The 144,179-nt window shown below is 37.4% G+C and overlaps 5 protein-coding genes and 6 long non-coding RNA genes across 13 annotated transcripts; 4 read left to right on the top strand and 7 right to left on the bottom strand.

Moving 5' to 3' along the window:
* Window positions 1-93,088: 93,088 nt before the first annotated feature.
* On the bottom strand, window positions 93,089-95,806 carry LOC145164812 (uncharacterized). The gene has a single exon (XM_079083484.1). The coding sequence runs from the start codon at window positions 95,804-95,806 to the stop codon at window positions 93,089-93,091; it is 2,718 nt and encodes a 905-aa protein (XP_078939610.1).
* Window positions 95,807-100,645: 4,839 nt separating this feature from the next.
* LOC145167473 (uncharacterized) lies at window positions 100,646-102,561 on the top strand. The gene is made up of 3 exons (XR_013741183.1): window positions 100,646-100,821; window positions 101,026-101,082; window positions 102,484-102,561. It is a non-coding gene; the product is annotated as an uncharacterized LOC145167473 (long non-coding RNA).
* A 105-nt stretch (window positions 102,562-102,666) lies between these two features.
* Window positions 102,667-103,257, bottom strand: LOC145167472 (uncharacterized). Its single transcript, XM_079086688.1, has 2 exons — window positions 103,239-103,257; window positions 102,667-103,163 (listed from the first exon to the last, which is right to left on the bottom strand). The coding sequence occupies exons 1-2, from the start codon at window positions 103,255-103,257 to the stop codon at window positions 102,814-102,816; spliced, it is 369 nt and encodes a 122-aa protein (XP_078942814.1). The 3' UTR covers window positions 102,667-102,813.
* A 528-nt stretch (window positions 103,258-103,785) lies between these two features.
* LOC145167475 (uncharacterized) lies at window positions 103,786-106,051 on the top strand. The gene is made up of 5 exons (XR_013741186.1): window positions 103,786-104,351; window positions 104,584-104,670; window positions 105,544-105,614; window positions 105,765-105,820; window positions 105,944-106,051. It is a non-coding gene; the product is annotated as an uncharacterized LOC145167475 (long non-coding RNA).
* LOC145167474 (uncharacterized) lies at window positions 104,738-106,057 on the bottom strand. Of its 2 annotated transcripts, none has more exons than XR_013741185.1 (4): window positions 105,921-106,057; window positions 105,759-105,814; window positions 104,957-105,222; window positions 104,738-104,925 (listed from the first exon to the last, which is right to left on the bottom strand). It is a non-coding gene; the product is annotated as an uncharacterized LOC145167474 (long non-coding RNA). The 2 variants fall into 2 exon arrangements; XR_013741184.1 differs by having other exon boundaries at window positions 105,759-105,828; window positions 105,921-106,048.
* An 85-nt stretch (window positions 106,058-106,142) lies between these two features.
* LOC145164810 (uncharacterized) lies at window positions 106,143-107,804 on the bottom strand. The gene has a single exon (XM_079083483.1). It carries the CDS (start codon window positions 107,802-107,804, stop codon window positions 106,143-106,145), a length of 1,662 nt encoding a protein of 553 aa, XP_078939609.1.
* A 4,847-nt stretch (window positions 107,805-112,651) lies between these two features.
* LOC145167469 (uncharacterized) lies at window positions 112,652-114,563 on the top strand. Its single transcript, XR_013741179.1, has 3 exons — window positions 112,652-112,829; window positions 113,034-113,090; window positions 114,493-114,563. It is a non-coding gene; the product is annotated as an uncharacterized LOC145167469 (long non-coding RNA).
* A 112-nt stretch (window positions 114,564-114,675) lies between these two features.
* LOC145167468 (uncharacterized) lies at window positions 114,676-115,266 on the bottom strand. The gene is made up of 2 exons (XM_079086687.1): window positions 115,248-115,266; window positions 114,676-115,172 (listed from the first exon to the last, which is right to left on the bottom strand). The coding sequence occupies exons 1-2, from the start codon at window positions 115,264-115,266 to the stop codon at window positions 114,823-114,825; spliced, it is 369 nt and encodes a 122-aa protein (XP_078942813.1). The 3' UTR covers window positions 114,676-114,822.
* A 1,480-nt stretch (window positions 115,267-116,746) lies between these two features.
* LOC145167470 (uncharacterized) lies at window positions 116,747-118,035 on the bottom strand. 2 transcript variants are annotated; one of them, XR_013741181.1, is made up of 3 exons: window positions 117,899-118,035; window positions 117,737-117,792; window positions 116,747-117,200 (listed from the first exon to the last, which is right to left on the bottom strand). It is a non-coding gene; the product is annotated as an uncharacterized LOC145167470 (long non-coding RNA). The 2 variants fall into 2 exon arrangements; XR_013741180.1 differs by having other exon boundaries at window positions 117,737-117,806; window positions 117,899-118,026.
* LOC145167471 (uncharacterized) lies at window positions 117,368-118,285 on the top strand. The gene is made up of 3 exons (XR_013741182.1): window positions 117,368-117,592; window positions 117,743-117,798; window positions 117,922-118,285. It is a non-coding gene; the product is annotated as an uncharacterized LOC145167471 (long non-coding RNA).
* Window positions 118,286-125,917: 7,632 nt separating this feature from the next.
* On the bottom strand, window positions 125,918-126,578 carry LOC145164809 (NDR1/HIN1-like protein 2). Its single transcript, XM_079083482.1, has 2 exons — window positions 126,492-126,578; window positions 125,918-126,436 (listed from the first exon to the last, which is right to left on the bottom strand). The coding sequence occupies exons 1-2, from the start codon at window positions 126,576-126,578 to the stop codon at window positions 125,918-125,920; spliced, it is 606 nt and encodes a 201-aa protein (XP_078939608.1).
* Between the last annotated feature and the right edge of the window lie 17,601 nt (window positions 126,579-144,179).

Below are 144,179 nucleotides of genomic sequence, written 5' to 3'. Positions count from 1 at the left end.
TGTTTTTGGAGCAGATATCTTGCTGTGGGGATTACCACTTCAGTAGGATCATGGCTTCCGTTCCAAACAATAATGAGTATGGGGTTTGGCCCGTAGCTACCTTGGAAGTGGTTCTATCTGCCCATAATTCGAACGAAAGTTCTTCTGTCCATCTTCCTTTCTTTTCATCCAGCCTTTTCTTCAAGTTGTTTACTATGATTTTATTGATAAATTCCGCTTAGCCGTTGGCTTGAGGGTGAAAGGAGTAGACATCACCGTTTTGATTCCCCAACTTGTGCAAAAGTCCCGAACCTGGTCAAGATGTTACGTTTGATGAAGGAGACTACCTCATTGTCTCTTATTTGTACGTAGGCTTCAACTTCTATCCACTTTGAGAAATAGTCAGTCATCACTAGCATGAAGACTTTTCCTCCAGGGGCTACTGACAGTTTTCTTACTATATCCATTCCCCATTTCATGAAGGGCAAAGAGGAAATGAAAGGATGTAGAGGTTCTGTTGGTTGGTGCAGGATGTTGCTATGTCTTTGACAAGCGTCGCATTTTTGTGCATGGAGGAATGAGTCTTTCTTCATAGTTGTCCAGTAGTATCCTGCCCTTAATTCCTTGGAACATAAGGATATGTCCCCAGTGTGGTTGCTGCATTCCCCTTCGTGGATGTCCTTTTGGACTTCTGCAGCTTCATGATCTTCTAAACACCCGAGGTATGGTCCTGTCACCGATTTTTTATAAAGCTTACCTTGGATTATAACGAACCTCGAGATACTTGTTCTGAATGCTCTCTCTCTTTTCTCTTCCTTAGGGACTGTGCCATTTTGGAGGTATTCCATGATGGGTTGAATCCAGGATCCTGAGGTTGGAGAAGGATCCTGAATTTTAGGACCTGATGTTGGGTCGTCGAGTCGGGATCCTCGATCGCGACGACGTCGGCAGTCTCCTTGTGATCGTCGTGATTTCTCAGTCCCTTGGTGGGATCCTCGATTTTTTGGATCAATACGTGGGTTATGGGGATCTTGGTTTCCGACGGGATCCTTAAGGAAGATCCTAGATTGGCTAAAGCATTTGCTTCAACATTGTCTTCTCTAGGAACCTAGTTTAGGCTGAATGTTTCGAATTCTAAGGCCATGTTTTTGAGAATTTGGAGATATAGGGCTAGCTTTTTTCCTTTCACTGCGTAGGATCCATTGAAATGGTTAGTTAGTAGTAAAGAATCGACGAATACCTGAAGATCTTTAATTTGAAGATCTTTGGCTAACTGTAGTCCCTTGATCAGCGCCTTGTATTTTGCTTCATTGTTGGTTGCGTTGAATTCACAACTGATTGCCTGGGGTAGGATGTCCCCCTATGGCGATTTTAGTATGATCCCCAAGCCAGTTCCTTTTTGGTTCAATTCTCCATCTGTGAATAACATCCACCTTCCCATGGTTTGCTCTTCTAGATGCTGCTTGGCTGCTTTTTCAACTTCAACTCTTAGATCATCACTAAAGTCACCCACAAAATCTGCTAATGTTTGGGACTTTATGGCTGATCTTGGTTTACACTTTATGTCATACGTGCTTAGCTTCACAGACCATTTTGCCATTCTTCCTGACATTTTTTGTTTTCTCATAACATTCATAATTGGATAGTTAGTTCTTACAATTATAGGGTATGTTTCAAAATAATGTCTTAAATTAGTAGAAGTCGTTACCAATGCAAGTATAAGCTTTTCAAGATGAGAGTACCTGGTATCAGGATCCAAGAGACTTTTACTTATGTAGTATATGGGATGTTGGTTCCCATCGAGGTCCTTGGCTAATACAACGCTTACTGCTTTTAAGGATACTGAGAGGTAAATAAGGAGTGGTTCCCCATCTAGTGGTTTTACCAATAGAGTTGGTGAGCTTAAATATTTTTTAAGTTCTTGGAAAGCATCTTCATGTTCTTGGGTCCACTCGAATCTTGTGTTCTTCTTCTAGATGTCGTAGAAAGGCTCATATCTTTTTGAGGATCTTGAGATGAACCTGTTTAGGGCTGCCACTCTTCCTGTTAATATCTGAATATCCTTTGTTAAGGCTGGTGATTTTAGATCAAGGATGGCCTTGATTTGTTTCGGGCTTGCTTCGATTCCTCTTTTGGTAACCAGGTATCCTAGGAACTTACCCGATCTCATCCCAAATTTGCACTTGGAGGGATTCAGCTTCATGTTATATTGGTCTAGGATGTCAAAGGCTTCCTTGAGATCCTTGAGATGATCCTCAGCTTTTTTGGATTTGACCACCATGTCATCGATGTAGACCTCCATCGTGCCCCCCTGTTTCTCATCTTATTCACCAACCTTTGGTATGTTGCTCCTGCATTTTTAAGACCAAATGGCATGGCAGTGTAACAATAAATTCCTGTTGGGGTTATGAACGTTGTGTTCTCTTGGTCAGAGGGTTCCATTTGGATATGTTGGAATCCTGCTGATGCGTCCATGAACGTCAGTAATTCGTGACCAGTTGTTGCATCTATCATTGAGTCGATGTGTGGTAAAGGGAAAGGATCATTGGGACAGGCCTTGTTAAGATCTATATAGTCCACACACACTCTCCATTTACCGTTCTTCTTTTGTACCACGACCACATTAGCTAGCCATCTTAGGAACTTCATTTCCTTGATCATGCCAGTTTTAAGAAGTTTTTCCACTTCTTCTTGTATAACTTGGTTTCTTTCGGGTGCAAATTTCCTTCTCTTTTGGTGTATTGGCCCGAAAGATGGTTCAATGTTACGTTTATGGGTTATTATGTTTTTGTCAATACCAGTCATGTCCTCATGTCTCCATGCAAACGTTTTGCTTCTGGCCTTGAGGAACTTTATGAGATCCTATTCGATTTGTTTAGGCATTGAGGATCCTATAAGAATTTGGCTTCAGGATCTCAGGGTTCAGGGGCACTTCTTTTATGTCATTCTCTCTTGCTTCCAGCACGCCTCGTTCCCCTGTGTTAATTGCTATGCTTGTCGTGGTATTATTGAGGACTTCATCGAAGTCTTGTAGTATTCCTTGGATTCTTGTTGGTCTCCCATGATCTTCACCATCTACGCATTGATGATACGTTGATGGAACGACCTTCATTTCATGGATCCACGGTCTACCTAATATGACATTATAAGAAGATAATGTGTCAATCGCACAAAAATGTTGTACAAAATTTACCCCATCTATGTAGATTGGTAGCTTTATCTCGCCGATGGTGTGTTTAGTTTCTCCACTGAATCCAATTAGTAATGAGGATCTTGCAACAATCTTAGATTCTAGGATGTTCATTCTTTTTAATGCATCTAGGAGTATGATGTTAACTGAGGATCCTCCATCGAAGAGGATCCTTCTGACGAAGTGGTTGGCAATGTAGAGTGTAGTCACTAGTCCGTCGTGGTGAGGATCCTCGACGTCCTGTCTATCCACTTCGTCGAAGGAGTTCTCCTTTTGGTTAGTGATCGTTGTGTTCTTATGTGTTCCATTTTCCTTTTCCGTTTTGGATACTTTGGCGTGCCTTTTTTTCCGCGGAGTAGGAGGCACCACAAATGTCAGATCCTCCAAAGATCATATTGATCACCTTGGGAACAGTCGGGGGGATCCTGGTCTTTCGAGTGTCTTCTGAGGATCCTGGTCTTTTTCTTTGGAATTTTCCATTCTTCTTCCAAGGATTTCTTTGAGGTATCCTTTGTCCAGGAGGTAGCTGATTTCCTTTTTGGGGGTTATGCAATCCTCCGTGACGTGACCAAAGTCCTCATTATATGTACACTATTTGGACTTGTCCTTCCAAGCAATGGATTTTTCTCCTTTCCTTGGCCACCTGGCTTTGGCTCCAAGATCATGCCTGGTAAAGATTACAACTAAAATATCCATGGAAAAACAATAATCAATAATTTTAGGGAAATCTTCTTCCCCCCTCATCTTCAAGGGCATTAACCCTGTGATGGTCGGGTTTGGAGTAAGGCTTTTGGGCCGAGGAGTCGGCCTTCTTATTGGGGTGATCATAAGAGCTTCATGGGTTGCTCATTTTTTGGATCTCATTGTCTTCTTCGAGTCTGATGAATCTCAATGCCCTGCTCCTAACTTCGTCCATTCTCCTGCATGGGGTCATTATGAGATTTTCGTAGAATGGAGAATCCTTCTTTAAGCCCATTTTGAAGGGTTCGACTGCAGTTGCCATGTCGATGTTGGGGATACTCAGAGCTTCCCTGCCAAACCTGTTCACAAAAGTCCTAAAGGATTCCTTAGGATCCTGAACCACTCGATAGAGATCGCTAGTGATCTTCTCTAATGTTCTGCTACAATAAAATTGATTGTTAAATAAATTAATCAAATGAGCAAATGATGTGATCGAATAAGGAGGAACGTTAAGGATCCATTTTAGAGCGGATCCTGTGAGGGTGGAACCATATCCCTTGCACATGCAGGCTTCTTCTAAGTGAGTGGAGATGGGAATAATCTCCATCCTCTCCCTATATTGTGCCACATGTTCCTTAGGATCTGTAGTTCCGTCGTAGGGCTTCATGATAGGGGTCTGGAAGCATTTTGGAAATTTAGTATCAGCTATTGTTGGAATGAATCTAGAGATCCTGTGACTTGTGGGGGATACTTCTGGTGCTAGTTGAACTACTCCGGGTACGCTTGAGATCGTCTGTCTTAGTTGCTATAGCTCTTTATCCATGATCGGACTTAAACCTGTGTCAAGATCCATTAAGTTAGTTGTAAAATTATTATTATTGATAGAGTTACCAGGATTCCTGTTATTAGGAGTAACAAATGTTTCGTTAGGATCCTGAATCTCGCGACGGATCGCTGAGGATCCTAGGTTGTCAAAGTTCAGGATCTTTGCTGCAAGACCGAGGGTGCTGCCTCCTGAGGCTTGTAGAATTACATCCTCATTCTCCCCACTTCCTTGAGAATTGTCATGTTATCCTCCTGCTGTTGGGCGACCTGTTGCTCCAGTCTCTTCATCATAGCAAAGATCTCGCTGTTGGAAATCAGCACATGAGGATCCTAGAGTCCCGAAGTGACCGGAGAGGTGTTCTTCTTCAGAGTTTCAGAGACTTTCTTGGGAACTCCAGCCGGTGGTGGAAGAAGGTTTTTAGAGGAAATGGGAGGAATTGAGGAGGAGGAGAGAGTCGATTGAGTAGACATGTTTTTTTGAGAGAATTTGAACACCACGACCCCATGGTGGGCGCCAAACTGTTTTGGTCAAAAAATAATTGAACTAAGATAGAACAAAGTGTATGAGAGGCTGTGATGTTCAGTATAAAGAAAATATGTATTGTAGATCAAAGAAACACAAATCGTTTACAAGGAAAGCCCTTGATCCTTGCTAGGATCTCCGATATAAAACCATAGGAGGTGATAACGATCACCTGCCTTGATGATTTTATTTATTGAAATGAATAATTACAGAGAAAGTAGAATGAGTATGAGTACAAGTGCTAGTGTTCTTCCAGTAATTCGTGTCTAGTGTGATGAATACAAGTGTTTTATATAGTCAAAACCTAAGAATTAGAACTCCAAAAATTTCGGGATCCTCTGAGATTACTTATAGTCGTTGCTTGACTTGGTCCTCCGGGTCTTTTGCATGGTTATGATGTATATACGTTGAGAATGTGACTTTGCTTGTTTATTTATGAACATGTGAGAAAGACAAAAGAACATATAGCTCCGAGATCCTATCCCTAAAAGTATCTTTTGCCTAATAGGTAGCTGATCTCCTTCTTGAGAGCTATGCAATCCTCTATAGTATGACCAAAGTCTTCATGGTGTGCACACCATTTGGATTTGTCTTTCCAAGAGGTGGATTTTTCTCCCTTCCTTGGCCATCTTGCTTTCTCGCCAAGATCCTACATAGCAAATATTATACCTGAAATATCAACAGAAAACAATAGTCGGTAATCTTAAGAAATTCTTCTTCCTCTCCTTCATCTTCATAAGCATCAAACCTATGATGACCAGGTTTGGAATATGGTTTTTACTTGTACGATCTTTATGACGATGAGTCGACCTTCTTATTAGAGTGATCGTATGAGCTTGGTGGATTGCTCCTTTTTTGGATCTCCTTGTCTTCTTCGAGCCTTATGAATCTTAATGCCTTGCTTCAGACCTCATCTATTCTCTTGCATGGGGTCATTACAAGGTCTTCGTAGAAAAGAGAGTCTTTTTTTAAAGACCTCATCCATTCTCTTGCAATCGCCATATCAATGTTGGGGATAATCAGAGCTTCCCTACCAAACCTATTCACAAAAGTCCTAAGGTATTCCTTAGGATCCTGAACCACTCGATAAAGATCATTAGTGATCTTTTCGAATGTTATGTTACAAGAAAATTGATTGTTAAATAAATGAACTAAGTGAGAAAGTGAAGTAATAGAGAAAGGAGGAACGTTAAGAAGCCATTTTAAGGTTGACCCTGTGACGGTCGAACCAAAACCCTTGCACATGCAAGCTTCCTTCAAGTGTGTGGGGATGGGGATGATTTCCATTCTTTCTCTGTATTGTGCCACATGCTCTTCAGGATCTGTGGTCCCGTCTCAAGGCTTCATGTTGGGAGTTTGGAAGCGTTTTGGGACCTTGGTCTCAGCGATTGCAGCATTGAATCTCGAGATCCTCTGGCTTGTTGGGGGGACTTCCGGTATACGTTGGACTACTCCAAGTACACTTGAGATCATTTTTCGTAACTGTTGAAGTTCTTTGGCTATGAGCGGGCTCATTCCTGCATCAACATTCGTAGAGTTAGTGGTAAAGGTGTTATTACTTATGAAGATACTAAGATCCTTGTTATTGGGATTAACGAAGGTATCGTCAGGATCCTGGATCGTATGGGATTGCTCTCTTGGAGTCGTGTCCCAGGCGGGAACGGAGGTCGGTATTGAGGATCCTATCTCGCGGCGGTTCATTGAGGATCTCGTGTTGTCGCAGTTTAGGATATTGGGCTGCATGATCGAGGGTGCCGCTTCCTGAGGCTTGAAGATCTCTGCCCTCATTCTCTCCACTTCCTTGAGTATCATCCGATTATCCTCTTGCTGCTGAGTGACTTGTCGTTCCAGTCTCTTCATCATAGCGAGGATTGTGTTGTTAGAAATGAGTATAGGAGGATACTGAAACCCTTGGGTAGCGACCAAAGAGGTGTTTTTTTGGTTCCTCAGAGGTTTTCTTAGGAACTTCGCCTGGGGGTGGAGGAATATTTTTAGAGGAAATGGGAGGATTTAAGGAAGAGGATAAGGTCGGTTGGGTAGACATGATTCTCGAACGATTTTGAACACCACGGCCCTACGGTGCGCACCAAATTGTTTTGGTCAAAAATTAACTAACTAGAATCTAACCAAATTGTATGAGAGGTTGTGATGCTAATGGTAAATCAAGTAAGAAATGATAATCAAAGTGACACAAGTGAATTACAAGGAAATCCTTTGATCCTTGATAGGATCCCCGACATAAAACCTTGGGAGGTGATAATGATCACCTGCCTTGATGATTTTATTGACATAAAATGTTGAATATAGAGATAAATGTATGAATGCAAGTACAATTGTTGTATATGTGCTCAATGTGTCTGTAGTGTGCTAGTTACATGTGCTATTTGTAGTCTAATGCTAATAACAAGAATTCTGATAATTATGGGATCCTCCATAATCAGCATACATATGTTATTTGACATGGTATTCTGGGTCTTTTGCCTGGTTGAGATGACTCTCCGTTGAGAATGGGTCTTGTGTTGACTCGTTCTGCACTGAGAAAAATAAAGAAAATCTAGTCGTTACAAGTGTTAGAAATATTATTGGTAATAGTCAGGATCCCGGGATATGTTTAAGGATCCCGAGGCTTCAGAAGTTTTTAAGGATCCTGAATATGATTCAAGGATCTTGCCCCTAACAATGATGATGATGATACTTTGCCCGCTCCACCACTAGAGTACTTCTTTCCACTTCTTCTCGTCTTCTTCAAGCTATAAATGCACCAAAAATGGCTAAGGATCCCAAGGAGGAATGTGATTAGGGTTTCTGGACGCTTAGAGAGTAAGAGAGGTTGAGGGTGGGCAACCCTAGCCCTCTCATTCCTTTAAATACCAAAAAATTAGGGTTTTGGTCAACAGACTACTCTCACGTAGTGAGAAACAAGGGATCATGTCGTGAGACTCAAGATATGTGGGTCAATGTCACACCCCGATCCTTGTCGGAATCGATCGAGGCGTGATATATTGTTCAAAGTCTCATGACAACTATGTTATAATATGATTAGATTCAATTAAGTACTAAGTATGCAAACAAGATCCACAACATACAAATACAAATCCAAATACGAACAACATTTATTACATCAAATTTAAATAGTCTTGTGGATTTCTAAGGCACAACCAATTTTTCATCAACTTCATTCTTCAAATCTGCATCATGGGTAAAAACAGGTCAACTACGAGAGTTGGTGAGTAATCTAATTTTAGTAGAGAAAATTGTGAAGTTGAAACCTTTATAATTTGAAATTTGTTTTCTTTTGAAGTCGGCAAACAATTGTATTTGAGATAACGGTTTATAAATCAAAAATTGATTAACAAATGATAACAACAACAATAAGTCCTCACCCTATATATACATATGTATATATATATAAATATATATAGGATGGAGCATCTAATCATCATACACACTCAACCACGTGCGATCAATCACCTTAGCGTCCCAAGGCGGGGTGGTCAACCTAATAGCGCTATTATTGTCCATAACGTACCTCAAGAATACGGGCATAGTCATGGAGATTAGACCAAAAATGGTAATGCACTACAAGTACATGTAGCGTAAACAAACAATAGTTATACAATTAATGACTCACGTATAAATGTCCCAACAATGTCTCAATTGTGATAAAACAACAAAATGAAGTTGGAATATATTAGAACCACATGATACACCCCAAAAGTATTGAAAATTATAAAGTATGGGGTAGATTACTCACTTTAGTCCCAAAACGAAATGCGTGTGTCGTACGATAGACGGTTCGGGTCAAAATGGCGTAGAACCTAATATAATTAATAGTTTTGGTTTAGGAACTGCTAAACGAGAATAGAGTACTAATACAAATAATTAGACACATATTCTTATATTAGATGAATTAATAATTCATTTTGATTATAATATTAAGGTACTCATTTGTTAAATGAATTTTAAATTGAATTAATTACTTTGCATAATTAATTTATATTTTCAATTTAGGCCAGATTTTAATAATTTCTTATTAAAATAATAACTTGCCCAATTATAATTATTTACAGATTTTAACAATTATTTATATGAAATAATCATTAAAATGCATTTTTACATGTTTAAATACTTAGGAAAATGGTTTTAAATAGTACACAGTATTGAAAAATTATGAAATTATTAGGAAATCATTACTTCATACAATATTAATTACTGTAAAATTTTTATATTTTTCTGAACTGTTTTAGTATTTATTTAATACTTTAATGATTAAACAACAACAAAATTCGGGAAAAATAATAAATGATTCCCAAAAATTCTGTAAAATTAACCATAGTTTTATAACATGATATAGAGCCCAGTGTATAAGTTTCGGATATTTGTAACTATGGGAAGTATTTTTTATATATTTCATTATTAATTAATCAATAAAATCATAAATAATAGTAAACAGTAATATAAATGCATGAAACTTCATAAATTATGTTTAATCAATATATTGGTCATCCCAGAATTTTCTCAGAATTTATTGAATGCAAAAAGTATTTTATGTGAATTATTGCCCTACTTTATTGCAATAATTATAGTAATTCAATAAAAATAAGTTATTTTCTGAAAATTTCCAGAACTTCTTATTTTATTGATGGGATTCTGAGAAAAATCAGGTTTATGCATAAAATGAGTTTTAGATATTTTGGTGGATTTAATTTGTTTCTTGTATGAATTTGAAACTTTTAACAACATACCTTGATGAATGCTTCAAGAGGGATGAAGATTTGAGTATAATAGATTGTTCTTGGCTGGAATATGAGTATTTCTTGGATGAATTTCGAGATTGAGAGTGAGAGAAAGAATAGAGAAGGTTTAAGTGGTGAAGAGAATAATGTGTTGGGAGAAAAAGGAAAGGAAAGTGGATGGGAGGTGTGAGTGGGAGACCATGGGAATAATCTTTTTGCTTTTGGTGGTTTTCATAATTTCCCACTAACACAAGCATCTTTTACATAATTAATATAAGAGTTTTATAAAATTTAATGTAAAGTTTATAAAAATAGAGTTTTATAAAATTTAATGTAAAGTTTATAAAAATGAAGTTTTATAAAAGATGAGTTATTATTTGATTATAACAATCTACTTTGATTTGAAGTTGAATTATAGCATTCAAGTTTGATTCTTTTAAATTTAATTAGAGCATTATACTTTGATTTGATTTTAATATGGTATCATAATTTAATTTGATTATAGTTATAACGTTGTACTATACTATGTTGCTATTAACGTCAATTTATATCGTAGTGTATGAGTTTTGATCCTATTAGCGTCAAGTAATCTTGGGTAGGGTTTGAATGAGATTGAAAGAGGTTTCGTTTGTGATCTTTTTGAGTGTCCGGCTTCGCAACGCAAGGTCCATAGACCCCGTTAAGCCATGATTTAGTGTCCTACACAATCCCGATGATTGTGCAATAGTGTTTTATCGCTTTGGTTCGTTGTTTAGCACTGTTAAGGCTAAGGAATATCAAACACATGAACTTTCCAAATGATGTTTTCTCATTAAAATAGCGAATTGTACAGTGATTACATAACGTAAACCCTAACATACAAGGGTTAATGGAGTTGATCGGTTTAACTTGTTGACTTTGTTTGACTTTGACTTGACCGAAATTTGATGGTTGTCACAGTCAACAAGTCAACCTTCTCTCATGACGTTAGAGGCATTGCTCACGCCGTGAGTCCTTCCAAAATCTAAAATTGATTCTTGAAATTATGTTCCTTAAAAATCTGAATGTTACAACTTTCCCCCACTTATATAAGAATTCATCCTCGAAGTCTTATGCTTCTAACACATTTAGGTAATGCTACCTCATCTCCGCTTCAGGTTACCAAGTCTATTCGGAACCTTTCCGGTGCTGCCACTGCACCTTCACTAGATTCACTTCTTTGTTGCGCAAAGTCTTCGTCTTCCTGTCGAGAATTGCAATTGGCCTCTCTACATAATTCAGGCGATCATAGACTAGAATATCATCCAAGGGAATCACTGTAGATTCGTGGGCTAAACACTTTCTTAACTGAGAGACGTGGAAAATGTTGTGGATTTGAGTGAGCTCATCAGCCAAATCCAGCCGATATGCAACCTTTCCCACCCGGGCAGTAATCCTGAAGGGACCAATAAATCGGGGGCCCAACTTGCCCCACTTCCGAAATCGGATGACACCTTTCCAAGGTGACACCTTCAGAAGCACTAAGTCCCCGACCTGAAACTTGAGGTCCGAACGACACCGGTCGGCATACTTCTTATGCCGACTCTGCGCGACTCGTAACCTGTCGCGCACCTGCTGAATCAACTCTGTGGTATTGAGTACCACTTCAGTACTTCCCACGACCCGGTGCTCGACCTCCCCCCAACAAACTGGGGTTCTACACCTCCTCCCATACAACATCACAAAAGGTGTTCGGTCAATACTAGCATGATAACTGTTGTTGTAGAAGAACTTGACCAGTGGAAGGTAAGTATCCTAACTCCCTCCAAAATATAACACACACGCTCGAAGCATATCCTCGAGCATCTGAATCATCCGCTAACTCTGTCCATTAGTCTGGGGGTGGTATGTTGTACTAAAATGCAACTGAGTATACAGCTCCTCATGAAACTTCCTGCAAAATCTGGAAGTGAAACAAACATCTCAATCCGACATCATGGAAACTGGCACCACGTGCGGTACCACCACCCCCCGGATATAAATGTCGGCCAACTTCTCAACAGATATGCTCTCAGCGATCGGTGTGAAATGAGCACTCTTGGCCAGTCTATCAACAATAACCCAAATAGAGTCCACCCCACATGCCGTTCTCGACAACTTCGTGATAAAAACCATGGTGATCTCTACTTATTTCCACATGGGAATGGACAATGGCTGCAACTTTCCATGGGGTCTCTGAGGCTTGGCCTTGACTTTTTGGCAAGTCAAGCATCATGCTACAAACAATGTTATTTCCCTCTTCATACAGGGCCACCAATAGCTCAACTTCAGGTCCCTACACATCTTTGAGCCTTTTATAGCACTACCTGCCTAACCTCACCAGTAGTCGGGACCCAAACCCTACCACACTGGGTTAACAAGTCCTGACTATCTCTGAAGAATAGTGGAATATGTCCGTTGATTTGCTCCGCCTTCCAATTTTCATTTTTCAATCCTTCCACCCGAGCCTCTTTGATCATATCCGGAAGTGGGGAAACTATAACCATCCTCAAACATAAGTTCCCCATAGGTGTACTCACTGCCTTGCGACTCAAGGCATCAACTACCACATTAGCCTTCCCAGGTTGTATAAGATCTCGCAATCATAATCCTTTACCACATCGAACCATCTCCGCTGCCGCATATTCAAATTCGGATGATCCATCTGGTACCTCAAACTCTTGTGGTCAGTGTAGATAATACATCTAACCCGATACAAATAGTGCCTCCAAATCTTGAGGGAAAAAACCACCGCCCCCAACTCTAAATCGTGCGTAGGGTAATTCGTCTCATGAGGATTCAACTTCCTCGAAGCAAAAGCAATCATATGCCCTCTCTGCATGATTACAACCCCCAAACCCGAGATGGATGCATCACAATACACCACAAAATCCTCCATGCCCTCGGTTAGAGTGAGAATCAGGGCCTCACATAATCTCTGCCTCAACTTCTCAAGATCTGACTATTGATCGGGGCCCCATAGGAAAGTAACATTCTTCTTCGTCAAGCGGGTTAAAGGCACAACGATCTTGGAGAACTCCAAAATAAATCTCTGATAATAACCAGCAAGACCTAGAATACTCCGAATCTCCGATGGGGTCCTTGGAACCTCCCATCTCATCACAACATCAATCTTGGCCGGATCAAGCAATATACCCTTCTGGTTGACGATGTGCCCCAAGAATTGCACCTCGCGCAACCAAAAATCATATTTGGAGACTTTGACATACAACCACTCACTCCTCAGAGTCTCCAGTACGTCCCACAAATGATCCTCGTGTTGTTCCTTGGTCTTAGAGTAAACCAGGATATTATCAATAAATACGATCACTAACCGATCAAGCATCGGTCAGCATACCCGGTTCATAAGATCTATGAATGTTGCTGGTGCGTTGGTGAGCCCGAAAGGCATCACCACGAACTCGTAATGACCATAATGATTCCTGAAGGCCGTCTTCTACATATCCTCGTCTATAAACCTCATCTGATAAACCAAGATTCCCCCTGAAGCTGGTCAAATAAGTCGTCGATGCTCAGGAATGGGTAACAGTTCTTTACCGTTAGCTTATTCAACTCGCGATAGTCAATTCACATCCTGTGTGAACCGTCCTTCTTTTTCACGAATAGGATCGGTACTCCCCATGGTGAACTACTTGGTATGATAAACCCCTTGTCTAGCAACTCTTGAAGCTGCGTAGACAACTCATGCATCTCATGCAGTGCCAACTGGTATGGTGCTTTGACTATCGGGGCCGCACTAGAAACTAAGGTGCTATTTGTTTTTTCGAAGAAAAAATTTATGTAGTCTGCGAACCACCTCTGCAACCCTCTGCAGCAGAAGAGGTGCACCAAACGGCTGCAACCTGTAATAAGAAGCATGTTTGGTTTTTAACATCTACAGTAAACTGAAATTTAAATAAACTAATTTTATAAACTGAAAATAATTTTCAACATCGAAATTTTAATAATTCTATTTTTAAAACATTTAAAAAATACTAAAAAGAGCATATAAAAAAACAAAAATATAAAGTTTCTAAAAAAATCTAAAAAATATAAAAGAATCTATCAGTTTTATTCTAGAAAAAAACAATTAAAAAAAATAATAAAAGAAAATAATAAAAAAATTAAGAAAATATTAAAAACGATGTCTACAAAGTTCGTAAAAAAATTATACATGTTAAAAAAGATACAACTGAAACTGAAAATACTATTTACAAAAACGGTAAAAAAATTGAAGTTTTTTTTAAAAAAAAATCAAGTTATAAAAAATTGTGGAAACTATAAAAAGAAACTGTATCAATTCCGTAAATCAAAGTTAGAAAAAAAAATCAAAGATTAAAAAAACCAAAGTTTTTAAAAAAAAAGTTATACTAAAATTCTAAAAAAAAAAACTTGAAAAAAAATTGAAAGCTGAAGACGTTTGAAGAGGCAAGTCAAATGCTGCGCCGCGCAGAACATGCGCAGATGTTTTGTAGTCTGAAGCCTTCCAAAAAACTAACTGTTGCGAGAGGGCAAGTGCTGCGTCGCGCAACATAAAATGGTCTGAAGAGGTTTTTCTAAAAAAAAAAACAAACAACACCTAAATCAATCTAGAACTCAACCTGCCTCTCGGGAGGCACTCCAGGAAAATCCTCAGGAAATACATTTGTAAAATCCCTAAGGACGTGCACATCACTCACACTCTTCATACCCGCAACTAGAGTATCTGACATAAAGGCCAAAAATCCAGAACAACCCTGCTGAATATATCTCCTAGCCCTCGCGGCTGAACAAAAAGCCGATCCGCACTGAGCATCCTCTCCCTGAATAATCAGTTCTCCCCCACTTGGAGGGAAGTCCCTAATCATATGATCGGTCTGACCACATCTGTAACAACCTGAACTCATTGATCGACATGTCCTATTGTGCAACTTGCCGCACTTACCGCAATGGCTCTGACCCTGCTGGCCCCTAGAATGCGAATAAGAGGTCTTGGGCTTCTTAGCCTGGCCCGCTGCTGCCTGCACCTGCTCCGACTTACGCTTCGTCCAAATCCCCAGCTGAATCTCCCATTCAGGGGTCCTTGTAATCATATCATTCAGAGTCTTGCACCCCGTAAAGCTTAAAAACTCCCCGATGTCATCCTCAACATGTCATGGTATCTCGTCTTCTTCATCTCCTCATTCGCAGCGTATTGCAGAACCAACAAAGCCCTCTTACGAAACTTGGTGGTGATCTCCACCACAGTCTCAGTAGTCTTGCGAAGGTCCTGAAACTTCCTCGCCAACTGCTGCACCTCAATCTCCTTTTCAAACTCCTCCTGGAATCTCCTAACAAACTCCTCCCAAGTCATTCCACCACCACCGCAGATCCCAAAGCTTGGTCTCTTAGAAGGCAGGATGCAAACCCTACCTTTGCCCCCTCAGGACAAAAAATCGTCCGCTATGCATTCTCCATGTCAGCAATCCAGCGACGGCTAGCGATGGGGTCCTTAGCCCCAAAGAACTTTGGAGCTCCACAAGCCTTGAACTCCCGAAATGAGGGGTCCATGATCCTAACTTTCCCACATCGAAATTTTCCCGAGGGCCCCATTCGCTCATCCAACATCTCCATAATCCCTTATTTGATAGTACCAAAAATCACAGGGGTGGCCTCCATGATACCGCGGTTGTAACGTCCCAAAACTCAGAACCAAAATTTTTTGTTTTTATATTATTAAACCACCAACTAAACATGTTTATCAAAACCATAAAAAAATCAGAGTATATCAATAGTTATCCAAAACTACATCATAGTCGATAAAATGGTAAATCATGGTGTGTGTAATGCGATCATCCCGAGCTCTTTCCCTTCGATCTGGAAGTACCTGAAACATAAACTGAAAACCGTAAGCACAAAGCTTAGTGAGTTCCCCAAAATACCACATACCATACATATATGTCAACGTGAGGCTGTACTGGGTCTATTTCACCCACGAGTCTATTTCAACTCATATGTCATCTCCAGGCTGTACCGGGTCTATTTAACCCCCGTGTCCATTTCAAATCATGTGTGAGTACAAGGCTGTACCTGGTCTACTTCACCCCCGGGTCTATTTCACCCCACATACATATAGCAAACAGGCACACATACATACAAACATACAGCAGGAGTCACAAAGACTACAAGCACAAACAATCCCTAGTGTCCTACAGTATAGTGAGCAAACTCACCTCGATCTACTAGTAAATAAATAGATACTCAGGCTGCTGAGCCGAGAAATCCCCGCACTAAACAATCAAATAATACCTAACTAATAATTAGGTCATAAACCATAATCGAGACTTAAATTTACTAACCCCGACCCCTAGGGTAAGACACCATTTTACCCTTCCCTTAAGTGGCCCAAATAATCGCAGCCCAAACTCAATGGCACTCAAGGCCCAAACCCCAAAAGATACTCAAGGCCCAATATGGGCCCAAATCTATAAATGCCCAAGGCCTAACAATGGACCAACTCAGAAAGACTTATGGCCCAACAAAGAGTCCAAAAGCCTAGAGTCCAAAAGTGGCCCAACATCTAAAGCCCAAATGGCCTCTAGTGAGTACGCTTAGCATACGTACTGGGTATGCCTGACATATAACTCTGCAACCAGGGCCTTACGGGGTCTCAACTGCATATGCTCAGTGTACGCTGGAGTACGCCCCTCCTTTAGCCAAAACCCCATTTAAGCTCTTAATGCCTTAAGCCCAATCTCCATTTTTTCAGATCTACTTCATTTTAAGGTCTTAACACATAAAGTTGGCAACTTACTCCTTTGCATGTCTTAATGGGACCCAATACCCGTTTCATCTAAGCCCATAATATGAACACCAATTCTAGCACAGTTCAACAAAACCCATCAAGATGACTTTTTATGCACTAACAACATCAGAAATGCTAAGATCTAACATTCTAAGCTCCTGGAGTAGCTCACACTCACAAGGATGACTCAAGGGACCATAATATGATCCAAAACAAATCCCTACACTAGATCTAACACATAAAATCATCAAGATAGGAGATTTATACCTTTAGATGCTAGCAAAGTTGATGAAAGCTTTGGATTTAGGAGTTCCACTCCAACCAATGCTTGAACACCAAGCTCCTTCTTCTTCCAAGTGTACAAAAACACCAAAGGTTAACCACCAAAGCTCAAGAATACTCAAGAAAAAGCTAGGGTTTCGTGGGGAATCTTTATAGGGGAGGAGGATGATGAGGGGAAAGGTTTTGAGTCCATAATGATGCTTAAATAGGGGCCAAACCCCAAAATTAGGTATTAGTGGTCTGTATACGTAAGACTAGCGTACACCATCAAATCCACGACCCATTTAAGGGAGTATGTCCAACGTACACCATATTATGCTCATCCTACCACAAGGACCAAAATGCAATTCCTTAAAAATAGATTCCAAAGTTGAAAAGAACCTAGAATTCGATCGTTACAACGGGTGATCTCAAATGTGATAAACTCACACAACTGCTCATCAATTGTTTCTAATCCAGAGCCAGAACCTGATCCAAGAGCTCCTTCTCACGTAATCGCCATACCCAACTAAAACACAAACATGCAAACGATTAGAACACTCATAAGGGAACTCCCATTCTACACGCTCCTTAGAATTTACAAGATAATCCTTGTCTCGAGTACAGATCATGTGCTTCCAGTAGTACGGGCCCAATACTACTTTCCACACCTATCTGTACTTTCATCAAAGACCATCTTGAATCCTCCAAGTCACCACACTAAATTCACACACATAATACCTATGCTAAACATCATAAATAACCTAATGCAACACAGGGAACCTCAACCAACACTGTCGATTGCCTTATGCATACAAGTTGTACACAAATGGGATCACATAGACTGTCGAATAATGATTCTACACTAAATCTACAACCAAATAAGGAACAATAAATATGGCTAAATTGACCATTCTAGGGCTATATGAACCTAATCGTATACAACTTTTAAAGCATATACTTAGCAATTAACTAAATCAATATCAATTCCAAGTAGTACATAGCATCTAAATCTCCAAGGCTATAAGGCACCACACAAATCAGGCAATTATATCATACGATTCCTGAAGGTATCCTTAGCCCTACTCTAGCATGCAATTCATCTATCAGGAATACTAATCATAACGCATAGATATGGGTATTTTAGGAATCATTTACTTGAGCTCGGTTGATCGCAAACATTGCACTCCCCCTTTTTATCTTATAAGCCCTTTTAATTAAAACAAAACTTATTTTTCTTTTGAAAAGAATATCATTTCCTCAGTTTGAGTTCTGACACCCCCGGAAGTGTGCCCGAATCACCCAAACTAAGGATCTGATACCAACGTATAACGTCCCAAAAATAGTGATAAAATTTTCATTTTTAAAATTCATTAATCTCATACATCATATATACCGAAAACATCTAAGTTACAAATTGTCCAAACATCAGAGTAAAATAAAATCATAATCGCGGAAACATGAGGGGGAGAATGTTGTGCTATCACACTGGCCCTTTCCCTTTTGTACAGGAAGTACCTGAAGCCATAAACATAACTGTAAGCACAAAGCTTATTGAGTTTCCCCAAAATACCACATTCAACAAACATATGGATATAACAACGTGTGGCTGTGTCGGGTCCATATAAACCCCCGGGTCCGAATTAATCCCGAGTCCATAATGACTCCATGTAACAACATATAGCCGTGTCGGGTCCGTATCAACCCTTGGGTCCGTATCAACCCTGATTCCATAAATATCTCTGAGCCCATATTGGCTCCATATATATAACATACAATCATAACAACATCAGTCATGTGACACATACATCCTACATATACATCCTACAATGGGCCTGTTGGGTTTTGAGCACTATAACACTCCTATGGTGACATGCAACCCTAAATGCTTTGGATCTCTGTTTTCTCTAATTATACATGCATTTTCTTTTTCCAAATCATTCTCCCTAACTAGCATACAATTGAAGCTATATAATATAAAACATAGTTTGGATGCTTACCTCTTGAGTAGAGTAGAGTTCTTGACCTTAGAAAGCTTGAGCACCTCAAGTGTGATGCCTCTATTGGTTCACAAACACCAAAATGCAAGAGGAGGTTTTAGGAGAATAAGATTCTTGACTCCTTAAAGTGTGTAGCCGATTTTAGCTTATAGGGGCACTATTTATAATGTGACAAATACTAGGGTTACACTTTGTAAACCCTAATGCTCCATGACTTTTCACATTCTTATGCTCCATGGGTTAACCTCCATGGACTATCCATGGATTACCTTATTGGTTTAGGCCAGCCATATAGTCATGGATCATTAGCCCACATTACAAGAATCATTGATTTACATAATCAATCCCCATATATTTAATTAGTCTCTTTTGATCACAAAATTAATTCCAAATTAATTCTTGACCAATACTAATTAAATAATATTAATATATTATACTTGTAATATATTAATGAATCACAAATAACCTTATTCTCAAAAATCCTTCCTATCAAATTGCACTGGTGAAGGCAACCCAAAAAGGGACCATGCTACAATCGGGTCAAGTACATACCAGTTATAGTTATGGGCTTAGACACCAAATTCAACAGTCTCCCACTTGGATAAGTCTAATAACTATAGCTGCCAATGTAACTTCAAGATCCGACTTAGCAATCGTAAGCTTTCAAAAGCCTTTGTCAACTCTGACCCAGTCAGTGACTCATCCTTTAGAGAAGTGATCATATACTCCTTTGTTCTCAAGATATCAGCTAGACAAATACATGGGACAATGTCATACTCATTGTCCAGCAGTTTGTTTCCCGATTCTGATTCGTCTGACATAGAACATAACTGAACACATCAATTTAGTTCTGACCGGGCCCGATACATCAGTCAAAACATAATCATCGAGGGGCCTAAGATATCGCTTTTAATCCTCTTAGGATAAAAGGAACATATAAACTTCGACATTATATGATTGTACTAACAACTCATCAAATCATGCACAACGACATGTTTTATAACATCAAGTTACTGATGCGTTTTCGTGCCATCAATGCACAACCGACTCGTAGTCAACAACTCATATATATTGGTTTGAAGATTATATGATATTATCGTCTCACAATTACTCGTGATAAATTCCATGAATTTAGGTGAGCGCGGGTTGATCCAATACTCAAATCTTATTTCAGAAGTACTCATGAATGGTGTAGTAAACTGTTTCTATGCCTAACTCTTTAGACAATCTACAAGCCAACTCATGACAGTTTTCTTTCATACTTACTTCCAACGTATGATCGACTGTGGATAGTTTGAATAATAATAATAATAATAATTTTATTATTCTGGAAGTCAAAACATGCAAAGTGAAAGAATAGTAAATAATTGGCACAAGACAGTAACTTTACTTATAAATAAAAATCCTTTTATTTAATCATCAAATGTCAATTACAATTTAGCTATTACAAGTTTCTATTTATCTAACCACTAAAACTAATATCGTCCGTTAGGCCAATGCCCCTTGCATGCTGCAAGTGCTTAACCAAAGTCAGTCCCTTTGTAAGAGGATCTGCTGGGTTGTCCTCTGACGATATCCCCTTTACCACGAGGTTCCCTTCTTCTACTTGATGTCTTATGAAGTGGTACTGTAAGTCCCAAATTTGCTTGACGTATCAATCACATCCAATTGATGGTGTGGAATCCCAATCAATTGGATGATGCAAGATCAAAATAGAGAAGAAGGAGAAGAAGAATAAGATGAATCTTCAATGTATTGATGATAAGAGTTATGATCCATACATGAGATTCACACACACACTTGCACCTTCTCTACTTTCTCTCTCTATAACACCTTAGAGTACACACACATAAGCTCCTTTCTAGCCGTTAACTCCCTCTACCAACTAGCATCTATTTATAAGGAACATGGGCTGTGAACAGGTTCACGGCTGTGAACCAGTTCACGGTCGTAAACATCCACCTGGGCCGTGACCCTCCTAACCGCACACACCACATGGACCGAAAAATATTAAAGCTTAGAAAAGTAAAGTATAAACCATATTTTTGACCCAACAATCTTCCCTTGGTTTATAGCTTTCTTTTCTTTGACCCAACAAACTCCCCCTAAAAATGTAGCTGGCAATTCTTGTCAATCTTCATTTGGAGCTTGGCTTCAACTTTTAGTCTTCAATTTCTTAACGACTTCAAGATAAGCATATAAATCTTCTATGTGAATGACTTCATCTTGAACGGATGGGCTTTTCTTCAAAATTTGACATTGAAAGCACATTGGGTGTGGATGCTTCTGGAAAAGATTCTTGAAAATTGGCGCTTTCAGCTTGAGAATCTTCAGAGAGAATATTAGAGAGATCAAATCTTCTGGATCACTTCAGCAGGTACATAGATAGCAGCAAATTGATTGAGGAGGTTTCAATGTAATCTGTCACATAATCTTCTAGAGTAGCTTCACCTTGCTTCTGGGGATGAAAGATTGAATGTTGAAAAATGATCTTCACTTCTAGTTCCTTCGAATGAATGTTCTTGAATGATCACCGATGCGTCTTGAGAAGTAACCGTGACTAAAAAGTCCCTGCGGATCACAGAAAGAATCATAAAGACCCTTCTCACCACAGTTGTTCAAGGATGAATCCTTGGCTCAGAAAGAGACTTCTCGCAGTATCTGTGTGAACTCGGAGGAACGCACTGCGATTTGTTAAGTATCGGAGAACTACTCGTGGCTAGTTTTGATGTTAGCCCATGTATATCCTTGATCAGAGATCTCAATACAAGTATCAAGTTAACGAGTTAACTAGGCCCTTGGCGAGACGTTCAGCGATACCTGTTTCCCTGTTGGGTGAATCGCCCTGGTGCCGTGATAGTTCTTAGGTAAAGAAAGCTGACAAGACCCATCTGACAATTTGTACCGTTTCAGAATTTCAATTCCTTAGATACGACAGTTCTTAGAAAGAAACTGCCTGACTGGCATTTTGTACAATGTCACACCAGGTATGATCCATTATCCGTCAATTCTTGGGTGAAATCTAGAACATTAAAAATGTTCACCGTTAATTTAGAATTAAATGGTTTTGGATTTTGGGTTTCACTTAGTGTCATGGTGACAACGAAATCTAAGATCATAAACACAGACTTTTTGGCAACCGTCAGCCGAGTTGTTTTATACTTGAACCTCAAGGGGTACCGGTACGTGGAAATGATTTGATGGAGAAAATTTTAGATATTGGTGAAGAATGGTTGGGTGTTTCACTTTGGTCATGGTGAAAATGACCTTTGATCATTAACATTTGATGCAAAGACTCCTATTAAGACTGGTATATGTCTCAATATGAAAGAGTTTATCACTCGCATTTGAATTTTCCGTCAATTCCTTGTGAAAGTAGTGTGAAGTGTAATGACCGTAAATTCCTTTTCAGTTTCAGGTTTATTCTCATTGCTCATAATATTTCGATACAGTCTCCTTGAGTCTCATCTTCTCCTGAATTCACTTTCCAAGACAAAAGAAAAATTTTGAGGTAAACATAAAAAATAAAAGTAAACTTAGCACACTAAGACATCAAAATAAAAGTAAAATACGCTCAAAAACACTATTTTTGGATTTTTGATTTTTCTGAAAAAGAAATAAAAGCATAAATGAAAATATTTTTGTATTTTTAAAATTTTATAAATTTTTTTGTTTTGTTTTTTTTAATTCACCCCCTAAATTTGTGCATATAAGAAAATATGAACAAATTTAACCAAAAACAAAAGTAAAATACAAAATGTAAATTTTTAAAATTTTTGATTTATTTTCTAATTTTTTGTAACATCCCAATTCTCAAGGCCAAATTTTCATTTTTAATTAAGTGACTCATAAAATAGTTTACCAAAAACATTACCAATAACATATCAATGCATAAAATTGTATCAACGTGTCTCAAAACCATATCATTAGTAGTAGTAAAAACCAGAGTACAATCCCAAAAAACTCAATGCAGAAATCATGTGTGAGTGTGATGTGCCGCTACTGCGACGACTCCTTCCCCTTCGCTGAAGAGGTACCTGAAACAAAACTGAAAACTGTAAGCACGAAGCTTAGTGAGTTCCCCCATCATACCACATACCATACAATCACATATCATAGAATCACATATCATACATACTGTCAGGCATATCTGGGTGCCCGACCTACCCCTTCGGTCCTCTCGAACGGTGACCTTGCCTAGCATATCTGGGTGCTGGCCTACCCCTTCGGTCCTCTCGACCGGTAACCTTGTCTAGCATATCCGGGTGCTAGCCTACCCCTTCGGTCCTCTCGACCGGTAACCTTGCCTAGCATATCTGGGTGTTGGTCTACCCCTTCAGTCCTCTCGACCGGTCTATCACATGCTATCACATAATCATAGTCTAGCATAGCTCGGTACTAAACTACCCCTTTGACCCTATTGACCGGTAACGTGGGAACTGTCTCCCCCCTACTACTACCACTATCACATAACATCATATCATGCTAGCACATAAAATATAACAGGTAGAAGAAAACCTAGATGAATATCACAAAGACAATCATCTAACATACATCCCCTACCAGTGGGCCGACATTGAGGCCGTAGACCCACCACTACTGGTAGGTAACTCACCTCAATGTCGCGTAGTGTCTGCACTGATCTCGATGTGGAAGTCGAATCTCCCTGACTACTCAATCCCTACACAACAACTCTACAAGGTTATCAACTCATACTTCTGACCCCTACAAGGGTCACTCAATCCCAGTCGACGTCCCAGTCCAATCCATGGTCAAAGTCAACTTTTGGTCAAAGTCAACATCCGGTTGACTCGACTCGCCGAGTTGGTCCGCCAACTCGTCGAGTCCCCATGACTACACAATGCCATAATCCCGTCCTTACCCGTCGAGTCTAGCAAGAGCTTGACGAGTTCGCCTTCAACAACACATCAGACAATCTTCAACCGACTCGCCGAGTTTATCTTTATCCATAAGAAGATGTTCAGTCTATGACTCGCCGAGTTTCTCTTAAACTCACTGAGTCCGTCTTCATAAGTTGGGAGATTGCCTTGGACTCGCCGAGTCTGTTCATACACTCTTCGAGTCCCATGATTTCTAGGTCCAAAACAAACCCCTAGCAGGTTGAGTGTTCCTTCCACTCAACCGAAACCATTTCCAGAAGGCGTTTTGGGGAAAAAGCATCCCGACTCGCCGAGTCACCCAAGTGACTTGCCGAGTCCCTCTTTGTCCAAAACTATACAGTCGATTATCTTAACGCGTCAAAACCATATATTGGGCCTCCTAGGGTCCATTTTATACGTAAAGCTTCAAACTTGGTGTACATGCATGGGGCCTTTGGCTCAAAAAGCCATAAAAAGGGGTTTATATGATGCATGGGTCTCCCATGGCCATAAAGTTGGCACCTTTATGCCATGGTAACCCTCAATGGTTCCAGATCTGAAGCACAAACCCACTTCTACACCCAATCCCGAAAATAACTTCACTAATACTTAGAATAATATAGAAAATAGCCCCAAATCAAGATCTAAGCAATGGTAGCCAAGGTTTCAGCTTTATACCTCAAGTAAGCTAGAAATGTGCCCAAAACTCTGGATCTTCTTGGTTCCTCTTGATCTCACAAGCTTCCTTCTCCTTCTCAAACTTCAATCACACAACAAAATGGCACCACAAAGCTCAAGATCACTCAATAATGGCTAGGGTTTCGAGTTAGGGTTTTCTGGAAGTGAAAGGGACGTTGAAGGCTGGTTTGGGACGAGTTAAGTTTTTTAAATAGGGTGCAAACCCTAAATATTAGGGTTTTGTCCAAACAGCTCCTACTCGTCGAGTCGGTCTTCTGACTCGTCGAGCAGGTCACTTAAATCCCCAATCAACAGTCGAGTCTACTCGACGAGTTGGGCCTCCAACTCGCCGAGTCCCAGAGTAAAATGCAATATTTTCTTTAATTTAAATGCGTACCAGGAATCGGGTGCTACATTTTTTGATTTTAAGAAATTTGTCTTTAAAATGAATCATTTTAAGAAAAACTCAAGTGTATCGAAAGAATTCAAACCGAAAGTCAGCAATTGAGGATGCAAGCAGCAACAAATTCAGCCTTAGCTTTGTTTCAATCTCGGAACAGATCCGAAAATTTTTCACATCATTAAGCACAAACCCCCTTTGTGATCCTTTCCTTTCTTCCTTTCCCGCAAAGGACACATACTCTCACTTAAAGTTCTGAATGTTGTACAGTTGAGAGATGTCCCCTACCATGTGCTTGGAACAGCTACTATCAACAAACCGAAGTATGATGATATTCCTCCATAGCTGCTCCAGCACAGAGTGCGAGATTAGTTGGTCTTTGGAACCCAGTCCATTTTGAAACTGGGTCGACCTTTGTCATCCTTGCAAGGTACTCTCTCCCATGACATATCCTGCTTATCACAAACAGAAGATGTAGAAATATTAGAATCATTAGAAGATTTGGGAGATTGAACCTTTGGTACCCATCTGTAGTTGGGTTTAACCCATTTCTTGTTTGAGCGGATGGGTGCCTTATCGCTTGCTCCGGAACTTGAAGTCGATCGCCGAGATGACTTTGACCTGACCGGTCTTGGTTTCACTGGAGCATCTCTTGAATTTGGCTTCTTGGCCGGCATTCCCTTCTTGTCCTTGGGATTTTGATTCCTGGCCTTGGGAGTTGGATTCTTGCCCATCTGCGCGTTCCGGTCACCATTGTTTGAACGAGTCCTCGAAGGGTTTCTTTTGGAAAACCTCCCTCTTGGCGCGTTCTGCCATCCTTGAGTGTAGTAGGGAACATATGCGCGATTTGGACAATTTCTGGCAATGTGTCAAGGTGTTCCACAGTGAAAGCAAGTCTGCTTCTTCACGTAGGAGTTGTTTCTTCCTGCCCCTGGTGGCGTGCCCTTGCCTTGTCTCTTATTGTTCCCACAAGCACAGTTGCAGCAGACACTCTGATTTGTTTGTTTTGGTGGCCTGTATTTACCAACAGCAGGTGTATTAGAGGTGACTGAATTAGAAGCAATGGATTCAGAGTTCAAGGAGTTATTTGTTTGACAATCAACAGCATCAATAAAATTAGAAGTAGTTTTGTTCTCCTTGTCCTCATCTTCCGCTACTTTACCTGCACATGAAGTAGAATCATTAGTATCTTTCATCTCAACACCCTCAGTTGGCCCTGATTGTTCAGTCTTGACTGGAGCTGGTTCAGGGAGTGGGCCAAACTGAGCAGATGTCTCTTCCTCATTGGTTTCAAGGAGTGGGTTATAGTTGTCATTGAAGGGAGGTGGCACACTGTGATACCCTAACCCCTTTGATTGATTATCTTTGAATGTTAATTGTTTTTCAATCATCGTTGCAACTTTCTCACTTGACACATCATATTTTCTGAAATTAAAATCTGCATTTTCAACTTTGTTTTTCAATGTGTCAAGCTCGGCAGTCACAGAGGCAAGTTGTTTCTTAATGTAATCATAATTCCCACACTTATTACTGTATTCTTCTTGAACTTTTCGGAAGTCCTTGATTTTGGCCTCTAGTTGTGTTTTGAAGGGTTTTTGGTCTTTCTTAAGGGTGTACTTCTCATATTTAAGGTCCTCGTTCTCCTTTTTTAGTAAATCACTTTGTTCACGAAGAAATTTAATCGTTTTAATGAAAGTTTGAGAACATGAAACTTCATTGACCGGAATGTTTGAGGAACTCATTGTTATCAAAAATGCCATTTGACTTAAAAACTCAAAAGTCAACCTTAAAAGTCAAATTTTAAAAGTCAAACTTAAAAGTCAAACTTGAAAAGTAAAAGACAAAATTTTTAAGTCAAAAGTCAATTTAGGAAACCAAAAATTTAAAAGTCAAAACTTTTGGTTGAAAATGAAATTTGAAAATTTTAAAAATTGATTTTTGGGCAAGCTAGGTCAACTGGTAAGGCGCAGGGTTGAAGAGTCAGGGGACCCGGGTTCGATTCCTGGCAACCCCAAATTTTTTTGAATAAATGTTGAAGCGAGGACTACGCGTGCGAGGATGTTGGCCGAGAACCGAACACGTGCGAGGTGTGCGGCCGAGAACGTCTGAAGCCGGAAACGCTGCTGAGCCGTGAACTATGCGAGACCTCGGACCGTGAACCCTTCTTCGGAGGCCGTGAACGCTTCTTCGGACCGGCCGTGAAAGCTTCTTCGGAGGACCGTGAACCCTTCTTCGTATGGCCGAGAACCCTCGCAGATAACGTGAAAAACAACGTTTTTCACCTCTTTTTGCTCCAAAACTCGATCAAAAACTCGTTTTTATCAAAAACACAAAGAGCAAACCCCCACTATTTTGCCAAGATCTATCCAAAAACGTAAAAATATTTCACAAAAGAGATCAAATACGCTCCAGATCTGCCAAATTGATTGATACAATCCAAGCTCTGATACCAACTGTAAGTCCCAAATTTGCTTGACGTATCAATCAGATACAATTGATGGTGCGGAATCCCAATCAATTGGATGATGCAAGATCAAAATAGAGAAGAAAGAGAAGAAGAATAAGACGAATCTTCAATGTATTGATGATAAGAGTTATGATCCATACATGAGATTCACACACACACACTTGTACCTTCTCTACTTTCTCTCTCTAGAACACCTTAGAGTACACACACTTAAGCTCCTTTCTAGCCGTTAACTCCCTCTACCACCTGACATCTATTTATAAGGAACATGGGCCGTAAACACCCACCTGGGTCGTGAACCCTCCTAACCGCACACACCACATGGACCGAAAAATATTAAAGCTTAGAAAAGTAAAGTATAAACCATATTTTTGACCCAACATGTACTTTCTGTCGATATGTATGGATCTACCATGATCTCTCGGTTCCTTGGTTAAGGCAACCGCCCCTTCATTATCGCAGAAAATATCCATAGGCTCCTTTATGGATGGAATGACTCCAAGGTCTCCAATGAAGTTTTTCAACCATATTGCCTCCTTCGATGCTTCGCTTGCTGCTATGTACTCTGATTCACACGTTGAGTCAGCTACAGTCTCCTGCTTGTAACTTTTCCATGTCACTGCTCCTCCATTCAGGGTAAACACTCAGCCCGACTGAGAGCGGAAATTATCTCTGTCGGTTTGGAAGTTGGCGTCACTATACCCTTTCACTCTCTCAAGTCATCACTCCAACCAAGGGTAGGGATCCAATCCTTAGTCCTCCGCAGGTAGTTAAGAATGTTCTTAACTACAGTCCAATGAGCTTTACTAGGATTCCCTTGATATCTGCTGACCATGCTCAAAGCAAAGGCCACATCAGGGCGAGTACAAGTCATAGCATACATGATCGAGCCAACTGCGGAAGCATATGGTATTCAACTCATCTCTGCTATCTCAGCTTCTGTACTCGGACTCTGAGTCTTATCCAGTTTGGTATTGCTTAGGATAGGTAGGTTACCTTTCTTGGAGTTCTCCATGCTGAAACGTTTCAACACCTTGTCCAAGTATGTACTTTGACTAACTCCTATTAGTCTTTTACACCTGTCTCTCAATATCCTTATCCCTAGGATATAAGTAGCTTCTCCGAGGTCCTTCATAGCGAAACACTTCCCAAGCCAGGACTTAACCTCCTTCAAGGTTGGGATGTCGTTTCCTATGAGCAGTATGTCATCTGCATACAATACCAGAAAGCTCACTATACTCCCACTAGCTTTGACATATACACAGGACTCATCCTTGCTTCTCAAAAATCCAAACTCTTTGACTTTCTCATCAAAACAAAGATTCCGACTACGAGATGCTTGTTTCAATCTATAAATGGATTTCTCAAGCTTATACACTCTATTAGGGTACTTTGTGATGAGACAATGAATCAAGTATTGAACGAATTAGAGTGTAAATTCAAAGTAGAATTGAAAGATTTGATCACCGATGTAAATATGATCTGTTTGGCTCTATTACGCTTTTGCAAATTTTACAGAGTACAATGAATATTCTGTAAAGACTTCGTTACTAAGACACTAGTAACCACTCCTATTTATAGAAGAGAAAAGCGTACAAAAAATATACTAAGGACTAAACATGAAGCTTCGAATATTATGCCCTAGTAAAATACATTACAAAAATGTTCGAAGACCCTAAATACAAACTTCGACTATTACAACATTTCGACCTTAACAATCTCCCCCTTTGTAATCAAAGTCGAAGTCTTCAGTTTGTAAGTAGAGTAATGGAGTACAGCAAAACTCTTTGAACCTCAGTATACCAAGAAATAATTTTCTTCAATTCCTTCTTGTCTCCTTCATTGTTCTTTTTGCAGTGGTTCATACGAACAATCAAGTTCGTATATTGAGATGTAGAATATCTCTCCAGTTCGCTAGCTTGGAACAAAAACCGCTTTGCTTTTCCAGCTTTATCCTTTCCAGCAAAAACTATTCCAAATGGCTTTAAACATATTTCTCCATCATCATATTTCTTTAACTCAGTCTGAGTCAATGAAGGAGCCATTGGAACTTTTACTTCCATTCTCTTTGCAGTAGCCAACTCCATATCAGTCAGTGCTAGGCACTCATAATAATTCTCAATGAAGATTTTGATGTGAGCAACTCCAAGTTTGAATTCCTCTGGATCTGTGTTTTGCATAAAAGAAAAGGATTTGTCTTTCAGAAGCAATGCCACTTGTATAAGGTCATACAAGTTCATCAGAGGAAAATCTGTAATAGTGAATTCGCATGTTTTTCCATTTGCCCTGGCCACAACATATTTAACATTTTGAACAATGTTTTCAAAGATCACATCCTTTTTCATGCTTATTACCTTCTTGATCTTGATCAGTGACCAAACATCCTCAGGGGCTTTGCCAAGTACTGCATGAAAACGAATTTTCATATTAGTCCCTTCATCTTTTTCTTTGAAATTCCCTTCAGCTTTGAACTGAGGCATGATGAACATCATCTCATTTATAGGGAAATCCAACTGGCATGCATCAGTGTTTGTAACCACATAACTCTGTTTTGGCTTCTTATCAAATGAGTACATGTGATTAAAGGCAACCAAGGCTTCGATTGTTTCATAGTTGTAATGTTTTGCTGGATCACCTTTATTCATGCCCTTCGGATCACCAGCCCTCTGAGTCATGATGCTTTGAATAAGCCTCATTTTCTCGAGTTCAGCTTCAGCTTCAGCCTTTTTTTCTTCTTTAGATTTTTCAACCAGAATTGATTTTCCTTTGTCTTTCGATGCAGATTTTTCAGTTACGTCTTTTAGCTTCGAACCACTTCCACCAGATTCCAAAGGTTTACCAATTACAATTCCTTTCGAAATTGTTCTTGTAATTGGTAATGTTGTTACGATTGTTGAGGTCACTGGTTGAGCAGACACAATTACTGGTTTTGTTGAAGGGATGCTAGATGAAAATACCTTGCCCACCACTTTCGCTTCTTCTTCTGTTGACTTCCTTTCTCCCCCTTGCACCCCTGTGAAAACAGGAGGGGCAGTAGTTGTGGGAAGAAGACTGGATATGCGAAATAGTGGAGCAAGTTGCTTGTTAAGTATGGCTTCGAACTGCACAAACTTCTGGGATAAAAATTCTGGAGTAATCAACGGTGACGAAACCGGTTTCGTTGAGATCTCCTTCAACTCCTTTAACAACTTGATCACACCTTCAAAATTTTCACTTTCAGACTTGGAGATTTGAGTTATTTGAGGACTCAAACCTTCGTATAGCTTGACAAATCGAGTGATAGCATCACAAATGATATCGACCTTCTGATTCAAGGACGCATAATCATGTTGAACAGATAGAATTTCCTTTTTCATGTCTTCACGAAGTTCGTGAATTTGGGAGTTAACATCCTCCCTCACTTTCTTGACTTCCTGAACAAAAAGAACATGTCGTTCTTTTGTTATGCTTCGCAGATCCTTAACTTCTCCCATAAAATCAGATCTGAGAGTTTTAACACGAAGCTCAGAATTCTGATCTGTGTAATCAACCTTTTCTAAAATAACAGACTCTGAGGCTTTCATCATTCCAGAAACTTTGTTGATTACTCTTGATTCAAACATCTTGAGCATAGAATCAACCTCCAAACATGAAATAGATGAACCTCCGCCAAGATCAGCTTGGGATTGAATGATGGAGTTCAACTTTTGATTAAGAATTTTGTATTGCTTCATTGTCATTAACATATGATCAGGAAATTCTTCTTCTTCATCATGAAACTCTAGGTCTTCGAACGTTCCACCAAACCCTTCATTATCAGTTTCAGTGGGTGAAGATGGTTTGGGTGTATCAGTGGATTGAGAGGAAAAAATGGAAGTAATTGGTTGATTGATGATATGTTCAAAGGTTGGTGAAACAGTGGTTGATGTGAGAGGAATAGTAGATGTTGGTGTAACTTAAACCAATGATTCGAAAGGAGTAGAGATAATTGGACCTTGATCTGCATCTTTCGAACCACCTTCACCCATGTTGACATTTGCATCCGTATCAGATACGTGTGCAGGGATGCCTGAAGTTTGAACCTCCTCAAAAATTGACTTGGCAATCGAAACTTCGGGTGGTATGATAACAGTCTTCTCAGGAATGGAACTTGTAATGATAGAAGTGAACTCTGGAGTTTCTGGTATTCGTTCATCCTCTTCTGTAGACTCAGTAGATAAAACAATCTTTCGAGTCTTCTTCGTCTTCTTCTTTTTCGGTTGTGACAAGTGTTTTGCCATATCTTCTGCTGCTATTTTCTTGGATCCGGGAGAAACAGGAACAGGTACCTCACGAATTAAAACTCCTTGGTGAGTAATTTGAGGCTTGCGAATCAACTTCTGTGATGGTGACTTTCGTTTGTGAGTGGATTTCATCTTGATTCTTCGAAACATCCCTGTTTTCGAAGGAATAATCACGTTCTCTTGAGTCTCTTCCACTATTGGCTCAATCATTTGTGTTGCTTCAACTGTCACTGCAACATTTTCTGTCTTCTTCTTTGGAGATTTAGAGGATGTTGAACCCTTCGTGTTCTTTTCAGGTGAAGCCGGATCAGCTTTCTTCGACTTTTTGGTCTTCTTTTCGTCGCGTGGCAACAAAATTCCCGTAGGAATAGAAGAATCGAATGTTTTCAGATATGCAATCAAAACAGGATTCGTAGGATCCACCCTTTTAAGCATCGCGTCTGGAATCCGAGCAACGTTTGGAAATTCATCATCATTGTCAACAACTTCCTTCGGAAAGTGATAAGATTGAAAAGTAACCTTCTCTTCTTCATTTGGAACCAAGATGCCTTCCTTGTTGTAAAAATGTTGCAGAATTAGACTCCAGTACCTAGCACACGAAATGCCATGAACAACATTCGTATGTTCTACTACTTTTTGGAATTCCTTCCATAGCTGTGTAGAGTAGTCTGCTGGAAGATCATAGTATAAACCAGCCACCATGGCATAAAGCTCCATCCTTCCTTTATCTAATCCAACTGTTCTTCTGGTTAAAGAACGCAAAAATATCCCAAACAAAAAATTCCATACTTTTGGAAGACCAGACTTCTTAAAGTCACTTATCTTTGACAATGGGGGCTGATATCCCATTTCATTAAACATATGAATTATTTGGGAGAATTGAAATTCAACAAAAGGAGGTGTATTTAGAATGTCAAGAATCTGACAAAACAGTTTCTTGGAAAGCCTAACCTTTTTGTCATTGATTAGGTGAAAAGTAATCGAATCAAAGGCTTTGTTGTATGTGGCAGTAGATCCTGCTTGAGAAAGCCAGGATACCGGAACAGAAAAGGAATTGAACATTGCTTTGGATAAAACAGAGTGTTTTAAAGAAACAATAAGCATCTTGAATTCTTCTGGACATTGAGAAAGTTCACCATCCACATAATAATTGGTAGATTGAATCTTCATAACTGGTGCAGAAGAAGTATCTTCAGTAGAAGGATCGACATGAGCAGTAGTCGCCATTGTTAGGGTTTGAAAAAGATGAAGAACAGAGAATTTGGGAAGTTTTGAGTTTTGATCGCGTAAACGTATAAAGTACTCTTGAACCCCCTTTTATATGTAACCCTAAATGATTTGAATTTGAAGCGGGATGCATTTAATGAGATCCGACGTGGCACCTTGAAAATCGGACCTGTACAGCGGGAAGGTAGCCATGCGTCAAAAAGTGTCTGTCACATCACCTAGAAAATCGGGCAGAATACCATACGTCACGTATACACAGCCTGTCATTATCCCCTTAATAGAATTGTAACCGTTAGAACCCTTCGAATGGAGGCAAGGCTCTTTCACTTTTGGGATAAAAAGCGAAGTCATTTGCCAGATGTTCGAAATCATCAGCCTGAGTTGGTATTACTCAGAACCTCAAGGATTTCGTGTGTGTAGTGTGCCAAAGAAAGTTTAGACAAGAAACAACAAATTTTTTTTTTTTAAATTTGTGATGTCAAAAATTTAATTTGACACGAAGGCAGTTAAACCCCGGGCAAAGGTTGCTTCGTTAATCATCAAGAGAGATGATCAACAGCTTGTGTATGTTCCCGTGAATTACAATCGAATACTTTTTGATAAGTATCAAAGGGCTTCTTTTAAGAATGCTTCGTGGGTAGGTTCAAAATTTCGTTACATGTCAACCTAAACATAAGGTGATAAAGTGTAACAAAAATTACTTGTATGACCAGTGTAGTCAGTGACAAGTCGGCTTTGAAAAATTTTAACATGACTAGGACATACGAATGAAACTCACACGGAAATCATATTCATAAAAAAAATTTGTATACTGGATCTTGTTGGGTAACAAACATCGTGGGTTTCGAATGCTTGATCAAGACCACTCATTCGAAATGAATATGATTTGGAGTTTCGAACATTGGTACAGAAACAAAAGTTTCGTATATATCTGGAACAATGTTCCCCGTCAATTCCTTAATTTGTAAGTTTTTTTTGGTTTCACTTCCTCTCGGATATACGTCTTTGTGTGTGATCGTGTAAGAATGTTTGGATGAAAAAGATTGGTGTAAGACACGAAAAGTACCTCTGTTATGTTTTGGACCAAATAGGAAACTCTTAACTCATTGTGAGAAGAGTAAGGTAGCTCAGAGACTAATGTGAATATAAGCCTGATTGGGAAGAAATTTTCGTACGAAACATTTCATTAAGGCTTTCGTACACACACATTGAGTCATGGAGGCTTTGGACGACATGCAGCAGCATGCTTCTAGGGACAACCTAACTAATTCGAATAATGAGAAACATATCAATTCATACGAAAAAATTTTACCTGACCCTAAAACTGCCTGCATTGTCCCCTCTGAATCATCATCATAATCTGCAACAAAATTCTAAAAATAAAAATATTTTTGTTGTTTTGAATTTTTTTTTTAAAATAAAGACCGAACAAACGAAAATCTTTTTGGATTTTTGATTTTTCGAAAATTTAAGGACAAAACAAAAGAAAATCTTTTTGAATTTTTTATTTTTCAAAAATTTAAAGACAAAACAAAAGAAAATCTTTTTGAATTTGTTGCAAACAGACGAATATTTGGCATTCCTTGAAGAGTGACAAATGTACGAATTTGAAGCGTTCGAAGCGTTGAATATGAACAGTAACCATTAACTCAACGCTGAGAATAAGTGACAATCATGCGAATTCGAAGCGGTCGAAGCGTTGACCATGAACAGTAACCACTAACTCAACACTGAAAATAAGTGACAATCATGTGAATTCGAAGCGGTCGAAGCGTTGACCATGAACAGTAACCTCTGAATGCTGAATGACTTTGTGTTATTTTTTTTATTCAGCGCCTCTGATTCATTCTTTTTCGCCTATCATTCTTCTTTTTCGCATGGAACAGAATTGCCATCGATCATTCCAAAACCTTCTATTATTCGCATTAGAGATTTTTCATCCAAAGCTTTCGTGAATATATCAGCTAACTGATCAGTTGTTTTCACGAAATGTACTTCAATGTTTCCATCCTCCACATGATCTTTAATGAAATGATAACGAAGAGCTATGTGTTTAGTCTTCGAATGCTGCACAGGATTATGACAAATTCTTATTGCACTTTGAGAATCACAATATAATGGAATCTTTTTCATATTAATTGCATAATCACACAATTGACTTTGGATCCATATTATTTGCGAAGTGCAAGCAGCAGCAGCCACATATTCTGCTTCAGCTGTGGAAATTGACACACACGTTTGCTTTTTCGACTGCCAGCTGACTAATTTGCCATCAAGAAATTGACATCCTCCACTTGTGCTTTTTCGATCAAGATTACAACCACCCAAGTCTGCATCTGAGTATGCTTGAACGAAGAATCCAGTTTTCGAAGGATACCACAATCCTAACGAAATTGTGCCTTTAAGGTAACGAAAAATATTCTTCACTGCAGTAAGATGTGGTTCGCGTGGATTAGACTGATACCTAGCACAATTACACACAGAAAACATGATATCAGGTCTACTTGCTGTTAGATAAAGTAATGAACCAATCATGCTCCTATACAACGTTATATCAACAGCAGGTTTGTCCAACGATGGTGTTAGCTTTATGCCTGTTGCCATTGGTACACGAAGCTTTGTGCTATTCATCAATCCAAACTTTTCTAACAGATTTTTCGTATATTTTTCCTGATTAATGAAAATCCCTTCTCTGTTTTGACGAATATTCAATCCAAGGAAATTATTGATTTTTCCCATCATGCTCATTTCAAATTTGCTTTTCATCAATTCTTCGAATTCTCTAGACAAAGCAGGGTCAGTCGAGCCAAAAATAATATCATCAACATAAATTTGAACAAGCATTAGATGATTCCCCACTTTCTTTCGAAATAATGTGGGATCAACTGATCCTTGTTTAAATTTAGATTGTTTCAAAAATGATGTAAGTGTTGCATACCATGCTCTTGGTGCTTGTTTCAGACCATAAACTGCCTTATCTAAAATGTAAACATGATTAGGATATTTTTCGTTAATAAAACCTGGGGGTTGTTCCACATAAACTGTTTCTTCAAGCTCTCCATTGAGAAATGCACATTTCACGTCCATTTGATAAACATCAAAATCTTTGTGAGCTGCATAAGCCAAAAATATTCGAACCGCCTCGAGTCTTGCGACAGGGGCAAAAGTTTCTTCATAGTCGATTCCTTCTTGTTGTGAATATCCTTTTACAACAAGTCTGGCTTTATTTCGAATAATATTTCCATCTTTGTCGGTTTTATTTTTAAAAATCCATTTTAACCCGACAATCGAAACATTTTCAGGTTTAGGAATTAATCTGAAAACCTTGTTTCGTTCGAATTCAGACAACTCCGATTGTATTGCAACAACCCAATCTGAGTGTTCCATTGCATTCTTAATTGTTTTTGGTTCAATTTTAGAGATGAAAACATTAAACATGCAAAATTCTTGATGAGTATTCAATACCTCATTCTTTGCACGAATTTGAGCTCTTGTCAGAACTCCCTCTTGTGGATTCCCAATAACTTGATCCTTCGGATGGTCTCTTGTCCATTTTTCCATGGGTGGATATGCTGGATCAAATTCCAAAGGGGCATCTTCGTATATTTCATCATTTTCTGAGCCTGCATTCGAACAAGCATCATCAACATTATGCTCCCCCTCAACAACATGCTCCCCCTCAATTTCAGCATTCAATTGTTCTTTCTCCCCCTCGAAAGAATGCTCTTCATCATCTAAAGTATTCGAATCCAATTGCTCCCCTTCCAGTGGACTATCACTCATAGTTTCGCCTTCTTGAGGAGTCGATGGTGAATCATCAGTAAGTTTTGAAAATTCTGGTATGTGATTATCAGGAGCATGAACTTCAGCATCAACTGCATGATCTGAAATTCCAAAAATCAAATCATAATCAGTATCATCCATTTGTATAGATTCAGTTTCAACTTGTGTTTCTTGTAAAATTGGATGATTCGTAAATCTATGCCCATTTGATTTAACATAATAATCATCGAATGTGAGATTGAACGTTTCTTCCAGTTTTCGTGTTCGCTTATTTAACACTCGATATGCCACTGAATTGTGTGAATATCCAAGAAAAATTCCTTCATCAGCTTTTGCTTGAAACTTCGAAAGATGATCCTTGAGATTCATAATAAAACACCTACATCCGAAAACATGAAAAAACTTCACATTAGGTTTACGATTATTCAGAATTTCGTATGGTGTAATATTAAATCGACGATGAATGAACGATCTGTTTTGAGTAAAACATGCAGTTGAAACAGCTTCAGCCCATAGATATTGAGGTAAATTCGCATATGCCAACATGGTTCTTCCTGCTTCGCATAATGAGCGATTCCTTCGTTCTACAACACCATTTTGTTGTGGTGTATATGGAGATGAAAAATTATGCGAAATTCCTTTGTCCACCAAAAATGAATCAAGAACATTGTTCTTAAATTCAGTTCCATGATCACTCTTGATTTTTCTAACAGTCTTCTTCAACGTGGTTTCCATCTTTTTGATAAAGTCAATCATAATTTGTGCAACTTTGGATTTGAGCCTGAGAAAATAAACTCACGTAAATCTGGAAAAATCGTCAACAATAACTAAAATGTACCGTTTATTGTTGAGAGTTGAAACAGTCGAAGGACCACACAAATCAATATGTATCAACTCAAGAGGTGCAACAATTTTCGAATCAATTGTGATTGGATGACCTTGTTTATGTTGCTTGCCAACTTCACAAGATGCACATAAAGAATCATTGTCAAATTTAAGTACAGGTAAACCTCTTACCAGATCTTGTACCACAAGTTTATTTATGTTTCGAAAGTTTAGATGTGAAAGTCTTCGATGCCATAACCAGCTTAAATCAGATGTAGCTTTCGAAAGAAGACATACTGTTGGTTTGCCTACAATTGGATTGATGTCCAAAGTGAACATGTTACCTTTCCTTTTAGATTTCAGTAATATTTTGTTTGTGTTTACATTCGAAATAACACTTCCTTCTTCGTTGAAATGAACTTGATTGCCAGTGCCCACAACAAGTTGAGAAACACTAATCAAGTTATGTTGAAGACCTTCAACATATGCAACACGATTCACTGTGAATTGTCCATTTGTGATTTTTCCATATCCCATGACTTGACACTTTTGATTGTTCCCAAACTTTACTACTCCAGCATTTTTGAGACTTCGAAAATCTCTTAAATTCTCCTTCTTTCCAGTCATGTGACGAGAGCAACCACTATCAATGTACCATTTGTTATCATATTGCTCGTCACACAATACCTGCAATCAATGAAAAATTTTAGGTACCCAAGGCTTTTTGGGTCCTTGGAAATTAGATTTCAATTTCGAATGAAATGAAGAACTTTTAACCCAATCACAAACTTTGGTTTTGAGACTATCAATTAAGTTCACTTCATCATCTAAAGGAACTGAAACATAAGTGTTTGATAGTTTCGAATGTTCACTGACTTTTCCCTTCGCATCTTGAGTTTGTGATTGAACAGTCTTCGTTTTTGTGACAGGTCTCCATGTTTTGACTAAGATATTCGAATCCTTAGATGATGAGCTGCCATTCGAAGAAGTATTGACATACTTTTCGTATGCTTCATGAATTTGCTCTTTTGAATATTTATTTGACTGATACATTTTTCCTCTTCCGTCAAGCCAATGATCAATGTTCTTCCTTGAAGTCATTCCTTTTTCCCGTGACGTCCTCATAGTTTCTTTCTTTGTGTAATTAGGAAAATTTGGATTTTGAGGTACAAAATCAACTTTGGGTTTGGTAACATAAGAGTAAGCATAGGATGTATCAATTTTTGATTTAAAATGTTGACCTTGAAAAACTTTTTGATTTGAATTGGATCTTTCCCAAAAATCTCTTGTTTTGTTAGTTTCAGAAACTTTCGAAAACTTTGTTTGCTTATGTACTTCAGACCTTGTTTGATTTGATTGAGATGATTGTTGAGTTTTTGAAAAAGAATCATTTTTAACGTTGAAAACCTTTTTGATGGATTGTGATTCAGACATCTTTTGAGACTCAATATTTTGCCAAAATATTTTCTTTCGTGCTTGTCTTTTTGAAATGTTGTTTTTCTTCGAAAATTTGTCAATTTGATCTTTAAATTCCTTAGAGTTTAATTTGACAACTTTTTCATTTTCCTTTTCAACACGAATTACTTTCTCTTTTTCAACTTTTGATTTTTCAACCCATTGTTTTTGTGGTTTTTGTCGTTGAAAAATATATGAATTCTTTGTTAAGTTGTTTTCAACTGTGTTTTGATTTGCGAAAAAACCTTCCTCAGTTGTTACGAAAACTTGAACTCTGGTTTGATATTCTCAACATTTCCGGTAGTTACGAAAACTTGATTTGGAAAAATGACATCATCTGTGCATTTGAAATTTGGAAAAACCACCGTGTTTGTTTCAAGATAATGTTCACCTTTTTCATTCATCACTTTTTCGAACTTTTGTGTATCACCATACACTTGGTCAACAACTATTCGTGGAATTACTTCTTTCTTTGAAGATTTCTTTTCTTTCGAAACTTTCTCTACATCTTCATCATCACTATCATCAGTTTGGTAATCTTTGAGATCCACGAAGTTCATTTCACTAACTTTCGAAGTTGAGGGAATATCAGTTTCTTTCTCAACTATCAAATCCTTAACTTTTTCTTTCCCTTTAGAATTCGAAGCAACATTAACAATAGACAACTGAGAACAATCAACATCTTCAAGCTCACTAATTTCACTAATATTGTCTGGATTTTCTTCAATATCAGCAAAATTAGATTGAGAATCAGATGATGAATTCTCAGTCTTTTTCAAAATGTGAATTTGTTCAGATTTAGTCAAAGTATCATTTACAATGTTAACTAAATCATTCGAATCAAGACATTCATCAACTTTGACAATTCCATATCTATACTTGTCATTCGGAACTTTGTCAAAATCAGCTATTTCTTTTTCACAGTCATACGAAATGTTATCTACCTTAGCTCTTTCATAAGCTAAAAATGGCAGCAATTTTCTATGTTGTTCTTTACTGATTTCGCATGAATGATGAAGTTCAGTTATTTTCCCATATAATCTTTTAGCAGCATTACAGTAAATGTTTCTTTGTGCTAACAACAGTTTATTATCACTAGATAAATTGTCCCTATCAACCATGATATTCGTTATTTGAAGTTCTAGACAATCTATCTAAGTGATTTTCGAATCTAATTTCTTCTGTGTCTCTAGCAATTGCATTGACAGCTTCTTAGCCTCATTGCTAGCAGATACCACAATCGAATCAAAATAAGTAACAGTTTCATCAAAAGATACTAATTCAGAATTATAAGCATGTACTGGAATATTAAAAGATTCAAGAATGTTTCGTACCTTTGTGGTCATTGGTGATTTGTCAGCAGCTTTTGATACGAAGCATCTTCCATGCACTTCGTATATTTCCTCCTCTGATTCTTCCTCCATTTTTGCAAACATAGCTCCATGGGTTGGATTTCGCATTTCCTCATCATCTGATCCAGATGACCAGATTTGATAAGTACCATCTTCATCCTCATTCGCACCATTTGCAACCAGAGACAAATTCTTGGCTTTCGCACGAACCTCCTCCAACTTTTCAGCATAGTACGCCTCATCCTTGACCTTATTCTTTCTCTCGTCCTTCTTTCGAAGCATACAGTCATTAGCAAGGTGATTAGCACCATTGCAATAATGACAATCAATCCCAACATCTCCCTTTAGCTTCTTCTCAGACTTTTCCTCAACAGGCTTCGAATCTTTCATCTCATCTTTCTTTTTCTCTTCCCCAGCACTTTTACTCAGAAAGTTCCCTTTTGTCTCAGACGACTTTGCCTTCGGATTGAAAGGCTTTTTGAAGAACTTTTTCACACGATTGTTTGAATAAAAGGCAACTGCCTCATCATCTGAGTTCATGATGAACCCTTCATCTTCATCCGAAGCATCTTTCTCAGCATCTTTTTCAGAGATCTTCGAAACCAAAGCTAGTGGACCTCCCAACATAGCCTTCGATTCTTCAGCTATTTAGTTCACTTCGCTTTCATGAGTCTTAAGTTGGTTGTACAAGTCATTCAATGTTGACGTATCAAAGCTCTGTTGATTCTTCACCATCATGCTCACACTACGCCATTCCTTTCGAAGTCCCATAACAAATATCAGATTGAATTCCATGGCTGATCTGGTGATACCATATCGAGTTCATCGATATATCAATTCATTAAGACGATCGTAATAAACTTCAATTGTTTCACCATCTTTCTGTCTGAAGTCCTTCAGCTCCACTAAACATTGCTTTACAGAATTAACTTTCGTCTTCTCACTTCCCTAAAATTTTTCCTTGAGATTGTTCCAGATTTCCTTTGCAGTTGTACAACTCCTCACGTAGTTGTAAACAACTGGAGGCAAAGCTCCTCTTAGCTCTCTTACACACCTTTTCTCCAGCTTTTTCAGACGATCAGATTGATTTTCAACTTCAGAGTTTCCAGAGGAAGAACCAATTGGTTGAACAGTCGATGGTGGATTGAGATTGCCAGAAATGCAATTCCACAGTTCTTCATCCAATCCATTGAGATAATCCTGCATACGATCAGCCCACTGATCGTAATACTCAGGGATGAGCATAGGAATTTTGGTGGATGATCCTAGAAGATGAGAAAATGAAGTCATGGAAGTCAGATTGAATGACGCCATTGTTGTACGGAATAGATCCTTGAGAATTTTTGAAGAAACTTTGAGAATTTGACAACAAACTGTATGATTCAAATCACAATCACTCTTAGAACACTCGATTCAATGAATTAAGTGCAGAATCGAATCACAAACTTAGATCTAAACAATTTTTCACTTTCAAAAAGTGCGGAAACTTTTGAATCAAAAAGTTGACTCAAAAACCTTTTGAACTAAGTGAAAATCAGATCAGAGATATGATTCCTGCTCTGATACCAATTGATGAGACAATGAATCAAGTATTGAACGAATTAGAGTGTAAATTCAAAGTAGGATTGAAAGATTTGATCACCGATGTAAATATGGTCTGTTTGGCTCTATTACGCTTTTGCAAATTTTACAGAGTACAATGAATATTCTGTAAAGACTTCGTTACTAAGACACTAGTAACCACTCCTATTTATAGAAGAGAAAAGCGTACAAAAAATATACTAAGGACTAAACATGAAGCTTCGAATATTACGCCCTAGTAAAATACATTACAAAAATGTTCGAAGACCCTAAATACAAACTTCGACTATTACAACATTTCGACCCTAACACTTTGCATTGACAAAACCCTCTGGCTGACTCATGTAAACATCTTCAGCCAACTTTCCATTAAGAAAAGTGGTTTTGACATCCATTTGCCATATTTCATAATCATGAAATGCAACTATGGCCAACACAACTTTTATAGATTTAATCTTCGCTATTGGTGAGAAGGTCTCATCATATTCAACTCTCGGAGTTTGAGAAAATCCCTTCGCAACCAGTTGTGCCTTATATGTGTGTACTTTCCCATCCATTTAGGTCTTCTTCTTGAAGATCCATTTGCACCCGACTGTCTTACGACCTGGTACATTATCAATCAAGTTCCAAACTTGATTGTCATATATGGACTGAATCTCGCTGTCCATAGCCTCTTTCCATATTGCAGACTCGGGGCTTGCCATGGCTTCCTTGTAGTTGTTAGGTTCATCCAAATTTACCAGTGTGCTATGACTGATAAATGTATTACCTTCAGTAGTAATATGGAAACCATAAAAATCAGGTGTATTTCTAACTCTACTGGAACGCCTCAGAGGTAAGGACTCGTCAATTGGATCAACTGGAGTTTCCTTACAGCGCTTGACTCTTGAAGCTCTTCAAGGTCAATTTGCCTCCCACTGTTTCCTTGGCCTATGAGTTCTCTCTCGTGAAAGACTCCTCTCCTCACAATGAAGACAACATTGTCACTCGGTCTGTAGAAGAGATATCCAAAGGATTTATGTGGGTAGCTGAAGAAAATACATCGCTCTCTCCGAAGTTCGAGCTTGTCGTGAGTTTCTTTTCTCAAAAAAGCCTCGTAACCCCAAACTTTGATGTGGTCTAATATGGGAACCTTCCATGTGCACATCTCGTGAGGTGTTTTGGAAACCTTGTTGGTAGGGACTATATTAAGGATATGGGCGGCAGTCTCTAAGGCATACCCCCAGAATGAGATAGGTAACGAAGCTCGACTGATCATGGAACGAACCATGTCTAGCAAGGTTCTATTGCACCTCTCAGCCACACCATTAAACTGTGGTGTCCTAGGTGGCGTCAATTGTGAAACAATTCCACATTCCTTAAGATAGTCAAGGAACGCGATACTAAGATACTCTCCTCCACGATCGGATCGCAACATCTTTATCTTCCTGCCCAATTGATTCTCCACTTCTTGCTTAAACTCTTTGAACTTTTTGAAGGTTTCTGACTTATGCTTGATTAAGTAAATATACCCATATCTACTATAATCATCAGTAAAAGTCACATAGAAGCGGTTAGCATCTCTTGTGGCGGTTCTGAATGGTCCACACACATCAGTGTGTATGAGATCCAACAGACCTTTACCCCTTTCAAAAGTACCAGTGGTGGGTGACTTGGTCATATTTCCAAGTAAACAAGATTAACAAGTGTCATCCGAATTTAAGTCGTATGACTTCAAAACTCCATCCTTTTGGAGTTAGGCTATGCGCTTCTTGTTGACATGTCCAAGACGACAATGCCACAAGCATGCTTTATCCATATCATTGGAAGAATCAATATTTAACACATTATTTCCTAAATTATCTACAACCATCACAGTTTCATATATGCCATTGCAAGGTAATGCTTCAAAATAAAATACACCATTACAATAAGCATAAATACCACCATTTTCATTTTTAAAAGAAAAGGTAAAACCTTGTTTATACAAACTGTGAAAGGAAATAACATTTCTCGCCATATCGGCCGAGTAACAACAATTATTCAAATCTAAATTAAAACCATTACTAAGCAATAAAGAATAAACTCCAATCTTGGTATAAGGCGACATTTTCCTATTTCCCATGATTAACTTTATCTTCCCGTGCTCCACATCCCTACTTCTTTTTAGTCCCTGCAAATCATAACAAATGTGAATACCACAACCTGTATCAAAGACCCAATAATTAGCATGTGATGAGTTATTAGATTGAATAGTGTAAATACCTGCAAAGGAGGGTTTTATCTTCCCATCCTTTATGTCCTGCAAGTACTTGGGGCAGCTTCGTTTCCAGTTCCCTTTATCATGACAGTGGAAGCACTCTCCTTCCTTTGGGTTGGAAGAGGGATTAGCAGAACCAACTTTGGTTCCACTTGAAGAGGATCCATCATAAGACTTTCCCTTGCGGCTCTTGTAGGGAGTCTTCCTCTTCTTTCCATTTCCATGTACGATTGCCTGAACAGGGGTAGAAGTAGTAGTAGGAGTAGACACAACCGACTTGCTTTTCAGGTTGCTTTCTGTAGTCCTAAGAAGGCCTTGAAGCTTGCTAAGAGTGACCTCCGCCTTGTTCATATGATAGGTCATACGAAACTGATCATAACAAGAAGGTAAAGAGTGCAGAATAATATCTATGGCCAACTCTTCATCAAAATTAACATTTAATTTAAGCAAGCGGTCCACGAATCTCTGCATTCTCTGCAAGTGGGCCGTGATGGGTTCACCATCCTTCATTTTGGTTGTGATCATGGAGGCAATGATCTCATACCTCTCCTGTCGAGCACTTTGATGGTATCTTTCCATCAAATCATGATACATTTCATAAGGATAGTAGTCCTCATAGGACTTCTGCAGCTCAGCAGTCATGGTTGCAATCATTAGACACGACACCTTTGTCGCATCCCTCTCATGAGTAGTGTGTTCAACAATTTGTTCAGGAGTAGCAGTGGTGACATCAATCTCTTTGAGCTCTTTATCAAGGACATATTATTTGTCCTCATAACGAATAGCCATCCTAATGTTTCGAATCCAGTCATTGAAATTCGAGCCATCGAAAATGACCCTCCCACACAGATTCATTAGGGAGAAAGAGCCTGAAGGGATTGGGTTGGAAGCATTGTTTGGGATAGACATCTGTAAAAGAAGAAGAACAAAGTTTTACGTTAGATGATAATCCTTAATATTACACCCAATATGAAATATTAACGCTAGGACCCAACACAATATTCTACAATTGCAAAGAAGGATGCTGTAATCCAATTGTAAAATATTTGAAGGTAGGTAAATGACGATTTACCAATTTCCACCATGAAAAACGAAATAGATTATTAAGTTTTAATTAGATTTGAAACTCCTAGATCTTTGAGATTCATTGAACTTTTCAATGGCATGTTTAAATCTCGATTGTGCCCTTCAAGTTTGTGACTGGGATGCCGATGATCACAAACAAGGAGTGAATAACCATGCAAATTAACTTGGTACGCACAATGTTACAAATCACCTAATCAATATGCCGGTTAACCACACACGCTCCATTGATCTATGATTAACACCAAGTTACCCTTTGCCACACATTGTTAGTCCCAGATTAGTGTGCCGGTTAACCATACACGCTCTACTAACGACTTAACAAGGTGCAAAGTGTAATTTCATGGATTAGCACCATTTCACATTTTTCCTAAAGTAAGTAATATTGGGAATTTAATAAAAGTTTAATTACTTTATATTTATCGTTATACTTTTTAATGAAGGAGAATTAATGTCCTATCCTACCCGTTCGGCTAACGACCGTCCACCAGTCAAGGAAGCGGTGGGTGAGAGTGAACACCCATTAAACTACCATTTTATAGGCAGTAACCTTATACCCCCCTTATAGACTGGCTTCGTGAATGAGATCTACTAACGGTAAGACCGACTTTATCTTATACATATATATATATATATATATATATATATATATATATATATATATATATATATATATATATTATTAAACTTATAATATTATAAAGTATAAGGGTTGAATTTTAACTTTTAAAACTCTAGGGTTTGGAATTAAAGTTTCATTGATGAGACTCTACAAATTCCAAAAGTTGAGGGCAAGTTTTGAAACTTGTCAAAACTCTTCACAATCATAACATATGAGTTTAATTGATTTTAATGTATGAGACCTTTCATTTTCCATAACTTGAGGACAAGTTATGGAGGTCATTAAACATCATTTAGATCATTATTCTAACAACTAAATTTTCACATAATTCATGTAACTAAACTCATAGGCAATATAATTTTTCAAGTCAATAATTTGAAAGCAATTTTGTTTATCATATAAAACAACAATTATTTTAAAACTTTGACAATTATCTTGTGTTTGGATGAGTACAAGCACTACCATATCATAAAAAACATTTCCAATGATCCAAATCAGTTTGTGGTAGTGTTTCTAATCCAAACCATGCCAAGAAACTCGAAATTCTGCACACAGAGCCTTCAACTCGTCGAGTGAATGAACTAGACTCGCCGAGTTGCTGTGTAACTGAGTGGACTTGTCGATTCTGTTCATGTACTCGGCGAGTTCACCAGTCAGAGGAAAAAATTTCGACTTTTCCAGCTTTGAAAAACTAGTAAGCATCAAATATAATTGAAAAAAATCCTAGTCTCTGATACCACTGTTGGGTTTTGAGCACTATAACACTCCTATGGTGCACATACAACCCTAAATGCTTTGGATCTATGTTTTCTCTAATTATACATGCATTTTCTTTTTCCAAAGCATTCTCCCTAACTAGCATACAATTGAAGCTATATAATATAAAACATAGTTTGGATGCTTACCTCTTGTGTAGAGTAGAGTTCTTGACCTTAGAAAGCTTGAGCACCTCAAGTGTGATGCCTCTATTGGTTCACAAACACCAAAATGGAAGAGGAGGTTTTAGGAGAATAAGATTCTTCACTCCAAAAAGTGTGTAGCCGATTATAGCTTATAGGGGCACTATTTATAATGTGGCAAACACTAGGGTTACACTTTGTAAACCCTAATGCTCCATGACTTTTCACATTCTTATGCTCCATGGGTTAACCTCCATGGACTATCCATGGATTATCTTATTGGTTTAGCCCAACCATATAGTCATGGATCATTAGCCCACATTACAAGAATCATTGATTTACATAATCAATCCCCATATATTTATTTAGTCTCTTTTGATCACAAAATTAATTACAAATTAATTCTTGACCAATACTAATTAAATAATATTAATATATTATACTTGTAATATATTAATGAATCACAAATAACCTTATTCTCAAAAATCCTTCCTATCAAATTGCACTGGTGAAGGCAACCCAAAAATGGACCATGCTACAATTGGGTCAAGTACATACCAGTTATAGTTATGGGTTTAGACACCAAATCCAACAGGGCCCACGTTGGTGCCTTCGACCCATCAGTGTAATGAGAAGACTCACCTCAATCGGTAATCAGATAAAACTCGTACTCAGGCTACTTCTATAAAGCTTCTCTCACTAATATAACAAAAATAACCTTAATTAGCAACTATGATAAAATTCCATAATTAAGGTCCTTAACCTGCTCCCCTTAGGGTAAATGACAATTTTACCCTTTGATGACTAGGACCCACCCTGAAGTTAACTAGGTCACAAAGTTAACCCATAAAGTCAAAGCCATCAGACAAAAATCATAACATCAAGTGTCACGTTATGACCGGCCCTTGGTTACAGTGTGAGATCCCACTCGGTCTGATTCCAACTCATCGCGACTCAACTTAGCCAACTTAGACATGAAAAATTACTAGAGCTGATTTCATGACGTGAGCAGTCTTTGGTCACGTCGTGAGCCTAAAATGACTCCACAGTAAATGGGGACCTCGAATCTCACGTTGTGAGACCTTGTGTCTCACGTCGTGAGCACGGTCTGAAGCAAAAAATCAAGGTTTTAAGTCCCTAATCCATTAAGCCATTACACCCAACTCATCTAGCAGATAAAGGGGATCTCTATGGTCAATAAAAATGGTTGCTTTATGGTCATGCATGCACCATGCATGACCCAGTCCATTCTAGGTTAAAAGTGGGAAAAACAAGCATCAAACTCTCATCCATGGCTCTTAATCTCCCTCTAATTTCTAGATCTGGACAATAAGATGACCAAGGAACCTTTAGAATCCATAAAGTTGCTAACTTTAGGGATTTACTTCACTCAAGCATGCAATAATATGAAAAAATTGGACAAAACCCTAGATCTATCCATAATATGCAATAAAGTTTGAACATTTGATACTTACAAAGGTCCAAAACCACGAAGAATAATGATGATGATGATGATACTTTTCCCACTCCACGACTAGAGTACTTCTTTCCCCTTCTTCTCTTCTTCTTCAAGCTAGAAATACACCAAAAATGGATAAGGATATCACGGAGGAATGTGGTTAGGGTTTCTGGAGGCTTAGGGAGTGAGAGAGGCTGAGGGTGGGCAACCCTGTTCCTCTCATTCCTTTAAATACCGAAAAATTAGGGTTTTGGTCATCATACCTCTCTCACGACGTGAGCAACAAGGACTCACATATTGAAACTCTAGATATGCGGGTCAACAAGTCAACCTTTTCTAACGACGTGAGAGGCATTGCTCACGTCGTGAGTCCTTCCAAAATCTAGAATTGATTCTTGAAATTATGTACTATAACATCCATAAAATTTTGAAAATTTTAAAACTTTTAAATAACTCCAAAAACCATCATTCATTAAAAATTGTTTTCAATATAGTTCAACATCAGAGAAATCCCAGAAATCATAAAACAAATATGAGGAGGTGCACGATCAAACTTTTGCCTTCCCGCGATCCTCAGAAGTACCTGAAACATAATCCAAAACTGTAAGCCCGAAGCTTAGTGACTTTCCCCCAAAAATACCAATCATAATACCAAAACCAGAATAATATGAAAAACAACATGCATTCAGAGCCATCAGCCTGACTTGAACGCCCCCACCGGTCTACAGTCTATCTGGTACGCAAACAGAATATACAACATGACTGGTACGCCACCTTGCACCTTCAACCTATCTGGAACGTTCTCGGGGTCTTCGGCCTGACTGGTGCGCCCCACTGGCCTTCAGTCTATCCGGGACGCCCTGGGTCTGTTGGCCTTCAACACAAAGCAGGTCTGCCTTTACCCACCGACACATAACATGTCGACATATACATAACAATTAAACATATAACCAGACAATCATGCAAACAGACAGGTCTTACAGATCACTAAGTATAGCATCATCCTAATATCAGGATACAGATCTAACAGATCACTACAATACTCACACATGCAATAATCGGGATAACAATCCAAAGGGGTCAGCCTTGGTGCCTTCGACCCAACAAGTACAGTGAGGAACACTCACCTCACAAGCGTCTGAACTAATAAGATCTAACTCTGAATCCCAGCTCCCGACACAAAGCCTACAACCAGCATGACTAACCCATCAAAACCTCAAATACCCAAAATGCCCTCAAAGTCAAACTTGGTCAACCATGGTCAAAGTCAAGGTCAACAGTCCATGTTGACCCAACTTGTCGAGTGCACCTACCAACTCGTCGAGTTCCTTTAGTACTTAGAGAAATGGGGAAAACCCGAGCCAACTCGCCGAGTTATCAAGACAACTCGCCGAGTTGCTATAGTATCCAGAATAGTGGGAAAAACTCGAGCCAGATCATTGAGTTGTCAGGACAACTCATCGAGTTTTCCCAATATAACTCATTCAGTCCTTTTTCGTCCCTTCCAACGCTCAAGAATGCAGGTCTGGAACCCATGAGCTGGAAAACCACATAAAGTTGCTAACTTTACGTCCATGCACAACACAAGGAGGCTAAAACCCTCAAAGAAGGCCTAACAAGGGCCTAAAGCATGAAGGGGGACAATAACATGATAAAGCTTGAAGCTTTAAGCCCAAAGAGGCCACAAAGCATCCAAATCTAAAGTGGTAACTTCAATAAATGGCCAAACCCAAGAATGACCCCAATATGAGCCAAAAATGACAATAAACTTCCAAAGGGGAAGATCTAAGCAATAAATGACCAAGGTATCGACTTTATACCTCAAAATGGTTGCAACAACAGAGAAGATACCGGATCTACAACCTTCCACTCAATCAAACCTCTTCAAACTCCAAGCTCCTTCAAAAGATCACCAAAAACTCACTCTTCAAGCTCACACAAACACAAAAAGGGAGAGAATGCACGAATTAGGGTTTCTCTGGACAGAGGGGAGAAAAAGAGGTCATCCAAAGGCCATAAGGTCTTTAAATAGGGTGCAACACCCTAAAAATTATGGTTTCTTAATTATCCACCAACTCGTCGAGTTTTCCTCAACAACTCGTCGAGTTGGTCAAAAAATATGCGCGACCCAAGAGCTTCCAACACATTGAGTTGAGGCCATCAACCCGACGAGTTCCAAAGGGAAATATATCTTTTAAGCCGTAAATCTCATACGTAAGAGTCGGGATGTTACAACTCTCCCCTACTTGATCTAGGTTTCGTCCTCGAAGCCTGCTGCGGTGAACAAATCCGGATAATGCTCCTGCATCTCAGCCTCTGGCTCTCAGGTCCACTCGGATCCCCTCCGATGCTGCCACTGTACCTTTACCAAAGGTACCTCCTTGTTATGCAGAACCTTTATGTTGGGTTTTAGTATACTACAACATCCTATGGTACACATACAACCCTAAATACCTTGGATCTATGTTTTCTCTATTATACATGCAAATATGAAGTTTCCAAGATATTACCCTATACTAGCATACAAATATCATATACTTGGGTAATAAAATAGATAGAATACATACCTTTTTTTTATGTAACTTGTCTTCATGAAGCTTGAGTGCCTAGTGCCCCAAGTGTGACACCTCAAATGGTTCACACAACACCATGAACACTTGGAATAACCTTGAGAATAAGGATACTTTGGTTCTCTCTAGTGAAATCGGCCTTGCCCTTTTGCGTACACACACTAGTGCCCATTTCACCAACCAAGGCCATCTTTATATAGTGTGGAGATTAGGGTTAAACCCTAATACCCATGACCTTTCATTCAATATGATCCATGGGTTAAACACTCCATGGACTATCCATGAAAGCTTAGCCCAACCTAAATGAACTTGGCCCATCACACACATATATCTTAGAGTCCATATTTAATTAGTTCCTTTTGATCACTTAATTAATTATAAATTAATTCTTGATCAATACTAATTAAATAATATGATTATATATTAATATATTAGAACTTATAATATATTAATATAAATCACTAGTATCCTTTTTCCTCATCTTGTCTATCCAATTGTCCCGATGCCATGCAACCCAAATGGACCATGCCGGGTCGGGTCAAGTCTTACCAAATATAGTTATGGACTTAGACATTAATCCAACAGTCTCCCACTTGGATAAGTCTAAAACTATTATTGAATATGACTTCAAAAACCAACTGGCAATCGTAGCTCTCAAAAGCTTCTGTCGAACTCTGACCTTTGTCAATGACTTGTCCATTAGATAAGGGATCATATATTCCTCCATTCTAGATATCATATGGATTGAGACATGGATTATCAATCATTCTCTCTGTCCATTTGTTGTTTCCCGATTTTCGATTTATGATGACTGACTGATTGAACAAATCAAATCAGTCCTGGCTTGGCCAAGCACTCACATGTGTCATCGCTAAATCATCGAGGGGCCCATAAATATCGCTTTTATCCCGAAGGTAAAAGGAATGGATAAACTTCGACTCATATGGCTTGTTCTACTACTTGTTGAATCATACACAAAGGCACGTTTTATAACATCGAGTTCCCAATGCGTTTTCGTGAAATCAATGTATAACCAACTCATAGTAACAACTCATATCTCTAGGTTTGAAGAATATAAGATATTATCGTCTCATGATCACTCGTGATAAAATCCATGAAGTGATTCAAATGAGCGTGGGTTGAATCCAATACTCAGAACTTATGAGCACTCATGAGTGTTGTAGCACCGCTTTGTCCAACATCTTAGACCTCTACAAACCAACCCATGACAGTCTTGATTCATATCTACTTCCAACATATGACCGACTGTGGATGGTTTGAATAACTTAATCATTCAGGAAGAGCGACTTAGTTATTCTGGAAGTCAAAACATGGAAAGTGAAACACAAGAATAAATGAATCAAATATGGTATCAAACCCTATGAATATAAATAAACACTTTTATTTATCACCATACTGATTACTCATTATTCATTGTTTCGGTTTTATCAACTTTATACTTGAATTAAAAACACTAGTTGTCCCATGCTCCAAGCATGTACACTATGTTTTTCTTAAACAATAGCTTTGCCATACACCAAGTATGCACTCTATGTTTGTCTATGATCCTTACTTTGTGAAATAAACCAATTGAACATAATTTCAATGATTCTAATTTCACACTCCCAAATCCTTATCGAAAAATGTGAGAATTTCAAATTCCTATCATTTATCGAAATCTGTTTAGATTTTAAACTTATATGCACTGAACCTCCTGTAATGAATATGTACAAAGTCACAAAGACTTGTCAACAGTCATTATAAGGTATTCCAATGGAGATCAACTCCATGGAAACTAAGTCTCATATTCAAAGTACATTGCTTTGGACAAGCTTCTTGCATTAAGTTTTCTAATATTACACAGATAACTTCCACCTATGGAGACAACTCCATATTCTCATTTTGACTATCACTTCTGAACAAAAGATGCCTCTTTTCAGAATATGTCAATATGGTCCTTCCAAAATTAGCACTATACTTCCAATTGTCCCTGAGCAACCAATCTTTGGTAAACCTCAGATTGTCCTCGACTTTGTCTTAATCATTTTAGTCATATCCAATTCTAGACCTTTTCCCTTCTGAATGCCTCTGGGCATTTGGAAAAATTTAGAAATGACAAATATTATAACAAATGCAATCGATCCTGTACCCAAAGCAAATGGTACACGATTCATGATGTCTCACATAAAGACATGATTCTAGACCAGTCTTTTGCTACAATATTTTTATTTGCCATGTTTTCAAAATTTGACTATGAAGAGGGATGCCGTAATCATAATCGAATTTTGAGAACGCAATATATAGAATTTCCTTAAGTTGAACCAATCCAACATGAAATTCATATATATATTCTTGACTAAAGATGATTAAGGTCTCAATCTAAGCCTTTAGAACTGAAATGAAGTATATCCTCTCCCTTAATTATAGCAAAACAACTTTTTCAATCCCTGCAGCCTCACGAATTGAAAATTTTGTTTTATATAACTAACATTGCTAACTTGCAACACTAACAATAATTATCATGCTCCCACTAACATGATGATTATTAGCATAACACTTATGCTCCCGCTAGCTTTGACATGTACTCAGAAATCAGTTGGACTTCTAGAAATCAATACTTTATTGACTTTCTTACCAAAGTTCAGATTTCTGATACGAGATGCTTTGATAAAACTTTATCAAAATCATACACCTTTCCTTAGATAGCATGCATGTGTGTCTAAACAATTTCAGAACTATGAAAAGGGATGCCGTAATCATAGTCTCAATTGTTTAGACCTTTTGCCATTTCTCATAAGTCCATGTTAGTGTGCCGGTTAACCACGCACGCTCCACTAACGACTTTGAGAACTCCAAATATCACAGTTGCTATGTTCTTAAAATCTACTTAGTGAAAGTGTTTCCTCACCATCATTTTCATGAGTCGGAGAGAAACCTTGTGACACTTAGATTTTATGGTGTATGTGTTCTTATCCATGTGAATTTGTCAAAACCATAGACACAAGACAAGGTTAGTGACAAATTCAAACTCATATGGATTGAACTTGTGCAATCTTAACTACAGGGCCTGCCATTGCTTCCAAGTAGTTATGCAAACAATTGAGAACATGTAGAATTCAAATGTATAGCCAACTTTACTGGAATGGGCACAGAAATGTCAACACGATAGGTTATAAACCTCTAGTCGTGTGCTAGTGATGAAATACATGTTTTATTCTTGATTAGTTCTTGAAACTATTTCATGATCTTTTATACTCCCACTGTCTTCTTGACCTATAAGACTTTCTTGTCAAATATTCAAGAGATAGTGTGGATTCTAATCAAGACAAACACTTCACACAATTGGCCTTAGTTGGTCTTTGTTTTATCCAAAACATCACAGCTTACCAACTTCAAATGTAAAAGTAGAAAACTTTTACTCTTACATTTGACAAGTGTTAATAAACCTTCTTTAAGATATGTCACTCAAGTTACAATCTTGGAGTATGACTCTAAGATTTTTTTTGGAACGAAGTATGAATCATCTTCTTGATTTAACCACTTCAACAATTCATGACTCCTCTTCTTAGTCATCAGAATGCACTTAGAGGATGAATTGTGATAAGGTCTCATAATCATTAAGATGATCATGAAACATAATACTTAAAGTGCTCTCCCATCTCTTCAGATTTGAGACACTTTTATCCTTCTGCCAAATTTGATTCTTCTCATTCGCTCTGCCATACATTGAAACTTTTCCAATGTCTCAGAATTATACTTAAGCTTATAAGTATAACCATATTTACTAAACTTTAGTAAATCATGAAGAATAGTATTATTGATATTTTGTGGTGGACTTTAACTAGTGCACAAGAATGTGTACTTGATCCCTTAGTCCTACACTTGAGTCACATATACATGTGAACAAGGACTTAGTCTTAATTTCCCAAAGATGACAATTCTCATTCGTCACACAATACAACTTGCATGATTTCAAGTTTCTATCCAACTGAAACTTGGGTGATGAAAATCTTTCCTTATTTGGTAAATTATGACACTACCACAAATGAAGGAATCAAATCCATTTTCCAATATTGCTATCAATGGAAACATGTAAACAACAATTTTTCACAAATGCCATTGTAAGGATACTTAAAATAAATAAATCAAAACTGTTTTTTTTTATTTTAAAACTTGCGGAAAACTTATCCTTTACAGTGCAAAAGCATATGAAAAACTTGTTGTTATCTATTCCTAAGCAATATATCATAACTCCTAAGCAACAGCTCAAAATTCTGATCACCGAACCATGCGATCGAAAACCATCTTCGCGATCAGAATCAGCATATACTTCCTTTAAGTTTCTTCACCTTTCTTTGATTCTTAAAACATCAACATGTGACCAAGTCACATCATGTAATAACAATCTCAGAATAGAAACTTAACAGAGTTAGATAGTGGACTTTACCTGAAGCAGAGTCAAACTTCTTGACTTGACCAACCTTATGATCTTTCAGCTAAATAGGCAGCTTCGCAATCAATGCCCCTTCCTTTGGCAAGAGAAACATATGGACTCACTGGGAATGGTACATAGGACTATCGCAGACTTAGCCTTTCTCTTTACCATTTGGTCAACCTAGTTGACTATGGTCAAACCCTTTCTTTGGGATGAGAAGGCTTTTCTAGATATCCAATGTTACCATTGTCAATGTACATTGGGAAGTTGATCTCCTAATCAATTCGCTTTACTAGTCCTCAAATCATTGCTGACCAAGCAAATAGATAAGATCATTAAGGGTCATGTCATAGTCTGTTTCATAGTAGTCCCAAAGGAACTCAGTATGTGACTTAGAAAGTGATTGAACATCCAACCTTCTTAAGACTTTGACACCCAACTCTCCGGGCTTGTCAATATGTGACTTCATCTCCAAGATACGATCACACATAGACCTTGTTTGCCAATAGGGCTTGAGTGACCTTGAACTTGTGGGTTAGGGAGAATAATTGGAGGAGGTGGAGGAAGTAAAGTTCCAAGAGATTTGGGAAGATCATAGATGTCTGAACTAGACATCTTTTGGGAGATGTTCAAGATAGTTGATCTAAAGTCCTTAATATAACACCCAATATGAAATATTAAGGCTAGGATCCAACAACCTATTTATAACTGGAAAAGGGATGTCGTAATCCGAGTTATAAAATAGTTGAAGGTAGGTAAATGACGATTTACCAATTTCCACCATGAAAAATGAAATAATTTAATTAGGTTTTTACTTGGATTTGAAACTCCTAGATCTTTTGAGATTCATTGAACTTTTCAATGGCATGTTTCAATCTCGAGTGTGCCCTGCAGGTTTTGTGACTGGGATGCCGAGGATCATAAAACAAGGTGTGAAGTAACCATGAAAATATACTACTGTTGGATTAATGTCTAAGTCCATAACTATAATTGGTATGTACTCGACCCGAGTGTAGCATGGTCCACTGTTGGGTTTTAGTATACTACAACATCCTATGGTACACATACAACCCTAAATACCTTGGATCTATGTTTTCTCTATTATACATGCAAATATGAAGTTTCCAAGATATTACCCTATACTAGCATACAAATATCATATACTTGGGTAATAAAATAGATAGAATACATACCTTTTTTTTATGTAACTTGTCTTCATGAAGCTTGAGTGCCTAGTGCCCCAAGTGTGACACCTCAAATGGTTCACACAACACCATGAACACTTGGAATAACCTTGAGAATAAGGATACTTTGGTTCTCTTTAGTGAAATCGGTCTTGCCCTTTTGCGTACACACACTAGTGCCCATTTCACCAACCAAGGACATCTTTATATAGTGTGGAGATTAGGGTTAAACCCTAATACCCATGACCTTTCATTCAATATGATCCATGGGTTAAACACTCCACGGACTATTCATGAAAGCTTAGCCCAACCTAAATGAACTTGGCCCATCACACACATATATCTTAGAGTCCATATTTAATTATTTCCTTTTGATCACTTAATTAATTATAAATTAATTCTTGATCAATACTAATTAAATAATATGATTATATATTAATATATTAGAACTTATAATATATTAATATAAATCACTAGTATCCTTTTTCCTCATCTTGTCTATCCAATTGTCCCGATGCCATCCAACCCAAATGGACCATGTCGGGTCGGGTCAAGTCTTACCAATTATAGTTATGGACTTAGACATTAATCCAACACTTTACCCTTCTTGCCAGAATAGCCACCGGCCTCTCAACATAGTTTAGGCGCTCATCGACCTGAATATCATCCAATGATACCACTGCATCCTCGTCCGAAACGCACTTCCACAACTACGAAACATGGAAAGTGCTATGAATTTGACTGAGCTCCTCCGAAAGATCCAATCTGTAAGCAACCTTGCTAACCTTGAAAATAACCTGGAATGGTCGAATAAATTAGGGACCCAACTTTCCCCTTTTCCTGAAGCGGATCACACCTTTCCAAGGTAAGACATTCAGTAACACCATGTCACCTTCCTAAAACTCCAACTCAGATCAGATCCGCTCGGCATAACTCTTCTGTCGACTCTAAGCAGTCTGCAATTGTTGCCTAATCAGCTGAATCATCTCTGTAGTATGCATAACAACCTCGGTCCGACCCATGACCCTGTAACCAACCTCGCCCCAACAGACTGGGGTACGACACCTCCACCCATACAACAACTCAAAAGGCGGAACACCAATACTAGAGTAGAATGTGTTGTTTTAGGAGAACTATACAAGAGGTAGGTAGGAGTCCCAGGTCCCACCAAAATCGATGACGCAAGCTCGCAACATATCCTCGAGAGTCTGAATGGTCCGCTCGCTCTAGCCGTCGGTCTGCGGATAATAAGTTATGCTGAAATGCAGCCTCGTGCCCAGTTCCTTATGGAACTTCTCCCAGAAACAGGAGGTGAACCGAACATCATGCTCTGAAATAATAGAGACCGAAACCCCATGGAGAGCAATGATGTAACATCCGGACTTTCGAACAGCTTAATGGTTGTTTAACATTGAGACTTATAGAGTGACTCGACGAGTCATGAGTCCGACTCGTCGAGTAGGGCCGAGTTGCCAGCGTGGAATTAATGAGTGGACTCGACGAGTCAGAGAGCTAACTTGCCGAGTAGGTGCTGGGCAGAGAAACCCTAATTTCTCGGGGGTTGGGGCCTATATAAGGGAACTTATAGCCTCATTTGTGGCTCACCTTAACTGAGAGTAAACCCTAACGCCCTTTTGAGCTAGAGAGTGTGAAAGGAGCTAATTTTGGGGTCTTTTGGTACATTTCTTTTGAAGAGGAGGGAAGGAGTCATCAAGGAACAATAAGGGGGCCAGTGGATCAGTGTTATTTCGTCCAAGAGCTTCTGGAGAAGGTAAAAAGTTCCCACCTTTCTCCTTGTGGTGATTAGATCTCATGTTTTGATGAATAGGGCTTTCTATAACCTTTTTGGTTGAGACATGAGTACATGAAGTCCCTTTCTAGGTCTAGACTTCAGATCTGGACCTTGTGAGGTCCAGAGGGTCCAAAGGCTCAAGCTTTTTTCAGTCACTTAAAGAGTTATTGTGTTTTGGTGCCTTGTTGGAGGATGTATTGGCATTGTGAGCCTTATATGCCATGTTCGAACGTAAAGCTTGTAGCTTTACGTGACAATCGACCCTTAGGAAGGTAGATCTAGTGTTTGGAGTGATAGATCTGCATTAAATCGTCTAAATGAGGAATCTGATCAAAGGGACTCGCCGAGTCCATGGCGTGACTCGATGAGTCGGTGAGGGTTTGTCCCGATGGATTTGTTTGTGCGATAACTCGGCGAGTTGGGGGTCAACTCAACGAGCTGAACTGGACTTTATCGAGACTTCCGAGGAAACGAGGGGACTCGACGAGTCGCAAGAGTACACTCGATGAGTCGGGTCAAACATGGACTGTTGACTCGAGTTTGACTTCTGTTGACTTTAGGGTTTGGTCAACATGAGTATTGGAGACCATGGAGGGGTAAAATGATCTTTTACCCACATCAAGAGTTAGAAAGAGGATGGATAATCTTTGGTTTACTTAGAGTCAGAAATCGAGTATTTATTGAGATAACTACCCTATGTGTTAGGCGGTGGCTAGTTCGAGATTCGAGTGCGAGGATGCTTGCTTGCTGTTGAGGTGAGTCTTCTCACTATACTTTACCTTGAGTGGTATTTATGTGCGACCAGAGGGTCTTATGTGCTTACTTGAGTTATGAATTTTGTATGTGTGATATATATGCCATGTTATGTGTTACCGAGATCGGACCGGAGGGTCTAACGAGCCATTAGATCGGAAGGTCGTCACTGAGACCGGACCGGAGGGTCCAACGTGCAGTGAGACCAGAGGGTCCTCACTAAGACCAGACTGGAGGGTCCAACGGGCAGTGAGACCAGAGGGTCCTCACAGAGACCAGACCAGAGGGTCCAACGAGCCGTGGGACTGGAGGGTCCCACTGAGACACATTGACCGGAGAGTCTTACAGAGCTATAGCCTCGAGTGGCTAATTAGTTTGTGTGTGGTATTTTAGGGAACTCACTAAGCTTCGTGCTTACCGTGTTATGTGTTAGTGTTTCAGGTACTTCCGAGGATCGCGGGAAGGCACCAGCTTGATTGTACACACACATCTGAGCTGGACTTATATTTATTTTTGGATCCTGGATTGGTGATAAACAATTTTTGAAATATGTTTTGATATTGGTACTTAAGGTTTTTGGAAAAATGTGACATGTGATTTATCGTGTTTGAAATGAAAAAAAATTGGTTTGAAAATTTTACGTCGTTACAGGTTGGTATCAGAGCCTTGGTTTGAGGGATTCGGACGCACCTTCGGGTATGTTTGGACTCAAACTGAGGATTTGAGAAAATTTTTCAAAAGAAACGATTTTTCTAAAACGAGCAAGAGTTTCCAAGAGAAAACGAGAAGGAGCAGTGTGTACAATCAGCCAAAGTCCGAACGGTTATTTCCCAAAATACCCTTATTTTGTGTTATGAGATACTTATGAGATACTATTTATGCATGCTAAAGGATAGGCTAGGTATTTCATATTTCAGGGCTAGAGTTGCCTGATTTTTGATGCATTAGCCTAGGAGTTGTTGCTATCTGTTATGTGCCTTGAGTATGTGATGGGTAAGAGTATCTAGCAGGAATATTTCAGAAATAGAGCTTTGAGTAGAGGAGTAATCTAGGAGAGATACCTAGATGAACATTGGAGGAGCCTACTGAGAGAGTAGTTAGATACCCGCGTGGGGTAGAGTTGCTTGAGTTTGGTGACACCTTTTGAGTACGAGTAGAGCAAATAGAGTGGTAACCTAGAGTGGTTTTACGTGCTGGTGGAGATTATTCGATGCCCAAATGTTGCTTGCTTCGTGCTTTGTGGAACTCTCAATGATGGGAGTCAGCTACTGAGAGAATATGACGATATTCAGGAGGTAGATGGCTGGCATCATAAGGAGTTCTTCAACAGCTGATGGCAGAGAAGTGTGAGAACCTAGGAAGAGCCTAGGGAGTGAGCTTAGTCAAATGAGTACACTGATAGAGGAAAGTATTCACTGGGGAGCGACCAGGTTTAACGGGATTGGTGATCGAGAAGGTTGAGCAGCTACTTAGGAAATCTGGGATGATCCGTATGGAAAGTATGGGTAGATGTGGCAGGTAGTATGGGCCCATACTACTGAAATCAGAGGACCCATACTCGAAACAGGGAGAAATCTAGAGGTTCTAAGTAGCAGATTGAGAGGAGATAACATGGTTCGAGTACCATGACTCGTGGCGGTTAGTGCTTCTGGTTTTACCAGTTATCCCGTTGTGATTGATTAGACTGAGATCAGATGTGATAGAGTGTGGGGCCAGAGGGCCATGTTGAACGAGTTTCTATGGAGCATACTTTGAGTGGGAAATCGAGTTAGCTTCCGAGAAATTTTTGGTGAGATGCCAGTTGGAGTCGCAAGACTTAGGAATGAGTAGAGATGGTGCTTTATGGGGGATTCCGGTCTGAGTTGAGCAATCGGCCGATAATGAAGATGTCACTTTATGTGACCAAGAGTTGTGCTATTTCCGTTTCCTGTGAGGAGCAGAAGAGATATTGAGCTTCCGGTTTCTGAGCTTGGAGGTAAACCCTGTGGGGTAGCATGGGTTGCGATCTTTCACCCGAGTATCTGGGCAATATGTCTGCCGTAAGGTAATATTATAGCATGAGAGGGTCATCAGTGGGGACTGAGATGGTCAAGGACAAGGATATACCCCCATTGAGTATAGTAGGGCATATGTTAGCAGCAGTGTCGGGTGATCAAGAGGAGTATATTGTGGCGGTGGCTCTCAATGCCTATGATGGATATCGAGTGTGAGGGTGAGGTCTCTTCTCTCATGATAATTCTCATGATGGGACGTTGTTGGGGAGTCGAAGATGAGGAGTGTGAGAGTTCATTACTTTCAGACTGAGAGTCATGGCTACTACAGGACAGTTGGGATGTCCGGTAGTGTGTCAGTGTGAGATTTTGAATGACACGTTGGGAAGTTTTCGAGGGTTTTATCTGAGAATCAGAATGTTTGGAGTTGCTGGGTCTCTATCGGGAAGATCATCGAGTGTTATGTGGTACTTTCCAAGAGTAAGTGTGATGTACCTGGTGAAACAGCCTATGGAATAGATTGATGGTGTTCCAAATGGTGATGGTTCGAGCCCTGAGTGGGGGGGGGGACCGGGTATTTTATTGAGAGTAATAGAGATTTGTTCAAAGAGCGGTTAGAGGACTGGATATAGTGACCTACGGTACGGATACATGAGACCAGGGTTATTGGTGGTCGAGGCGAGGTGCAGAGCGAGATGATGCATGTTGCACGTGTTCAGGAAAGGATGAGTGTCTCCACGGCAGGTGGTCGTTGGTCGGAGACCTTGTGGTGGTTAGGAATTCTTCGAGGTTGTAATGGTAAATTCGAGGTGGGTGGCTCGTAAGGATAGTTTCGGCGGTGAAGAATTTTTGGTTCAATGTATGGGTTGTTATATGCACTCTGGGAAGGGTAGAAGTTGATTGGGCAACCAACTTCAGGGTCGGTATGTGTATCCTTGCATGGGTTTGAGCAATAGAGGAGGGAGTTTCGGATGGTCGTCAACATGTTCTGAGTCATTGACGATTCCTCCATGCTTCAATTGAGGGTTGGTATATTCTGAAGTTACGAGTTGTGTGAGAGGAAGATCATTTATGAAATTCTAAGAGGATGCATTACTGTATCTGAGTATGATACCATAAGTAGGAGATCAGTGGTTGAGGCAAGACATCGTGAGGTTCTGTGATGGTGTACCAAGGTATCCGAGTAGAATGCCCTGAATTTCGGATTATTTCGAGACTTGAGTTATGAGATGGAAAGTGAAGTATCAAGTGGTTATGGTTCCAGGGGGAGCCCTTCAGCTAATTGTCATCAAACGGGAGTATCCCAGAATGTGAATTGCAGCGAGAAAAGGTGTTGGTCATGACGGTTGTTGTCAGGAGTGGTGATGCTTAACCAGGGTGGGTGTGTGTACCTATCTATGTTGAGTCGTGGAGTATTCGATAGTGAACTCAGTGGGGTGATGACTCGAGGATGAGATTATGGGGGATAAGAGGGTGAGTGGCTCCGAGTGGGAGTAATCATTTCGGATTATCAAGGGAAAACCATGGAATGAGCCCATGACGATTCAGTGAGAGAGAGTGTTGTGATACTACGGGGAGCCGTAGTGTTCACCAGTATGTGAGAAAATGTTGTGATACTGCGGGGAGCCGTAGTGTTCACCAGTCTACGAGAAAGTGTTGTGATACTGCGGGGAGCCGTAGTGTTCACCAATCTGTGAGAAAGTGTTGTGATACTGCGGGGAGCCGTAGTGTTCACCAGTCAGCGAGAAAGTGTTGTGATAGTGCGGGGAGCCGTAGTGTTCACCAGTCAACGAGAGAGTGTTGTGATACTGCGGGGAGCCGTAGTATTCATGAGTCAGTGAGAGAGTGTCGTAGGCCTGCGGGGAGCCGTAGCCTTCACGGGTTAGTGAGAGGGAATTTTATGATACTACGGGGAGCCGTATTATTCGCTAGTCAGAGCATGACGCCGAAGAGTTTTTAGGCTTGGGTAGCCTTAATCTTTGAGTTTCAGGAACCTGGTGGTCGGACCAGGGGCAAGACTGGGGTCTCCATATGTGTCGGGATTCGTTATATTCTACGTTAAGTTGTGGTTATCACAATCGAAAGGACTTGGAGAAGTGATGTACGCGTGGGTTGCGGGTCATGGGTCATGAGTTGGGTGCTCCATTGGGGCGAGTGGTTCCAATTCTGTGTCGGACCAGTCTCTCGAGTATGAGTTTGGCTTTGGTGGTGTATTGAGTAAGCGAATGAGATTCCGGATTCAGAGAAGGGTTTCATTTTGACGGGTATTGTGTGTCATCTGATGTCTTAGACCTGAGTGGGTCAGTTCGGTCGTATGGGAAGGACCGCGAGATGCATGGAACTAATGAGTAGTAGACGACATAGGTCGAGCGTGAGACTATTTCAGTTGGGATTGTAGTATTCGCTTGGGATAAAGCGAACTTCGTGCCTTGTGTGTCACAATGGGCCGAGATAGTTGTGGTGAGAAGGAAGTCAGTGAGGCATCTTGGGGCATACTATGGGTAACCTTTGGAGGTTCAACTGTGGGGCCGAGAGTTGACCGGGTGCTCAGTGTTGAAAAGGGTATCTGGAGGGAGCTGAGGCTTATGATTGTTAGATGTCAGAGGATGCTTCTGAGCAAGCATGATCATTTTCTTGTGTTTGAGGGCAGAATATTGAGAGTTCTTTGTTCAGATGGGATTTCGATTGTAGTACAGTGGATGGGTCTCTGGTGTAATGTGACCCTTTCGTTCCTTGGAGTATGATATGGATCGTTTAGTATGTCTGGTATGAGTGATCGGTAGCCAATTTTTGGGCTTTGACTTGTTTCTATCCGTCGCAACGAGAGAAGTAGAGGGGCAGTGAGTTATCAGGGTCTGTTATTCGAGGAGCGAATAGCATGGTGACAGCTTGAGAGGGCGGTCTGGTAGTGACACAGGCTACTAGAGTTTCCAGATTCTGGAGAGTTAGAAGGGGTATCGTAGCGACAGAAGGGGGTGTCCTCTTTCGGGTTGGGAGTTCCTGTTTGGTTTCAGGGGTCTATGGAGGAAGTTAGTTGTGTGGTATGAGATCCTTTCGGTGGTACTTTTCGGGTTGTTGGGTTCGATCTATGTAACGTTGAGAAGCGATTTCGAGGGCGAAATCTAATTCAAGTGGGGGAGAATTGTAACATCCGGACTTTCGAACACCTTAATGGGTGTTTAACCTTGAGACTTATAGAGTGACTCGACGAGTCATGAGTCCAACTCGCCAAGTAGGGCCGATTTGCCAGCGTGGAATTAATGAGTGGACTCGACGAGTCAGAGAGCTGACTCGCCGAGTAGGTGCTGGGTAGAGAAACCCTGATTTCCCGAGGGTTGCGGCCTATATAAGGGAACTTATAGCCTCATTTGCGGCTCACCTTAACTGAGAGTAAAGCCTAACGTCCTTTTGAGGTAGAGATTGTGAAAGGAGCTAATTTTGGGGTCTTTTGGTGCATTTCTTTATAATAGGAAGGAAGGAGTCATCAAGGAACAAGAAGGGGACCAGTGGATCAGTGTTATTTCGTCCAAGAGCTTCTGGAGAAGGTAAAAAGTTTCCACCTTTCTCCTAGTGGTGATTAGATCTCATGTTTTGATGAATAGGGCTTTCTATAACCTTTTTGGTTGAGACATGAGTACATGAAGTCCCTTTCTTGGTCTAGACTTTAGATCTGGACCTTGTGAGGTCCAGAGAGTCCAAAGGCTCAAGATTTATTTAGTCACTTAAAGAGTTATTGTGTTTTTGTGCCTTGTTGGAGCATGTATTGGCATTATGAGCCTTATATGCCATGTTCGAACGTAAAGCTTGCAGCTTTACGTGACAATCGACCCTTAGGAAGGTAGATCTAGTGTTTGGAGTGATAGATCTGCGTTAAATCGTCTGAATGAGGAATCTGATCGAAGGGACTCGCCGAGTCCATGGCCTGACTCGACTAGTCGGCGAGGGTTTGTCCCGATGGATTTGTTTGTGCGATAACTCGGTGAGTTGGGGGTCAACTCGATGAGTTGAGCTGGACTTTCTTGAGACTTCTGAGGAAATGAGGGGACTCGACGAGTCGCAAGAGTGCACTCGACGAGTCGGGTCAAACATGGACGGTTGACTCGAGTTTGACTTCTGTTGACTTTAGGGTTTGGTCAACATGAGTATTGGAGACCATGGAGGGGTAAAATGATCTTTTACCCACATCAAGAGTTAGAAAGAGGATGAATAATCTTTGGTTTACTTAGAGTCGATAATCGAGTACTTATTGAGATAACTACCCTATGTGTTAGGCGGTGGCTAGTTCGAGATTCAAGTGCGAAGATGCTTGCTTGGTGTCGAGGTGAGTCTTCTCACTATACTTTACCTTGAGTGGTATTTATGTGCGACCAGAGGGTCTTATGTGCTTACTTGAGTTATGCATTTTGTCTCTGTGATATATATGCCATGTTATGTGTTACCGAGACCGGACCGGAGGGTCCAACGAGCCATGAGACCAGAAGGTCCTCACTGAGACCGGACCGGAGGGTACAACGAGCAGTGAGACCAGAGGGTCCTCATTGAGACCTGACCGGAGGGTCCAACGTGTAGTGAGACCAGAGGGTCCTCATAGAGACCGGACGAGAGGGTCCAACGAGCCGTGGGACTGGAGGGTCCCACTGAGACACATTGACTGGAGGGTCTTACAGAGCTATAGCCTCGAGTGGCTAATTAGTTTGTGTGTGGTATTTTAGGGAACTCACTAAGCTTCGTGCTTACCGTGTTATGTGTTAGTGTTTCAGGTACTTCCGAGGATCGCGGGAAGGCACCAGCTTGATTGTACACACACATCTGAGCTGGACTTATATTTATTTTTGGATCCTGGATTGGTGATAAACAATTTTTGAAATATGTTTTGATATTGGTACTTAAGGTTTTTGGAAAAATGTGACATGTGATTTATCGTGTTTGAAATGAAAAAAAAATTGGTTTGAAAGTTTTACGTCGTTACAAACGATCTCGCGAATATACACATCAGCCATCTTCTCGGCCGACGAGCCCTCCCGAATTGCCAAAAAATGGGAACTCTTGGTGAATCGATCCACGATGACCCAAATAGCATCAAAACTCTTTGCCGTCTTCGGCAACTTTGTCACACTCCAAACCAGGACGGCGGAAACATCTGCGGGCGGATGACGTCATTGTATAGTATCATAACAGCTGAATATGAATGAAACATAGCAACCCAAACATCATACATTGAGAAATACAAGTTCACATAGTTTACATACTGTGTTTGTTCAAAAGTTACTCCTGTTCTCAAAGATTTAGATACCTGATTACTGGTTCCCTAAGAATACAAGTGATTTTGTAAAGCGTCAGCAATAATGTTGGTGAGTTCATAAGCATTTTTGTATGAAAAGGGTTTGTAACTGCTTTGTTTAAAATAGTTTTGTATGCTTCCAGAAAATCCGATATTTTCTAATAATTAGACTGTTAGTCTAAAAACCAAGACTAAAAATGTATGAATGTCCTTTGTATGAAAAGGGTTTGGTAAGTTTTAGATTCGTTGTCCACCACGACCATTCCTAAACACATGTTGGTCATATCTCGAATAAATATAGTTGATCAGGCTATATTTACCCTATATATGATTACATAGCTGTCTAAGTTTAATCGCGATGTCCAACTCTTCTAAATACTTCTTATTATAACATTATTTTTTAATATGCATGTATGTATGTACACTTTTATAAAATACTTATATTTTATAGTATACTTTCAGTCAGAGTGTTTTAGTCCCATTGTATTTATAGTTGTATATCTTGTATGGCTAGATATACTAGTTCACTATAAACAATTCTCTGATACCATTTGTAACATCCCTCTCTCACGTATCACAATATTGTCCGATTTAGGCTCCCGGTACGAAAACTTCCCAGGGGGTCACCCATCCCTGGATTTCTCTCGCCCGGGCACGCTTAACTGTAGAGTTCTTATGGGATCTGTTGTCTTCACGGCTTTAAAACGCGTTGTGACTGGGAAGGTATTCACACCCCTTATAAGGAATGATTAGTTCTCCTTCCCAGCCGATGTGGGATCAAGTGCAACCCACCTTCACCTCCTATATCGGGTTCGAAGTCCCTATCGAACATATGGGCTCGTGTCCTAGCTCTGATACCAATGTGTCCCACCCCCGAACCAGGACGGCGGAAACGTCCGGGGTGGATGACGTCATTGTAGAGTATCATAACAGTTGAATATAAATCAAACATAGCAACCCAAACATCATACATTGAGAAATGCAAATTTACATAGTTTACCTACTATGTTTGTTCAAAAGTTACACAAAAAGTGACTGTAAAGTAGAATTCCATAAAGCAGCAACTCCTGTTCTCAAAGATTTAGATACCTGATTACTAGTTCCCTGAGAATACAAGTGATTTTGTAAAGCGTCAACAATAATGTTGGTGAGTTCATAAGCATTTTTGTATGAAAAGGGTTTGTAACTGCTTTGTTTAAAATAGTTTTGTATGGTTCCAGAAAATCCGATATTTTCTAATAATTAGGCTGTTAGTCTAAAAACCAAGACTAAAAATGTATGAATGTCCTTTGTTATCTTTATCCTTGTGAAATGACTAATTGTGTATGTTTCCAGAAAATCCAATATTTTCTTATGTGTGAACTGTGTCTAAACCCTAAGACCAGAAATGTATACAATAGTGTACTGAAAAATAGTATGTAGTTATATATTTCTATAAAACTCATGAAGTGTGAGCTTCACGTAAACCAAGATAGTATTATTAATCCCTATGTGAGTTATTATAACCATGCTTAATATGACTGTTATGCATGTATAACGTTCTTCAGGTGTCGGAATCGGTAGGTATTTGTCACCTTAGACTGGCCTGTGTAGCTGTAGCGAACAGCTTAGGTGTGGGGTTGTCAATCCCGTATAGATCTATACATAACTATCTCGCTCTCCCTCCAGGAGACTCTGGTTATAATGCAGGACTTAAGGTGTACGCTAGGTAGGTACACTGAAGAGAGTGTTTCACTAGAGCATTAACAGATTTACATGAACTACGACTCCTCTTTTCTTGTATAATGAAATAATTACACTATTGAAAATTTATGACATGTGTTTTATGACACCCAAACTATACCATTTATAGTTTTTCTTGTATGCTTTTGTGTAAACTATTTATTTAAATTTTATATGAATATCAAGTTGTAATCTTGTTTAGGGGTAATATATGTTGTTAAAACATAATGTTCTTGGGTTTTAACCCACCAAAACAGTGATGACTAATATATGACCATTTTTACTAGAAAAGCTATTTTTGGTAAAAATTACCAAAATTTGTGGTTTGTACAACTCATATTTTTCCGGTTGATATCTGTATCACAAAATAAGTTATCTTTGTCAACATTACAAATAAAACCCCGTAAGTCACGATTTATATATATATATATATATATATATATATATATATATATATATATATATATATATATATATATAAAAAAGATGATTTCTACATCTTAAGAAAATACTACTTCATATTCATATAAATGAGTTTGAAACATGTTATTACCCATAAGGCAAACATATTTTGACTTTTAAAACTTTATAAATCACGATATATATATATATATATATATATATATATATATATATATATATATATATATATATATATATATATATATATATATATATATATATATATATATATATATATATGAAAAAACATCATAAATGGTCCCTGTGGTTACCCAAAATCTGAAGTTTAGTCCCCGTGGTTTAAAAACCTCATAGATGGTCCCTATGTTTTCAAAACTTTTGATGTTTGGTCCTTTTTGCTAACTCCGTTAAGTTTGTCCGTTAACTGAAGGGTATTTTCGTCATTTCACAACCACAGTGACCATTTATGATGTTTTCTCGTATTTTTTAAAAAAAGAAAAAATTAAACATAATTAAATATATAAATGGTCTCTCTCTCTCTCTCTCTCAACACCATGGTTTTGTCTTCATCTTTCTCTCATCAACTACTTTTTCCGCCCTTGTAAATTCAACCTGTCAATCAAGAAAAGAAAAAGGGAAAACTTAAAATGGATTGTTTTTCAATCTCAACATTGATATCGATTTGAAGTTGTTTAAGAACCAAGATCTGCCCCTTTCACGCATGTCCAATAACAAAGATGATCCTCCAAGAAAAGTGAAGAATATATGAACCGGGTCTTCTCCACCTCTGTCGGAAACCACTGGACCTTAACTAACCAACCTACCATAATCAGACCTGCAATTTGTGTTCATGGTGAAGGTGGGTGAAGATTTGTAATGTTCGTCGAAATCCACCTTGCACTACCACCAGCAGATCAAGCAATAGAAATGGAAGAATCTCGATCCAAGCAAGTGAAATATATCAAACCTGGTCAAACTGAAGGCGATAGATCTGAAGAAAATTGTATCCAGATGTTAGGAGGCGTCGGAGACGGTGTGTATCTCTTTCATTGTCGACAAAACCCTAGCCTAGGGCGCCGCCAACCGGCATCGGCTCTACAAACCTTAGTAGAGACGGCGGCTTGTGGTTTCTAGCACCACAATCGACAAACACCACCATTTTAAGTCTGGAATTAGAAGGAACAAGAATGGGACACACACGACACTCATATTTATTAGTAATTAGAGCAGAGAGGAACAAATCGTCATGGTTTCAGATATCTCTGGTACTTTATGGTGAAAATTCCATCAAAAGCCTCCAGAAATTACCCCTCAAAGATACGAAAATTCTCATCATTGCTCACAGACAACAAAAAAATTCTTCATCATCGTCTCTGATTTAGGATTTGGATGTTTAGGGTTGGATGTAGTTTCTTGCTTTTGATTGTTAGAAGAGAAGATTAAAGGGAAACTGATTTCAGCTTTCTGATGCCTTATTAATTTATCGATTTTAAGGTTTTTAGGAGGGATGAGTGGAGAAGATGAATATGTTGATTTTGCTGTAGTGTTTCTACTATTTGCCTCCGAGAGAGAGAGAGAGAGAGAGAGAGAGAGAGAGAGAGAGAGAGAGAGAGAGAGAGAGACCATTTATATATTTAATTATGTTTAATTTTTTCTTTTTTTAAAAAATACGAGAAAACATCATAAATGGTCCCTGTGGTTGTGAAATGACGAAAATACCCTTCAGTTAACGGACAAACTTAACGGAGTTAGCAAAAAGGACAAAACATCAAAAGTTTTGAAAACACAGGGACCATCTATGAGGTTTTTAAACCACGGGGACTAAACTTCAGATTTTGGGTAACCACAGGGACCATTTATGATGTTTTTTCTATATATATATATATATATATATATATATATATATATATATATATATATATATATATATATATATATATATATATATGATTTCTTATGCATGGGAGAGGAGTTTTCGATTTCTATACCATGCATGGGAGGGTTTTCGGCCTTAAGGTGGCCCGTGGGGGTGTTTTCGATTCCTAAGTCTCCAATAGAAGGGTTTTCGGTCAAGAGGTTTTCTTGGCCGAAAACCTTAAAGCAATGTCCCACTTTGATTAATGTTTAGCTATTTGATCTAATTTGAGCTTTTAAAAGTTTATTACGAACATGATTCTTAGTGTATGCATATATGTACTCATATAACATTGTCATTTTTGAATTACAAGAATCATTTGCATCGAGGTTACATTGAATATTCATTTGTACATGGTTATTATCTAGACTTTACTTGACTCTAAATTTACTAGTTATCACATCATCCCCCCGTTAAAGGGAATTTCGTCTCGAAATTATTTCTAGAGCGGGGCCCTCAAGAACTAGCGAAGAGATGTGGATACTTCTGCTTCATCTGGACTTTGCATTCCCAGGTGAACTCATGTCCTCGTTTGGCGCTCCATCGAACCTTCACGATGGGGATGCAACTTTGTTTCGTTCGTTTCACCTACCTATCCATTATTTCTACGGGTTCTTCGATGAAATGAAGGTTCTTATTTGCCTCAATCTCATCAAGCGGGATAATGAGAGTTTCGTCAGATAGACATTTTTTCAGGTTGGACACATGAAAGACAGGGTGTACATTGCTGAGCTCTGGTGATAACTGTAGCTTGTAAGCCACCGGACCGATCCTGGCAAGGATCTCGAACGGTCCAATGTATCTTGGATTCAATTTTCCCTACTTTCCAAAGTGTACCATCCATTTCCAAGGAGAGACCTTTAGCAGCACGCGATCACCGACTTGAAACTCCAAGGGCTTCCGTCGTTTATCCGCGTAGCTCTTTTGTCGGTCCCTGGAGGCTTTTAGTCATTCCAGAATTTGAATGATCTTCTCGGTTGTCTCTCTGATGATCTCGGGACCGGTGAGAGTACTGTTGGGTACTTGCCATTTTTCCAGTTGTGTGTCTCCCACCTCAGCCCAACACAGAGGTGATCTGCGTTTACGTCCGTATAGGGCCTCAAATGGAGCGACCTTGATGCTTGTGTGATATCTATTGTTGTATAAGAATTCAATCAGTGGAAAATGGGTATCCCATGCCTTGCCGAAGTCTATCACACAAGCTCTTAGCATATCTTCTAATGTCTGGATGGTCCTCTCACTTTGCCCGTCTGTTTGGGGATGGTAAGTTGTACTCATATCGAGCTTGGTTCCCAAGGACTTCTGAAGCGACTGCCAAAACCGTGAGGTAAATCTACTATCTCTGTCGGAGATAATAGATATTGGCACGCCGTGTAATCTCACTATTTCCTTTATGTAGGTCATGGTAAGCTTTTCCATCTTGTACGTCACCTTTATTGGCATGAAATGGGCGGATTTAGTTAACCTGTCGACAATTACCCAGATGGTGTCAAGACCGTCTGCTCTCTTGGGCAACTTGGTTATGAAATCCATAGTTATCCGTTCCCACTTCCACTAGGGTATGTATGGTTGTTGTAGTAGACCCGAGGGCTTCTGGTACTCTACTTTAACTTTGGCGCAAGTCAGGCACTTGCCCACTTAAGTAGCGATTTCGGCTTTCATGTTCGGCCACCAATAATATTTCTTGAGATCCACGTACATTTTGTCCGAACCTGGATGGACAGAGTACTTTGTCTTGTGGGCTTCATTCATGACCACGTCTCTGTACCCACCGAACTTCGGTGTCCAGATTCGGTCCATGAGGTAGTAGGCTCCGTTGTCTTTGATTGTAAGGTTCTTGTCCATCCCTCGCAAGGCATCGTTTGTGATATTTTTCGGTTTCAAGGCTTCCAGTTGAGCCTCCTTGATTTGCGAAGACAAGTGAGAATGGATGGTCATTGTTAGTGTTCTTACTCGGCGTCCCGGGTATTCTTTCCGGCTCAGGGCATCGGCTACCACATTGGCTTTGCCCGGATGGTATCCGATCTCGCACTCATAGTCGTTTAGTAGCTCTACCCATCGGCGGTGCCTGATGTTGAGCTCTTTCTGGTTTAGAATGTGCTGGAGGCTTTTGTGATCTGTGAAGATGGTGCACTTTGTACGGTAGAGGTAGTGCCTCCAGATTTTTAGTGCAAGCACGACTGCTCCCAGATCAAGTTCATGTGTGGTGTAGTTCACCTCGTGGTTCTTTAGTTGTCTTGATGCGTAGGCTATGACCTTTCCTCGCTGCATGTGTACACAACCTAATCCTTGATTGAATGCGTCACAATAGACCACGAAGTCTTCCGTCCCTTATGGAAGAGACAAGACTGGGGCACTGCATAGGGCCTGTTTCAAGGTTTGGAAGGCAGCTTCTTGTTTCCTTTCCCAGATGAAGGTTACACCCTTCTGAGTTAGGGCGGTGAGCGGTTTAGCGATTTTGGAGAAAAATTGTATGAACCTCCTGTAGTACCCAACGAGGCGTAAAAATTTCATGATCTCCGTTGGGGTTCTTGGGGTTGTCCAACCTTCGATTGCTTTGATTTTGGAGGGGTCCACATGTATCCCTTCTTCACTAACCACGTGACCTAGAAATTCCACCCTTCGGATCCAGAACTCGCATTTGGAGAATTTTGCATACAGCTTCTCCGCCCTTAATGTTTCTAGAACTTGCCGCAGATGTTGACTCTGTTCTTCTTTACTTCGTGAATAGACTAGTATGTCATCAATAAATAATATCACGAAGTTGTCAAGGTAGGGTCGGCAGACTCGGTTCATCAGATCCATAAATGTCGCGGGCGCATTTGTTAGACCGAAGGGCATTACTACGAATTCATAATGACCATAGCGAGTTCGGAAGGCGGTCTTGGGGATATCCTCCTCTCGGACCCGTAGTTGGTGGTATCCGGATCTTAAATCTATCTTTGAAAAGTAGCTTGCCCCTTGCAACTGGTCTAATAGGTCGTCGATCCGAGGAAGAGGGTTTCGGTTTTTGACGGTGAGCTTGTTTAGTTCTCGGTAATCGATGCACATGCGAAACGACCCATCCTTCTTCTTTACAAACAAGACCGGAGCTCCCCACGGTGAGAAGCTTGGCCTTATGAATCCCTTGTCTAGTAATTCATTCAATTGACTAGAGAGTTCTTGCATCAGAGCAGGAGCTAGTCTGTATGGCGACTTGGCGATTGGTGTGGCTCAGGGTATCAAGTCGATTCTAAATTCGAATTGTCGTTCGGGGGGCACTACCAGGAGGTCTTCGGGAAATACGTCGGGGAATTAACATACCTCCGGGATGTCTTTAATGTTCTTCTCTCCTTTCTTTTTGTCGACCAAGTGGGCTAAGAAGGCGTGGTTCTTCTTGTGTAAACACTTCTGTGCCTTGATACATGATATGAGGCGAAGGTTTGTACCGGGTTTGTCACCATATATGACCAAGGTTTCATTGTTTGGAAGGTGAAGGCGAACGGCCTTCTCGTAGCACATAATGTCGGTACGGTGAGGACTTAGCCTGTCCATGCCGATGATCACATCAAAACTCCTTATGGTAACCGGCATTAACTCGATTTGGAAGGAGTGGTTATTCAAAGTTAGTGTGCACCCTATGAATACATCGTTTGTTGTTTCGGTTTTTCCGTTAGCCATTTCCACAGTAGATATTTCGTTTAGTGTTTGAGGGTTTTGTTTGAGTAGATGTTTAAAATTATGACTCACAAAGCTTCTCTCCGCCCCACTATCAAATAGTATGCATGCATAAATGTTATTGAGGATGAACGTACCAGTGACCACTACAGGATCCTTCATTGCCTCCTCATGTCCTATTGCTAGGAATCTTCTCGTTCCCCCGACATTCCTATTGTTGGCCTTTGGATAGTTTATCTTGTAGTTGTTGGATTAATATCTAAGTCCATAACTATAATTGGTAAGACTTGACCCGACCCGGCATGATCCATTTGGGTTGCATGGCATCATGCATTTGGATAGACTATAATGAGAGAAATAACACTTAAGGTTTGTTAATATATTATAAGTTCTAATATATTAATAAGGTTATTTAATTAGTATTGATCAAAAATTAATTTGGAATTAATTAAGTGATCAAAAGGAGACTAATTAAATATATGGGTTGATTGTGTAAATCATTCATTCTTATATATGTGGGCTTGTGATCCAAGATTCCTTATGTTGGACTAAGTCCATGGGGTGACCCATGGATACTCCATGGAGGTTAAAATCCATGGAGCATAAGGAATGGGTAAAGTTATGAGTTACATGGTGTAACCCTAATAGCCACCATATAAAAGAATCCCATGGCTCAAGAAATCGTGCACTAATGTGTGAATATGAGGGCTAGACGATTTCAAGGAGTGTTCCATTTCTCTCAAGTCATTCCATGTGCATTTGGTGTTGTGTGAACCATTTCAGGTGTCACACTTGGGGCACTAGGCACTCGAGCTTCATGGAGACAAGCTACATCAAACAAAGGTATGTATTCTATCCATTTGATTACCCAAGTATCAAGTATTGTATGCTAGATAGGGTAATACCTTGGAAAGTTCATAATTACATGTATAATAGAGAAAACATAGATCCAAGGTATTTAGGGTTGCATGTACACTTAGGAGTGTTAGAATGCTCAAAACCCAACAGTGGTATCAGAGCCTAGGCTTGTTTTCTTGTTATACTTGCAAAATTGGCTGAAAAATCGAGTTTTTATGCTGTCTGCACTGCAGACTTGTCGAGTCCACTGATGGACTCGCCGAGTCCAAGACAAAAAGCATCCAACTCGCCGAGTTGGTTCGTGCACTCGACGAGTTGGACCCCCTGACAGCATATATTCGACTGTTTTGGCTAGAATTGGACTAGGAACATTACCCTAAGCTGTTTTTGGACTTATAAACTTGTTTTTGATGAGGTAATGTTCATGCTAATCCAATTTCAAAGATAATTGTCAATAGATTCATGTTTTGTATTAGTTTAAGTGTTATGCTAATTACATGAAAAAGTTTGATTAAATTATCTTGTTCTTATGAGTTGCTTAGATTAATAGAAAAATCATTAGAACTTGTTGTTTTCAATCCAAATTAATCTAAGAGTTGATTCTAAAATGTGTTGTTTTCAATCCAAATTAATCTAAGAGTTGATTCTAAAATGTGTTTTGACAACTCTGACCTTTGTCAATGACTTGTCCATTAGATAAGGGATCATATATTCCTCCATTCTAGATATCATATGGACTGAGACATGGATTATAATCATTCTCTCTGTCCATTTGTTGTTTCCCGATTTTCGATTTATGATGACTGACTGATTAAACAAATCAAATCAGTCCTGGCTTGGCCAAGCACTCACATGTGTCATCGCTAAATCATCGAGGGGCCCACAGATATCGCTTTTATCTCGAAGGTAAAAGGAATGGATAAACTTCGACTTATATGGCTTGTTCTACTACTTGTTGAATCATACACAAAGGCACGTTTTATAACATCGAGTTACCAAATGCGTTTTCGTGCAATCAACGTATAACCAACTCATAGTAACAACTCATATCTCTAGGTTTGAAGAATATAAGATATTATCGTCTCATGATCACTCGTGATAAAATCCATGAAGTGATTCAAATGAGCACGGGTTGAATCCAATACTCAGAACTTATGAGCACTCATGAGTGTTGTAGCACCACTTTGTCCACCAACTTGGACCTCTACAAACCAACCCATGACAGTCTTGATTCATATCTACTTCCAACATATGACCGACTGTGGATGGTTTGAATAACTTAATCATTCAGGAAGAGCGACTTAGTTATTCTGGAAGTCAAAACATGGAAAGTGAAACACAAGAATAAATGAATCAAATATGGTATCAAACCCTATGAATATAAATAAACACTTTTATTTATCACCATACTGATTACTCATTATTCATTGTTTCGGTTTTATCAACTTTATACTTGAATTAAATACACTAGTTGTCCCATGCTCCAAGCATGTACACTATGTTTTTCTTAAACAATAGCTTTGCCATACACCAAGTATGCACTCTATGTTTGTCTATGATCCTTACTTTGTGAAATAAACCAATTGAACATAATTTCAATGATTCTAATTTCACACTCCCAAATCCTTATCGAAAAATGTGAGAATTTCAAATTCCTATCATTTATCGAAATCTGTTTAGATTTTAAACTTATATGCACTGACCCTCCTGTAATATATGTACAAAGTCACAAAGACTTGTCAACAGTCATTATAAGGTATTCCAATGGAGATCAACTCCATGGAAACTAAGTCTCATATTCGAAGTATATTATTGCTTTGGACATGCTTCTTGCATTAAGTTTTCTAATCTTACACAGATAACTTCCACCTATGGAGACAACTCCATATTCTCATTTTGACTATCACTTCTGAATAAGAGATGCCTCTTTTCAGAATATGTCAATATGGTCCTTCCAAAATTAACACTATACTTCCAACTGTCCCTGAGCAACCAATCTTTGGTAAACCTCAGATTGTCCTCGACAATTGCTTAATCATTTTAGTCATATCCAATTCTAGACCTTTTCCCTTCTTAATGCCTCTGGGCATTTGGAAAAATTTAGAAATGACAAATATTATAGCACATGCAATCGATCCTGTACCCAAAGCAAATGGTACACGATTCATGATGTCTCACATAAAGACATGATTCTAGACCAGTCTTTTGCTACAATATTTTTATTTGCCATGTTTTCAAAATTTGACTATGAAGAGGGATGCCGTAATCATAATCGAATTTTGAGAACGCAATATATAGAATTTCCTTAAGTTGAACCAATCCAACATGAAATTCATATATATATTCTTGACTAAAGATGATTAAGGTCTCAATCTAAGCCTTTAGAACTGAAATGAAGTATATCCTCTCCCTTAATTATAGCAAAACAACTTTTTCAATCCCTGCAGCCTCACGAATTGAAAATTTTGTTTTCTATAACTAACATTGCTAACTTGCAACACTAACAATAATTATCATGCTCCCACTACCATGATGATTATTAGCATAACACTTATGCTCCCGCTAGCTTTGACATGTACTCAGAAATCAGTTGGACTTCTAGAAATCAATACTTTATTGACTTTCTTACCAAAGTTCAGATTTCTGATACGAGATGCTTTGATAAAACTTTATCAAAATCATACACCTTTCCTTAGATAGCATGCATGTGTGTCTAAACAATTTCAGAACTATGAAAAGGGATGCCGTAATCATAGTCTCAATTGTTTAGACCTTTTGCCATCTGCTTCAAATCTACTTGGTGGAAGTGTTTCCTCACCATCATTTTCATGAATCGGAGAGAAACCTTATGACCCTTAGATTTTATGGTGTATGTGTTCTTATCCATGTGAATCATCAAAACCATAGTCACAAGACAAGGATAATGATAAATCCAAACTCATATGGACTGAACTTATGCAATCTTAACTTCTTGCCACCTGGCAGTACAGGGCCTGCCATTGCTTCCAAGTTGTTATGCAACCAATTGAGAACTTTCAGAACTCCTATGCAAAGCCAACTTTAACTGGAAATGGCAGAGAATATGTCAACACGATAGGTTATAAACCTCAAGTCGTGTGCTAGTGAAGAACCTCAGGTTTTATTCTTGATTAGTTCTTGAAATTCTTTTTAGGATCTTTAAGACTCCCACTATCCTCTTGACATATAAGACTATCTTGCCAAATATTCAAGAGATAGTGCGGATTCTTTATCAAGACAAACACTTCACACAATTGGCCTTAGTTGGTCTTTGTTTTATCCAAAACATCACAACTTACCAATTTCAAATGTACAAGAGTAGGACACTTTTACTCTTACATTTGACAAGTGTTTTAAACCTTTCTTTAAGATATGTCACTCAAGTTACAATCTTGGAGTATGACTCTAAGAATTGTTTTGGAACGAAGTATGACTCATCTTCCTGATCTAACCATTTCAACAATTCATGACTCCTCTTCTTAGTCATAAGAATGCACTAAGATGACCTTTAGAGGACTAATTGTGATATGATTTCTAAATCACTAAGATGATCACAAACATGATACTAAAGTACTCTCCCATCTTTTCAGATTTGAGAAACTTTTATCTTTCTGCCTAATTTGATTCTTCCCATTCGTTCTGCCATATATTGAGAGTTTTCCAATGTTTCAGAATTATACTTAAACTTGTAAGTATAACCATATTTACTAAACTTTAGTAAATCAAATAGTCTTAACGAGCTTTGTGGTGGACATGACCAGTGCACAAGAATGTGTACTCGATCCCTTTAGTCCTTCACTTGACTCACACATCCATGTGAACAAGTAATTTGTCTTGATTTTCCAATGCTTGAAAGTTCTCATTCATCATACTATTCAACTTGCATGATTCCAAGTTTCGGTCCAATTGAAACTTGGGCGATGAGGAACTTTCCTGATTTGGTAAATTTAGACACTACCACAAATGAAAGAATCAAATCCATTTTCCAATATTGCTGTCAGTGGAATCATATAAGCAACAATTTTCCACAAATGCCATTGTAAGGATACTTCAAATAAATAAAATTAAACAATTTTCTTTTATTTTAAAACTTTGCGGAAAAACTTATCCTTACAATCCACATGGAAAATTGTTGTTATCTATTCCTTAGCAATATATCATAACTTCTTAAGCAACTGCTCAAAATTCTGATGCGATCGAAATCCACCTTCGCGATCAGAATCAGCATATACTTCCTTTAAGATTTCTCTCTATTCTTTGATTCTTAAAACATCAACATGTGACCCAGTCACATCATGTAATGAGGATCTCAGAATAGAACTTAACAGAGTTAGATAATGGGCTCTACCTGATGTAGAATCAAACTTATTGACTTTAACATCCTTAGGTAAATTTGGCAGCTTTGCAATCAACGCCCCTTCCTTTGGCAAAATAAACATATGGACCCTTTGGTAATGGGACTATCTCAGACTTAGCCTTTCTCTTTACCATTTGGTCAACCGGGTTGACTATGGCCAATCCCTTTCCATTGGGAAGAGAATGCTTTTTCTGGATTTCCAGTGTCACCATTGTCACTGTCCATAAAGTTTTTGGGAAGTTGATCTTCTAATCAAATTTGCTTTACTATCGTTCCAAATCATTGCTGATTCAGCAGCACCAAGCAAATAGATATGATCATTAAGGTTCATGTCATAGTCTGTTTCATAGTAGTCCCAAAGGAACTCACTATGTGACTTAGAAAGTGATTGAACATCCAACTTTCTCAAGACTTTGACACCCAACTCTCCCGGTTTGTCAATATGTGACTTCATCTCTAAGATGTGATCACACATAGACCTTGCTTGCCATTAGGGCTTGAGTGACCTTGAACTTGTGGGTTAGGGAGATTAAGTGGAGGAGGTGGAGGAAGAGAAGTATGACTTCCATGAGCCAAACTCGGGAAGTTATATTCATTAGGAAAGCTTGGTTTGGGAAGATCATTGTTGTCTAAACCAGACATCAACAATGGGAGAAATTCACGTAAAGTTGATTTAAGTCCTTAATATAACACCAAATATGATATATTAAGGCTAGAACCCAACAAACTATTTTATAACTTGGAAGATGGATGCCGTAATCCAAGCTATAAAATATTTGAAGGTAGGTGAATGACGATTCACCAATTTCCACCAAGATAAACGAAATGTATTATTAGGTTTTAATTGGTTTTGAAACTCCTAGATTCTTTTGAGATTCATTGAACTTTTCAATGGCATGTTTCAATCTCGAGTGTGCCCTTCAGGTTTTGTGATTGGGATGCTGAGGATCACAAAACAAGGTGTGAAGTAACCATGCAAATATACTTGGTACCCTTAATATTTACCCCTCAATCGATGTGCCGGTTAACCACACACGCTCCAACGATACTATGATAAACATTAAGTTACCCTTTGCCTACCTTGTTAAGTCCAGGTTAGTGTGCCGGTTAACCACACACGCTCTACTAACAGCTTAAACAAAGTGCAAAGTGTAATTTCATGGATTAGCACCTTATTCACATTTTCCTAAGTAACTAAGATTGGGAATTTATAAGTGTTTAGTTACTTAGTATTTATCGTTATACTTATAATGAAGGGAGAATTATAGTCCTTGTCCTACCTGTTCGGCTAACGACCCTCCACCAGTCAAGGAAACGGTAGGTGAGAGTGGACACCCATTAAACTGCCATTTTATAGGCAGTAACCTTATACCCCCCTTATAGACCGGCTTCATGAATGAGGCCTACTAATGGTAAGACGACTTGCTCTTATACATATAATATATTAAACTTTTAATATTATAATAGTATAAGGGTGTATTTTAGACATTTAAAATACTTGGTGGTTTAATCTATTAATTAAACTATACTCTTAATTTAATTAAATTTAAACCATGTCATTATGGAATTATTAATTCTCTTTTAATTAAACACTTTAATTATCTATTAATAAAGTCCATAAGAGTTAATTGAATTATTCAATAAAAACATCATAATTCCAATTATTAAATTCAAAATTAAAACCATTTAATTAATTGTTTAAGTTATGAACCCAAGAGTTTTAGAATTCAATTTTTTTTTATCATAAAAAAACTTTTTCCAAATTCCAAAACTTGAGGGCAAGTTTTGTAACTCTTGAAAACTTTTGGATTCCATAACTTATGGACTTAAATACTTGTTTTATGATGAAACTTTTCATGTTCCATAACTTAAGAACAAGTTATGGAATTCTTTAAAACATTAAGACCAAGTTTTGTAACTCCATAAAAAACTTTGAATCAATTTTTTTAAAAACCTTTTCATATCCATAACTTATGGAGGTTTCAAAAAACTCTTTAGATCAAACTTTTAAAACTAATAAAATAATCATATCATTTTATCTTTTACTAAATTTGACCTAATTCAACTCATATAACAAATGATTCAAATTTTACAAATAATTCGTTTTTCACAAAACAAGTAATTATCTTAAAATTTGACAAACGTCATGTTTTTTTTTCCTTTTTTTTCCAACTTGAAAATAAAACATTTGCATCAATATAACAGAAAACAACCCATGGCTCTGATACCACTGTTGGGTTTTTGAGCATTCTAACACTCCTAAGTGTACATGCAACCCTAAATACCTTGGATCTATGTTTTCTCTATTATACATGCAAATATGAATATTCCAAGGTATTACCCTATCTAGCATACAATCCTTGATACTTAGGTAATATAACAAGTTAGAATACATACCTTTTAATGAAGCTTGAAGTCTTGAACTTTAAGAGCTTAGCCCCAATAGTGTGGAAGCCTCAAGTGGAATCACAAATCACCAAAACACCTTGGAAAACCTTTAGAGAATATGGATACTTGGCTCACACTTATGAAATCGGTTATTGCCCTCTTTAGTGTATCCACACTAGCCACTAGCCTAATTTCATGAACCATAAGACCCTTTATATAGTATGGAGGATTAGGGTTAAACCCTAATACCCATGACCTTTCATTTCCTAGGATCCATGGGTTAAAGCTCCATAGACTATCCATGAAGACTTAGCCCAACCTAAATGAACTTGGCCCACTACACATATATATCTAAGAGTCCATATTTAATTAGTTCCTTTTGATCACTTAATTAATTATAAATTAATTCTTGATCAATACTAATTAAATAATATGATTATATATTAATATATTAGAACTTATAATATATTAATATAAATCATAAATATACTATTCTCAAAAGACTATCCATATAAATTGTGCCGGTGAAGTGCAACCCAAATGGACCATGCCGGGTCGGGTCAAGTACATACTAAATATAGTTATGGACTTAGACATTAATCCAACAGTCTCCCACTTGGATAAGTCTAAAACTATTATTGAGTATGACTTCAAAAACCAACTGGCAATCGTAGCTCTTAAAGCCGCTGTCGAACTCTAATCTTGTCAACGAACTCTGACCTTTGTCAATGACTTGTCCATTAGATAAGGGATCATATATTCCTCCATTCTAGATATCATATGGACTGAGACATGGATTATAATCATTCTCTCTGTCCATTTGTTGTTTCCCGATTTTCGATTTATGATGACTGACTGATTGAACAAATCAAATCAGTCCTGGCTTGGCCAAGCACTCACATGTGTCATCGCTAAATCATCGAGGGGCCCACAGATATCGCTTTTATCCTGAAGGTAAAAGGAATGAATAAACTTCGACTCATATGGCTTGTTCTACTACTTGTTGAATCATACACAAAGGCACGTTTTATAACATCGAGTTACCAAATGCGTTTTCGTGCAATCAATGTATAACCAACTCATAGTAACAACTCATATCTCTAGGTTTGAAGAATATAAGATATTATCGTCTCATGATCACTCGTGATAAAATCCATGAAGTGATTCAAATGAAATCGGTTATTGCCCTCTTTAGTGTATCCACACTAGCCACTAGCCTAATTTCATGAACCATAAGACCCTTTATATAGTATGGAGGATTAGGGTTAAACCCTAATACCCATGACCTTTCATTTCCTAGGATCCATGGGTTAAAGCTCCATAGACTATCCATGAAGACTTAGCCCAACCTAAATGAACTTGGCCCACTACACATATATATCTAAGAGTCCATATTTAATTAGTTCCTTTTGATCACTTAATTAATTATAAATTAATTCTTGATCAATACTAATTAAATAATATGATTATATATTAATATATTAGAACTTATAATATATTAATATAAATCATAAATATACTATTCTCAAAAGACTATCCATATAAATTGTGCCGGTGAAGTGCAACCCAAATGGACCATGCCGGGTCGGGTCAAGTACATACTAAATATAGTTATGGACTTAGACATTAATCCAACAGTCTCCCACTTGGATAAGTCTAAAACTATTATTGAGTATGACTTCAAAAACCAACTGGCAATCGTAGCTCTTAAAGCCGCTGTCGAACTCTGATCTTGTCAACGAACTCTGACCTTTGTCAATGACTTGTCCATTAGATAAGGGATCATATATTCCTCCATTCTAGATATCATATGGACTGAGACATGGATTATAATCATTCTCTCTGTCCATTTGTTGTTTCCCGATTTTCGATTTATGATGACTGACTGATTGAACAAATCAAATCAGTCCTGGCTTGGCCAAGCACTCACATGTGTCATCGCTAAATCATCGAGGGGCCCACAGATATCGCTTTTATCCCGAAGGTAAAAGGAATGGATAAACTTCGACTCATATGGCTTGTTCTACTACTTGTTGAATCATACACAAAGGCACGTTTTATAACATCGAGTTACCAAATGCGTTTTCGTGCAATCAATGTATAACCAACTCATAGTAACAACTCATATCTCTAGGTTTGAAGAATATAAGATATTATCGTCTCATGATCACTCGTGATAAAATCCATGAAGTGATTCAAATGAAATCGGTTATTGCCCTCTTTAATGTATCCACACTAGCCACTAGCCTAATTTCATGAACCATAAGACCCTTTATATAGTGTGGAGGATTAGGGTTAAACCCTAATACCCATGACCTTTCATTTCCTAGGGTCCATGGGTTAAAGCTCCATGGACTATCCATGAAGACTTAGCCCAACCTAAATGAACTTGGCCCACTACACATATATATCTAAGAGTCCATATTTAATTAGTTCCTTTTGATCACTTAATTAATTATAAATTAATTCTTGATCAATACTAATTAAATAATATGATTACATATTAATATATTAGAACTTACAATATATTAATATAAATCATAAATATACTATTCTCAAAAGACTATCCATATAAATTATGGCGGTGAAATGCAACCCAAATGGACCATGCCGGGTCGGGTCAAGTACATACTAAATATAGTTATGGACTTAGACATTAATCCAACAGTCTCCCACTTGGATAAGTCTAAAACTATTATTGAGTATGACTTCAAAAACCAACTGGCAATCGTAGCTCTTAAAGCCGCTGTCGAACTCTGATCTTGTCAACGAACTCTGACCTTTGTCAATGACTTGTCCATTAGATAAGGGATCATATATTCCTCCATTCTAGATATCATATGGACTGAGACATGGATTATAATCATTCTCTCTGTCCATTTGTTGTTTCCCGATTTTCGATTTATGATGACTGACTGATTGAACAAATCAAATCAGTCCTGGCTTGGCCAAGCACTCACATGTGTCATCGCTAAATCATCGAGGGGCCCACAGATATCGCTTTTATCCCGAAGGTAAAAGGAATGGATAAACTTCGACTCATATGGCTTGTTCTACTACTTGTTGAATCATACACAAAGGCACGTTTTATAACATCGAGTTACCAAATGCGTTTTCGTGCAATCAATGTATAACCAACTCATAGTAACAACTCATATCTCTAGGTTTGAAGAATATAAGATATTATCGTCTCATGATCACTCGTGATAAAATCCATGAAGTGATTCAAATGAAATCGGTTATTGCCCTCTTTAGTGTATCCACACTAGCCACTAGCCTAATTTCATGAACCATAAGACCCTTTATATAGTGTGGAGGATTAGGGTTAAACCCTAATACCCATGACCTTTCATTTCCTAGGGTCCATGGGTTAAAGCTCCATGGACTATCCATGAAGACTTAGCCCAACCTAAATGAACTTGGCCCACTACACATATATATCTAAGAGTCCATATTTAATTAGTTCCTTTTGATCACTTAATTAATTATAAATTAATTCTTGATCAATACTAATTAAATAATATGATTACATATTAATATATTAGAACTTACAATATATTAATATAAATCATAAATATACTATTCTCAAAAGACTATCCATATAAATTATGGCGGTGAAATGCAACCCAAATGGACCATGCCGGGTCGGGTCAAGTACATACTAAATATAGTTATGGACTTAGACATTAATCCAACAGTCTCCCACTTGGATAAGTCTAAAACTATTATTGAGTATGACTTCAAAAACCAACTGGCAATCGTAGCTCTTAAAGCCGCTGTCGAACTCTGATCTTGTCAACGAACTCTGACCTTTGTCAATGACTTGTCCATTAGATAAGGGATCATATATTCCTCCATTCTAGATATCATATGGACTGAGACATGGATTATAATCATTCTCTCTGTCCATTTGTTGTTTCCCGGTTTTCGATTTATGATGACTGACTGATTGAACAAATCAAATCAGTCCTGGCTTGGCCAAGCACTCACATGTGTCATCGCTATATCATCGAGGGGCCCACAGATATCGCTTTTATCCCGAAGGTAAAAGGAATGGATAAACTTTGACTCATATGGCTTGTTCTACTACTTGTTGAATCATACACAAAGGCACGTTTTATAACATCGAGTTACCAAATGCATTTTCGTGCAATCAATGTATAACCAACTCATAGTAACAACTCATATCTCTAGGTTTGAAGAATATAAGATATTATCGTCTCATGATCACTCGTGATAAAATCCATGAAGTGATTCAAGCCTTTGAAGTGGGGCAAATGGCCTCTCGGCCAAGGTACTTATGGAGAGAGGAAAAAGAGGGTTCTTGTTGCACGAGGGGTATTAGGGTGTGTAGTATGGATGTTTGGAGAATATTTGCTTTCCTTGCATTGTTATTTGATGTTCAAAGAGATGTAAAGCTTGAAGAATCAAATCACCTAAGTCAACTTTTTGGGTCTTGTACCCTAACCGAAACCACTAGCCAAGATGGGGTGGTATTCAGTTTTTGGCTTGCATGAGAGAGGGGTTTTGGATTTCTATACCATGCATGGGAGGGTTTTCGGCCTTAAGGTGGCTCGTGGGGGTGTTTTTGGTTCCTAAGTCTCCAATAGAAGGGTTTTCGGTCAAGAGGTTCTCTTGGCCGAAAACCTTAAAGCAATGTCCCACTTTGATTAATGTTTAGCTATTTGATCTAATTTGAGCTTCTAAAAGTTTATTACGAACATGATTCTTAGTGTATGCACATATGTACTCATATAACATTGTCATTTTTGAATTACAAGAATCATTTGCATCGAGGTTACATTGAATATTCATTTGTACATGGTTTCTATTTAGACTTTACGTGACTCTAAATTTACTAGTTATCACAAACTTGGTGATAAAATCCATCGAAATATGCTTCCATTTCCACATGGGAACCTCTAGAGGCTGCAACTTGCCATGCGGCCTCTGGTGCTCGGCCTTGACCATCCTGCAGGTCAAGCACCTCTCAACATACCAAGCGATCTGTCTCTTCATGCACGACCACCAATAACTCAATCTCAGATCCCGATACATCTTGGTGGCCCCCGGATGAATAGAAAAACAAGACGTATGAACCTCATCCAATACAATTTGTCTAACCCCACCAGACACAGGAACCCATACCCGACTATAACGGGTCAACAAACCACGACTGTCCGACACAAATCTGGTAATCTCGCCCCTGATCCTCTCAATCTTCCAATTCTCCTCTCGAACACCCTCAGACTGAGCATCCCTACTCAAACCCAAAAATGGAGAATACATAGATATCCTCATACATGCCACTTCAACAGAAGGTCCAGCCGACTTGTGGTTCAGGGCATCCGCCACCACGTTCGCTTTACCCGGATGGTATAGGATCTAGTAGTCATAATCCTTGACCACATCTGGCCACCTCTTCTGCCTCATGTTCAGGTTCGGTTGATCCATAATATGTATCAAACTCTTGTGATCCATGTAGATAGTACATCAGACCCCATAAAGATAATGCCTCCAAATCTTAAGAGCGAAAACTACTGCTCCCAAATCAAGATCATGCGTGGGGTATCTCGTATCATGCGGCTTCAGCTGTCGCGGAGCATAAGCTATCACTCGTCCTCTGTACATGAGGACTGCTCCCAAGCTGGTGATGGATGCATCACAGAAAACCACAAAATCCTCAATTCCCTCTAGAAGGGTCAAGAGTGGGGCCTCGCATGGTCTCTGCCGAAGGGTCTTAAATGCTTACTGCTGCTCAAGGCCCCACCGGAAATCCACCCCCTTCCTCGTCATACGAGTGAGGGGTACTGCAATGTTGGAGAAATTCTGAATAAATCTTCAGTAGTACCCTGCTAGATCCAAAAAGCTCCTGATATCCGAGGGAGATTTTGGAATCTCCCACTGCATCACCGCCTCGATTTTATCCGGATCGACCAAAATCCCATCTTGGTTAACGAGGTGTCCAAGGAGCTGAATCTCTCGCAATCAAAACTCACACTTTGAGAACTTAGCATAAAGCTGTTCTCGCCTCAAAACCCCCAGAAGCTCAAGAAGATTCTCCTCATGATGTTCTCTGGTCTTGGAATACACCAGGATATCATCAATGAACACAATAACTGAGTGATCGAGCATCAGCCTGCATACCCGATTCATGAAATCCATGAATACTGTCGGCGCATTCGTGAGCCCGAACGGCATCACCACGAACTCGTAATGCCCATAACGAGTCTGGAATGCGGTCTTCTCCATGTCCTCCTCTCTCACCCTAACCTGATGGTACCCAGACCTCAGATCTATCTTGGAAAACCAAGATGCTCCCTGCAACTGATCAAAGAGATCATCAATCCGCGGAAGGGGATAACAGTTCTTCACCGTCAACTTGTTCAGCTCCCAATAATCGATGCACATCCTGTGCGAACCATCCTTCTTTTGACAAAAAGAACCGACGCTCCCCATGGAGAACTGCTTGGACGGATGAACTGCTTGCCTAGTAGCTCCTACAGCTGAGATGACAGCTCCTGCATCTCAGGCGGTGCCAATCGATACGACGCCTTGGCAATAGGGGCTGCACTTGGCACAAGGTCAATCCTGAACTCGACCTGCCTCTCAGGAGGCACACCGGGTAACTCCTCCGGGAATACATCAGCGAATTCCCTAACGACCGGAACATCCTCAACTGACACCTGATCCCCAACCCGCGTATCCACCACATAAGCCAAATAACCTGCACACCCATGTTGAATATACTGCCGAGCCCTGGCTACTGAACAAAACCCTGAACCCAACCTGGTGCCCTCTCCAGAAATTACCAGTTCTCCCCCACTTGCGGTTCGAATCACCACACACTGATCCTCACAGTCGATCATGACACCGAATCGACTCAGCTAGTCCATACCCACGATCACACAGACATCCCCCATAGGAATCGGAATCAAATCGATCAGAAAGGACACCCCGAAGATCTCTAGAACGCATCCCTGATAAAATGAAGAAGCAGAAACCCCGTGTTCGTTGGCGATAGAAACTCGCAATGGACACTCCAAATCCCCATGGGCAAAACAAACTCTCTGCTGAAGGATCGAGAAACAAAAGACTAACTCGCACCCAAGTCAAACAACACTAGAGCAGGCAAGGAGTTCACTAGGTACGTACCTAACAAAGGTACAAACATATAAGCATAAAATAAACATAATCAATAAGATAAGGGATAAAAACATACCAGTCACAACATCTAGTGTTGTCCTGGCCTCCTTGGCAGTAGGCTGGAAAGCGCGACCTCGAGCCCTTCGGGGCTCAGCCCTGCCCTGACTCCCGTCAGTGATCCTCAATGTAGCTAGCGGGGGCCTGCGCCGGCTTAGCGGCGAGCAAAGGACACTTAACCTTCACATGGCCAAACTGATCACAATGATAGCAAATCCTCATACCCCTGAACCGGGGCGGACTGGCGGCAGTCCCTCGCATAATGACCCTACTTGCCACATTTGTGGCACACTCCACCAGATTGACAAGCTCTAGCATGAATCTTCCTGCACTTCCGGCAAGTGCGGCCACGCTGACCTCCAGACCTAGAATCGGCGGCCTTAACCACTTCGACGCCGGCTGCGACTGTGTCGGGGCCTGCCTCTCCTCTCTCAACTGAAACTCAATCTCAAGATCATGCCGACTGGCGGCCTCTGCAACTCCAGCAAGGTATCACACTGCTGAGTAGAAAAAAACTGTCTGATGTCCGTCTTGAGCATGCTCAGATAACGGGTCATCTGAGCCTGCTTTGAAGAAAACTCAGGGCAAAACATCGCCCTCTCAGTAAACATCCGGGTGATCTCCGTCACCGACTCCGATCCCTGCCTCAGGTCTAAAAACTCCTGAGCCAACCTCTTCCGCTCAACCCGAGGAATGTAGCGAGTGCGAAACATCTCCCTGAACTGATCCCATGATACTGCAACCCTCTGCTCATCTAAGTACGATCCCGTAACAAGTATACACTAATCCTTCACTCCGGACCTCAGGAGGTTCAGAGCGCACTTGACCTTCTGTTCAGCAGGGCATGAACATGTGAAGAAACACCCCTCCACATCAGATAGCCACCTCATGGATATGATCGGGTCCTGGAATCCATCGAAAGTCGGGGGCTTCATATTATCGAAGTTCCAATACTGAAAAACCCGTCCTGTCCCAGCACCTGCAGCCTCCAAGGCTACGGAGGCCGCAGCAGCAGCCGTCTCAGCAATGGCTGCGTAGCGATCATCATAGAACTCCATCATCGCGGTCTTAGTAGACCCGAACATCTCCGGAATCTGACCCCATACAATAGCAACCACCTCCTCACGGATGATCTCCCTGACACGGTCCTCTGTCAATGTTGGCCCACCATGACTGCCAGCTCCTGATCCTGACCCGGATATGGTCTCGAATCGTCTCGTAACCACCATACTCAAAATACACCAGGAAGATATCAGATAATCCACACAAATAACGGGGAACCAACTCCCAACGACGCCCTAGGGGTTGTGAATTCTTTGCTACGCATACGGGTCCTGTGCTTTCAGTAGTACGAGCCCATACTACCTTCCATACCTACATGTGTTTGTCTCAAGGAACATCACAACACCGTAACAATACTCATACGCATAAACGAATGTGCAGTCCTCACTTCTAGAGGACAAGCTAAACATCTCACTACTGGTCGACTTACCCCTCACGACTCATCCATGAAACTTCCACCAACCCTGCAACACTCGTATATGCTAGCCATAAATAACACTAGACCCTATAGACATTCGAATATATGTTCCTACTCTAAGCCCTTCATCAAACAAGAACAGGAAATAAGGCCAAACCAAACATTATCAGGCTATAAGATCTTAGTTATATATAACCATGATGCATACACTAAGCAACTATAGTAATGATGTCAATTTCATAAGGTAATTCTATCATGCAATTCCTGAAGATCCCTAGCCTATCACTAGCATGTTGTTCTAACATATCATAATATCAAATAATAGCATGGTATTTTGGAGTCTACTTACTGGCTCCGGCTGATCATACACATCGCATCCTCATTTAGTATTTTGAAAACCATTTGATAATCATTTTGCAAACTTTTCCTTAGTTTGAGACTGGACTCACACGAGTGTTCCTCCAATTCACTCAAACCAAGGCTCTGATACCAACTTGTAACATCCATAAAATTTTGAAAATTTTAAAACTTTTAAATAACTCCAAAAACCATCATTCATTACAAATTGTTTTCAAAATATTTCAACATCAGAGAAATCCCAGAAATCATAAAACAAATAAAAGGAGATGCACGATCACGTCTTCGCCTTCCCGCGATCCTCAGAAGTACCTGAAACATAATCCAAAACTGTAAGCCCGAAGCTTAGTGAGTTTCCCCCAAAATACCATTCATAATACCAAAACCATAATAATATCACAAACAAGATGCATTCAGAGCCTTCAGCCTTCAGCCTTCAGCCTGACTGGTACGCCACCTTGGGCCTTTAGCCTATCTTGAACGTTCTCCGGGCCTTCGGCCTGACTGGTACGCCCCACTGGCCTTCAGTCTACCCGGGACACCCTAGGTCTGTTGGCCTTCACCACAAAGCAGGTCCGCCTCAACCGACCCACACATAACATGTCGACATATACATAATAATTAAACATATAACCAGACAATCATGCAAACAGACAGATCTTACAGATTACTAAATATAGCATCATCCTATTATCAGGATACAGATCTAAGAGATCACTACAATACTCACACATGCAATAATCGGGATAACAATCCAAAGGGGTCGGCCTTGGTGCCTTCGACCCAACAAGTACATTGAGGAACACTCACCTCACAAGCAGCTAAAATGATAAGATCTAACTCTGAATCCCAGCTCCCGACTCAAAGACTACAACCAGCATGACCAACCCATCAAAACCTCAAATACCCAAAATGCCCTCAAAGTCAAACTTGGTCAACCATGGTCAAAGTCAAGGTCAACAGTCCATGTTGACCCAACTCGTCGAGTGCACCTACCAACTCGTCGAGTTCCTTTAGTACTTAGAGAAACGGGAAAAACCCGAGCCAACTAGCCGAGTTATCAAGACAACTCGCCGAGTTGCTATAGTATCCAGAATAGTGGGAAAAACTCGAGCCAGATCGCCGAGTTCTCAGGACAACTCATCGAGTTTTCCCAACTTAACTCATTCAGTCCTTTTTCGTCCCTTCCAACGCTCAAGAATGCAGGTCTGGAACCCATGAGCTGGAAAACCACGTAAAGTTGCTAACTTTACGTCCATGCACAACACAAGGAGGCTAAAACCCTCAAAAAAGGCCTAACAAGGGCCTAAAACATGAAGGGGGCCTATAACATGATAAAGCTTGAAGCTTTAAGCCCAAAGAGGCCACAAAGCATTCAGATCTGAAGTGGCAACTTCAATAAATGGCCAAACCCAAGAATGACCCCAATATGAGCCAAAAATGACAATAAACTTCCAAAGGGGAAGATCTAAGCAATAAATGACCAAGGTATCGACTTTATACCTCAAAATGGTTGCAATAACAGAGAAGATACCGGATCTACAGCCTTCCTCTCAATCAAACCTCTTCAAACTCCAAGCCCTTCAAAAGATCACCAAAAACTCACTCTTCAAGCTCACACACACACAAAAGGGAGAGAATGCACGAATTAGTGTTTCTCTGGACACAGGGGCGGATAAAGAGGCCATCCAAAGTCCATAAGGTCTTTAAATAGGGTGCAACACCCTAAAAATTAGGGTTTCATAATCAACCACCAACTCATCGAGTTTTTCTCAACAACTCGTCGAGTTCGTCCAAAAATATGTGCAGCCCAAGAGCTTCCAACACGGCGAGTTGAGGCCATCAACTTGACGAGTTCCAAGGGGAAATTTGTCTTTTAAGCCATAAATCTCATACCTGGGAGTTAGGATGTTACATGTACCTTAAAAGTCTGAATGTTACAGTGAAAAATATTTGGGCAAATATGTTATTTTGAATGTATATAAAGGTTAGAGTAAATTACAAAAATGGTCCTTGTGGTTTGGTCGAACTCACAGTTTTGGTCCCTAAGTTTAAAATTTGATAGGTTACATCCCTGTGGTTTGTAAAATATTACACTGCATGTCCTTACTCCATATAAAAAAGACCAAATTACACTTTCTTTCTCTTCTTTTTCTTTTAACAATATATATATATATATATATATATATATATATATATATATATATATATATATATATATATATATATATATATATATATATATATATATATATACTAGCCGATACCCGCGCAAAGCGGCGGCGGCGAATAGCCTTTTTCGACAATATATTTCTTTTACAAAAATGTTATGTTCCAAAAGAAAGTACATGTCAAAGACAATTGAATCCAATTTTGACGCTATTTTTGACATGATACATCAAATAACCGATAAAAATAAACGGTTCAAGCCGACACAAAATATAAATTGTGTAAGTCGTGCAAACAAAAATAATAGAATTGTATAAGAATACATCAAATATGGAAATGTCTAAAAACACATAACTGCTAATACATCATTAATCTCGCAACACTTCTTTATATACCACGTTTGTTGTATAGACTCCATCACCTTTGGAATTTTCGTTAGGCTTCACTAACAATTTTGTATTTCCACGTGAGACCCCTCTGGACAATGCAACATAAAGTTGGCCATGCGAGAATACCGGGTCTGGAAGATAAATACCCACATTCGGAATTGTTTGTCCCTGGGCTTTATTGATTGTCATCGCAAAGCATAATCGAATAGGAAATTGTTTCCTCTTCAGCTTCAATGGGAACAAGTCATCATCAGACGGAGATAGTGGAAGCTTTGGCAAAAATATCCTCTTGCCAGCATGTTGACCAACAACTATTTCTGCATCAATGACATTTTGCTGAAAGCTTTTGCATATCAATCGAGTGCCATTACACAATCCATTTGCTGGGTCAATATTCCGTAACAGTATGATCGGGCATCCAATTTTCACCCGAAGATAATGAAGGGGTAAACCACTAACAGTGAGCGAGTTCAAGAATTCCAGCGGATAGAATCCATTTTTATCATCTATGGCTTCATCGATACTATAGTAAATTCTCTCTTCTCCATGGAATCGATCGATCAAGTAATCATTAATCTCATCGACACTATCATTTTTTGTGGATAATATTGCCCGCGAGATGATATAATCTGATTCAGATATATTAAATTCCAATAAGGGAAATACTGCATCAATCAAAGCATCCAATGATTTTTTTTTATCAGTATATGGAATGACCATATCATCAGGGATGCGGATAAAGCTTCCGTCCATTGTTTCTTCAACTCCATCACCGACCCGTAATAGAAAGTTCGAGAACCACAGATCAGTTAGTGCTCTCATATTTATTGTTAACCGCAACTTTATAATCGAAGGCCAAAGAGGTGACATCCGTAGGCTGGAGTCTACAATTTGTGCACGTGTTCCGCGTCTTACAACTGGAAAAACTTGTCTGAAATCGCCTCCCATACCCATTATCTTTCCACCAAAAGGGAGCGCCACTCCAGTGATATCTTGCATTGTCCGATCAACCGCCTCCACCGCCTGTCGCTTTATCATCGATGCTTCATCCCATATGAATATTTTTGCAAGCCGAAGTAGTTCAGCGGTACCGCTTTGTTTTTGGATGTTGCAGAATGAGTTATTCTCAGGATTTAGAGGAATTTTTAATCGCGAGTGAGCTGTCCTCCCCCTAGGCATGTTATTAGCTGCAACACCCGATGAAGCTGTAGCGAGTGCAATATGACCAAGTTTGCGGATATTAGCAAGTAAAGCTTTGTATAGATATGTTTTCCCCGTTCCACCAGGACCATCTATGAAGAACACTCCTGGACAATCAGTGCACACATGCTTCATGATCTCGTCATACGCATATTTTTGTTCAGGATTCAGAAAATCTTGCGCATGCAAATGGTCAGGCTCCACAACAATAGAGCACTCTTCTTGTACCTCGCGAAAATCTCCCGATTGTAAATTCAAGTCTGTATTTATAGCGGGAAGATCAAAATTTTCAAGCCTGTTACTCATAGATTGTAGGAATATGTTGATATCTGTGAGGACCATATTCTGCACTCGTTCAACATTGTCGTATTGTCGCCTATAATCTTCTGAGAGAGCATTGTAGTGGGAATTCCACAACTTTCGAACATCTCCAGGATCACAAAAAACCAATATCGTTGCAAACAACCTTCTGAGAGAACTGGGAAATTGAAACAGGGATGCCTCTGCAAGACATTCTGATAAACTATCATCGGTTTCTATTAACCCTCTTTCAAGAGCCGCTTTTCGAAATGTGGGATGTCTTACGTCATTGACTGTGTATAGATCTTCAAAACATGTAGGGCCCCTAATATGACATAATAACACACGTAAGTAGTATCGCTCCCCTTCAGCAGGATTAGCAGAAACCAAACGACCTACCGCTGGTGCTTGTTTTCGAGGATTCCATAGACGTGATTGGGTACTCCACGTGAAGTGTTTGGGAAAATCATTGTATAAGTACTTTCTTGCGCACAAGTTCTCTTTATTCATCTTGAAAAATGCGGTCAACATTGATCTCTTATCTTTCTCCTTCTCAACAATGGATGTCATTGTATCAGCATCACTAAATCGAACCAGTTGTTGGTTCGGTAGATGCAGTTGCAAAGTGATCACATTAGGGTGGATTTGAGAAAGAGCAAAACTAAAAATTCGCCATGTTGCTTCCGGAGCAGAGACATAACGTGCATCTTGAAAACGTTTTATCTCATTGATAAGAACAGGCTGTGCATCTGGATCAATATGGATAACCTGTTTGTCATGACCCTTGTAAATATACTTAAAGACATATTTGACGGATGTTATACTCGAGCAAACCTCTACATTTAGATGGCAGTTGAACATTATCAACAACTTTGGGTTATATGGAACAACCCATCTATTATCCATCATAATACCTTGTTTTTTCACCGCAATTCCAGTATCTCTCCTTTGATAAACAGGATATGCATCCTTTCCTTGCGTCGTAGTTTCATTGAATAGTCGAGGGTATCTAAAACGACATGTTGGTGGATCACCTTGCATGCAGGAACATTTTTCGTTTAACGTACCGCAAGGACCATGGATCATGTGTGATTTGACCAGATCGTGTAGTATCAGATACTTTGTCGGGTTTGGAATTTCAGCGCACACATACTTGTCATAATGGTCTGTATTGGTGAGCTTCCATTCAGGTGTCATTATCAAGAGAAAATGGGCATGTGGCAAACCACGTTTTTGGAACTCTATTACATAAACATAGGCGCCAACCTCGCCAAGGACGTGCCTCTTGAAGAGTTGTTCCTTAAGATCAAGTAACTTAGCACGAAAAACTCATGAAACCAGATCCGGTCTATCTTGAGCCGTCTGCGAATGAAGTAACTCATTTTGGATTTCAGGCCAATTTGGATTGCACGTTATTGTAAGGAATATATCAGGTTTCCCGCCATTTTGAACTAAAGCCATAGCATCAAGAAACCGTCCTCGCATGTCACGAGGGCCTCCAATGAAACTTGCAGGCAAAACAACACGTCGCCCAACCATACTTGGTTGATCCTCCCCGTCATTGATACAATCCACAACACCTTGGTATAACTCCGCTCTTATTTTGGATTGGTTTTTTCTACAAAATTCCAAACCCGAAGTCTCAATCTTGATGTAGATATCTACCACAAATTGTTGGAATAATCTTCCTCCTAACATAATTAAGTTCAAGTTTGAACGAATCTGCAACTTATAACAGTAGTACTCCCGCATACTTACAGTTTTCCTACCGGTTCTTCCATCAGTCTCTACATAATGTTGACGATGAAAAAATTATATCAATGTACATGTTTGTGGAGCAAAAACGAGATTAAAAATTATGGCTATGCGTACCTTCTAGATCTTCCTCGATGATTTCGGTATCATTAACAATCTCATTGATCGAAACTCCTTGTCTTGGTATTTTATAATGCCATCCAGGCTCACCATTTGGGAAGAATAGAGGATAAGACAATGGATCATAACATGCCCAATAAGACTGAATTGTTGATGGTTTTTCAGACCTCCCATAAACTATAATACTTCTTTTATACGCGGTTATGTTGTCATTACCTTCAACCCAAATACCAGCAACCTGTGAAAGTATATTATTGAAAAAATATGATTGAAGCTGGCATGTCAAATGCATGGGTATATTTAATACGTGAAATGTTTCATTTCATTAAAAAAAGTGTGTACATAATTAATTTCAAACCTCAGATGTGGTTGGCCGATTGTACACTCTCTGGTCTAGTTCTATCGATGCATTTAAAGTGACTCTGTAATTGTCGAGCGGTCCTAAATCAGCAAGCCTACGAAATGTTGCAACGTATGGGTTTGTAGCAAGAACGTGAGTCAAAATTTCAACAATTGGTTTATCAAGATTTTTCCATTGTAGTCTATGTGACATCTCAGCTTCGGCATCGTAAAAATACAATTGTAAGTACTTAGGTTCATCCTTCTTCCTTGGAACTAACTGATCGATTCTATGGTATATTCCTCCATTCACACAAAAAGTGTATACCCCAGATGTCATGTCAGCCATTGATTTATCCACATCTACACCCATTGATGCAAATGAAAAGTTGGTGTTGTACGCACGTATATTTTTTCTAAACAATTTGCCTAATTCGGTTTCTGCGGTGAAAAGACTGTGCAATTCGTTAGGAATAAAGGAGTCTACCAACTTTGTCTTCCCATTCATGCAACAAAAACCAGGAGATTCAAACTGCAATCGTTTTGCTCCACAATATTTGCATATGTCATTGAACTTCACCACACGATGTTTTTTACGGATACCGGCAAAAACAAAAGCATATGGATCCTCCGGAACGCCACCATCTTGTACCGATGGAGTGGCATTGCCATGGGTACAACCTTGTGGATCTTTAGACATTTGATTCAAATAAAAAATATAAATATAAGATAATTCAAGTACATAATAAAAGTATTAAGAATGAAATAAAAATTAACAAATAAATAAATTATAAAGAAATAAATACTAACTTGTTGATGTCGAATTTTGACTTAGCAATTCATCTCGTACTGACGAATTGACATTGCTCTCGGTTCTAGGAGATGCATTCGTAATATCCATTAAACTTCTATCTACGGTAGTCATATTAGTCAAATATGTTGTGTTTTGACTATTTCCTTCTTCGTTAGATATTTGTCTCATTTTGTTTTTCTCTTTTCGTCGTTCGTAACATGCCTTATTATATGCTTTTCTTTTTTCTGCAACAATTTTTTTATATGAAAAATATGTAACGATGAAATACTAATAACGATTGTACGTACGAAGCATACCTTTTGTATTTTCTGTATCAACTTGAATAACATTATTATGTTTATTTTCTTTACCATCAAACCTCATTGCAAACTGTAAAACCGACAACAAAAAATAATAAATACTTTATTTTTTCATGACAAATTCTATAAAGACTATTATTTATATATGAAATTTATTACTATATTAATTGAGCATAAATAGAATATATGATATTGTACATTTATTATTAAATCTATAATTGGAAAGATAAAATGTAAAATGATTGAATTTGATATTCTGTTAATGACAACAACAACTGAACACATTAGAACAACATATTTATATTCGACACACAAATAGTATAAATGAAACTCCTTAAATAGATAGTATTGACTTCATTTTGTTTTAAAAAAGGAAAAATTATATTGAATCGTAGGTAAACTGAATGTACTTTGCTAGTTATTGCAAGACATAGCCATGTACTTTGAGTTTTGAATAAAAATAAAAATAAATTGCAAAAATCATAAACAAACAAGTGTCAGTTAAAAAACAAACATTGGTAGTTATTGCATTATCCAGCCAAATGGAAAGCACATTGTGTAATTGATTATTTTAGTTTTTTGGGAATTAAATGTTATTGTTACAATGATAATTGGAATTAGTATCAACCTTATTATTATGTTTATTTCCTTCTCATCAAACATCATCGCAAACTCTTCTAATGACAATATAATAATAAGTACATATACTTTTATAACAACTTTTGGTAAAAATTGTCAAACAAAGAAAGTAAAATTTATAATCTTAAAACGCACCAAAAATCCATATCACAAAATCCGCAAACAAATAAATACCAAAAAAACTATAAAAACAAATAAAAACCTTAAATCCCGCAAACAAATAACTACCACATACGACACACACAAATAACTATGGAAAAATTAAATATTTTCCCTATCTCTCATTCGAATCCTATCAGCTTCCGGCATTCTTGGATCTAACGTGACATCGGTTAATGCAGTTGAAACCAAAATATTATCTGTATGGACATGTATTATACAGTTAATAAGATATACTGAAATAATTTATTTATAAATAATTGAAACTATATATAATGTTGCACATAGTTAACTTACAAATATTTTCGTGGACCAACTTGACCCTAGAGACATAAATTATGGATTGATTGACAATTGCAAGATACATTTGTATCATAAGGCTCATCGGTACGTGATTGAACATCAACTTTATTGTATGCCCCATATTCATTCAAACTAAATTTTGTTAAAAACATAATAATAATAATAATAATAATAATAATAATAATAATAATTGGTTAATGCATTTAAAGAAAATACATTATATTAGCATACTATTAATATTTTTATATATCTATATCTATATATAATCTTACATCTTATTTTGGATAAATAGTTCAAATGCATAGAATGGCCTCATTCGTCTTCTCCATACGATTTTTCCAACGACATCTACAATGCACCAAATTTAGTATTATTTAATTTGTCGTATGAAATATATAAAAAAACAATATATATATATATATATATATATATATATATATATATATATATATATAATCAAATATAGAAATGTACCTATCAACATTCTTCGACGGCTAAAATCTCTTGTGAGACTTGTGATAGAAGAACACAACGGATAAATTGGAAATGAATTGGCGATATCATTTCCCAAGAGAGTAAAAATGGTGTTACTCTTTATCAATATACCCCACTCGCCAAAGAAAATTTTATAATGTTGATATCTTGGGTGGTCTTTGTAAAAATGATCCATTCGGAAATGATTTAAGGAGATAACGCGTCCAACCAAATTCATGTTCAAAATTGACCTCAAAACCCGTGGGACAATTGCGATCATTTTGTCTCTCTGAGATATGTAATACAATAACAATATGTGAATTATAAATAGAACATTAAACAAATAATGTCATATTCATTTTATTGTATTAATACTTACGTTGCGATCAAGCAGCCAAATAAGAAGTCTATCATGTTCAACGTCGTCCCACACAAACAAAACTCGAACAACTAATATGTTCCACCATACGTGAACGTGTCGTAATGCAGAAAAATCTCGAACAGTGGTATGACTATCTATTACTAAAATTTTCATTTCAGTATGAAATACAAATATGTATTGTTTTGTATAATTTGTTTTAACCATATAAACATTTTTATAAATTATTCTTTTTATGTAATAATAAAAAAAAATGATTTTTATTTAAAAGCCTAAATTTTTTTTATGTTTATGTGAAATATTTTAAATATTCACATTACATTATTATATTTAATTTAATGTAAGAATAAAAAAAAACTTCATATAATACGTATCAAAACTGTTTTTCCCTTAATATATATATTTTAATTATTGTTTCTATACATACGTTAATTTGTGAAGGCGTGAATATTTACCATTCATTATTATTTTTTTTATAATAATATAGGGTAATGTTCTTCTACCAAACCCTAAAGCCGACATAACCCTAAATTGTTTTTTCAATTCTTACAGCCGACATAACCCTAAATTGTCTTTTCAATTCTTATAGCCGACATTCAGAAAGGGGAATACGAAATGAATCGATTCATGAATTAAACACAACCATTTGAGTCGACGAAACTCTTCGTCTCTCTCTTGCCTCGTTTGTATAAATCAGTAATGCCATAAGACCGTATTTTCTCTATTACTCTCGTTATGCCCTAAATTCATATCTGCAGATCTAGTTATGCTTTCTACAAATTGAGAGATGCATTCATCGATTACATCTCGATTACTCTCGACTGAGGGTTTTATGGCTTTAAGTGTCGGCTTTAATTCGTGATTACGAGCGAGATGTCGAGGGATCAGAAGAGGATCATTGGTCGGATAGTTACATGGAGATACAACAAAGGTAACTAAATTTATGAAGTTGTTTAAATGTAAATTTATTGTTCTTTAGCTTTGTGGATTTTATGGTGATTTTGTTTTTATAAATTAAGGTTGGAATTGGAGTATGGATTATTCTATTATATAAAATCATGTTACCAATCATAATACATACATATATATTATGTACATTATGTTTAATATTTCTATTATATATGATTTTTTTCAGGGAGAATCATTAACTTTGTAAGGGTAGAAACTAACTGCAACAAAGCTACGTTTACAAGTAAGTGTTATTTTCATGGTTTCAAAAAGTAAATCCTAAATTTCTTAGTCAATCAGATATGCTTAATTAACTAATAGTATAATAACAATAATATTGCTTAATCTTTGTGTAACTACTACTTAAACTCAATAGCAATTACAAGCAATTATGCAGTTCTTCGTTGCTAATACATATTACTTTAGTAACATATAATCTAATGGAAAAAAACATACATTTTTTTAATGCCTGTAGAATAGATCGTTGTTAAGAAGCCCTGTTGTTTATGCATGTGGAACGAAAAACACAGTTAATGAATATTGTGTATACATGAGTAAGTAAAAAATACAGTTTAAGAATATGGAAGACATACGTATGTGCAGACTGTGGAAATGGTGAGGGTGTTCTCTCTTTATCTGAATTACGAAATTTGTTTGTCAATGACAGACTATAATGCATCTACGATATGGATAGTATAAATATACAATCTAATATAATCTGTTAAAAGTTTGTTATGAATAGATAAGATGCAATTCATATATATGTGCATGAATATTCAAACATTGTTTTGAAAATTCATCATCTATTTGGATATACATAATCCTTTTATCTAATAAATAATCAAAATTTCCGTATTAATTTAACAAAAAAATCAATTTTCGTTTTTTTGCTGTTTAACATTGAAATGCATGGTGCTTTCTGAAATAACAATATTGTTTGGTAACAAAAGCTACTTGTAATTAACCTGAAAATATGTTATTTTCATTTTCTAATGACCTACTTACTGTTACACCAACGTCATTTATCTACAACTCAATATGAGTAGAACATCTTATCAATATAACCATTTTAGATATAACAGATGAATTTGACCACTAAATTCTTTTTTGTAAACGCCATTAAAGACAACTCTCTATTGTAGTAATGATTTAATTTGTGTAATATAGCATGGAAATAATATCATACTTTCATTTTTTTCTGTATATAATTTACTTTTAGAAATCACAGAATCCTACTGTCATTTTTTTCTATTACCAAATTCTACTTTCAGTGTTTTATGCAATTAGGCGTCGTCCTTTAAAAAATGTTAATATGTTATATAAAAAATAAAAGTTTGATTCTATAATAAGCTATCATATATCACAACATCCTACTCTAATTTCATCTTGAATAAATATGTTTCCAAACATAGCTGATTATAAGAATTTGAATGTACTTGGCTAGTTATTGCTATAATTAGCAATGTACTTCGGGTTTTAGATAAAAATAAAAAATAATTGCAAAAAACAGATAGAAACAAGTGTCAAATAATACATTGCTAGTTATTGCGTTGTCTTACATTTATTGGATTGTCCTCCCAAATGGTTAGTACAATGTTATTTTGCATCCCTTTATTATGATATCCTAATCATTTTTTTATTGCAGGTGGTACTTGCCAACAAATATGATTACCCATAAATAGTTTTGTCGAGTATTAAGAGGAGATACTTCTTTTATTTGACCAACAAATAACACAAATAAAGATCCATAAATAAAAAGTATAGTTGTTAATTTTGGTTTAAAATAAATTCCAAACAGTTTGTTATTTAATATTTTTTTTAAATAGTAAATGTCATTAAAAAAAGAACCTGCTCCATAACCATTAGAATTCTGAAAAATCAATAAAAAAACAACCTAAAACTTAAACAAAAACAATCCTAAGAAAGAAGACCCTAAAATGCGACACTAAGAAGAAAACTCTAATAAATAAAATACTTAGGTGTCCATGACTACATCATCTTCACCCATAACAACATGATTTTCACTATCTTCCTCGTCATGAAGCTGATGAAATCTGTTTCGTTTATGAATTGTGACACGGGGCCTCTTGGTTGGTCGGGTTGATGTTGTTAATGCTGTTGAATCTGCTGTATCAGTTGTTTCCACAGCTTTAACATCCAACTCTTGATCTTCAGAACTTAAAAGATCAACAACCTCATTCCATTTCCAGGTTTCCAACGCTCTCTGTCTTTTCTTTTGTTTTTCGACCTTAAATTGTTGAAGCTTTTCTTGAACAGTTTCTTGTTGTTGCTTCTTGTTATCATTGCTAAAGCTCTGCATTATGGCTGATTGTGTATGATAAAATTAGTCTTAATTACAACAAAACAAATGAAAAAGAAAACAAATATACGAGAACATACCTTCTTGAAAGCTTGACATTTCTCGTCACAATCTACTTTACAGTAGCGTACTCGGCTATTTATTGTAGTAGAATTAGTACCCATGTGTCAATATTTTCCCGCTCAAACTAAATTCTATCCAAAAATATAAGGAACCAACATATATAATCATTTAAAATCGGTATTATCTTTACAGCCATCAATATTTAAAAAAAAGATTAATTGGAAAGATAAAATTTAAAAGGGTTAAATTAAAATTAATAATGTTATTTAAGTCATTATTAAATAGAAAATCTTCCAGGCTGTCAATAATTTCCCGGTAAAAAAATTCTTTTCTGAGAAAAAATAAGTATTTAACTTATTGAGTAAATTACACGAATGGCCCCTGTGGTTTGGGGTAATTTGCACGTTTGGTCCCTAATTTATTTTTTAACTTAAAGGTCCCTACAGTTTGTTTTTATTGCGTGCTTGGTTCCTGTCTCACCTAAAAAGACTATTTTGCCATTAATTTTTTAATTTATTTAAATAAGATGTGGTAGACATAAAATAAAAAATCAAGGGCAAAATAGTATTTTTTAGGTGAGACAGGGACCAAGCACGCAACAAAAACAAACAATTGGGACTTTTCGAGTTAAAAAAATAACTTAGGGACCAAATATGCAAATTACCCCAAACAATAGGGACCATTCGTGTAATTTACTCTAACTTATTTGATATTTTAATAACAGAAATGACTCTACAAGTATCAATATGTTAAAAACATAATCTATAATTAGAAAGATAAAATGTAAAATGGTTGAATTCTATATTTTGTTAATCACAACAACAACTGAACACATTAAAGCAGCATATTGAAATTCATTTTGGTTTTAAAAAGGAAAAATTATATTGAATTGTAGGCAAATTGAATGTACTTTGGTAGTTATTGCAAAACATAGCCATGTACTTTGAGTTTTGGGTAAAAATAAAAATAAATTACAAAAATCAGAAACAAATAAGTGTCAGGTAAAAAACAAACATTAGTAGCTATTCATATTTTTATTGCTGGAGGTATTTGACAACAGAAGTGATTACTTAATTGTAATCACCTGGATATGAAGGAAGGAGATCAGATTTGTTGAGGATTATAAGGAGGTACTGCTTTTATTTGACCAAGACATAGCACAAATGAAGTCCCACAAATATATAGTATAGTAGTTCATTTTGGTTATCAATCAATACAAGATTGATATTTAGGGAAATTGAATGTACATAGACAGTTGGGTTGACTTTGTCTTTTGGATAAAAAAATTGCAAAAAACAGAAACAAACAAGTGTCAATGTTAGTAGTAATATATTTTAGTAGCTAATCATTTTTCAATTGCAGGTGATATTTACCAAAAGATAAGAGTACTCAACTGTTATGACCCGGATATGAGAGAAGGAGATCTGATTTGATGAGGATTACAAGGAGGTACTACTCTTTATGCTATATACAACTGCATAATTTTATAATCAAAAATATTACTTTTCTGGACAAATCGATCTTTATCAGCTTAACCATCTTTTGGGCACCTTTTGGATCAAGATTAAAAAATCACTCATAGATTTTTACAAACCAAACATCCCATAAACCAGAAAATGTCAATCTTATTTTAAACAATCTACTGAAATACTAAAACATAAAAAATCCCTTCTCTTAAGTGTCTTTAACTGCATCATTCTCAACCTTAAGTGTCTTTAACTGCATCATTCTCAACCCTGAATTTGCTGATTTTTTGGTTTCTCTTAATTGGTGGTGATAATGTTGTTGGTGTTGTTGAATCAACTATATCAGCTGTTTCTGTAGCTTCATCATCCAATGGTTGATCTTTGGAACTCAAAACATCAATAACTTCATCCCATTTCCAGTTTTCTAATGCTCTCTTTCTTTTCCTCTGTCTCTCCATAATCCATTGATTCAACATGAATTGAACACATTCCACTTGTTCGTGAACCTCATCATCGGTTTAAACATTCATTCTAGCTGATTTGTATATTAATATTAGAATCAACAGTTATACAACATATATAAAATGAAATGAAAGAAAAATTATTAAGTAATACATTGGTAACTGCTGGATTTTGGTATAAAAATTCTCTTTCTACCTCTTATTTTATCTTCTTTATTAGGATCAAACAAATCATTATCAGTGTTTGAAGTACAGTGCTTAATAAAGATAGAATCAACAGTTATACAACATATATAAAATGAAATGAAATAAAAATTATTAAATAATACATTGATGACTGCTGGATTTTGGTATAAAAATTCTCTTTCTACCCCTTATATTATCTTCTTTATTAGGATCAAACAAATCACTATCAGTGTTTGAAGTACAGTGCTTAATAAAGATAGAAGTACAATGCAATAATCAGGTAGATTTTTGAAGTATAATTCATGTGTTTGCAGCCATGGTGGAATCCCCATCTTTTATTAAAACCCATTTATAGATCTAAGCCTGAAAAAACAATTTTTTATAATAATTTCAAGTAATTGAGTTTAAGTTGTTATGAATGTACCCGTAGATATGATGAACTATGTAAGCTTTTAGTACCAGCCCTAGTAATGTTTTGATCTGCAGGTAAAAGACTTTTTAGGAAATAAAATCAATGTTTGATCGTCATTTTAATATAGATTTTGATTTTTTTCTGAAAAGATGATTGTAATGATTGTATATGTACCATATGATTATGCAATCTTGAAGGTTGTTGGCAACTGTTGGTGATGATCGGTATTGTCCAGAGAAGAAAGTTGTATCTGTTTGATCTGCTTGTAAAAGTCGTGGGCAGGAACTGTAAAAGTCGTGGGCAGGTTCTTGGTGTTGATGATTGATTTTTTCCACAGAAGAAAGGAAGAAAGCATAGATAACGCCAAGAGGAAACTTGAGCCTTTTTTGCTCTTTTTCACAGTGTACAATTTATAATGCATGATTTGCTCACCCGAAGTAGTTCAGCGGTACCGCTTTGTTTTTGGATGTTGCAGAATGAGTTATTCTCAGGATTTAGAGGAATTTTTAATCGCGAGTGAGCTGTCCTCCCCCTAGGCATGTTATTAGCTGCAACACCCGATGAAGCTGTAGCGAGTGCAATATGACCAAGTTTGCGGATATTAGCAAGTAAAGCTTTGTATAGATATGTTTTCCCCGTTCCACCAGGACCATCTATGAAGAACACTCCTGGACAATCAGTGCACACATGCTTCATGATCTCGTCATACGCATATTTTTGTTCAGGATTCAGAAAATCTTGCGCATGCAAATGGTCAGGCTCCACAACAATAGAGCACTCTTCTTGTACCTCGCGAAAATCTCCCGATTGTAAATTCAAGTCTGTATTTATAGCGGGAAGATCAAAATTTTCAAGCCTGTTACTCATAGATTGTAGGAATATGTTGATATCTGTGAGGACCATATTCTGCACTCGTTCAACATTGTCGTATTGTCGCCTATAATCTTCTGAGAGAGCATTGTAGTGGGAATTCCACAACTTTCGAACATCTCCAGGATCACAAAAAACCAATATCGTTGCAAACAACCTTCTGAGAGAACTGGGAAATTGAAACAGGGATGCCTCTGCAAGACATTCTGATAAACTATCATCGGTTTCTATTAACCCTCTTTCAAGAGCCGCTTTTCGAAATGTGGGATGTCTTACGTCATTGACTGTGTATAGATCTTCAAAACATGTAGGGCCCCTAATATGACATAATAACACACGTAAGTAGTATCGCTCCCCTTCAGCAGGATTAGCAGAAACCAAACGACCTACCGCTGGTGCTTGTTTTCGAGGATTCCATAGACGTGATTGGGTACTCCACGTGAAGTGTTTGGGAAAATCATTGTATAAGTACTTTCTTGCGCACAAGTTCTCTTTATTCATCTTGAAAAATGCGGTCAACATTGATCTCTTATCTTTCTCCTTCTCAACAATGGATGTCATTGTATCAGCATCACTAAATCGAACCAGTTGTTGGTTCGGTAGATGCAGTTGCAAAGTGATCACATTAGGGTGGATTTGAGAAAGAGCAAAACTAAAAATTCGCCATGTTGCTTCCGGAGCAGAGACATAACGTGCATCTTGAAAACGTTTTATCTCATTGATAAGAACAGGCTGTGCATCTGGATCAATATGGATAACCTGTTTGTCATGACCCTTGTAAATATACTTAAAGACATATTTGACGGATGTTATACTCGAGCAAACCTCTACATTTAGATGGCAGTTGAACATTATCAACAACTTTGGGTTATATGGAACAACCCATCTATTATCCATCATAATACCTTGTTTTTTCACCGCAATTCCAGTATCTCTCCTTTGATAAACAGGATATGCATCCTTTCCTTGCGTCGTAGTTTCATTGAATAGTCGAGGGTATCTAAAACGACATGTTGGTGGATCACCTTGCATGCAGGAACATTTTTCGTTTAACGTACCGCAAGGACCATGGATCATGTGTGATTTGACCAGATCGTGTAGTATCAGATACTTTGTCGGGTTTGGAATTTCAGCGCACACATACTTGTCATAATGGTCTGTATTGGTGAGCTTCCATTCAGGTGTCATTATCAAGAGAAAATGGGCATGTGGCAAACCACGTTTTTGGAACTCTATTACATAAACATAGGCGCCAACCTCGCCAAGGACGTGCCTCTTGAAGAGTTGTTCCTTAAGATCAAGTAACTTAGCACGAAAAACTCATGAAACCAGATCCGGTCTATCTTGAGCCGTCTGCGAATGAAGTAACTCATTTTGGATTTCAGGCCAATTTGGATTGCACGTTATTGTAAGGAATATATCAGGTTTCCCGCCATTTTGAACTAAAGCCATAGCATCAAGAAACCGTCCTCGCATGTCACGAGGGCCTCCAATGAAACTTGCAGGCAAAACAACACGTCGCCCAACCATACTTGGTTGATCCTCCCCGTCATTGATACAATCCACAACACCTTGGTATAACTCCGCTCTTATTTTGGATTGGTTTTTTCTACAAAATTCCAAACCCGAAGTCTCAATCTTGATGTAGATATCTACCACAAATTGTTGGAATAATCTTCCTCCTAACATAATTAAGTTCAAGTTTGAACGAATCTGCAACTTATAACAGTAGTACTCCCGCATACTTACAGTTTTCCTACCGGTTCTTCCATCAGTCTCTACATAATGTTGACGATGAAAAAATTATATCAATGTACATGTTTGTGGAGCAAAAACGAGATTAAAAATTATGGCTATGCGTACCTTCTAGATCTTCCTCGATGATTTCGGTATCATTAACAATCTCATTGATCGAAACTCCTTGTCTTGGTATTTTATAATGCCATCCAGGCTCACCATTTGGGAAGAATAGAGGATAAGACAATGGATCATAACATGCCCAATAAGACTGAATTGTTGATGGTTTTTCAGACCTCCCATAAACTATAATACTTCTTTTATACGCGGTTATGTTGTCATTACCTTCAACCCAAATACCAGCAACCTGTGAAAGTATATTATTGAAAAAATATGATTGAAGCTGGCATGTCAAATGCATGGGTATATTTAATACGTGAAATGTTTCATTTCATTAAAAAAAGTGTGTACATAATTAATTTCAAACCTCAGATGTGGTTGGCCGATTGTACACTCTCTGGTCTAGTTCTATCGATGCATTTAAAGTGACTCTGTAATTGTCGAGCGGTCCTAAATCAGCAAGCCTACGAAATGTTGCAACGTATGGGTTTGTAGCAAGAACGTGAGTCAAAATTTCAACAATTGGTTTATCAAGATTTTTCCATTGTAGTCTATGTGACATCTCAGCTTCGGCATCGTAAAAATACAATTGTAAGTACTTAGGTTCATCCTTCTTCCTTGGAACTAACTGATCGATTCTATGGTATATTCCTCCATTCACACAAAAAGTGTATACCCCAGATGTCATGTCAGCCATTGATTTATCCACATCTACACCCATTGATGCAAATGAAAAGTTGGTGTTGTACGCACGTATATTTTTTCTAAACAATTTGCCTAATTCGGTTTCTGCGGTGAAAAGACTGTGCAATTCGTTAGGAATAAAGGAGTCTACCAACTTTGTCTTCCCATTCATGCAACAAAAACCAGGAGATTCAAACTGCAATCGTTTTGCTCCACAATATTTGCATATGTCATTGAACTTCACCACACGATGTTTTTTACGGATACCGGCAAAAACAAAAGCATATGGATCCTCCGGAACGCCACCATCTTGTACCGATGGAGTGGCATTGCCATGGGTACAACCTTGTGGATCTTTAGACATTTGATTCAAATAAAAAATATAAATATAAGATAATTCAAGTACATAATAAAAGTATTAAGAATGAAATAAAAATTAACAAATAAATAAATTATAAAGAAATAAATACTAACTTGTTGATGTCGAATTTTGACTTAGCAATTCATCTCGTACTGACGAATTGACATTGCTCTCGGTTCTAGGAGATGCATTCGTAATATCCATTAAACTTCTATCTACGGTAGTCATATTAGTCAAATATGTTGTGTTTTGACTATTTCCTTCTTCGTTAGATATTTGTCTCATTTTGTTTTTCTCTTTTCGTCGTTCGTAACATGCCTTATTATATGCTTTTCTTTTTTCTGCAACAATTTTTTTATATGAAAAATATGTAACGATGAAATACTAATAACGATTGTACGTACGAAGCATACCTTTTGTATTTTCTGTATCAACTTGAATAACATTATTATGTTTATTTTCTTTACCATCAAACCTCATTGCAAACTGTAAAACCGACAACAAAAAATAATAAATACTTTATTTTTTCATGACAAATTCTATAAAGACTATTATTTATATATGAAATTTATTACTATATTAATTGAGCATAAATAGAATATATGATATTGTACATTTATTATTAAATCTATAATTGGAAAGATAAAATGTAAAATGATTGAATTTGATATTCTGTTAATGACAACAACAACTGAACACATTAGAACAGCATATTTATATTCGACACACAAATAGTATAAATGAAACTCCTTAAATAGATAGTATTGACTTCATTTTGTTTTAAAAAAGGAAAAATTATATTGAATCGTAGGTAAACTGAATGTACTTTGCTAGTTATTGCAAGACATAGCCATGTACTTTGAGTTTTGAATAAAAATAAAAATAAATTGCAAAAATCATAAACAAACAAGTGTCAGTTAAAAAACAAACATTGGTAGTTATTGCATTATCCAGCCAAATGGAAAGCACATTGTGTAATTGATTATTTTAGTTTTTTGGGAATTAAATGTTATTGTTACAATGATAATTGGAATTAGTATCAACCTTATTATTATGTTTATTTCCTTCTCATCAAACATCATCGCAAACTCTTCTAATGACAATATAATAATAAGTACATATACTTTTATAACAACTTTTGGTAAAAATTGTCAAACAAAGAAAGTAAAATTTATAATCTTAAAACGCACCAAAAATCCATATCACAAAATCCGCAAACAAATAAATACCAAAAAAACTATAAAAACAAATAAAAACCTTAAATCCCGCAAACAAATAACTACCACATACGACACACACAAATAACTATGGAAAAATTAAATATTTTCCCTATCTCTCATTCGAATCCTATCAGCTTCCGGCATTCTTGGATCTAACGTGACATCGGTTAATGCAGTTGAAACCAAAATATTATATGTATGGACATGTATTATACAGTTAATAAGATATACTGAAATAATTTATTTATAAATAATTGAAACTATATATAATGTTGCACATAGTTAACTTACAAATATTTTCGTGGACCAACTTGACCCTAGAGACATAAATTATGGATTGATTGACAATTGCAAGATACATTTGTATCATAAGGCTCATCGGTACGTGATTGAACATCAACTTTATTGTATGCCCCATATTCATTCAAACTAAATTTTGTTAAAAACATAATAATAATAATAATAATAATAATAATAATAATAATAATTGGTTAATGCATTTAAAGAAAATACATTATATTAGCATACTATTAATATTTTTATATATCTATATCTATATATAATCTTACATCTTATTTTGGATAAATAGTTCAAATGCATAGAATGGCCTCATTCGTCTTCTCCATACGATTTTTCCAACGACATCTACAATGCACCAAATTTAGTATTATTTAATTTGTCGTATGAAATATATAAAAAAACAATATATATATATATATATATATATATATATATATATATATATATATATATATATATATAATCAAATATAGAAATGTACCTATCAACATTCTTCGACGGCTAAAATCTCTTGTGAGACTTGTGATAGAAGAACACAACGGATAAATTGGAAATGAATTGGCGATATCATTTCCCAAGAGAGTAAAAATGGTGTTACTCTTTATCAATATACCCCACTCGCCAAAGAAAATTTTATAATGTTGATATCTTGGGTGGTCTTTGTAAAAATGATCCATTCGGAAATGATTTAAGGAGATAACGCGTCCAACCAAATTCATGTTCAAAATTGACCTCAAAACCCGTGGGACAATTGCGATCATTTTGTCTCTCTGAGATATGTAATACAATAACAATATGTGAATTATAAATAGAACATTAAACAAATAATGTCATATTCATTTTATTGTATTAATACTTACGTTGCGATCAAGCAGCCAAATAAGAAGTCTATCATGTTCAACGTCGTCCCACACAAACAAAACTCGAACAACTAATATGTTCCACCATACGTGAACGTGTCGTAATGCAGAAAAATCTCGAACAGTGGTATGACTATCTATTACTAAAATTTTCATTTCAGTATGAAATACAAATATGTATTGTTTTGTATAATTTGTTTTAACCATATAAACATTTTTATAAATTATTCTTTTTATGTAATAATAAAAAAAAATGATTTTTATTTAAAAGCCTAAATTTTTTTTATGTTTATGTGAAATATTTTAAATATTCACATTACATTATTATATTTAATTTAATGTAAGAATAAAAAAAAACTTCATATAATACGTATCAAAACTGTTTTTCCCTTAATATATATATTTTAATTATTGTTTCTATACATACGTTAATTTGTGAAGGCGTGAATATTTACCATTCATTATTATTTTTTTTATAATAATATAGGGTAATGTTCTTCTACCAAACCCTAAAGCCGACATAACCCTAAATTGTTTTTTCAATTCTTACAGCCGACATAACCCTAAATTGTCTTTTCAATTCTTATAGCCGACATTCAGAAAGGGGAATACGAAATGAATCGATTCATGAATTAAACACAACCATTTGAGTCGACGAAACTCTTCGTCTCTCTCTTGCCTCGTTTGTATAAATCAGTAATGCCATAAGACCGTATTTTCTCTATTACTCTCGTTATGCCCTAAATTCATATCTGCAGATCTAGTTATGCTTTCTACAAATTGAGAGATGCATTCATCGATTACATCTCGATTACTCTCGACTGAGGGTTTTATGGCTTTAAGTGTCGGCTTTAATTCGTGATTACGAGCGAGATGTCGAGGGATCAGAAGAGGATCATTGGTCGGATAGTTACATGGAGATACAACAAAGGTAACTAAATTTATGAAGTTGTTTAAATGTAAATTTATTGTTCTTTAGCTTTGTGGATTTTATGGTGATTTTGTTTTTATAAATTAAGGTTGGAATTGGAGTATGGATTATTCTATTATATAAAATCATGTTACCAATCATAATACATACATATATATTATGTACATTATGTTTAATATTTCTATTATATATGATTTTTTTCAGGGAGAATCATTAACTTTGTAAGGGTAGAAACTAACTGCAACAAAGCTACGTTTACAAGTAAGTGTTATTTTCATGGTTTCAAAAAGTAAATCCTAAATTTCTTAGTCAATCAGATATGCTTAATTAACTAATAGTATAATAACAATAATATTGCTTAATCTTTGTGTAACTACTACTTAAACTCAATAGCAATTACAAGCAATTATGCAGTTCTTCGTTGCTAATACATATTACTTTAGTAACATATAATCTAATGGAAAAAAAACATACATTTTTTTAATGCCTGTAGAATAGATCGTTGTTAAGAAGCCCTGTTGTTTATGCATGTGGAACGAAAAACACAGTTAATGAATATTGTGTATACATGAGTAAGTAAAAAATACAGTTTAAGAATATGGAAGACATACGTATGTGCAGACTGTGGAAATGGTGAGGGTGTTCTCTCTTTATCTGAATTACGAAATTTGTTTGTCAATGACAGACTATAATGCATCTACGATATGGATAGTATAAATATACAATCTAATATAATCTGTTAAAAGTTTGTTATGAATAGATAAGATGCAATTCATATATATGTGCATGAATATTCAAACATTGTTTTGAAAATTCATCATCTATTTGGATATACATAATCCTTTTATCTAATAAATAATCAAAATTTCCGTATTAATTTAACAAAAAAATCAATTTTCGTTTTTTTGCTGTTTAACATTGAAATGCATGGTGCTTTCTGAAATAACAATATTGTTTGGTAACAAAAGCTACTTGTAATTAACCTGAAAATATGTTATTTTCATTTTCTAATGACCTACTTACTGTTACACCAACGTCATTTATCTACAACTCAATATGAGTAGAACATCTTATCAATATAACCATTTTAGATATAACAGATGAATTTGACCACTAAATTCTTTTTTGTAAACGCCATTAAAGACAACTCTCTATTGTAGTAATGATTTAATTTGTGTAATATAGCATGGAAATAATATCATACTTTCATTTTTTTCTGTATATAATTTACTTTTAGAAATCACAGAATCCTACTGTCATTTTTTTCTATTACCAAATTCTACTTTCAGTGTTTTATGCAATTAGGCGTCGTCCTTTAAAAAATGTTAATATGTTATATAAAAAATAAAAGTTTGATTCTATAATAAGCTATCATATATCACAACATCCTACTCTAATTTCATCTTGAATAAATATGTTTCCAAACATAGCTGATTATAAGAATTTGAATGTACTTGGCTAGTTATTGCTATAATTAGCAATGTACTTCGGGTTTTAGATAAAAATAAAAAATAATTGCAAAAAACAGATAGAAACAAGTGTCAAATAATACATTGCTAGTTATTGCGTTGTCTTACATTTATTGGATTGTCCTCCCAAATGGTTAGTACAATGTTATTTTGCATCCCTTTATTATGATATCCTAATCATTTTTTTATTGCAGGTGGTACTTGCCAACAAATATGATTACCCATAAATAGTTTTGTCGAGTATTAAGAGGAGATACTTCTTTTATTTGACCAACAAATAACACAAATAAAGATCCATAAATAAAAAGTATAGTTGTTAATTTTGGTTTAAAATAAATTCCAAACAGTTTGTTATTTAATATTTTTTTTAAATAGTAAATGTCATTAAAAAAAGAACCTGCTCCATAACCATTAGAATTCTGAAAAATCAATAAAAAAACAACCTAAAACTTAAACAAAAACAATCCTAAGAAAGAAGACCCTAAAATGCGACACTAAGAAGAAAACTCTAATAAATAAAATACTTAGGTGTCCATGACTACATCATCTTCACCCATAACAACATGATTTTCACTATCTTCCTCGTCATGAAGCTGATGAAATCTGTTTCGTTTATGAATTGTGACACGGGGCCTCTTGGTTGGTCGGGTTGATGTTGTTAATGCTGTTGAATCTGCTGTATCAGTTGTTTCCACAGCTTTAACATCCAACTCTTGATCTTCAGAACTTAAAAGATCAACAACCTCATTCCATTTCCAGGTTTCCAACGCTCTCTGTCTTTTCTTTTGTTTTTCGACCTTAAATTGTTGAAGCTTTTCTTGAACAGTTTCTTGTTGTTGCTTCTTGTTATCATTGCTAAAGCTCTGCATTATGGCTGATTGTGTATGATAAAATTAGTCTTAATTACAACAAAACAAATGAAAAAGAAAACAAATATACGAGAACATACCTTCTTGAAAGCTTGACATTTCTCGTCACAATCTACTTTACAGTAGCGTACTCGGCTATTTATTGTAGTAGAATTAGTACCCATGTGTCAATATTTTCCCGCTCAAACTAAATTCTATCCAAAAATATAAGGAACCAACATATATAATCATTTAAAATCGGTATTATCTTTACAGCCATCAATATTTAAAAAAAAGATTAATTGGAAAGATAAAATTTAAAAGGGTTAAATTAAAATTAATAATGTTATTTAAGTCATTATTAAATAGAAAATCTTCCAGGCTGTCAATAATTTCCCGGTAAAAAAATTCTTTTCTGAGAAAAAATAAGTATTTAACTTATTGAGTAAATTACACGAATGGCCCCTGTGGTTTGGGGTAATTTGCACGTTTGGTCCCTAATTTATTTTTTAACTTAAAGGTCCCTACAGTTTGTTTTTATTGCGTGCTTGGTTCCTGTCTCACCTAAAAAGACTATTTTGCCATTAATTTTTTAATTTATTTAAATAAGATGTGGTAGACATAAAATAAAAAATCAAGGGCAAAATAGTATTTTTTAGGTGAGACAGGGACCAAGCACGCAACAAAAACAAACAATTGGGACTTTTCGAGTTAAAAAAATAACTTAGGGACCAAATATGCAAATTACCCCAAACAATAGGGACCATTCGTGTAATTTACTCTAACTTATTTGATATTTTAATAACAGAAATGACTCTACAAGTATCAATATGTTAAAAACATAATCTATAATTAGAAAGATAAAATGTAAAATGGTTGAATTCTATATTTTGTTAATCACAACAACAACTGAACACATTAAAGCAGCATATTGAAATTCATTTTGGTTTTAAAAAGGAAAAATTATATTGAATTGTAGGCAAATTGAATGTACTTTGGTAGTTATTGCAAAACATAGCCATGTACTTTGAGTTTTGGGTAAAAATAAAAATAAATTACAAAAATCAGAAACAAATAAGTGTCAGGTAAAAAACAAACATTAGTAGCTATTCATATTTTTATTGCTGGAGGTATTTGACAACAGAAGTGATTACTTAATTGTAATCACCTGGATATGAAGGAAGGAGATCAGATTTGTTGAGGATTATAAGGAGGTACTGCTTTTATTTGACCAAGACATAGCACAAATGAAGTCCCACAAATATATAGTATAGTAGTTCATTTTGGTTATCAATCAATACAAGATTGATATTTAGGGAAATTGAATGTACATAGACAGTTGGGTTGACTTTGTCTTTTGGATAAAAAAATTGCAAAAAACAGAAACAAACAAGTGTCAATGTTAGTAGTAATATATTTTAGTAGCTAATCATTTTTCAATTGCAGGTGATATTTACCAAAAGATAAGAGTACTCAACTGTTATGACCCGGATATGAGAGAAGGAGATCTGATTTGATGAGGATTACAAGGAGGTACTACTCTTTATGCTATATACAACTGCATAATTTTATAATCAAAAATATTACTTTTCTGGACAAATCGATCTTTATCAGCTTAACCATCTTTTGGGCACCTTTTGGATCAAGATTAAAAAATCACTCATAGATTTTTACAAACCAAACATCCCATAAACCAGAAAATGTCAATCTTATTTTAAACAATCTACTGAAATACTAAAACATAAAAAATCCCTTCTCTTAAGTGTCTTTAACTGCATCATTCTCAACCCTGAATTTGCTGATTTTTTGGTTTCTCTTAATTGGTGGTGATAATGTTGTTGGTGTTGTTGAATCAACTATATCAGCTGTTTCTGTAGCTTCATCATCCAATGGTTGATCTTTGGAACTCAAAACATCAATAACTTCATCCCATTTCCAGTTTTCTAATGCTCTCTTTCTTTTCCTCTGTCTCTCCATAATCCATTGATTCAACATGAATTGAACACATTCCACTTGTTCGTGAACCTCATCATCGGTTTAAACATTCATTCTAGCTGATTTGTATATTAATATTAGAATCAACAGTTATACAACATATATAAAATGAAATGAAAGAAAAATTATTAAGTAATACATTGGTAACTGCTGGATTTTGGTATAAAAATTCTCTTTCTACCTCTTATTTTATCTTCTTTATTAGGATCAAACAAATCATTATCAGTGTTTGAAGTACAGTGCTTAATAAAGATAGAATCAACAGTTATACAACATATATAAAATGAAATGAAATAAAAATTATTAAATAATACATTGATGACTGCTGGATTTTGGTATAAAAATTCTCTTTCTACCCCTTATATTATCTTCTTTATTAGGATCAAACAAATCACTATCAGTGTTTGAAGTACAGTGCTTAATAAAGATAGAAGTACAATGCAATAATCAGGTAGATTTTTGAAGTATAATTCATGTGTTTGCAGCCATGGTGGAATCCCCATCTTTTATTAAAACCCATTTATAGATCTAAGCCTGAAAAAACAATTTTTTATAATAATTTCAAGTAATTGAGTTTAAGTTGTTATGAATGTACCCGTAGATATGATGAACTATGTAAGCTTTTAGTACCAGCCCTAGTAATGTTTTGATCTGCAGGTAAAAGACTTTTTAGGAAATAAAATCAATGTTTGATCGTCATTTTAATATAGATTTTGATTTTTTTCTGAAAAGATGATTGTAATGATTGTATATGTACCATATGATTATGCAATCTTGAAGGTTGTTGGCAACTGTTGGTGATGATCGGTATTGTCCAGAGAAGAAAGTTGTATCTGTTTGATCTGCTTGTAAAAGTCGTGGGCAGGAACTGTAAAAGTCGTGGGCAGGTTCTTGGTGTTGATGATTGATTTTTTCCACAGAAGAAAGGAAGAAAGCATAGATAACGCCAAGAGGAAACTTGAGCCTTTTTTGCTCTTTTTCACAGTGTACAATTTATAATGCATGATTTGCTTAGATCCAAGAAAAAAGGACTGAAAACTTATCCCTAAAAGGAACTGGTATATGGGCCACGTGACAACTTTTAATTTAGATTTCAAAACTTATGTTGACTCATTCTAGTCAAAAATATGATTTTTTTTTTAAATTTTAAATCCTCTATATTGGGTAAGATAAGATGTATGTTTGAATGTTTCAATATTCATTTTACATTTGTACTTAATGCATTGTATTTTGTAATTTGTTGATAAATGTTTGTACATTCAGCTTAAAGGTTTGGACGTCTTAAATCTATTTTTAGAAATAGTAAGGTTTGTATAATAAGATAGTATATATATATATATATATATATATAGATTTTAATTTGTCTTTATTTTAATAGAACTAATATAGATTATTTATAAAATTATTTTTATTTTTCTAAATCAATTATCTAAAATATATAAAATCACATTATTATTTATTTTTAGATCTATTTATTTATCTTTATCTTGGTGATTTAAAAATCTTTTAATATTTTTGACGTTTTATCTGAATATATTATTTGATGTTGTTTATTTAACGTTTTGTTTGTTTACATTATATAATGATTTTTTTTACGTTTTGTTCGAATAGACAAATTAAAATAATAACCCATATATTTTTTTATGTTTTATTTGAATATATTATTTGATGTTGTTTATTTAACGTTTTGTTTGTTTACATTATATAATGATTTTCTTACGTTTTGTTCGAATAGACAAATTAAAATAATAACCCATATATTTTTGACAATCTATTTGAATATATTATTTGATGTTGTTTTTTAACGTTTTGTTCGTTTACATTATATAATGATGTTTTTACGTTTTATTTGAATAAACAAATTAAAATAATAAACATGATAATTATAAATCGTCCAATATAATTATTTGATGTTGTTTTTATGTGTTTTTGTTTATATCATTCGTTTATATGACGGTGCTTTTTCACTTATTGCCTAAATAATTATATTTTTTTGTATAACTATTTATGAAAAAAAAACAATGTAAAACTATTCAATCTAATATATATATATATATATATATATATATATATATATATATATATATATATATCGTTAAAAGAAAAAGAAAAAAACGAACATTAAATAATATATTCAAATAAAACGTCAAAAATATTTAAAGATTGTTTAAACCATAAAAACAAAGATAAATAAATAATAATAATAATAATAATATGATTTTATATAATTTACATAATTGATTTAAAAAAAAATAAAAATAATTTTATAAATAACCTATATTAATTCTATTAAAATAAAAATAAAAAATAATATATATATATATATATATATATATATATATAATAATAATAATAATAATAATAATAATAATAATAAATATTTAAAAGAATAAGAAAAAAGAAAGAAAGGGTAATGTGGTCTTTTTATATGGAGTAAGACCTACAGTGCAATATACACAAACCATATGGATGTAACCTATCAAATTTTAAACTTAAGGACCAAAACTGTAAATTCGATCAAACCACAAGGACCATTTCTATAGTTACTCTATAGGTTAAATATGGTAGTTTAATGTTTAAGAAGGACATAAATGAAATTCTCCTTTCAAATTTAAATGATTTTTTTAAACGAAAAATATAATCTAACCTTAACTATTTTTATTTTTATTTATGTCTCAGACGAGATTTAAAAATCTCAACCACATGTGACACACCGCTAGGGTCGAAACTCATTAGTAAATTAAATAACTTATTAGATGGATTAACGTAGATTGAATTAAAGTAATAGAAGATAAATAAATTATAAAAGATTAAATAAATTAGTGATATATGGCTCTTTATTGTTGAATTTTATTTAGTTATTTTCACTGCTATTTTGGTTTTAATTTATAATAAAAAAAATCCTCATTTTTCATATTTTTTGCTTTATGACTACCGCAAAGAGGCATTGACAATTAGGCTGTGTCCCTGAAGATTCAACCCTGTTTGTCAGTTACTTTTCATTAGTGTATTCGAGTAGTAAAATTTTATTTGCCTAAATTGTGTGCGACAACGGTTTAACAAATTGGCACCGTTGCCAGAGAAACGGTGATGCTAATAGTTTGTATGCCAAGAACTTTTTGTATAGGTATACGTCTAGTTTTCGATCAAGAAATTGAGAAAACCACAAGGAGGCTGCAGAAGATAGTTGATCTTCAGAAGCAAGAAGCAGGTTCCTCAGTTTCATCCTCGTTACCATCTGAATTCACCACACCACAAGGAAATCCCTTGTGGAACCAACCATACCCGACTTTTCCATTCTTCCCGAAAGTTCCTCATTCGTTACCTTCCCCAGCCCAAAGGCATTGACCATTAGGCTATGTCCCTGAGGATTCGATTCTGCTTTCCCGTGCTATTCTTTAGTGCATTCGAGTAGTGAAATTTTATTTGTGTAAATCGTACGCAACAACTATTTAACAGATATACAATTATAATTCTATCGTGCAAAGTAAGCAATTAGAGAGATGAAAAACAAAAACAGAGCAATTGAAATATTTATTAATACAAGCTTTAACCACATTCAAAATTGAAAGACTTGAATGAAAGAAATTATGACAAATAGAGATAAACATGAGGGGGTTAACATCGTTGGAAGACATCGACGTTGGATACGATGAAGATGGAAGATGTCTATGCTGGGGTATGTGTCATTTTTTTTGTGGACCATGTCAATCAGTTTTGTGACCGTGTCTTGTGTCAAATGCACAATCTACACATATTAAACACCCTCGTCGGACCGGAATTAGACAAAAACGTTCAATCGACACTAAATCAAACAACCCTAAGTCGAACCAACCACAAGACAGTTTATAAAATTTACTTTGCAAATAAGTTAATATGATGACTAATTATAATACCGAAGGAGCTAACTGTTGACGAGAGCAAATTATAAAATATAATTGTTGTAGATAATATCAAGTTCCTTTAAAATAGGTTGTACCCTTGGTGAGTTTGTTACTTTCTTTCATGTATAAATGTAATGCACCTGTGATTGATATGATATAGAAAAAACGGGAGAGTCTTTCCCAGAAATCTCAACTCTTAATTTCTATATGGTATCAGAGCATACCAATCACAGCTAAAAGGAAAAATCGCAAACCCATTGATCAATGGGAATCGAAGAAGGATCAAGCGGAGTTTCACACCCCTCATCTGTCATCGTACAGAACGTTCAAGATGCTCCGTTTCCCACCGGAGTTATTCTGGATGATACGAACTACCCTTTGTGGTCCCAACTTATGGAGATGCGAATTGTTGCAAGAAACAAATCCGGATTTATCACCGGTAAATCCCAGAAACCCTCAACAGATGAGAAACTTATCGAAACCTGGCTGATCGACAACAACCGGGTCAAAAGTTGGCTTATCGACTCAATGAGTCCAACCCTAATGCGCCGCTTCGTACGTCTTCAAACAGCTGCAAAAATATGGGATGCAGTAGGAAAAACATTCTATGATGGAACAGATGAAACACAACTCTTCGAATTAAATCGGAAATCATTCACCACTAGACAGAATGGTCGATCGATACCCACCTACTACATCGAACTTGTAAGTATCTTTCAAGAGATTGATACTCGTTTAACAACACAGGAAGAAACCGTAGAGGACACTGTTGCTCTTAACAAAACTATGTCTCGATTCCGTGTCCACATCTTCTTGGCTGGTCTAGATGCTGAATTTAACCAAGCTAGGAGTGAAATCCTGAGAAAGGATCCACCCCTAAGTTTGGAATCAAGCTATGCTTACATCCGTAAGGACCAAAACCAGAGACAGACTATGGAAGAACCAAAACCCGAGTCAGATAGCATGGTACATATGGTCTCTCGAAATGTTCATCAGAAAGGGAAGAACTCAAATGGTAAGAAAAACACATTCACCTGTGCCCATTGTGGGGAAGAAGGACATTCAAAGCTGAGGTGTTATGAAATCATTGGCTACCCTGAATGGTGGGACTTCTAAAAAAGGCCTAGGAAGAAACTTGGTCAAGCCACAGTAGCAACCTCTGGACAAACTCAAGAAGCGTCCAAAGAAGCATTCATTCCCTTGGCAGCCCATACCACCACTGCCAGCTCTGGTATGTTACATCAAAACCAAACTAAAAATAATATTTGGTTAATTGACACAGGTGCAACCGACCATATGACAAACAACCCGAAAAATTTAACAAGATCATATTCTCAAAAACAAAGTGTCATCCAAACCGCGAATGGAGAACTAGAAAAAGTGACAGGTGCAGGGTCTGTAAGGGTATCAAACTCCATGGACCTTGATTATGTCCTTGTAGTTCCATCCTTATCGACTAACTTAATATCAGTTAGTCAAATTACGGAAGCACTTAATTGTTATGTAATTTTCTGGCCAAATGATTGTGTGTTTCAGGATATGGCAACACATCAGATTCTTGGTTATGGTACTAGAAGGGGGCAATTGTACTATCTTGAAGACAATCCTCAAAGCAAGGCGTTTCATACCGAAATAAGGGAAGCAAATAAATCGGTAGCAATGTTATGGCACCGACGTTTAGGACACTTGTCGTTTACCTATCTCAAGAAACTCAAACCAAATTTGTTTTTAAATTCTGTTGAGAATGAATTCAAGTGTGGCATTTGTGAATTGGCAAAAAATACAAGAGTTTCTTATGTCCCTAGCAATAATAAAGCTACTATACCGTTTATGAAAATTCATTCAGACGTATGGGGACCTGCCCCAATCCCTACGTCTAGTGGTGCACGATATTTTGTAACTTTTATTGACGAATGTACTAGAATGATTTGGGTATCTCTATTAAAAAACAAAGGAGAAGTATTGTTTGCATTTAAAGAGTTATGCCAAATTATCAAAACCGAATATAGGAAGGAAATCCAAATATTACAGTCGGACAACGGGGGAGAATATATCAGTCATGATATGACTAAGTTTTGTCAAGAAAACTTGATCCGCCATCAAACTTCTTGTGCTAGAACGCCCCAACAAAATGGGCTAGCAGAAAGAAGAAATCGAAAGATACTAGAAATTGTCCGGGCCTCCTTATTTGATATGAATGTCCCGAGAAAGTTTTGGGGAGAAGCAGTGCGATCGGCTGCATACCTTATGAACAGGACCCCATCCCGTGTTCTTGAATACAATACTCCAATCCAAAGGTTACATGAATTGCTGGAAAACCCATTCAACATTGGAATTGAACCAAGGATTTTTGGTTGTACTACCTATGTTTATATGGACATAGGAAAACTCGAACCAAGGGCTGTTCGATGTTTGTTTATAGGGTATGCAGATAACAAAAAAGGCTACATGTGTTATGATTCAGTCGCAAATAAGGTGCATGTGACCCGCGACGTGTCGTTTCATGAAACGGTAAAATTCTTTGATAGTAGGTGTTCACTTCGGGGGGAGAGAACCGAAGAAGCAAACACACATGACATGTCACTATAGCTTGGTGATGACACAGAGTTTTTTAACCTTGAAGAAACTACAAATATATATATATATATATATATATATATATATATATATATATATATATATATATATATATATATATATATATATATATGACCACCATGAAACTCCAGTTGAAGATAGTACAATCCCCCCCGCGACACAACCTGACCATGAAACTCCGGTTGAAGATAGTATAATCCTCGCCACACAACCTGAACCGAACAGTAACACTGAGGATACCGAAGAATCAAATGTAACTAATAGTCAAGAAAATATGTCTGGTGATGTTTTGCAGGAAACAACAGGTGAATCTAATTCAAGATATCCGATAAGAAGCACGCGTGGAATCCCAAAGAAACAATACCAACCAGATTTGAATGCAAAGGCGACGTACCCAATCGGAAATTACGTGTCGCATCATCGGCTGGCAAACTCACATGTAGCAGTAGTGAACAACTTATCCTCCATTTCCATACCACACGATGTACAAGAAGCTTTGAAGGAAGAGAAATGGAAGAAAGCCATGAATGAAGAGATGGAGGCGTTGCAGAAAAATCAAACGTGGGAACTTGTAACCTTACCTCATGGGAAGAAATTGGTGGGGTGTAGATGGATATATATAGTAAAACTCAACTCGAATGGAAACATTGATCGGTACAAGGCAAGACTTGTGGCTAAGGGATACACACATAAATATGGAATTGATTATGGAGACACATTTGCACCAGTGGCGAAAATTAATACCATTCGTATACTAATCTCCATGGCAGCAAACGAAGACTGGCCCCTAAAGCAATTTGATGTAAAAAATGCATTCTTAAATGGATTCTTAGAGGAAGAAGTGTACATGGAACCACCACCTGTCATCAATTGTAGAGGGAAAGTATGCAAACTGAACAAGGCATTGTACGGGCTGAAACAATCTCCTCGGGCCTGGTTTGGGCGATTCTCTACATTCATGAAGAAAATCGGGTATAAACAAAGCGATGTAGACCACACGCTGTTTGTAAAAAACGCTGATGGGAGAGTAACTGCCCTCATCGTGTATGTTGATGATATGGTGGTGACAGGAAATGATTCTGAAGAAATGAAGAAACTTCAAGCACTACTTGCCACAGAGTTTGAATTAAAAGATCTAGGATATCTAAATTACTTCTTAGGTATTGAAGTTGCAAGATCACAAGCCGGAATTACTATGTGTCAACGAAAATATATACTAGATTTGTTAACTGAAACAGGAATGCTTGATTGCAAACCTGTAGATACTCCAATCGAAGTGAATCATAGACTGGCTATAGTTCCAAATCAAGTACCCACAAATAAGGAAAGGTATCAAAAGTTGGTCGGAAAACTCATATACTTGTCACACACAAGACCAGGCATTGCCTATGCAGTGAGTGTAGTTAGCCGGTTCATGCATGCCCCAAGTGAAGAACATATGAAGGTTGTGTACCGAATATTGAAGTACCTCAAAGCAACTCCTGGTAAAGGATTGTTTTTAAAAAAAATCAAGATCACACAGTCATGGGATATACAGACGTAGACTGGGCAGGTGACCGAATGGATGGAAAATCCACCTCAGGTTATTTCACTTATGTTGGAGGTAATCTGGTAACTTGGAGGAGTAAAAAGCAAAAGGTAGTATCAAGATCCAGCGCTGAGGCAGAGTATCGAGGAATGATGCATGGAGTATGTGAATTATTATGGATAAAGCGGATTTTATCTGATCTAGGGATATCTCTATTATCTCCCATGCGGCTTCACTATGATAATGAGTCGGCTGTGAAGATAGCAAACAATCCTGTTCAGCATGATAGAACAAAACATGTAGAGATTGATAGGTATTTCATAAAAGATCATCTCGAAAGAAAGAATATTGAACTCCCACATATAAGTTCTGAAGATCAACTTGCAGACATGTTAACGAACGTTGTGTGTGGGAGAGTGTTTGAGTGCTCTCTTAACAAGCTGGGAATGATAGATATACATTCTCCATCTTGAGGGGGAGTGTTGACGAGAGCAAATTATAAAATATAATTGTTGTAAATAATATCAAGTTCCTTTAGAATAATAGGCTGTACCCTTGGTGAGTTTGTTACTTTCTTTCATGTATAAATGTAATGCACCTGTGATTGATATGATATAGAAAAAACGGGAGAGTCTTTCCCAAAAATCTCAACTCTTAATTTCTATACTAACAGCTTAATACAAATATTTTTTTGTTAAACTACTACACTGAACACTATTAAACGAAAAAACTAGATCATTTGTTGAAACCATTAATATCGAGTAGTCTATTGATGATCATTAAATATTCCAAAATGAGGTGAATTGACGGAAAAGAAAACGCCGTCGGCCATACAGTTCTTCCAACCACCGATCATTTTTCCACCATGAATTTTTAAAGAAACATCCACCTGTAAGCCATGGCAATAAACCTTGAAGGACTTCCGTTTAGCCCCCCAAGCACTAGGCCGATACGTAGCCATCATCCTAAAATCAAAATTTATCACCACATGACCACTCTTACTCTCCCCATCAACGTTAAACCCATGGAAAGAAGAAAATCTGGTCCTAATTGCAGTCTTATTCTTGGGTCCCTGCACGAAACCTGGCACACTACTCCTATCTAAAAGTATATGCCAATACCAGACAGCAGCTTGGATTCCATCGTAGTGAAGAGTAACTTTCAAATTTGGGTTGCGAAGGATGAAATGGACGTCCAAATCACCCGCAGTTTGTGCCTCATGGAAGTTGGATATGGTTATCGTTTCGAGATGGAATTTGGGAAGACTGATGGAGATGAGCCAAAACTGCCATATTAGGAGGATTAAGATGTCGATGCAGAAGATAGAACGGAAGAGAAACTGAGAAAGCCGAAGGAACAGTGCTCGATGGCGCGTTGTTTGTGTTAGAATTGATGAAGATGATAGAAAGAAAATAAGCTTTCTTCATTGATTGATTGAAAAAACCTTCTGTACAATACAAGAACAAATAAAATATATACATTACAAGAAACACAAATTGTAACTAACTTAACCACGGTTTGATGACGTGTAACACCCCCCCTCAAGCTGGTGGTGGATATTGAGAAAATGCCAGCTTGGAAATTGCATCATTATGTTGTGTAGAAGGAAGAGATTTAGTAAAAATGTCTGCTAATTGGTTAGCACTGGAAACATGAGAAAGTGTAATCAATCCTCCTTGTAACTTTTCACGAACAAAGTGACAATCTAGCTCAATGTGTTTCGTTCGTTCGTGAAAAACTGGGTTTTTAGCTATGTAGATTGCAGCTTGGTTATCACACTTGAGTGGTATTGGAATGATATTTGGGACATTCAGCTCTTGTAAGAGACGACTTAACCAAGCTAATTCTGAACATACCCTCCGCATAGATCGATATTCAGCTTCGGCAGATGAAAGGGATACAGTGGTTTGTTTCTTTGATTTCCAAGATACAGGAACATTGCCAAATAAGATGAAGAAACCACTAACTGAACGTCTAGTGATTGGGCAAGCAGCCCAATCTGAATCACAGAAAGCTTCAATATTAAAAGTAGGATCATTGTTGAGTAATATACCCTTGGAAATTATCCCTTTCAAGTACTTTAAAACATGAATTGCAGCATCATAGTGTACTTTACTAGGAGTTTGATTGAATTGGCTCAGATGCTGAACAGCAAATGACAAATCAGGTCTAGTATGGAGCAAAAAATTGAGTTTTCCAACAAGTTGTCTATAGAGGGTTGGATCTTCAAGAGGATCATCCATGTTGGGTACTAATTTTAAACTAGTAGGAAGAGGAGTATTCACAGAATCTGCATTTTCCATGTGATAATCACGAAGTAAATCAAGAATAAACTTGTGTTGATGAAGAACCATGCCATTAGAAACTTCATTAAACTCCAATCCTAAGAAAAAATGAATGAATCCAAGATCCTTTATACGAAATTGATCATCAAGAAATTCTTTCAAAAAATGAATTTCTTGTTCATTATCTCCTGTGACAAGAATGTCATCAACATATACTGCAATGATGACTATGGAATTGTCCACTTTCTTGAGAAATAAAGAATGATCATTCAAAGAATGAGAAAATCCTCTAGATTTTAAAGCAATGGACAACTTTTCATACCATTGATGAGAGGCCTGTTTAAGACCATAAAGGGACTTCCTTAATTTGCATACATGTGATGAAGAAGGAACATGCAAACCAGGTGGTGCTCTCATATAGACCTCTTCATGAAGATCGCCATGAAGAAAAGCGTTATTAACGTCAAATTGATGAACTTTCCATCTGTTTTTAACAGCAAGAGTAACAACAATTCTCACAATGTTAAATTTCACAACTGGAGAAAACGTTTCATGGTAGTCGACACCATATTTTTGAGTGAAGCCCTTAGCAACAAGGCGTGCTTTGTGTCTTTCAATGCTACCATCAGCACGATGTTTAGTTTTGTACACCCATCGACATGATATAGGTCTTTTTCCTTTTGGTAATTTAACGATATCCCAAGTATGATTAGCTTCTAGTGCTTCGAATTCTTTATTCGTGGCCTCCTCCCAAACAGGAACACCTTTGGCTTGATTATAAAAGGCTGGTTCAGGAATAGAAGTGCTAACATTAAAAGCCAAAGAAGAAGGATTTGAAATGTTTATAGGTGATGTATTGCAATCAATGCATAGATTTGTGAGTGTATGACAACAATCTGAATCAGAGTTGTCAAGAACAACATTACAAACATAGTCTCGAAGATGTGCAGGAGGCACACTTTGTCTAGTAGATCTGCGTAAAGAAACTGGAGGAGGATCAGGAATATGTTGATGGGCAAGAGAGGCATGAGGTAACTCAGTTGAAGATGAAGAAGGATATGGATAATCATCACAAGTATGTGGAATGTTGGGAAGAAATGAGGGTTGTGAAGTAAAGTGATGAGTATCTTTACTGAGAAGTGGAAAAATATCTTCGAAAAAACGAACATCTCTTGACACGAAAATGGTTTTAGTTTCCAAATTTAGAAGTTTATAAGCCTTTTGTCCTTCAGGGTAACCAATAAGAATACATGATTGTGCTCTAGGCATGAATTTATCTCGACCATTTGATGAAGAAGAAGCATGGCAAAGACATCCAAAAGTCTTTAAATGAGATAATGAAGGCTTTTGTTTGAAAAGAAATTCATAAGGAGATTGTTTATCAATATTAAATGCGTATAGATTAGAATAGTTTGTGGGTTGATTCTGTGGAGCATTTGGAGGAGAGGAAACAGGGTGTACGGTGGCAGAGTTTCGGTTGCGGGAGGCAAAGGGAGGTGGATCCGCCATTGAAATTGTGGACAGGATTGATGATTGGTAAGTGGTTATGGGATGAAATCAATTACAATGTAATCTGTTTGGAATCCGAATCATCAATTACGAGTTTCACTAAAGAGCAAACAAATTGAAAATTGGTAATTTCTTTTTAACGATGTTTGGTTTGTTTTAGAAATAATCAACGTCAACATTTAATTTTTATATTTCTATTTGACTCCTAAAATCCAGGCTCGATTACATAATTTTCTTTTAGTTTTTCATTTTCTTTGGACGCTTACTACAACATCTTCTCACCAAAATCAAACACAATTTTCTTGTTCGTTTGAGCTTTTTAAACAAATGAATATTCTTCATCTTCCTTTGAGTGTCTACACTATTAACATTATGGTCAAGTGGTTATGTCTTCCTGCTTGATCGAAACACTGGAAAGCTGATGTCACGGGGACACATGTTTGTATTGGATATTCAATTCAAACGGATCATAATTGCATATTAGTTTTGTTAATCCATTATACATTGAAGAAATTTCTAGTGTGATCAACTTTTCTTCAAACTCTTCATTATACATTGCATAGAATTGATTATGGGAAAGTATGGAAATATACTATCATCATCCAAACCATCATTTGATTTCCTAATGGGATATAAGTTACAAAATTGTTTATTCTATGGTGATGCATTTCGTCACAACTTGGGAGACATTACTCCTTGATTTGGATAGTTGATACTAAGCTTCTTTGATACATCAGTTATTTTGATGAACTAGTAGATGCTTGATGAATTTGGAGTTTACTATCGTTGATTGTGTGTTTATAGTTTAAATTAAGGGAAATTGAATAAACTAACCACTTTTCTAATGTTATTTTAATAATAATAACCATTTTATATATTTTTTTGCAAAATGACCACTCGGTCCGGAATGGGTCATTCCGGACCCGATTTTGTATTTGGTGAATGGATAATGGATCTGATGTGGTAATGTGGTTTCCCTTATAAATACCATTTTAACCTGTTTCAGACTTCATTTCGAACTCTGTCATTTGGATTACCCTACAGAGCATTCCGAACACCACCAAAACTAAGATGTCTTCTGATAGCGGTAAGATGCATTTTTTATATGTAAGTTTTCATTATGTTTATAATTATATGCCTTTATTTTAGACTATATGTTAAAACATGTATAATTTATTATTTTGTATTGTTATTATTAGTTTTTCTTTGAATATTATTGGTTTAAAGACAATTATAGGATTACATGTAGGAATGTATGTATGCTACATAAAAAAAAGCTTACCAGAAATCTTCATTTTGTCTAGTCCGGAACAAGTCCGGAATCTGATAAACATGTCCGGAATATAAGAACACATCCGCAATACAAGGAACATTCCGGAATTGCATTCACTCTATTGTAATGACTATGATATATATGTATTAGTATTGAGTATTGGAACATTTTGTAGCATCATCTATTGTAATGACTATGATATATATGACATATGAGTTTTCATTAAGTATTTGTTTAGTTCTTTATTAACATGTTTAATCATTGAGTATATTTATTCACTCTAAAATCCATAGTTGGTTATTATTCTCGGAACAATAATGAAATAGGGAAAATGACACAAATGCCCTACGAACTTTCTAGGGTTTATCCTTTTAATCCCTAAACAATTTTGGTGGCCTTACGAGGGAACGAAGTCGTTTTTGTTGGGTCGATTACATCCTTTTGGCCAGAGTGAAGGGGTCACCCGGTTACCTCTTTGAAAAATTGACATTTGTTGACAAATTTTCATATATTGACTTTGAATTTTCCCATACTCTCGGACCTACATATCTCTCTCTTGTCACAACTGGCAAAATTAGGTTAAGATGTGAATTCCTGTAATCTCCTTGAGTAACCTTACAAAATCTCATCTAGCAAAATTCAAAACTTCAATGCCATTAAGATTCTACTCTGATACATTGACATTTAGGTTGAAACAATCCCATATAAGCTCGAAACTCTACCCAATAAGCCAAATCCAATCATTTTTGGGCCTTAGCCCAAGAATTTTCGACCCAAACCCCCTTAATTGGGACAATACCTTTCCTAGAACATCATTGGGCCGAAAACCCATTTCTTTTACCCTTTTTGGGCCGTAAACTCATATGTGGGCCCACATGGATCGAAAATCCCTAATGGGCCGATGCTATATCAAGCCCAAGACCCATGTTCTTTTCTTCCCTCCCATTCTCAGTTTTTATAATAAAAAAAAAGAGAGAAATTAAGTTTGTTTAAATTGTGACACCTCCTTATTACATGGAGGATATCCATGCATTTAATCCACCATACATCTATGCAACTTGTTTTAACCTACAAGTATTAACCTACTAATCTCTCCCCTCCCTTCCCTCTTGAAATCTCGGCCAAACCCTCCATCCCCACCACTTTCACTTCAAAAACTTCCTTCCATCTCATTTCCTCTCAAGATCTCTAGTGATTCACTTAAAAATCTTCAAAGTTCTTCACCATCAAACATTAATTCAAGACTCCTTGGTAAGTTCTAGACTAAAACTCAAGTGTTTTACTTCAAGGAGTGCTAAGATCTTTCTCTTATACTCTTATTTTCGTGAATATGAACCATTAGAACACCCACCATTTCGAGATCTCTCCATGAACTCAAGCTAGGTTCAAAGTTTCATCTTCTTCATCATCTACATCTTAAAAACTCCAAGGTGAGCTTCATACCCCCATATCTTTCGTATTTTTCATGTTTTCGGGGGGAGGATACAAGTCAACTCTCGTTTAACCGTTGGATATTTGCATGTACCATTGTGTTATGTGTTTAACTTTTAGATCTTTACCTGAACATGAAATTTATCACTTAGATCTTCATAAAAACCATGAGAAAAGTATGTGTTGTCATATATAATACATATAAACTTGTAGAACTGGGATTATACACTCAAAATAGCAAAAATAAGTGTTGTGTTCAAACATGTATAACCTAAACTCAAAAATCAGCTTTTAATAGAAACGTTTTTGTCTAATTACGGACTGTTTTGACCACCTTAATTATAATATTTTTCAAAACTATTTTACATGAAAAAATTTCAGGTTCATACCTTTAAAATGACTACTTTCACGTGTTCATACGATTTTTCTACAATTTTTGGCGATTTTTACAAAACTGTCTATCATTTCAAGAATGATTTCGGACCAGTCTATGAAGATGAACATTTTCACATTGGTTTTAGACCATTAAAAATCTTAATAAAAATTATGAATAAAGTAGACTCATTTTATAAACTCTCATAGTTTACGGATCCGAATTTCGACTTATGATGATTTTTCTATAATTTTTCTAAAAACAGGGACATAAAGGACAAAAACAAGAAATCATTTTTATCATGCTAAAAGCTCTTATACCTGTGTTAGATGCAAGTTTGTATAACTTATATATAATTTTAAAACATCTAGACATGTTAACTTATATGTATTTAATATATATATATATATATATATATATATATATATATATATATATATTCTTTCCTTTATTGGGCCTGGAAAATTAATTTACATGTTTAGTGGGCCTTAGTGTCTTTTTACATGTTTAGTGGGCCTTAGTGTGTTTTTGCATGTTTAGTGGGCCTTAGTGTCCTTTTATATTTTTAGTGGGCCTTAGTGTCCTTTTTCATGTTTAGTGGGCCTTAGTTGTCCTTTTACATGTATATTGGGCTCGGAATATATATATATATTTTCATTCATTTTGAGCCTGGAAATAATTTACATGCTTAGTTGGGCTTAGTTGTCCACTTCATTTTTATTGGGCCTGGAATACCTTATATGTTTTCTTTTCGCGTAAATTCGATTAAGGCTCTAGTGAGACGTGTCGATTGACACCTATTGAGTGTACAATCGTAGCCTGTAGTTATAACCAGAGTCTCCTGTAGGGAGAGCGGGATTTTGTGTATAGATCTATACGGGGGTGACACCCCACACCTGAGTTGTTCGCTACAGTTAGACTAGGCCAATCTAGGGTGACAAAAACCTTATCTTATTCCGTCGGCGTCCAAAAACGCCATGACAGGCGAAATTGTCATTATCAAGTATGGTTATAGCGACTCACTTAGAGGAATTAACGTTATAAAATTTATGGGAAACCTTCTTTTTGGATAAAACGGTAACCTATACGCGCTGGTACTCAACCTCGGGGGTTGAGATTCTAGAATTCTCTTACGCAGACAACATCGGGTTGTCTGGGATCATTCTCTTTCTATTCTCGCAAACATTAACACACATGCATTAATATAAGATCGGGCACAAATAATTCAAACCATTTCTTTTTAGAAAATATCGGATTTTTTGGGAATATCCGCTTCACTTTTGCAAACAAAAGATTCCCTAGGACAGGCATGCATATATTCACAGTTTTAGAACGAGACTTACAAATTATTTTATAGAAAATATCGGATTTTCGTAAAACACTATGAGAACTACTCTAAACAAGTACAAAACCATTTTATACAAAAATGCTTATGAACTCACCAACTTTTTAGTTGACGTTTTTCAAAACGCCTTGTATTCTCAGGGATCCAGTAACAGGTAATAAGCTCGACTATGAGATCAAGTGGTGCGACTTCAAGAAATTTTACTTTTCTTACTTTTGTGTAATTGATGAACAAATTCAATATGTAAACTATGTAAGTGTGTATTTCCAATGTATGATGTTTGGTTGTTATGTTTCATTCATATTCAATTGTTATGATACTGTACATGAAATCATCCTCCCCCGGACGTTTCCGACGTCCCGGTTTGGGGGTGTGACATCTCTCTCTCTCTCTCTCTCTCTCTTTCTCTCTCGTTATCCCCACCGGAAGTACTCCTAAGCTCCATGTTCATCTTTTTCGGTCACCTGATCTAAATTTTGAACCAGTCCTAACAAAACTCATAAATTGTGTTCCAAATTAACACACAATACTGATAATACACACAAACACGCATGTATAGAAGTCCAACCTAGATTAAGAAAAAATTTGATCAAAATCGTTCTCCTCTTTCCATCTCAGTTAAGAAAACACAACTCCAATCATCAATCAATGGAAGAATCACAACTATTACCGTCATAGATTTGAGCATTTCCATCTAGATCTCCAATCAATGGCTTTTAGGTTGTGGTTCGGTGGTGATTAATCAGTTGCGAGGAATGTAGGGGTAACCACTCATATCAGGTGGCTGCAAATCAGAAGGAGAACAGGTAGCAGCAACAATTAGTTGTTGTGTTTCGAGGGACGCAACTGATGGTGGCTGCGAACGGCGGCTGTGGCGGCGATCGTAGCTCCGGTGCTTCCATCGATTTCTAGTGCTTTGTTTCCTTGATGTTTCTGACGAGTTCGACGAGAGGGAAGGGTAGGGACCTAATGTTGGTCACAACTTCCACAACAGTTGCGTTGATGGGAATTTGGTGGTGGTGGGTACTGCTGGAAGATGGTGTTGGGTGGTGTTCGGTTGTCATAACAACAACGACAGTGGTGGTGACTGATTATCGGAATGGAGATGGGACAGAAGGGGCTTTTGGTCGAATATGGTGGCTAATGGTGGTGATTCACAGTGGTCCAAGGTCACCGGTGGTGGGTCTATGGCAGGGTTAATGATGTAGTGGTGGTGTTAATGATGAAAATGCTGCTTTTATTTTATAACCACTAACCTTACATGGAGGTGAAGGTGATGAATGGGTTTAGGAAGAATAAAACAAATTCTTTCACAAATTTCGTATGATACCTAGAAAGGATGGATTGGGTGTTTTTCTCAATTTGCAAGCTTTGAGAGAGAGATAGAGAGAGAGAGAGATGGGTGGGCCCGGAGTTTTGTCTATGTGTCCCCTAAACCGGCTAAAACAAGTAAAGGGGACTAAAAGGACATGTTGCCCACAACTTGGTTCCCTCATAAAGCCACGAAAAAACTTAAGTGACTAACAGGGTCAACCCTAAAAAATTCATAGGCTATATGTGTCATTTTCCCTAATGAAATAACACTAATATGAATTGGAGTGGTTGACAAAGTGTTGTAACCATTTTCATAGGTACTTGATAGAGAACAAGTATTGGATTGACCGGTTTAAGATCACTTAATGGATCGCTATCATGAATGATACTTGATAAAAGGTAATATTAGTATATATCCTTATCACTTGAGATACATATATGGGTCTTAAGTGTGGGGAGTGTTGTGCTTTTATATAGTCAAATGTTGTTCTTTAATTAGACAGTTATAAAAGTTATTATCAGGTATAATATAAACCAAGCAAGAGGTGTATGTAGTCAAGATGGGATTTGTTCCTCTTATTCGTTGTGAGTTAGACATCTAAGTCCTAATGTAAAGTTGAACATTCATATAAGACTAACTGCAGTCTATATCTCATGTCCAACATGATGTCTGTAGCAAAGGGATAACTTATAAAGTTATAATTGACTGAGTTAGACATCGAGGTCGTGATGCGGTGGGAGGTCCCGATGTCTCTATATGAGGTTCAGAGTTTCCTGGATTTGACAAGGTATTATCGGATGTCACACCCCCGAACCAAATGGCGGAAACGCCCGGGGGCGGTGACTTCATTTTGTAATATCATAACAAGTGTATATAAATGAAACATAGACATCATCATCACCATACATACAATATAACAACATACATGGTTTACATAATTATGTTTGTTCATAAAATTACAACCCAAAAATGTATGGTGAAAACAAAATACAACAACTATCCAAATTCCTTAGTTGTCAACCTTTTTAATGAGTTCCTAAGAATACAAGTTTTTTTGACAAGCGTCAATGTAGAATGTTGGTGAGTTCATAAGCATGTTTATATGAAAACTTTGCGATAGTTTGTAAACTCCAGAAAATCTGATATTTTCTGTAAAATAGTTTGTGAGTTTTGTTTCAAATCATGTATAATTGCATGTGTATTCTTGATTTATCTTGTTTGAAAATGTGTAGAGAGTGATCCCCAGAAAAACCTGTATTTTCTGTGTTGTGAGAAATCGCGGCCTTAAAACCCTAAGACCGGAGTGATTTGGGTAGTATAAAATAATCAACACAATGTTTGTAATTTGTAAAACTGAGTGGTATGTATATTCAGCGTAAATCTTATAATAGTTTTGTTATTCTCTATGTGAGTCGTTATAACCATACTCATATGACGGAGTGCCTGTCTTGACGTTCTTCAGGCGTCGGTTTTTGAGAAGACATTTGTCACCCTAGACTGGCTTGTCTAGCTGTAGCGAGCAGCTCAGGTGTGGGGTGTCAACGCCGTATAGATCTATACACAAATTCTCGCTCTCCCTCCAGCAGACTCTTGTTATAACTACATGACTTTCTATGTACGCTACGTAGGTACGAGTGAAGGAGTGCCTTACAAGAGCCTTAACGAAATTTACGCGAATAGTGTGTTTCATTATTTAACGTTACGAGTGTATTTTTTTACTATAATTCATAGATAACAAAAATATAATAATTATTATCGAGAGTGTCGGAATAGCTTGTTTCTAATGTTGTTATCAAAACAGTCTATTGTTAACGAAATTTTTACGAGAGGCCTAATTTTCATAAAATTTGTCTTATAAGGCCCAATATTATCCAAAATGTCAATAATGGCCCATAATTACCATGAGTGTCGAAAATGGCTCAATAATGCCAAAATTTTAAAAAATGGCCCAAGTTTGCTAAATAATTCATTTTCGGCCCATTTTAATTAGAAATGGCATAAATGGTCAATTTTTACTAAAAAGTAAATTTTAGCCCACTAAAAACCGAAAATGTCACAAAAAACCCATTTTTATAAAAAATGACCATTTTAGTCCATTAATACCCAAAATGACATAAAATGCCAATTTTTATCAAAAATGACCATTTTAGCCTATTAGTACCCAAAATGACATAAAAGGCCCATTTTTATCAAAAATGACTATTTTAACCAATTAGTACCGAAAATGACATAAAAGGCCCATTTTTATAAAAGTTGACTGTTTTAACCCATTAATATCGAAAATAACATAAAAGGGCCTATTTTTCACTCTATTGACAAATATAGTCCTTTTTTATACTTTCTTTAGTTTCATAGTAATTTTTTAAACATGTTTAACATTTCCAAGCATCTTAAGAAGTTACATAAGGTAACTTCTTCACTAATAACTTCAAAACTTAGATGAAATCTCGAGTTCATGAATGTTTATCATGATTTCATACCATTTCACACACCATAACATGCAAACATACACATGCAAGCATACATATAAAGATTTTACACAAAACTAAGCTTGTATTCTCCTCCTAAAGATAGAAAATAACGAAAACAAGGGGCATGAAGCTCACCTTGGGCTTGATCGGCTTCAAAGAGAAAGGTGGAGGTGGTTCTCGGCCTTAGTTTGCTTCTTGAAGAAATTTATGAAGTTTTTGGGGCTCTAGAGAACATATACACGAAATAGAGTGGTTTGAGGAAAGATTTATAGCATACGATGGAATAAAAACAACTTGAGTGTGAAGTAACTTACCAAGTTATGATATTTGATGAAGAACTCTTGAAATCCCTTACACACACTCACGAATTTTAGAGGAAAAGGGAGGAATTTCTTTAAGTTCTAGAGAGAGATGAGATGATTTTGGTTTGTTTGAAGTGAAAAGTGAAGAGGGATAAGGAGGGTGCCCGACCGATGAGGGAAGAAGAGGGGGGATTAGATGGTTATTACTTAATGGCTAACACATATTTGCATAGATGCATGAGGTGTAATATGTATGTTTACATGCATGGTAATTGTGAGGTGTCATAATTTTAATCCATTGCCATTCTTCTCTTTTTTTTTTAAATTCCGATCGGCCCAATAGGAGAGGGGAGAAAGAAAGAGTTTTGGGTTTGGGTTTGAAATGTAGCCGAGAACTCCTAAGCCCATTAAGGTTTTCGGTTTGCACGTGTTTTTGGCTTGGATTGGGCCCCCAAATGGTTTCGGCCTAATAATGGGTCCAAAAGAAATGAATTTGGCCCAAAGAGATCAAGTGGGAGAGTTTTCGGTGCAATAGGGCCCATTAGGAGGTTCTCGGCCTAATGGTTGGCCCATTTGAGAATTTGGCCCAATAAGAGCTCCAATAGTAATTTGCGGCCTATAAAGATCTAGGGAAATGTTCACGGCCCAATAAGGCCCAAAACTATGTTAGTTAAGAGTTTTTGGCCCAATACTGGCCCAATATATGTTCTCGGCCCAAAAGGACCAAGTTGAGAGGTTTTCGGCCCATTAGGGCCCAATAAGAATGTTTTTGGTCCAATAAGAGGTTTGGGCCGAGAAATTTGTGTTAAAGCCCAACGTTGAGTGAATATAGCTTATTGGATTAGGTTTAGAGCTTTCACGAGGAAGTTTCGACTCGATTCAAGTTTTGGATGTATAAACTGATATAGCATTGAAGTTTGGTTCACATTTAAACATAGCGTTACATAGGTATACAAAGAACTATCCTGCACATGGATTGGAAACCTAGCCCTAAAATGCTAGTTGTGACATCTGAATTGCAAGGTGGGTTACACCTGATCCCACATCGACTTGGAAGTAGAACGAAGCATTTCCTTAAAAGGGATGTAGATACCTTCCTTGTCACAACCCATTTTAAAGTCGTGAGGGCAGCATATCCCATATGAACTCTGCAGTTAAGCGTGCTCGGGCGAGAGCAATCCAGGGATGGGTGACCCCCACGAAAGTTTTCGTGCTGGGAGCCCAAAGAGGACAATATTGTGATACGTGTCGGACGGGGATGTTACAAATGGTATCAGAGCTGGGGGACGGGGCGATGTGTTCGACGGGGATGTCGAACCCTATAATGGGGGTTGAAGGTGGGTTACACCTGATCCCACATCGACTTGGAAGGAGAACGAAGCATTTCCTTAAAAAGGGATGTGGATACCTTCCTTGTCACAACGCGTTTTAAAGTCGTGAGGGAAACAGATCCAATAAGAACTATGCAGTTAAGCGTGCCCGGGCGAGAGCAATCCAGGGATGGGTGACCTCCTGGGAAGTTTTCGTGTCGGGAGCCCAAAGCGGACAATATTGTGATACGTGCCGGAGGGGGATGTTACATCGGAGATTCATCCAAGATTTCTCTAAGATTGTTCTTCCTCTGACCTAATTGACGAAGAAGAATGTCACTTTTTGATAAGGAACTGAGCAGCATGCAACATTGAGACCTTGAGGCGGAGACTGTGCGAGGCTTCAATACTGACCCTTCCCGAGGGTGTGGATGATTGTGTGGTTTATTGTGATGCTTCATCTAAGAGGGGCCACATGATCGCTTACACTTCGAGGAAGTTGAAGCCTTATGAGGCGAATTATCCTACTCATGATGTGGAGTAGGGGCTGTGGTTTTCGCCCTCACTATTTGGCGGCATTATTTTTAGGGTTGAGCATATTAACTGAAAAACCAAACCAAAACCAAATTAACCGAAATAACCTAACCATTTTAACTGAACCATTAGTAAAAAAAGGTGGTGAGGTTTCTATTTTTGTATAAACAAATACATATGGTTCAGTTATGGTTTTCATCCAAAATCGAACCACTAAAAACCGAATCGAACCAATGATATTAATAAATGTTTTTAATATAATATAATATTAAATATACACTATGTAATTATAATTGGAATTGAAAATTTAAAAGGTAATTATTTGGAAGTAAATGTGATACATAATCTTCTATCATATTAATAAGGTTATAAATACTAATTGTTCGCTTTTTAATAAAAATGTACTTTATGTTTTTTGTTTTTATAGCAAAATATTTTTTATTTTTATATCATTTTCGAACATTATGATTAACTAATAATAACCATTAACCGAAAAAAACCAATATTGACCAATACCTAATGGCTACAAAAATGTATTAACCACTTATAATGGTTTGGTTTGGTTTTAGCTAAAAACCAAACCAAACCGCCCCATACACACCCTAACTATTTGTATGATGTCTGGTGTACCATCTACACGGATCACAAGAGTTTATGATACTTGATGGATTAGCCGAATCTGAATATGAGGCAGCTTAGATGGTTGGATGTGGTGAAGGATTATGATTGTGAGATTTTGTATCATCCTGGGAAGGCTAACGTAGAGGTCGATGCCTTAAGCCACAAGGCGACCAATGCTCCTATCCGAGACCTGTGTTTGAGGATGAATATCACTTCACCATTGCTAGAATTGATCTAGGAGGCGCATGTTGAGGGGTTGAAGAAGGAGAATTGGAAGAAATAGAAGATCAAATATCAAATTCTTTTATTTTCTAGAGATAGTCTAGACTTGTTGACTTAGTTCAGCAGGGTATGCGTTCCTGCTTCTAGTGGGGTTAGGCATACTTTGTTGGAGGAAGCTCACAAATCGAAGTTATCGATCAATCTAGAGACCACAAAGATGTGTAAAGACCTGAGACTGAGCTATTGGTGGCCCTGTATGAAGAGGGAGATAACATGGTACGTAAAGCGGTGCTTGACTTGCCGGGAAGTAAAGGCCGAACATTAGAGACCCCATGACAAGATGCAGCAGTTATCAATTCCCATGTGGAAACGGGAGGAGATCACTATGGACTTCGGCACAAAGTTTCCAAGGATGGTACGTTGGGTTGATTCTATATGAGTAATTGTTGGCCGTTTGAGCAAGAGCCCCCACTTCATCTTGATTCAGGGGAGTTCATCTGTAGAGAAGTTAGCCGACATCGATATCAAGGAAGTCGTTGCACGACATGGAGTTTCGGTTTAAGATGTTTCCGACCACGACATCCCGTTTTCATTCCAGGTTATGGATTAGGTTCCACGGGGAGTTGGGCACTCGATTTCTTTTTAGTATCTCTTTCCACCCACAGACTGATGGTCAGATTGAGCGGACCATTCAGTCATTTGAGGATCTGATACGTGCCTGTGTGTTGGACTTTAGTTGGAGCTAGGATACTCATCTTCTTCTAGAAGAGTTCTCTTATAACAACAGTTACCATGTTAGAATTGGTATGCATTCCTTTAAGATCATTTATGGGAGGAGATGTCGGACTCCAATTTGTTGGGGTGAGGTCATTGAAGTAGTGCTAAAGACCATGGAGTTGATTCGGCAGGTGCGAGATAGGTTGGGGACTGCACATAGTAGATAGAAGAGTTACACTAACCGACGTCATCCTGATCTTGAGTTTCATGTGGGAGATCTCAAGCTTCAGAAAGTGTCACCTTGGAAAGATGCCATCCGGTTTTGGAAGCGGGGAAAGTTAGGACCTATATTCATTGGACCATTCAAGATTGTCTCCCGAGTGGGCAAGGTTGCGTATCGTTTGGATCTACCCATTGAGTTTAGTCACATTCACAACATATTTCATGTCTCTCAATTGTAGAAGTGTTTGGCTGATGATTTTGTAGTGGTTCCTTTTGATGACATTCAGATTGATGAGCGCCTGAATTATGTGGAGAGACTGGTTGCTAACATAGACAAGAAGACAAAGACTTTTCACAATAAGGTGGTTGGTTTAGTGAACGTGCAACGACAACACTGGAAGGGAATCGAGTGGACTAGAGAACCTGAGGATGAGGTGAGGGAGCTTTGTCCTGAGTTATTTGCAATTGTGGATTTTGAGGACGAAATCTGATTCATGTGGAGCAGAGTTGAAACATATGTTTCCTGGTATGGTTCTTCCGAATTTAATTTCATTAAATATAAGTTTTGGGATTTTTTTTCTTTGCCACAACGTGGTGATGGAATGACCACGACATGGCAGCTCGGTTCAGAAAATGTGTATCTGTGAAATGCTACGACGTGGCGGCTGTTGGGGCTCTGATGAGTTGAAAAACTCTTAGATCGATTAGATATTCAACATGATAAACAATAAAAGAAAATAAACTCAATGAACACGATATAGAATCAAGTAATGCTTAATGATTCAAATGTAGTCACGCCTCAGCAGAGCTCGACAAAGAACTTCCACTGTAGAGGTGAGCTAGGGTTTGTAGTACAATGATCATAATAATAATTAAAGCACTACTAACAAAGGATGCATGCATGCACCTTAAATACTATACCCTAAAAAAACAAACACGGTTGGACAGGCCCAAACCGTCTAAAAAAACTGGGCTAAGGACCGAGCCCAAGGACGCAACCCTACTAGACCGAACAATCTCCCCCTTTGCGTCAAATGGGACGAGACTTCACTTCGGTCTTCACTTCGGTGGAGGTTGAGTAGTTCGCTTCACAACCTTGAACAATTTTGGAATGATGGCAAGAAGAGTTTGTATGAAAGCCATATACCATCGAAGCATATCTGAGAACAACTTCTTGTGTGCTTCACTATTTTGATCACACCCATGGATAAGCTCAAGAATGTGCTCCAAACAGGAATGGGAGAATATATATTTGTCAGCCAGAGCAAATAAGCATCTTTGACCTTCGCCTCTAAGAAACATGACAGTGTGAGACTGTGGATCAATTTTTCCCTTCACCATCAGCTTAGTGTCACCAGCCTTCCCAACAGGCTTGATTAAGGGCCTCTTGCGTATAGCAGTGGCAATATCCTGATCCATCTTCGCCACTTCATGAATGTAACACACTAGCGTACACTTGATTTGATCAATGATGGGCTCATATTCTTTCTGATTGGAGAGTAGGATGTTGTTCATAAGAATCCAATCGTGTGGATTCAGATTTGGCAGATCAGCAAGGGAAATCATATGGACCGAACCATCTGATCCTCGGGTCACATTGAACTTGATGTTAATGAACTTCCCTGCTGCAGTAGGTTTCAGCACCTTAATTGTTGTGATCTTCTTGTTACTCCAGGTAAGGTACTGAGGTTGAGAGAATTCATGATAATATTCAAGAAAGTCTTGATCAACCTTCGGGTTAAGAGATAGAACCGCGACTAACGACTCGAAGCAGTGAAAGATGAAGGCTCTACGAGTGATTGGCATGTCAAATTGAGAATCTTTAGAATTCTCGACATTAAATGAAAGAACGGGCTCCATCCAATGTGAACTTGGAGTTTCAATAACCTCCTTTCGTAGCCTTTCCAACGTCCACAGAGGAAACATCGATTTCCTCTGGTTAAGCATATTCGCTTCTCTTTTCTCATTCTCCTTATTAAGGGCAGCAGTGACTTTTTCCTTAATCTCCTGAGTAGTGGGCTCGGCTTTGAGAGGACTAGGTTTAGGAACCGTGTCTTAAATAACAACATCATCCTCATCATCAGTATCATCAACAATTCCTTTCCCCTATCCTACATGCCCGAACCCGAAGCTTCTTTCCCCTTCGGTTCAGTAACCACCTTCGGTTGTTGTGGTTTCGGTGGTTGAGATGAAGACTTTGGCTCTTCTCCCCCTTGTTGTGGAGTGACAACAGACTCCAGAACACCCTCTATCCGGCTTAGAATATCCAGAGCAGGCTCTCAGCCAAATGACGTCGAACCGTGATGGTAAGAACGGAATCGTAGGCTTCAAGAAGATGAAGGAGAATAAAGTGAACATTACAAACATAACTTTTAACCACAAATCGCTCCGAACGTAGTGCTTCAAGTTCCTCGTTCGCTTGATTGAGCTTGAGAGTCTGGGTTTTGAGTTGAGTGGTCCTCAGAGCAAGTACATCCATCACTTTGTTTTCCAAGGCAAGATCTGCCTGAAGTTTATTCAAAAGTTCAGAGACAGAAGCTTGATGTTTGATGTGATCAGAGGTGAGATCCTTGCGAAGCACCGCAAATAGCTCTTTCTCTTGTTGAAGAGATTGAGTGAGGGACTTAACCGAGGCATTGACCTTGTTAGCATTCTGCTCTACAGCGCCCTGTAAAGATTCAAGTAAATTGTTTGCGTTAGAAATTAGTTTATCGACTTTTTCGGTCGCCTCTCTGCAAACTTTTTTTGAAGCATCAATAGCGAAAGTGGCTTTGGAGATGGAAGCTTCGTGTTCCTTGACCCAGGTGGCCATCAAGCCTTTTATAGCATACTCAGAAGAGGAATCCTGAGTAGAGGAGGAAGCCATCAGCTTATCTAGCTTCTCATTCAGTTGCTTAAGATGGCGCTTGGTGACAGGGGCATCATCATCATCGTCTCTTAGCACCCTTTAGGGACTGTAGTAGAAGGTGTCATAATCATCATCTTCACCACGAAGAACGGTATTGGTCTCTGTCAATTGGGTAGGAGATGGAGGTTTGGTAGTAACAGGGGTTTCGGGTGCTGAAGAACGAACCCCCGTATCAGATACGTTGGTCTGA

This window comes from Lactuca virosa, chromosome 3 (genome assembly GCF_052849685.1).
Source record: "Lactuca virosa cultivar CGN04683 chromosome 3, Lactuca_virosa_CGN04683_v6, whole genome shotgun sequence".
Classification (NCBI taxonomy): Eukaryota; Viridiplantae; Streptophyta; class Magnoliopsida; order Asterales; family Asteraceae; genus Lactuca; species Lactuca virosa.
Note: the sequence above shows the minus strand (reverse complement) of the source record. Positions and strands in the feature narration are given on the sequence as shown.

Coding starts and splice junctions, on each gene's coding strand:
- LOC145164812 (XM_079083484.1), bottom strand. CDS start 95,806: ATGACACCTGAATGGAAGCTCACCAATACAGACCATTATGACAAGTAT.
- LOC145164810 (XM_079083483.1), bottom strand. CDS start 107,804: ATGACACCTGAATGGAAGCTCACCAATACAGACCATTATGACAAGTAT.
- LOC145164809 (XM_079083482.1), bottom strand. CDS start 126,578: ATGAAGAAAGCTTATTTTCTTTCTATCATCTTCATCAATTCTAACACA. Junction 126,437..126,491: donor CTGTTCCTTCGGCTTTCTCA/GTTTCTCTTCCG, acceptor CTAATATGGCAG/TTTTGGCTCATCTCCATCAG.